General features: G+C 45.5%; 1 protein-coding gene across 2 annotated transcripts; it reads left to right on the top strand.

Annotated features, from left to right (window-relative positions):
* The first annotated feature begins 8,143 nt into the window (after nucleotides 1–8,143).
* Nucleotides 8,144–120,086, top strand: ADD2 (adducin 2). 2 transcript variants are annotated; one of them, XM_007970312.3, is made up of 16 exons: nucleotides 8,144–8,520; nucleotides 62,139–62,257; nucleotides 68,833–69,050; nucleotides 70,848–70,986; nucleotides 78,955–79,106; nucleotides 79,550–79,630; nucleotides 82,805–82,954; nucleotides 84,424–84,567; nucleotides 87,254–87,352; nucleotides 91,913–92,089; nucleotides 97,671–97,928; nucleotides 99,066–99,185; nucleotides 100,058–100,147; nucleotides 102,126–102,273; nucleotides 103,944–104,072; nucleotides 113,141–120,086. In XM_007970312.3, the coding sequence occupies exons 3-16, from the start codon at nucleotides 68,868–68,870 to the stop codon at nucleotides 113,449–113,451; spliced, it is 2,181 nt and encodes a 726-aa protein (XP_007968503.3). In that variant the 5' UTR covers nucleotides 8,144–8,520; nucleotides 62,139–62,257; nucleotides 68,833–68,867; the 3' UTR covers nucleotides 113,452–120,086. The 2 variants fall into 2 exon arrangements, with proteins under 2 accessions (XP_007968503.3, XP_007968504.3); XM_007970313.3 differs by lacking the exon at nucleotides 8,144–8,520 and adding an exon at nucleotides 57,609–57,675.
* The last annotated feature ends 3,479 nt before the right edge of the window (nucleotides 120,087–123,565 follow it).

Raw genomic sequence — 123,565 nt, 5'->3', positions numbered from 1 at the left:
GTAATCTTAATACTTCCTAGAGATTCTGTCTCCAAATACAGCCTTACTGGGGATTAGGCTCTCAATATATGAATTTTGGGTGAACATATGCTGTTCATAGCATTCTGCCCCTAGCCCTTCCCCCAAATTCGTTTTCTTGTCACATGCAAAATATATGCATTCCACCCCAACAGCCCTCAGAATCTAAACTCATTCTCCCATTATAGTAGAAAGTCTCATCTAAATATCTTCTAAATCAGGTATGGGTGAGACTTGAGCTATGATTCCTATCTTTCTCTAGCTGTGAACCTCTGAAGCCAGACAAGCTATGTGTGTCCCAAACACAGTAGTGAGACAGGTGTGGGATTGACATTCCTATTCCAAAAAGGAAAAATAGGAAACAAAGGGTTGATGGGTCCCAAGCAAGTCCAAAACCTATTGAGACAAATCCCATTATATCTTAAGCCTCAAGAATAAATCCTCTTTGCTTTGATGTAGTGTCATCCTTGTGGCTTAGCAGGGTGACCTGCCCTCAGAAACTGAGGAGGAGCTCAGCTCTTCTCCCCGTGTCCCCCCCGCCCCGGCCTCACCAAAACACACACACACACACACTGAGTGGCAGCCCTGATCTCTGAATTGCCTTTGGGGTAATTTCTTTCTTTTGCTTAAATAGTGCATGTTTGTAGCCAAATAGTGATATGGTCTAGTCCTATAGAATCTGAGAAGGCTGACGGCTTACCTTTATTCTTTCCCACTTTCTCTGTCCTCTTTCTTTCCAGGTATCAGTGTCTTTCTGGTATAATCCTGTCGGTATTCCTGGCTTCAGCTGAGATGGGTAATTAGGTATATGAGTCACACTCATGATCCGTTTATCAAATGGTTGCTCAGCCACACCCTTAGTGATCTCTTAGAGTAACCTTCTCAATTTTTGCAATATGGATAGGTTAAGAAATTTTCTAAGTCCCGAAGTTCTGTTTTTATTTTTATTTTTAAGACAGTCTCTATCATCCAGGCTGGAGTGCAGTGGCACAGTCCTGGCTCTCTGCAACCTCCACCTCCTGGGTTCAAGTGATTCTCATTCCTCGGCCTCCCAAGTAGCTGCGATTGCAGGCATGCATCACCACACCCAGCTAATTTTTGTATTTTTAGTACAGATAGGGTCTCAGCTGGTCTTGAACTTCTGGCCTCAAGTGATCCACCCACCTCAGCCTCTCAAAGTGCTGGGATTGCAGGCATGATCCACCACACCCAGCCTCTGATTCCTTTTTGCTTTTGATTTCTTCAGTTCATCTCATGTCTCCTGAATTTTACTATAAGCAGTAAGGAGGACCCAAATCTCACCTTTAATACTTTGTTTAGAAATCACTTCTGCTAAATATTTAATTTTATCACTTGCAAATTCTACCTTCCCAAAAGTGCTAGAATGCTATTCAGCCAGGTTGTTTGCCACTTTATAGCAGGATCACTTTTTTTTTTTTGAGATGGAGCCTCACTCTGTCACGCAGGCTGGAGTGCAATGGCACAATCTTAGTGCACTGTAACTTCTGCCTCCCAAGTTCAAGCAATTCTCATGCCTCAGCCTTATTTCTACCAACATTCTGTTCCTGATTATTCTCTGAGAAGATGAATGCTTCTCTCCAGCTCTCCTGTTTTCTTTCTGAATGCTTACCAGAAATATCTTTAACATCCATATTTCTACCAACAGTCCCTTTATGGCAATCTAGGCTTTTTCTAGCATAAATCTTAAAAATCTTCCATTTTCTATCAATTACCCAGTTCCAAAGCCACTTCTAGATTGTTAGGTATTTCTTACAGCAATATCCCACTCTTGGTACCAAAATCTGTATTGGTGGTCTCCAGAGAAAAAGAACCAACAGGAGATTATATATTTATTGTAAGAAATTGGCTAATGCCTTTATGGAAGCTGAGAAGTACCAAGATCTGCAGTGAGCAAGTTGGAGATTCAGGAGAGCCAATGGGATGGTTGCAGCTTGAGTCCAAAAGTCTGAAAACCAGGAGAGCCAATGGTTTAAGTTGGAGTCCAGAAGCTGCCCACGTTAGGGAGGACAATCTGCCTTACTTGGTCTGCTCAGTCAAATGTTAATCTCATCCAGAAATAACCTCACAGATACACTGGGATGTTTGATCACAGCCTTTTTCCTTCCCCCACCTTAAAGAGTAGCTTTTGTTTGCTTGTCTACTGGGCTTTGGGTCCCTTGTCTTCATCGGGGGAATGGTGTAAATGAAGAGAAGGAAGGAGAACAGAAGGCGAGACTAGCTGTATTAGTTTATTCTCATGCTGCTAATAAAGACATACCCAAGACTGGGTAATTTATAAAGGAAAAGAGGTTTAATGGACTCACAGTCCTGGCCCAAAATGGAGGAAGAGCAAAGGGACATTTTACATGGTGGCAGGCAAGGAAAGAATGAGAACTAAGCAAAAGGGGAAACCCCTTATAAAACCATCAGATCTCATGGGACTTATTCACTACCATGAGAACAGTATTGGGGAAACCACTCCCATGATTCAATTATCTCCCATTGGGTCTCTCCCACAACACGTGGGAATTATGGGAGCTACAATTCAGGATGAGATTTGGGTGGGGACACAGCCAAACCATATCACCATCTTTACTAGAGAGGAAAGAGAGCTACCTACAGAAGAAAAGCGCTGGAGGGTAGGAGAAGGGTTAGGAATTCCTAGGATAACTTCCACTGGTGTAGGACTACATTGAACAAAGAGGACGAGAGAGAATTTCCCCTGCTCCCTCTCCTTTCCATCTATTCAATGACTTGCAGAACTTTTCAAGGCATTGGCAGTGGGATTATTTCTTTTGAATGTGGCATTGTATGGAACTGGGTCTTGGGGTAAGGATGAGGAAGCCCTTACTGATGTGAGTTGTACACACCCTAAGCGGAATTCCTCAGAATAAGAATGAGAGCCATCTACTGGTCTAGTCACCTGAGGGGCATTGGGTAGTAAGAGAGTCATGGCACCAGAAACAAATCCCTGGGTCTATCTGAGGTATCAGCTTCAAGTTTCAAGACAGACTCTGAAAGCTTTAGCACATTCTAGGAATAACAACTCCAGAATAATAAGTCCTGCTGGGCAAGTGGCGAACATAAAAAAAATTGTGGGCTGGTAGGAGGAACTAGTGCACTTAACATCTGGGTCCATGAAGTCCTCCCCCAGAGGGACGTACTTGTTATCAGGGCTCAACATGGTTCTATCCACAGCTCTCAACATGGTTCTATCCATAGCTCTCCAGGTCTGGACCTAATGTGAGGGTGGGAACTGGAGTCTGGGGCTCTCTGTCTCTGGAACCACTCTGGTTATTTCCTGGCGTGGCTGGGGTTACACTGTCTGGTTGTCTCAATAAGTAATAAGACCTAAGTGCTTTCACTTGATGTCCCATTTTGTCTACATGACAACCTTGGCCACGTGGAGGATGTATTAGTTTTCTGGGGCTCCCATAACAAAGCAACCCAGATGGTAATGGTAAACCACAGAAATGTGTGGTCTTACCATTCTAGAGGCTCAAAGTCTGAGATTAAGGTGTGGGCAGATATGATTTCTTCTTGGAGTGTAGATGGCTGCCTTCTTGCTGTGTCCTCATATGGTCATCCCTTTATGCCAGTTTGTGTCCAAATTTCTTACAAGGACATCAATCATACTGGATTAGGGCCCACACATATGACATCATTTTACCTTAATTACTTTTTTAAAGGACTTAGCTCCAAATCCAGTCACATTGTGAAGCACTGGGGGCTAGGGCTTCAACACATAAATTTGAGGGGGATGCGATTCAGCCCATAACAGAGGGCAAGTGCTGTTACCCTCACTTTATAGCTGGGTAAGGGAGAATAAGGGGTCAGGGTCTTTCCTAAGTCCACATGCTCCCTGGGAACTGAGATTGGAGCCCCAGGCCCTGGACTCCCAATTCAGTTCTCTTTCCAGAGCAGCATCAGCCATAGAGGTGAACTTTCATTTATTGGGTATCTTCAGAACATCTAGACTTACAATTTATCAGTGGTCTTCCTTTGAAAGCACTATCTTCCCTCCCCTGCCCCATCTTAAAGTGGGTTCCCCTAAAAGTAGATTACGATTTGAGTGTAAGTTGGGAAGCAAGCCTGGGAAGCACCTGTAAGGGAGTGGGAAAGTGATATAGGGAAGAAAAGTCCACAAAAGATGCATGAGTGAGCAGGTAAGTTACTGTTGTGGGCAGCTGGGGCTCAATCCTGCTGAGGCTCTCTGGGAGACAATGGAGACCATTGAGGTATTCTCCCAACTCTCAGGGATGAGTGAGCCAGGCTGTTTATCCACAAACTCCTAATGGTCATTGGTTGAGGGCTGATCCCAGGGGTGTTAATTTCTCCAGTATTTCCAGCATGCCCTAGAAAAGGTCATTGATAAGCATGCCTGGGCCTATAGAGTGCTAAGCTCCTGTATTAGTTATCTATTGCTGTGTAACAAATTAATGCAAACCAAGCAACTTAAAACAACACATTTATTATCTCATGGTTTCTGTGGCCAGGAGTTGAGTCTGGTTTTACTTAACTGAGTCCTCTGCTTCAGTGTCTCTCACAAGGCAGAAAACAAGGTGTCAGCAGGGCTGGGTTCTCAGTGGAAGGCTTAACTGGGGAAGGATCTGCCTCTAAACTTATGTGATGGTTAGTGGAATTCATTTCCTCTGGGACTTTTTTGGACTGAGGGTCTCAGTTTCCAGCTGGCTATTGGCTGGATGTCACCCTCAGTTCCTTGCCATGTAGATCTTCCAAACATGGCTACTAATGAAAGCATGCAGGTCAAGAAGCCAACTGAGACAGTCTGCTAGCAAGACAAAGAATCTTATGTGATATAATCACAGAAGTGAACATCCCATTACCTTTGGCTTATCCTGTTGGTTAGAAGTGAGCCACAGTCGTGCCAGCACCTAAGGAGAGGGTAATACACAGGGCATGGATACCAGGAGGTGGGGCTCACTGGGGCACTGCCAGTGTCTGTTGCACTGCCAGCTTCTCTCTCTACTAGTTATTCTACATTTTTGTCAGAAGACTTGGAAGATGAGAAATTTTACTGCAAATCAGTCAGAAAGTCTAATTTTAAACTATCTGGCCATGGAGGGTTAGCCAGTGGTGATTTTCCCTGGTCTGACATGGGGGTCTCATGTTTTTCTGGCCCCAGTTAAGGGCCAGGCATGTTGGGCTTGTTGCAGTGGAAGCTCTGAAGTCTCGTGGTCTTCCAGTGAGAGTTGGAGCTAATTACAGTTGTGATTCCTTTTCTTGGATTTTGAAGTGAATTTGAAATTGAGAATTTCTGGAACTTCACTTAAAATTTCTTACAGGCTATGAATGTGGGAATTAAGGAAGTCTTATTTCCTGTCTGACATTTGGACAATTCCTGAAGTCCCAGGATGGCACCACTTTCTCAGTATGCAGTATCAGATGGACCCTGGGAGAGGCCAGACATATATATATAAAAATACATGTAATATATAATATATATTGTGTATATGTAATATATAACATACATGTATAGTGTATATGTCATATATAATATACACATATATAGTGTATGTCATACATAATATATACCTATATAGTGTATATTTCATATATAATATATACCTATATAGTGTATATGTCATATAATACATACCTATATTGTGTATATGTCATATATAATATATACCTATATTGTACATGTCATATATAATATATACATATATTGTATATATTTCACATGTAATATATATATTGTGTATATGTCATATATTATACATAATATATACATACATATATACACACATACATATATGTATGTCATATATACATACATATATGTATATATGAGATATATATATATAAATACAAGGCAGTTTATTTTCGGCCTGGCTTGGTGGCTCATGCCTGTAATCCCAGCACTTTGGGAGGCCGAGACGGGCAGATCACCTGAGGTCAGGAGTTCCAGACCAGCCTGGCCAACATGGTGAAAACCCATCTCTACTAAAAATACAGAAATCAGCTGGGTGTGGTGGTGCATGCCTATAATCCTGGCTACTCGGGAGGCTGAGGCAGGAGAATCGCTTGAACCTAGGGAGAGGAGGTTGCAGTGAGCCGAGATCGTGCCACTGCACTCCAGCCTGGGTGACAGAATGAGACTCTGTTTCAAAAGAAAAAAAAGTTTCTTTTCTTGTCCCCTCTGGGAGGCCATGCAGTGTAGTGTTTAGGGCCCACAAACTCTGGAGTCACAGCACTTGAGTTTGATTCCTTGCTCAGTCACCTATTAGCTGTGTGACCTAGGGCAAGCGACTTAACATCTCTGGGCCTCAGTCTCTTCATCTATAAAATGGGGATGATTATAGTACCACCCTCACAGAGGTTTTGTAAGGATTATGTGAAAATGCATGTAAAGCCCTCAGAACAGTGCCAGGAACCAACAAGGGTTTGCTAGGATTAGTGTGGGGAGAAAACAAAATAACGCACTAGGAAGAGAAATTTTGAGGGATGGAAATGACTGGGGTGACTTATGAAACCTGCTATTTCTAACAAAAATTCTCCATTCTCTTTGGGGGTTCTATTAAGATATCTATTATCTATTAAGATATCTATTAAGATATAGAGCCCACCTTACCTGTGACTTCTGAGCTCTGGAGAAGGGGCTCCCTGTTTCTCAGATCTCATCACCCATTGGCACCAAAAGAGCTATGGCTGCCAGGAATGTCTCAATAAACATAACACTTCCTGGCTTCCTTGACCAGACAGACCTAGGTCCTGGGGTGAGGAGGGGAAGGGGTTTCATCTTGTGTGGCTGAGCTTGTTACAATTCTTCTAGCAGGTTTTGACAGGAGAATGGGGAGAAGGCTTGTGGCATCAGTGATTCTGAATGAGAATGAGTGAGAAGCTCTGAGTGTGGAAGGAGGGTGCAGGGACCAGGTGTGCATGTGTGTTTCTTGTAAGGGAAGAGGGGCTGGAGCAGAAAGACAAGTTTATCCTGGCATCTGAAACAGAAGTTCTAGGGTTGTCATGGGCATTTTCTTTTCTAAATCAGTAGTATCTCTCAGAGTGGTGTTTCTGAAGTGTTAGTATGCAAAGGAATCACTAGGGTTGCTTGTTAAAATTACCAAATCCTGAGCCTACCTCCAGAGATTCTGGTTCCACAGCAGCACTGTGGTGGGGGCCAGCAACTTTTGTGAGGGTGTCTGAGGGCTGTGGTGGCCCAGAACCTGGAAGGGCAGAGGGGCCATGATTAGGTTTCGGATCAGTGGCCAGAGGCTTTTCTGGAAGCTGTACGTTTTCACAAGCACATTTTCAAAAGCCCTTGGAGAGGATGTTGATTGAGGGGTAGTTTTGGGGACTGGTGGAGATTACGGGATGAAAAGTCCAGAGCTACCTCTTAATAGCCCTACTCTCTGAGGGCCAGGCCTTGAAAGTATTGGAAATGCGAGGTGCCTTAGGTACACTGTCATTTTACAGAGGAAGACGACGAGGCCCAGAGAGGTTAAGTGGGTTGATTAAGGTCACACAGCTGATTAAGAGCAGCTCTGAGACGGCAACCGAAGTATTCTGGTTCCCTATCCGTTCCCCACTCACTACACACCTGTTCCTTCTGGGGCGGGAGACCTGAGGAAGGAAAGGAGTGGGAGGAGAATGTAGTGAGAGTTGGAGAGCGTTGGGTCCACAGCCCGCAAGGGCAGGGACACAATAAAAATTTTGTCCTAGTTGAAAAGGAAGTGAGAATCAGGACAGAGAGAATTTTGGTTTGGAATTCAGTCAAATAATTGCTATTAAAATCACTAACAGAATTATCTTCCGAAGGCTAGTTGTCCTTTCCAGACGAAAAGAAATATTCCAAGTGTAAGACTTTTGCTTTCTCCCTTCCAGGGAGGATACATTTCCCCAAGGGAGCTCTGTTTCAGATTTTCTCCCTAGTAACAGACTCCCCTGCTTAGCTCTGGCCATCCCGGGCAGTAAGTGGTGTGGGGCCAGGGTGGAAGGAGGCTGGAAGCCTGGCTGGGGGCGGTCTGCGGCGGCGCTGCGGCGAGGGGGCGCTGCCGGGCGGAGGGGGGCGCTGCGGGGCGGGGCCGCTGCGGGACGGTGGGGGGCGCTGCGGGCGGGGGCACTGCAGCACCGCGGCCCTCGGGCGGCCGGCTCGGCCCGCTGGAGGGGGCGCTGTGGGCACCGTGCAGCGGCCTTTTGTCAGCGCGCAGGGCCGGGAGAGCTCTCATTTCCTCCCAGCCTCGTGCGGGAAATGGCTTTAATTCTGACGGCAGGGCTGTGAGGAACTAGCGGGAACCCGAGCCTTTTGTCAAGGAACTGCGGCGTCCGTGGCCAGTCATCCCCGCCGCCGCGGAGCCGCTGCACTGCTGGGTGATCTCCCAGCAGCTCTGACGAGCGCGGGCTGCAGCATGGGCAGAAAACGCTGCTCTGCAAATTAGCTGGGTGGATTTTTTAAGCGCAACCCCCCCGCCCCCAAACCCATAAAATAACAAAACCAACCCGCAGTGGCCGACCGGAGAGAGCTAAGATGCCACTCAGGAGGTAAGGGTCTGGGGAGTGGGCTTGGTGGGCTGCCTGGGGTCGCTGGTGTCCTGGCGCGGAGACCCTGGCATCCCTCGGCCGGGCGGGAGCCGCTCGGCCCAGGTGGGGCGCTCTGTTGCCGAGCGCGTCGGTGCTGCAGCCCTGGCCGGCGCCCGTGTGTTTTGCGCCTAAAGGTTTCTGGTGATGATGTAGCATTGGAGGCTCCTAGGAAATCGGGGCTGCAAGCACTGGCCCCTGCTTGGGGATGGTGGGACCCTCGCCTGGAGCGTAACGCCTGACAGGTGGGGCTTTCTTTTGGGTCCGAATGGAGGGGCGGCGAGCCTAGCCTCGCCTAGCCGGGCGGGGCCGCCCCTCCTCTCCCCTCTCTTTCCTTCCCGCTCGGCCGCCGCCCTCCGGGGGAGCCGTGCGGGGCGGGCTTGGCGGGGCTGGGCGCATCCCCCGGGGCCTCGCGATCGCCGGCGGCACTGCGCTCAGCCGCATTGGCGGGCGGAGCAGGTGCGGCGTCGGCAGCCGCCCACATTGAGATCGGGGCAACTGGCACGTGAGCGGGCCTCGTGGGTTTGGATTTTATGCGGCTCCACCACTTTGGAGGGAAAAAACCCCCACTGTCCCCAAGGGGGTCTTGCCAGTCTGTTTCCCTCTTCCATCTTCCTTCTCTTCTCCCTGCCTTCCCTCCCTTTCTATTGCCGGGGCGGAGGCCATCCCGGTCCTTGAGGCGGGAGTCGGCGTCTGCTTGTTTTGAAATCACACCACAGCCTACCTGGTGTTGGGGGGAAGGGAGGGAGGGGCAGACTGCTTTAGGATGCAGATCAGTCTCTCGGGTCTGGCCTATTGTCTTGCCTTTTCTCTTCCTTCCTTTTCTCACCCCTAATCTCCATCTCCTGCCCAAAAATAAAAATAGAAAATAGGAAACAGAAATAGAAAATAAAAAAGCAAGCTCCAGCCCACACCCTATCAAATTCTTTAAAAAACTGCCATTTATCTTTGACACACGGTTATTACCCATCTGTTTCCTTACACCCACTCTTCCCTCTTGCCGTTTGTCGTCCAAGATTCAACGGACTCACATGAGCTTTATCGATAATAGAAATCGAATCTCAGTTTCCTAAATGCACATTTCGTGCTTTCTGAGTAACCCAAAAGGAGTGGTTGGTCTGGCATCCTGGCGGAAGCAAAGGGATTGGAGAGGGTGCAAGCAACTGCTTTCACTTCTAGTTTGTGGGTCTAGCTGGGATTCCTGAGATGTTTAACTTGTTCAGTGAGGGGTGTTCTCATTAATGGGATTAGAAAATTATGTTCTGTTTTTTTAAGAGAAAAACAGCAAGTCAGCATTTTAAGTGCTTTAAGTGAATCTGACCAAAGATGAGAACTATGACGTTTCAGACTTGCAAATAATATCTCCATTAGCATATGAATAATATATGTTAGAGACTTAAAAGGGGGGTTTAGACCATTTAATATTTTTACTTTATAATGTTCTACTTTAATTGTGTAAGGTGATCAAACTTTTCTTTGTAGAGACTTTTCTCCTATAGATCAGGATCTTGCCCAGCCCTCCTCCCCCACTCCTCCGTGCATAGGGCACAAGTAAAAGCAAAGTTTTCATTATTAGTATGATGTCACACATTTTGAAAAACCACTAAAGATGAATTATTCTTTGATCCAAAATCCATAAGAATTTTGTAGTAAGCCCTATGTTCTTTCTTGTCCACAAGAAAGTAGCCTTATTAGAAACATGCTTGTCACATACACAACGTACAACAATGCCTGACATGATATGCTGTGGTTTCTAGGCTTGGGTTGAATTTGTTTTAAATATTAGTATAGTGCTGGAATTAGCAGATCTCAGCTATTCTTAAGGTTAACAGATGAGTAAATGTGTTTTCTGGCAGCGGGTTTAGTGTTAAGATTTTAAATATATATAAAAAAGACTAGCAGATATATTTATTTATTACCACCTGTTCCACAAGGGATTTAAGATAGTTTACAGGGATTCGTAAATATGGCAAGGCAGCCTAACTTGGAAGTAGTTGGGAAAGAAAAAAGGACACTAAGGGTGGAGTCATAAAATGGTCTTAAGCATGAGGCTGATACAAAAACATGAGCATGATACCTTCTACAATAGCTACAGGCAGGAAACAAATCCAGCTCTAAACTTTCTTGCAGCATAAGGAAAGAAGAAATTGATGAACCCATGGCTTATATGTTTTATTCATTTGTTAAACTCATTCACACACTTCTTCACTCAACAAACATTCAGTGAGGACTTACTACGTGCCGGGTGCTGTGAGACGTACTGGGAACAAAGGGATAAAGCAGATAGACGTGGTCTCTGCCCTGATGGGCACTTAAAGACAAATGTAAGAAATGGACATTCGTCAAGAAATCTCTCAGATGTATATGTAATTACAAATTGTGATAACAGCTGTGTGGGAAAAACACAAAACACAAAATAATATATGGCCAGAACATAAAAACACAACAATTATTTTTTATTTTTTACGTTTTGTATTTTTTTGAGACACAATCTCACTCTGTCGCCCAGGCTGGAGTGCAGTGGCATGATCTCAGCTCACTGCAACATCCACCTCCTGGGTTCGAGTGATTCTTATGCCTCAGCCTCCCAAATAGCAAGCCACCACACCTGGCTAATTTTTGTGTTTTTAGTAGAAACAGGGTTTCACCATGTTGGCCAGGCTGGTCTCAAACTCTTGGCCTCAAGTGATCCACCTGCCTCTGCCTACCGGAGTGCTGGGATTACAGGTGTGAGCCACTTTGCCCAGCCAACAGTTCTTGATTCCCAGACCAGAAAGGAACTTTTTCCTAATATGACATAGTGTTTGAAATGATGCCTTCGATCACCTCCTCGTCAGACACAAGGACAAATTTCACAGGGTTGTTTTTTACAGGGGCCCTCAGCGTGAGCTAATGATACCAGGCCACAGGTCTCTCAGCCCCCTGGGGTTCTGAAGATGTCTTGAAGGCTCTGCGTATTCTCTGACATTAGTGGTTTTATTCCAGTGATAATCTTTGTTTTCGCAGAGTCTCGCTCTGTCACCCAGACTGTTTGAGTAGGGATCTTGCTCTGTTGCCCAGGCTGGAATGCAGTGGCATGATCATAGTTCACTGCAGCCTGGACCTCCTGGGCTCAAGTGGTTCTCCCACCTCTCCCTCCTGAGTAGCTGTGACTACAGGCAGGAGCCACCATGCCTGGCATATTCCAGTGCTAATCATAAATAATTAGCAATAAAAACGTGTTCTGGATCATCTTGATGGCAAGGCTGAAACCGATGCTGGAGTCTATGTTTGCTTTTGTATCTTTCCATTTGAGCCATGGACAGGACTGATGGCTCCAGCCACAGCCCGTGGGAAGGGAAGGGGAGTTTGAATAATGGAGAGAGTGAGTCTACACAGGGCACACACAGCTTGCCAACTCCAAAAGAACAGCTCCTGGCGACCACTGCTGTATTGGCAGGGATTGAAGATCTCATGCCAGTTCTACCTGTGTATGGATCAAGTGTGCAGCAATTTATTAGCAGCAGATGTAGTAAAAACACAACAGAAAAGTAGCTGTTGTGGATTTTAACAATATTTGAATTAGATCTTCATTTAATGCATATTTAGTAACTCTCCAATAGGTACCTTACATCTAAGAAAATGAGACGGGGCCGGGCACTGTGGCTCACGCCTGTAATTCCAGCACTTTGGGAGGCTGAGGCAGGTGGATCACCTGAGGTCAGGAGTTCGAGACCAGCCTGGCCAACATTGTGAAACCCCGTTTCTACTAAAAATACAAAAATTAGCTGGGTGTGGTGGCGGGCGCCTGTAATCCCAGCTACTCCAGAGGCTGAGGCAGGAGAATTGCTTGAACTCAGGAGGTGGAGGTTGCAGTGAGCCGAGATCACGGCACTGCACTCCAGCCTGGGCAACAAGAGCGAAACTCCATCTCCAAAAAAAAAAAAAAAAAAAAAGAAAATGATATTTTTGACTGCTTTCCTTTTGCTATGTCCTTTAGCATATCCCTATACCTTTAAATCCATATATATTATATACAGTTATATTTATATATTTATTTGATATATAATTATATAATTATATGCTATAGATATGTATTCGTGTATATTTTATATGTTTTTACATAGTTAAATTTGATGCTGTATTACTTAGGGCCCTGATTGCCTAGGACTGATGGGTTTTCTGGGATGCGGGATTTTCAGTGCTGAAGCTAGGACAGTGCCAGGCAAATGGGGATGACTGGTTATCCTCTGTGACACAGACGTTGTGACCCTTGACTCTCCATTGTGGGGTGAATCTTCCGTATTTCCAGACCTTCTTTGTCTCATTGTATTTTCATTTTTGTCTTAAATTTTACTGTGTGATAAGAAATCTGGTCCTGCCCTCTTTCTGTTTTCATTTCCCTGGCGTGATGCTCATTCTCTTTCTTCTTAAGCTTTCTTCTTTTATGTCATTTTGATTTTTGTCTATTTTAAGCATCATAATTGCATTTTTAATCCAATTGTGACTAAATTTACATTTATTGTATGTGATACAGTCACAGATCTTCTAAAATTTTATTTTACATTAAAAAAATTCCAAGCTATTTTCCCATCCCGTTTCTTAACTTAAATGTAGTGTAAGAGTCCCTTGTTCTTTAGATAAAAGGGAAATTGTCTGCCCATTTTTTCTACTTGTCTTCATTAACATTAAAAAATATAGTTGTGTCTATTTGTTCTTTCATAAATAATGAGAGATTTAGTATACTTTAATTCCTTCCTTCTTTTTTTTCTGTCACCCAGGCTGGAGTTCAGTGGTACGATCTTATCTCACTGCAACCTCTGTCTCCTGGGTTCAAGTGATTCTCGTGCCTCAGCCTCCCAAGTAGCTGGGATTACAGGCACCAGATCACGCCTGGCTAATTTTGTATTTTTAGTAGAGACCGGGTTTCACCATGTTGGCCAGGCTGGTCTCAAACTCCTGATCTCAGGTGATCCACCCGCCTAGGCCTCCCAGAGTACTGGGATTACAGGTGTAAGCCACCATGCCCAGCTTTAATTTCTTTTTTGTTGCCCATCTATTGCCACTAACTTTTTGCCTTAAAAACATTTTGGCTTGCCAGGTGCGGTGGCTTACGCCTGTAATCCCAGCACTTTGGGAGGCTGAGATGGGTGGATCATGAGGTCAGGAGATCGAGATAATCTTGGCTAACGCGGTGAAACCCCGTCTCTACTAAAAATACAAAAAATTAGCCGGGCGTGGTGGCCGGTGCCTGTAGTCCCAGCTACTCGTCTGAGGCTGAGGCAGGTTTATGGCGAGAACCCAGGAGGCGGAGCTTGCAGTGAGCCAGAATCTTGCCACTGCACTCCATCCAGCCTGGGTGACAGAGCGAGAGATTTCGTTTCAAAAAAAAAAAAAAATATTTTGGCTTTTAGATCCAGACTATTTTCTTAAAAAAAAAAAAAAAAAAAAAGCAGTGCATGCTTTTGCTTTCCAGAATTATTTTTGACATTTATATTATGTTTCCTAACCATACTAACAGCTGCTATCTAGACTGAGAGTTATATAGGTTACAACACTCAGTCCATTTCCTATGCTCAATCTTCATTTTCACTTATTCCTTGATTAGCTGGAATCTTTTTCAGGAAAGGTAGTATGTTCCGGTAGTTCTTGCTTGCCCTCTAACTTCTTTATGTTGCCGTCTCACGGTAACATCATCCTTTTGGGGCATACACTTCTTCATCATAATCTTTTTACCTAAAAACTCCAAATATTCTTCTTTTGTCTTCTGGCATTTTGTATGATGGAAGATAAGTTTGTTGCCAACTTTATCAAAATAACTGTATGAAAGCCCACGAAAGTTTTGTTTCTTTCCCTTGTAATGACTACTTTATTTAAAAAAACCTTAAAATATATAAAACATAACAGATATAAGAAACGACATGAAACAAATGTGCAGTTTAGCAAAATATAAAGTGAATGCCCGTGTGACCACCATGCAGGTCGAGAAGCAGGACACAGCCAGCTCCCAGAGCCCAGTGTACCCTGGGACCACACCCTGCTTCCCCTGGAGGTAACCACTCACCTTCCTTTTATGGTGACCATTTTCTTGCTTTCTTTTTATAATTTTATAATCTAAATTTGCATCCTCAAACAAAGTACATCAGACTTGTTTCTCAGAAACTTTAAAAAATTAGAATTGTACCATTTGTATCTTATTCATTGTTATAACATCTCCATGGTGACTACTTTGATGCTTCAAAAAATATAGATCAAATTTATTCCAAGAGTATTTGGAGCCCTGCTTTGCTTGGTGCTCTAAAACTCACTTTGTCTGATTATTGGGGAATCCAGCACAGCCAAGAAGGAAGTGGTCTGTGCAAGACAGTGGTCAGTTTTAGACAAGATGAGTTTGAGGTGGGGATGGCCAGTAGAGAGGCAGATGTATGCATGTGTCAGGGCTGGGACCCAGGGTCCGAGTTGCAGGTACAGGGTTATAAACACACATATGTAGGTTTCAAGATGGCACCATTGGCCTAAATATTTGCCTTCCTTTTCTTCAAAATGAACAAAGACAAATATAGTAAGGAAAACATCGATTTGAGTTTTAGAGAAGAGAACAAACACTGGGCCTAGATTCTTTAAGGACTCCGTAAAAGTTAGAGTACAGATGGTGCCAGCCAATATCAACCAGCCCATGAGCATCAAGGGGCTTTCCTGGGAAGAAGCAGTGATGTCCTCTCAGCTGAGTGCTAGTATCCCCAGGCTTAATGCAACAGGGCTAGGTAGGCTGTGGTATGGTTAGTGGGGTGGGGATGAGGGATATAAATCCAAGGGCCCTGGGAAATCTATCGGCACTGCCACGTTGAGTGGCAGACCGCCATCTTAGTCTGCCTGTGTTGCTATGAAGGCATATCCAAGGCTAGGTAATTTATAGAGAAAAGGTTTACTTGGCTCTTGATTCTACTGGCTGGAAGACTGGGCAGCTTGTGGAAGCCTCAGGCTGCTTCCACTCCTGACAGAAAGCAAAGGGGAGCTGGTGTGTGCAGAGATCACATGGCAAGAGAGGAAGCAAGAGAGAGGGGAGGGAGATGCCAGGCTCTTCTTAACAACCAGCTGTCATGGGAATGAAAAGAGTGAGATCTCACTCACTACTGCAAGAATGGCTCCAAGCCATTCATGAGGGATCCACCACCGTGACCCAAACACCTCCCAAGAGGCACCCCCTCCTTCAACATGAGCTTTGGAGGGATCAAATATCCAAACCGTAGCACCCTCAGTTCCTCAGACATGTGCTGAGGGAGCTCCCAGTAAAGTGGGGATATAATATATCCAGCTTCAATCAAGGTTGATTCTGATCACTTCACCAGATGCAGCTAAAAATAAAGATACAAAAGTATGTAAATAAATGCTACTCCACCCAGCAGTAAATACCCGTAATGTATAGGGCCTCATCCTGCAAGCTTCCAGGGCAGAATCTGGAGGCCAGAGAGCTTAGGATCTAGGTACCTGAAAACAAATTTCAGTGCTCCATTAAATATCAGGAATGTTTATCTGTGCCTTTTTTCCAGTCTTGAAGTGGCTGCAAAAAACTTACTAGGCCAAGTAGTAAATCCCTGTGGCTTCTATCAGTAGCAGCTCTAAGGACCATTTGACATCCTTCACCCCATCCCCATGGCTCCCTGAATTGATTACAATTCTAGTAGTTTCCATGAGTCCAGGCTAGACTTTGGTTTCCATGTTGATGTTGCCTTCCATTCTGCCTGGGCTACTTTGCTTGGGTTTCTGTTTCATATGGCCACACTGCTCCTGGCTGAAACCCTGGATTACTTTAGAGTCCCCCCACCTTCTTCCCTGCTTCCAGCCCAGTCTTCCTCCATCCATAGTTTATCTTTTTTTTTTTGAGACAGAGTCTTGCTCTGTTGCCCAGGCTGGAGTGCAGCGGTGCAGTCACGGCTCACTGCAGCCTTGACCTCCTGGGCTCAAGCAATCCTCCCATCTCAACTTCCCAAGTAGCTGGGACTACAGTGTATGCCAACATGCCTGGCTAATTTTTTTTTTTTTTTTATATCTAGTAGAGATGAGGTCTCACTATGTTGCATAGTTGATCTCTTTAAAACAAAAATCTAATCTCATCATTTCTCTACCTTCTGGATAAAGCCCAAACTCCTTACCTGCCTTGACTGCTTTTCCTCTTCTTCCTTTATGCTCTACCCGCTAGGTAGGCTGAACCACTCTATCTTTCTGAACATGCTTTCCCACCCTCCCAACCCTTCCAAAAGCAACTCTTTCTACCTCCTTATATGCCCTCTCCCCGTCTTTTATCTAGCCAGTTAGTTCTTTTAGAAAGCCAATAAAATAGACAAACTTCCAGAAAGCCTAATTAAGATGAAAAGGCAAAAACATTCACAAAGCTAGAAATGACATATGGAACAGCATGGAGAAAAGATGTGAAATCTCAAGAACACTGTGCATTATTGCATCCCAACATCTGTGAAAATCTTGATGAAATGGACTATTTCCACAGAAAATATGCATTACCAATATTTACTCAAGAAATAGAATGTCATGTTCCCGGATGGGAAGAACCAATGTTATAAAGATGTCGATCCCTCACAGTTCCTGCCGCGTGGATGGCAGCCTCCCTGGTAACCAAAAGTGATAGAGATTTGTTCCTATTTTTACATTCCTTTGGTAATTTTCTGTGGAATTTTGAAAGGGTTGTTAAATGTTTGTGCTTGATTGTGAATCATTTTATTGAAGGGAAAATCAATACAAGGGCATATGAATGTTATTTTTAAATTGTTTTTCTCAAAGAACAAATGAAGTTATTAAACTTTGAAATGCATGGAGGCTTTATGAAACACAATTTCATTTAACAATGGACGTGATTTTCTGCCTGTGTTATTTTATTGAGTATGAATTTTATCTTGTTTGCTTTCTTTACTCGGCATGGAGTCCCCGTAAGAATATCTAGGGGTTTACTTTGAAAAATCTACTGTGAAAAGACAGGAAAAGTGAGGGCGGATTCGGTTCTTTCCTCCTTTCCTCACGTCAGATGGCATAGCATCCATACTGATTATCTCAGCATCCCTTTTTTTAGAATTTATTCTCCTTCCCTCTTAACACCATATTTCTCTTAGATCTTTCCAACACCCTCATTTGTGTCTTAAATTAGCTACATCTGTTACCATAGTTATGCAGCATCCAGCTTAACCGTTCCACACTCTTTCCTACCATACTGTGTGTGAGACTTCCTCTGTCTTATTTCATAAAATATACCACTATTTTTCTTTATTCTTCTCCTGTCCCCAAACTTTTAGTTTTTAAGGCAACACTTGTTCATACTTAATGAATCAAATAGGACTGAAGGCCTTCTAATAAAAGGCAACAATCCCTGCCCAAATCCCGCCCCAAATCCCTTATCCACAGGCAAACCAATTTTAGCTGTGTTTTTTTGTTCTGCTGTAGATATCTCTGTATCTCAAAATAATATGCAGGTACTGCTGTTTCTGAATGTATCAACTGTGATCGTTGTCTAGTGACTTTCTGCCATAAAAATTAAGGTTGAACCGGCCAGGCGCGGTGGCTTATGCCTGTAATCCCAGCACTTTGGGAGGCTGAGGCAGGTGGATCACTTGAGGTCAGGAATTCAAGATCAGCCTGACCAACATGGTGAAACCTTGTCTCTACTAAAAGTACAAAATTAGCCAGGTGTGGTGGGGCATTCCTGTAACCCCAGCTGCTTGGGAGGCTGAGGCAGGAGAATCACTTGAACCTGGGAGGCGGAGTTTGCAGTGAGCCAAGATTGCGCCGTTGCACTCCAGCCTGGGTAACAAGAGCTAAACTCTGTCACAGAAAAAAAAAAAAAAAAAAAAAAAACACAACTCAAGGTTGAAGCTTACTTGCACCACATCTCCATTTCCTCACCTCTCTTCTGGCCATCCGGCAACTCCAGACAATACATTCATTACAACCAGATTTCCCATTCCATTCACTGTTGATCGTGTCACCTGACTCTCTACACCATAAATAAGGCTATTACCACCACATCTCCTTGTGGACTCTGAGATGGCAAGTACTGTGGAGGGCAGGAAAAAAAAGAGAAAAAGAGGTTGGGCTGGGCATGGTGGCTCATGCCTGTAATCCCAGCACTTTGGGAGGCCAAGGTGGGTGGATCACCTGAGGTCAGGAGTTCGAGACCAGCCTGGCCAACACGGTGAAACTCTGTCTCTACTAAAAATACAAACATTAGCTGGGCATGGTAGCACATGCCTGTAACCCCAGCTACTTGGGAGACCTCCTTCTCTAGCTGTACATTTACTTTTGTACTATCAAAGTTGATAAAATATTCTGTTCCCTAGCCATGGTTGGTTTCTGTGATTTGTCAATAAGGTAATTAAAACAGCTGAAAACTCTTAAAAGTGTTCAGTGTCTGACTGGGTTGATATTGTTTACTGCATAATAAGCAGCGTGCTAGGATTTCATCTTTCTTAGGACTCCAGTGTCTCAATCCAGGGAGGAGTTCACATGAATTGTTATCTGGGGCCCCGTAAGTGACCCCCTGAGATGGACTTTACTCTGGGGGCACCAATACCATCATAGTATGGCTCTAGCTCTCTCCTGCAGTGTGTGCAGTTTCTCTAAGAAGACCCATCTAATGATTGAAGCTAATAAATCCAGCAAGAACAGTTTATGCATGCTATTTTGAGATAAAGAGATAACTCAACTGAGTGACTGGCTGGGGACCGCTGTATGTTGGGGGAGGAGAAGGGGTGGGCAGGATCTGCTGCTCTTTATAGAGACCTGCAGTTTGCCCCATGTTCAGCCTCTTTTCTTTTCTCTTTCTTTCTTTCTTTTCTTTTTTTTTTTTTTTCTGAGACGGAGTTTCACTCTTATTGCCCAGGATGGAGTGGAACAGTGCAATCTCGGCTCACTGCAACCTCCACCTCCCAGGTTCAAGCAATTCTCCTACCTCAGTCTCCCAAGTAGCTGGGGTTACAGGCACGTGCTACCATGCCCAGCTAATGTTTGTATTTTCAGTAGAGACAGAGTTTCACCGTGTTGGCCAGGCTGGTCTCGAACTCCTGACCTCAGGTGATCCACCCACCTTGGCCTCCCAAAGTGCTGGGATTACAGGCATGAGCCACCATGCCCAGCCCAGCCTCTTTTTCTCTTTTTTTTCCTGCCCTCCACAGTACTTGCCATCTCAGAGTCCAGGACGTCTTTGGAGCTCTGCTAGACAACTTGGCTGCCTCCCTGCCTTAGTTACCTCTGCCTGAAATCTAGGGTGTGGTTTCTTTCATCCTCAAACATTAATCACCAGTCCCCCACTAGCTTTTTGTCCTCCAGAAATTTGTTGAAATCTCTCCTCTGGTTATGACCTGATTTACTTTGTCCTTGTGGGGTAATATATTTTTCTTTCCTTATTAGTATGGCCACAATTTATTATATTCAAAGTCTGGTGAACTTTGCTTTTCTTTGTTACAAAAATGCCTTCAAATAGCTGCAGTCCTTATCCACTCAATTCCAGTATCTTCTCTCATCTAGAACGGTCCAGACAGATGAAAACATTCTTCCTCCCTACTCAAAGATGATTGACTTTTAGTTTACAAACCATTCTAACAAGTTCAGTTATTTCTCCTCAAGAGACTCAGAAAACTAGAAGTGGCATTAGAAAGAACAGTTTGGCTAATAGTCTGAAAGGGATTAGGATAAAAATGAGGACTAAGAGAAGATGTAAACTTTCCTTAGGAACCTGGGTGCCAGTTATTTTCCAAGTGCTGTGGAAGGTTACTGGTCAGGGTCGCCAGTATATACTTGACTTAGACCTGGAAAGTAAGGAAGTAACTAAGTGAACTAACAGAGTAGATCCTCACAGAGGAAGGTGCTGCTGGCTTTTTTTCACCTGGGTGAGAAGGAGGGATTTGTGGGTGCCAAGGCTCTTGTTCAGCAGTAAATATGGAGTTACAATGCATACAACATTTCAGTTGCCATTATGTTTTCATCTCTTTGGAGAGTATTGCCTCATTTTTCAGTCTTAGTGATGATCATGAAGACAGTTTTTGGAATCCTGCTGTGTATCTTAACTGTTGAAGTTACAAGTTGTAAAGGTACAGTTGGAACCTGTACTTGCGGGTTCAAGCGATTCTCCTGCCTCAGCCTCCTGAGTAGCTGAGATTACAGGCACGTGCCACCATGCCCAGCTAATTTTTTGTATCTTTAGTAGAGACGAGGCTGGCCAGGCTGGTCTTGAACTCCTGACCTCGTGATCTGCCCACCTCGGCCTCCCAAGGCCGATTACAGGCATCAGCCACCGCGCCCGGCTGTAAACATTTTTTAAAATAGATAAATTTGACCTGGATAGCAACCCCACTGTTCATTTTTATGAGGAGAGGGAGGGAAGGCTAAATAAAAAGTGTTTAAGAAAATGTGCATTTACATTTGCTGGAGGTGTACTAGATGATGTGTCACAGTGGTAGGTAAGTGTGTGGTTCAACCCAGTTCATCAGTCAGTCAACAGGTGTTTACTGAACACCTTCTATGTGTGGTTACTGTGCAGTGCTGGGGATGCCACGAGCCAGGAGTTTACACTGTAATGAGTAGAGACAGACACTAAGCATAAAAACAGACAGTGTCAAGCATTGATACCTATTATGCAGAAGATAAACTCATTTTAACATGAGGGAGGAGGCTGCTTTTGCCAGAGTGGTCAGAGAGGCTCTTTTGGGAGGTAGCAGTGAGCTGTTTCAGGTGGGTTCGTGAGACTGGATCAGAGGATGAGCTAGTGCTGGCTGACTGCAGGTATTTTCGTTATGCCATTTGAGGCCACATTCTTGGCTGAGAGTGGAGTGAAGAGGGAGTCAGGGAGATTTGAGATGAGAAGGTGGGAAATAATCCTGTTGAAGAGTCTGTACTTTGAGGGAAGGGCAGGTTGCTTGGCAATGTTAAGAAATTTGAAAGGTGTAGAGGGTAATTTGAAGTGAGTCCAGTCTGCAGAGTTTTGTGCAAGGGTCAATGGCTCAGATACAGGCAGGGGCAAGGTCACATAGGGTTTAACTAAGGGTGGGGCTCTGTGAGGTAGAAACAGTGGTGGGTGAGAGGGCAGAGGAGTTAGAGGTGTTTTGCAAGGGAATGGTTACTTACACAGCTGGATGGCTTAATTTAAGCTACACTAGAAGATATGGGAAAAGTAGAGTTTGGAGGTAGATAATTAAAAAGTGATTAGCAGGTATCAGAGATGTTGGAGAATTGCTAGGAGGTGTGGTGCCAGAGTAGGTGAGCTGGAAGGGGATGGTCCAAGAGCAGGATGTTGACATCCACACATTGAAGGTTGTGATCTTGGTGGCGGCAAGATCTAGGGTATGACCATGGGAGAGGGTGACTGAGGCTGGGGTGGAAGGAGAGATAAGTGGCATTGGAGGCCATGAAGATGTGATGGTGGGTGTCGGGTGGATCACTGTGTAGATGTCAACATCAACAGGAATGAGTAAGGAGAGTGGTGGAGGGGAAGATGGTTAGCCAGGAGCTGGAGTCCTCGGAGAATGAGGGGAGTGGCTGGGAGAGCAGTAGAGGAGTCAGTCACAAGGAGGAGTGACAGGAAGTCAAGTTGGAAGACTGTGCTTCCAAGGTGATAGGGTTTTTGAAGGAGTGGAAATAGTTGGAGGTGACTATAGGGCTCGAGGAGATGTGCACCCAGGCCCTAAGTACCTGGGGTGTGGAAGAGAGGGCTGTGGGGCAACAGTGTGCTGGGGGAGAGCCACACTTTAGCTTCTTGGTTTGTGGATCACAGAAGTGGGCTTTATGTAGCTGAATTTGGAAGTGCTGCGAAGAATTATGTGATTGTTCAATTCGATTGGTTTCCAAGCAGGAAGGAAGGTAACCAAGGAGGGATTATTGACTTTGGGCTTGTTCAAAACTCAATTAAAGGCAATTAACAGTACTTGGTGTTGTTTACCAAAGCACTTGTCTCAGGAGGGATCTCCTAGCAGTTCTTGTGAATTGTAAGAACTCCCTCCCTTGAGGCATCTTGTGTTTTCATGTCATTAATTCCTGCCTCACCCTTCAGCCATAAATCTTATGGAGGGGACAGAAGGCTTCTGTCCTTTTGTGTCATCATCTTGCTGTGGCTCTATGATGACTCCCTTGTCTAGCCTTGTTCTGCTGACGGTGACCTTTAATGTAATAAAATGCTTACAGGAATAATGAGAATTGATGGGGAAGATGCACTTTCTTGTGATTTATGCCTCTATGCATTAGAATATGAGGACATGTTGGAAGAATGAAGCATTTTGTGGGAGAGCATAGGGTTTTTCAAATGCATGGCCGAAAATCTCAAAAAAGCATCCTGTGCTACCTGGCAATTCTAAGGCATTTACTTTCCCACTTTCCAGAATGACGAATTCACTCTTCTTTTCTCTAAATTTCCTTTCCTCTCCACCCCACCCACCTTTCTAGGTGCCTCCAACTTCATTGAGAAACACAAACAGTGAGCCCGGAGCTCCCCCATCTTCTCACCCCCCAGCCCCCGACACACATCCCTGAAATGCTGCTATGGGTTGAGTGGCCCCTGCTTCTATCAGAGGCCATCTTTCCTTCTGGGCTCTGGGACCTTTTCCCTCTCGCCACCTCAAAAACACCACCATAGCAATTGGCCTTTCTCTTTTCTGCATCATCAGGCTCTTTCTTCCCTCCTCCCTCCTCCCATTTCTCCCTTTATGTTCTCCTTCAAAAAGTTGCCTTTGCTCCATATCTCTTCCTGTTCCCCACTGTCTATACTTGTCCTCTTATGGCACTGAGGCTATTCTTGTCAAGGTCATTGAAGATGACCTCCATATTGCCAAATCTAATAGCCTCTTCTCTGTTCTTATCTTACTTGACATGTCAGCAGCATTCAACACAGTTGACCACTTCTTGAAACATTTGGATTATCTGGCCTGGAATACTGCCCTTTCCTGGTTTTCCCTTGCCTCACTGGCTATTCCTCCTTTTCTTCTGTGCAGTTCCTTTTCCTCCACCAGACCTCTAAGTGTGAGAGAGCTTTGCCTTGCGCCACTTTGTCTTCCTTATACACTCTCTGGTGAGCTCTTTTGGGCCTTGGCTTTAGACTTCATTTATGTGCTGATGAATCCAAAGTCCCTATCTCCCCAGAACTCTAATTCATTGCTTCTGGAACTTTACTGTGTACACTGATCACCTGGGGATCCTGTTCAAATGTAGATTCCAGTCTTATTTGTCTGGAGTGGGGCCAGAGACTTTGCATTTCCAATGGGCTCCCAGCAATGCTGATGTTACCGGTCTCCAGATCTTGCTTTGGGTAGTGAGGCTGAAAACCTGTATACCGAAGTGCTCCCCTGACATTTCTGCATGCATGTCTTACAGGCATCTCAGACCAAACCTAAATGACCCTGTTAGAGCTCTTTATTTCTTTACTCAAACCCATTTCTCTCTGCATTTTCCTTATGTCATCATCCCAGTTGCACAAGCCAAAGATTTTGGAGTTGTCTTTGGTTTCTCTTTCCTTCACTTTTTCATTCATTCTATCAGCAAATTCTGTTGGCTCAGTCCTCCAAAACATATCCCAAATCTTTCTACTTGGCTCCATTATAATAGTAGTAGCTGATATTTATCCAGTACTTCCTACATATCAGGCTGTATTAATGACATATATTTATATTTACAAATATTTAAAGTCTAATCATCACAATAACCCTATGAGGTAGATGGTATTATTATTCTCATTTCTTGGATAAGAAAAGTGGACACATAAAAGGCAATAAATAATTATTTGTGGATTGAATACATGAATATACTTTATAACTTATAACTAGGTAACCCTACATAGACCTGCAGTTTATGACCTAAAAAACCCCAATTTATTCTCTTGGTTATTTTTCTCCCTTGTTGTAAATATAATACTCAATAATGCTATTGATATGCTTAGAGAATTAGGGTTTCTATGTCCTTGGTAGGCACCAATGACATTGCAAATGTCCATTGGCAAATGTCCAAAGGGTGTGTGTGTTACAGAATTTGTAGCGTCTTTGGCTTTAAACCATTTTTGACAAAGGCTATATGCATTTAAGGTACTAAAAATGTTTATGGCTAATAATTACAATGTCATGATGTGCCTTGCTAAGATATTTTGTCTTGTGTGTCCTTGTGAAAAGCGGGGACTCTTATATTTCCCATCATATCTTCGCATTTTCTGGAACTGGTGAGGTATCTTGAGAGAATGACTTCAAGCTCCAAGATGTGTTCCTTTTCATAAGTTTCCTTTGTCTTGATTGATTTTGAGAATATTGTGCTCTGTGCTGGTTATCACAGTTACAGTGTATGATGATAAATGATTGGTGCTCTGGATAAAACAACCAAAATAGTCAAGTAGATGGAAACAAGCTCGTATGACCAAAGTCTAAAAGAATCGAGTTGTTTAGATTGGAGAAGAGCAGTTAAGCAACTACTTTGTTACGACATTTATTGTAAAGGAAATCTTTAGTAAGCTTGTTCATAAAATAAAGACGTCTTTTGTAATGTGAATAATTAACCTAGTTTTAGGAGTGTAAGTTTCTTTTAAGAATTGGAAAGGGAGATAAATTCATTTTTGTCCTAGTAATTTCTATCACAGCCCTCTAAAAGAATCTTCTCTTTTAGGACTTTTAAGACGCTAAGGCAAACATAACACTGTATTCCTTTTTCTAGTTTAGTTCAAAGAGACATCCTAGGAAGTAAGATTTTTCTGTATAAGTGAACTCAGAAAAACTAACAAGGTACCCTAAGTGTTAGTAAGGGCCTGCTGCTCCGACCTCATCTCATCCAGCCCTGCCTGTCTTTAGGTTTCTGAGTAACAAGCGTCAACTGTTATACACCTGAAACATTCCCACTGGAATTCCAGGGTGTCAAAGTGGAAGAGATCAAACAGATCTTCCAGTCTAAGCTCTTCATTATAGAAATCAGACACATGAAGCCGAGAAAAGATAAGGCACTGATCCAAAGTGAGGCAGATAATTAATGGCAAATTCAAGGTTCCTGAAAAGTTTTTCTTTAGGGCATTTCTATTCAAATGTCAGCGTCTCCTCCCATTTTTAATGTCAGAGTTTTCAAGATGCTATTTGATTTCAAGGAAAAGTGACAGGAAGAATATCAATTTTTTATAGGAATGTAAAATATGGTAGAGGAGCTGGGGGTGCAGGGAGGCAGTTTCTCTACATGGCCAGGTCTCAGTGTTGACCCTTAATTCTCATCCCTAGACACAGGAAAACCTTAGAGTAATTTAGACATGGTTATAATGCTATAGAGTATATTAGTTTCCCAGGGCTGCCTTTACAAAGTACCACAAATGGAGATGGCTTGACATAACAGAAATGTATTCTCTCTCAATTCTGAAGGCTAGAGGTCTGAAATCAAACTGCCGACAAGGCCGTGGTCCCTCTGAAGGCTCTAGGGTACTCCTTCCCTGTTTCTTCTTACCTTTGGATGGTGGCAGTAATTCTTGGCATTCCTTGGCTTGCAGCTACATCAATCCAGTCTCTGCCTCTGCCATCACATGGTCTTTCCTCTCTGTGTGTGTCTTCTCTATGACTTTGATGACTAAATCTTCCCATTCCTTATAAGGATGCTGACTGTTGGATTTAGGACCTACCCTAATCCACTATGACTTCATCTTCACTTGATTGCGTCTGCAAAGATCCTGTTTCTGAATAAAGACAAATTGACAGGTTTCAGGTGGATGTGAATTGTTGGGAGACACTTTGGGGACATGAATTTTGGGAGACTTTTCTGTTTCAACATTTGCTAAGAATCTATGTTTGTACCTCTTGGAAAGGTATGATGTTTCCCTGGTTGAGAGAAAGAAAAAGAAAGAGCAAACTTGAGCATGTGCACACCTGGAGCATTGTTTCCTAAGATATATTTGGTGGGACATTATTCCCAAGAGATGTAACATGAAATAAAAGTGTCTATGGCCAATAGAATTTGGGAGACACTGTACTCTGCCCCCCTCTCAAGAGCATCATCCGGTACCTACGATATAAAAGGCTCAGAAAGGTCCTGTAACAAGGATCTGTGTTTACCCTACTGATCCCCAAACTGATTGGACAGGAAAATCTTTTGTCTGTGTAACACTCTATATTGGTTAAGAATTGCCTCCAGCTGCATAAAGCAGAAACCTAGCCATAGTGGCTTAGCCAAATAGGGACTTATTTCCATTCCCTAGAAAGTCCAGAGGTTGGCAAACCGGGGCTGGTGCAGCGACTCCTTATGGCACCAACATGCCAGGCTCCTGTCAGTCTGCTCTGCCATGCTTAGCAGGTGGTATTTTTTATCCTGAAAGTTTGCAGCTACTCCATTTCCAGCCTTTTAACTACCTTCTAGAAAGGGAGAAGGAGGAGGAAGAGGTGAGGGAAAAGGATAGTATTTCCATCAGGAAATTAGACTCTCTTAGAAATTCCCAGAAGATTTCTGCTAACACATTATTGACCAAGGCTGTATCCAATGGTGGTTTCTAGCTTCGGGGAAGACTGGGAAATGCGTTTTTTTTGTTTGTTTGTTTGTTTTTTTCTTTCTTCTTTTTTTTTTTTTTTTTTTTTAAGCTGGCCATATTGTTTCCTGATAGGGAGGAAGAAGGGGAGGTAAATATTGCCTAACTAGCAGTGACTGCTACACACATATAACTTCCCCTGGCATTAGTGACCAGGAAGTTGCCCTTGTTAAACATTTGTCCTAACTGTCCTTCACAAGAGAGTGCTTCCTATGCAATTCTAGGTTTTTAGCATTAGCCTCTGATGTGGTTTGGCTTTATGTCCCCACCCAAATCTCATCTTGAATTATAATCCGCTGTTCCCCATGTGTCATGGGAGGGATCCCGTGGGAGGTAATTGAATCATGGAGGTGGTTTCCCCCACGCTATTCTCCTGACAGTGAGTGAATTCTCACGAGATCTAATGGTTTTATAAGCGCCTGGCATTTCCCCTGCTGGCTCTCATTCTCTCTCCTGCTGCCTTGTGAAGAGGTGTCTTCTGCCATGATTGTAAGTTTCCTGAGGCCTCGCCACCCATGCAGAACTGAGAGTTGGTTAAACCTCTTATCTCTATAAATTACCCAGTCTCAGGTATTCCTTCATGGCAACATGAGAATGGACTACTGCAGCCTCCAAGTTTGATCCTGCCGAACAGGATCTGTACTGAGTTAGTTCAGTACAGCTCAAGCAGTTTAAGTGTGCCCATACTCATATAGCTCAGTGCTGCACTAAGTGCCTTTTACATTATTTAATGGCTTGAACTGTGTTGCACTCCTAAGCTAATTTAATTTTCTTTAATGTGCTATAATGGCATTTGGGACTTACCTCTCTACAAACCTCCAAAATCCTCTGGACATATAGCTGCCACGTTTAAAGTAATATACTTGAAATGCATTGTAGAAGCAATGCTTTCTTCTGGTCAGCATTTTAAGTGGTGAAAAGACAGAAGCTTTCACCTTCTCAAAGACAATGGATGCTATAGAGTGGCTCAGAGGACCTTGTCAGTGGCAGGGGTTTTCAATGATCACTTCTGTGGTCACACATTCTAGTCACCAGGGGAACCAAAGAGAAAGCCTCCATTCCCAGGTAGGAAGTGCTCTGCTTTGGATCCGGATAAAATGGACCTGCTTTGAGGAGCCTATTGTGGCAGGAGAAGCCATAAAGATCTTTGTCTTTTAGTTCTCCTTGTTTTATTTACCTTAAGTGGTCAGAGAGGCCACACAAGACCAGAGGGAAGGAGTCTAGTTACTTCAGCATAACTCAGCTTACTTTGATGAATAATAATGTCAATGATAGCTATAGAGAGACACAGAATAGATTCCAAAAAAGGATTCCTTTTTTATCAGTGTTTGAATATGTGACATTCTAATTTTACCTCTAAATACTTGGTGTGAGGAGGAGGGCAGGACCCATATGATAAGGCAATCATGTCTTCAAACTTAAGAACAGAAATTTTCCTCACAAGTGAGGGCATGGTGTCCCAGGAGAAAAACTATATGGAGGTTGTGCCATGCCCATACCCTGCTGTGACCACAGACTCTTTTTTGGTTCTGGGTGCAAAGATTTAAAAAACATTTGTTTTTCCTATCAGCAATAATATGTCAAGATTAAAAAAAAACATTAAAAATGTATGCTGTTATAAATTTTCAAGGAAGTACAGGTCACATAAAGCCTCATATCCAAAGGTGGCAGCTGAAAAGAGCAAATGCCTTTGTACCATTTCGATTGTTGACCTACTATACAAAAAACAATTGAATTTCAAATTATAATCCCATTGGGTGCAAAGGAAACAGTTTGTTTTCAAATTTCCACTGCGTAATGTTTCAGAAAGGTCAATCTGAGATTATAAGTGACTCCCAAGTCACTGGCCCATAAAGAGAAACTGTCCCTGGACACAAAATGTGTGCAGAAGATGTAAAGAAAAGGGTAATGTAGCAGAAGACAGGATGGGTTTCTCTTGCCTGAGTGACTATGCTGTGGCATGATGGGAAAGCATGACGTGTAATGGGTGAACACATAGCATGATAGGAAGGCACATAGCATGATGGGAGAGCATGTGGCATGATAGGAGAGCATGTGGCATGATGGGAGAACACATGGCATGATGGGAGAGCATGCGGCATGATGAGAGAGCATATGGAATCATGGGAGAGCACATGCATGATGGGAAAGCACATGGCATGATGGGAGAGCATGTAATGTGATGGGAGAGCACATGGTCTGATGGGAGAGCATGTGGCATGATGGGAGAACACTTATCATACAACTCTGGATTGTAATCTTGAGGTTCGGCTTTCTTGTTTAAATCCATATTGGACTCTTAGGCTGGGCGCGGTGGCTCATGCCTGTAATCCCAGCACTTTGGGAGGCCGAGGCAGGCGGATCACGAGGTCAGGAGATCGAGACCATCCTGGCTAACATGGTGAAACTCTGTCTCTACTAAAATATACAAAAAAATTAGCCAGTCGTGGTGGTGGGCGCCCGTAGTCCCAGCTACTCAGGAGGCTGAGGCAGGAGAATGGCATAGACTCGGGAAGCGGAGCTTATACAGTGAGTCAAGATCGGCGCCACTGCACTCCAGCCTGGGCAACAGAGTGAGACCCATCTCAAAAAAAAAAAAAAAAAAAAAAAATCCATATTGGACTCTTAGCTCCTGGAGTGCAGGGACCATTTGCTAAATCTTTGCTGTCTCTCAGCACTTAGCCCAGTTTTCAAAAACTGTGAGAAGAGTAGACATTTGGAGAACAATGATGCTTAAGTAAATCTATCCAAAAACATTTGTCCCATCAAAAACATTTGGCTCGGATGCTAGCCTGGCAGGCCCAGGCTGTGGGTCAGTGGTAGGAAGGCCAGGCATGGGGGCTGTTGCTATCTTGCCAGAGTGTGGAGGAGACTTGAATTCTGAGGCGGCAGAGAAATCCCAGAGGCCAGTGGACTCAGTGAGTATCCTAGGGCTACACAGCTGACAAACTAATAAATACAAACTTGACTCCAAGTGTTTTCCCTCCCGGCCCAGTGTTTTCCCATCCTACCCTATTGGGGAAGTGGTAGAGTCAGACTCCGTGAGTTAGAATCCTAATTGCCCCCAATTACTAGCAATGGGAACTTGCGCACGTTTACTCACCTCTCCTACTGTTTCCTCATTTTGGTGGTACCTACTTCATTAAGGCTATTGTGGGGACTAAAGGGTTAATGCTTGGAGTTAGTGCCTGGTCCCATGAATGTTCCATAAGTATTAGCAGCTGCAAGCTGTACTACTGCTGATGCTTTTAATGTTTTCATTTTCTTTAAAGCTCCAAAAAGAAAAGGAAGCTGAGTAGTATGCTAGGTACTGTAATCAAAGAGAACTATTCGAGAGAGTTTTATCATGGTAAATAATTCCACCCCCCACTGATGAGCGCCCTCAGAGCTCATAGGAGAGGCCTATTAATTCTGCTCCAGAGATCAGAGAAAATCTCACAAAGGGGTTGACATTTGAGCTGGGCCTTACAAAGCAAGTTGGAATATTCTTGCTTGGTTCGATTCCTTCTTGGAAGAATCCCTTTAATCACAAAAGCTATTTTATTTATTGGGTGCCATTATACAAGTCATTATCACAACGACAGTCTCACTAGCTCATTATTGAGTTCTGAAAAAGGGATATCTATTATTTACAACTTTTCCCCATCATTTACATAACCTGTAGGTTTTAAAAATAGATTTGTTTCTCAGTGAATTTAGATAAAAACAGTCCTTATTTTAACAATAACTCACATTGAATGATATTTATGTAATATACACAGTTAATCTGTTTCTCTAACTATTGGCTACAGGGCTTGGACTCAATTTATCTCCTCTCTGCAGGGTCTTTTGTTGCCCTTGGATACCACCTCACATATGTCCCTGAGTATATAAACTGATTAATCATAAAGATGGTGACATTCCTTGGAGTAATTGGACATTATATAAAAAGCATCTGCTGCGCTTTCTCAAGAAAGAGTGGCAAGCAATCTGCTGTTTCCAGCTGCTCTCCTGGGAGGGTTTTGGTAAGGCTGTAGTCTGGCTTTGGATGGAGATCTCCTGCCCCTCCCGCTCTCCCAGCACATGCCATTTTTCTGTTTTGTGTGGGGATGTTAGAAACACTGTGAACTTCACAGAGGCGGCCTGCGTCTCAGGGGGAGACCAACCCTTTCACATCTAAGTACAACGTTCACACTCTGAAGGTCTCCTCTCACATCTTAACTTGTTCCATCTCCTCTGATTCTGTACTTTGTGCCAGAAAGGAGTGTGGGAATAAGAAACAAAACCGACAACAACCCTGCAGCAAGAATGGAGTTGGGGCACTTCAATAGTTCACCTTGAAATCTTAAGTTTAGTTCCATTAACTGATCCAATGCTCGAAAGAAGACAACTAGAGGTACATTCAGGTCACCACCAAGTCCTGTGTTTGGTTTTGTTTTTGTCTCCTAAACATCCCAAGCCTATCCACTGTTCTCCAGCTCCCCCAGGCCCTGAGCTCAAGCCCCGTCTTCCCCACCTGAACATCTGCTGCTGCCTCTAACTGACCCCCACACTCCCACTAGTGACCCATCCCCTATTCTGTTTTTCAGTGTGAGCATTCAATATGCAAATGGGTCCTTGCTATCCCCCAATTTAAAGCCCATTAATGCTTTCCATTATTCTTAGAAAAAAGGTGGAATTCCTCTGTGCTCGAATCTCATAGACCTTACCCTTTGCCACTCAGCTTCAGCCACAATGGACTTCTTTCTGCTCCTTCAACTCATCAAGTGCTGTCCAGCCTTCAAGCCTTAGCATTAGCTGTTCCCTGCACTAGCAATGCCCTTTCATGTCATTTATATCTCAACCTTCGACCTCTTCAGAGGGCATTTTCCCTTTTTCTCCCTGTCCTAGTATGTCTATATGTATTGTACATACATACAGCTATACAAACACATACACACAATTTAGTTCAGAACCGTTTGAATAAAGTACAGATATAATGCTATAATAAATACTTCAATGTGTGCTTCCTGAAAACAAAGACATTCTGTTACATAATAACCCAATACAATTTTTGGTAATTGTAAACTAGACAATTAACATCGACAAACCTTTCATAAACCAGGCAATTAACATTGATACAATCCTATTATCTAATCTATAGGGTTTATTCAAATTTTGCCACTTCCAATTATTTCCATGGTGGTTACCAAATGGTGAATATGTTGCCCTATTTTAATTCTCTTCATAGTTCTTATTACTCTGAGTTTTAAGAGTGTGGGATGTATTATCTGTTTAGGATGTAAACACTAAAAATAAGCTCCTTACCTGGCCTGTTTACTACTGTATCTCCCCTGGCACCAGGAACAGTGTCTGACACATAGAAGGTAAATATTTGATTGATGAACGAATGAGTAAATGGCTGACTGAATGGCTATGACCTAGCATGATTTGGCTGCCATGTGTCATCCCTACTGCCCCCTCTAGGCTTTTCAGCTCTGCTCTGGCCACACTAGCCTTCCTTTAATTCTTCATGCTCTCTATGCTCTGATCTACCACAGGACCTTTGTACATGCTATAGTATTCTGGCCTGAAACACTTTTTTCTTCCTATTTCATTGTTGACTCTTATTTTTCCTTACAAGACTTGATGACTTTAAATATGGTATAGCCACAGCTTCCAGGAAGCCTCTACTCTGGGTTTTTCAAACCAAATTTATTTTAAAATAGACCTGGCAAGTATCTCAGAATTTTACAAACTTCTTTGAAATGTTATACACTTGTTGAGAAGAAAGAAGCATTTTCTTCTCTCTTCTACCAGTGTTAAGTATTTTGAAGCAGATATTGTCCCTTATAAATTACCTAACTGATTGTAACATACAAAGCAGCCTGGAGAGAGGAGACGGCCATAAGATGTCGCCTCTTCCTCTGTGAAATGCTGAACTTTTCCTTTAGACCAGAGGTGCCTTATGCTCACATTTCTTTCATGGTAATCCAGCTCCCAGAGAAGTGGAGTAAAAATACGACCAAATTATATTTTGCACATGTCCTTTTATGAGTCATATGCTACTGTATGTATTATCCAATTACACATGCATAGTACTGTGTGGGGTGATATATGGAGAACCACACCCTATTCCTCACGTCCACTAAGGAGATGTTCGAGGATAATTTTGACTCCAGCCAATATTGAGCGTACTGACAGACTATGAACTCTGACCCATCTGTCATAAGATGTGACTTTGCTGTGATAATGTTGACCTCCTTAGCTAATTCATTAAATACAGTCTTGGATTCTTGAGTGCACTGTGCTATCCAACAGCACTACTAATATTTTTGAAGCAAGATTCTTACTTAACACATCTATACCATAGGATCCATAGGATAGGATTTAATAAGATTTTCAAAGAGAGTGTATGTTTTTCTCTCATGGATAAAGTTAAACTTACTTTGACAAAATTAAATAATATCACATAACTTTAAAAAAATAACATTAAGATGTATGTAAATATAGCCAGGGACCTCGTTTGTAGGCTCCGTAGGTGCTGTTCAAATAATGTTCTATGGCAGGGAACACAGAACCCAGCTAATTTTTTTTTTTTTTTTTGTATTTTCGGTAGAGACGAGGTTTCACCGTGCTAGCCAGGATGGTCTCGGCCTCCCAAAGTGCTGGGATTACAGGCGTGAGCCACCACGCCTGGCCCATTCACTGTTGTTCTATAGGCAACAAGAGTTGAAGAATCAATAGGTCCCAGTTGAGCCTGACTTGATGTTTCACCTTGAGCTCCATCACTTTGATTGCAGACATCGTCATATTTTCTTTTAAAATTCCCTCTCTTCAACCAGCAGTCCATTTCTTTTTTTAAGGGAAATGATTTCACTTCATCTAAAATAAATAATATGTTTAAATATTAAAATTTAGCTAAGAACACCTACAACTTAGTTCTGCCTTGTCAAGAGCTGATTCTAAGCAGCTGTAGCTGAGCTGTTTCACTGGGCCCAGTGAATATTTTCTCTGGTGATGTACTTGATTATACATTTTCATGTGAGCAAACATAAATGGGCTTTACTCTCTGAAAAATAACTAGCTCAGAAATAGCACTTTCTTAACTAAAAACATGTTTTGGGTAGTTCTTAAATCCGCACAGGCAGGGAAGCTTTATTCTGAAATCAGGGAAAAGAAGAATTAGCACAAGGTATTGGTAGTCTCAGATGTATTTGAATTAGGAACATTAAAGGTATAGTGTATAATGGTCTTTTAAATAGTTAAAACAGATTGGATCAAATGCTTGGAGAACCCCTGATGTACCTCTTGGAAACTTCCAGGTTCTTGGAACACAGTTTGAAAACTTCCAATCCAGTCCAACATCTTCATTTTATTGTTGATTAGATAAATGTCAAAATTGGTTAATGGATTTGCCTGGGAGCCCACAGCTGGGTGGGATGTGTAGCGGGAGGAGCTAGTATTATGACCAAAGCTGCGATCACAACAGGCCAAGCTACACCGCAGTACCAAGACACCATATGATTTCAGTGGCTGAACACAACAGAAATTTATCTCTTGCTCCTGTTGCATGTCCATTGAGTTTCAGTGTGTGTGTGGGTCCTGTCCCATGTCTTCCTTACTCAGAGATTTAGCTGATGGAGTTGTCATCATCTGGAAATTGCTGATGACTGCAGCAGGAGGAAGACTTTAACATGCTTCTTCCCAAAAGAACGTGTGTTCATATTTTATTGACTAGAAAAAGACATATGGGAATGCTGACCTGGAATATGGTGGGGGAAGTGTCATCTTCTCCTGTACGCCAAAGCAGAGAGGAAACACGTACTGGTGAACAATAGCATCCATCACACTTAAAAGCTTGACTCCCAAAGGAGCTGCCTTCTTTGTTAATACATTTGCCCTCACTGTCCTTTCTCCTTTATTCTCCCAAAGCACCACTAACACAAAGCTCTTCTGCACGTCAGACTCTTAATCAAAGGATTGGGCATATCAGAAGGTAATTATAGTGTAAGACTATACACAACTTTTAAATTCAGTGTCAGATGTTAGTGATTCTCAAAATTTATTGATCATTCACCGCTACAGGGAGTTTCTCACTGGCTGTTTCTTTCTATGAGCCACTGCTCTTTGCCGTGTTCTTGTTTTGATGCTCCTGACTCTCTTTCCGTCTTCCATTATTTTCCCACTGCTGATCTTTGGCAACTTTCTCTGCAGGGCAATTTATCTTTTTTTTTTTTTTTTTAAATCATCCTCTCCCACATCAAGATTTGTGAAATTTGACAAAGGAGGCAGGAACTCACTTTTCACATTTTAAAGGACCCTTCAAAAAATTTCTTAGACCAAGGCCGGGTGCAGTGGCTCACACCTATAATCCCAGCACTCTGGGACGCCGAGGTGGGTGGATCACTTGAGGCCAGGAGTTCGAGACCAGCCTGGCCAACATGGTGAAACCCCATCTCTACTGAAAATACAAAGATTAGCCAGGCATAGTGGCACACGCCTGTACTCCCAGCTACTTAGGAGGTTGAAGTGGGAGAATCACTTGAACCTGGGAGGCAGAGGTTGCAGTGAGCTGTGATTGTGCCAGTGCACTCCAGCCTGGGCAACAGAGTGAGACCCTGTCTCAATAAAATAAATAAATAAAAATAAAAATAAAAGATTTCTTAGACCAAAAAAAAAAGCAAGCAAACAAAAAAAAAAAACCCACAAAAAACAAGACAACAAAAACTCTGCCATCTCCCTGAGGATAAAGGATGCTTCTCCTAGAATGAAGAAATTATTAGCTGAGGTGTTTTGTTTTTAACTAGCATTTTACTCTGTTCTGCATACTTGCAGTGAAATTGCTTACTGTAATGTAATTTTTGCCACCCAAATGTATTAGGTTTCTGAGTTTGTATTGTGAGATTGTGGATAGTGAGGAGGGATACCTTTAAGTCTAATTAGTCAACTGATTCAGGTTTCTGGTATTCTCCTATCCTCTTTTTTAAGCATCTTTGTCAAGGACTGAAAAGCATATTAAGGCAATCCATTATTATTATGATCCTGTTATTTTCTTACTGATTCTCAACAGTTTTTGCTTTACATATATAGTCCAGTGCTATGTTATTTAGTGCATAATAGTTCAATATGATAGTTTCATTATGGGATTTACTTTTTTCAAATATAAAAATATTTTGAATCATTTAGCGCTTTTAACTTTGACTTTTATTGTCTCTGATATAAATATCATAAGCCATAATTTGTTTATTTTTTTCCTGGGGCATATTTATTGAGCTAATGATTTTATTATTTATTTATTTTCGTGTTTTTTTTTTAACTTTTATTTTAGGTTCAAGGGTATATGTGCAGGTTTGTGACACAGGTAAAGTTGTTTCATGGAGATTTATTGTGCAGATTATTCCACCACCCAGGTACTAGACCTAGTATGCAATAGTTATTTTTTCTGATCTCTCCCTTCTCCCACTCTCCACCCTCAAGTAGGCCCCAGTGTTTGTTGTTCCTTTCTTTGTGTCTATGTGTTCTCATCATTTAGCTCCCACTTATAAGTGAGAATGTGCAGTATTTGGTTTTCTGTTCCTGTGTTAGTTTGCTAAGGATAATGGCCTCCAGCTTCATCCATGTCCCCGTGAAGGACGTGAGCTTATTCTTTTTCATGGCCACATAGTATTCCATGGTGTATATATGCCACATTTTCTTTGTCCAGTCTGCCATTGATGGGGATTTAGGTCTTTGCTATCGTGAAAAGTGCTGCAATGAACACATGTGTGCATGTGTCTTTATGGTAGAATGATTTATGTTCCTTTGGGTACATACCAGTAATAAGATTGCTGGGTCAAATGGTAGTTCTGCTTTTAGCTCTTTGAGGAATCACCACACTGCTTTCCACAATGGTTGGACAAATTTACACTTCCACCAACACTGTATAAGTGTTTTCTTTTTTCTGCAACCTTGCCAGTATCTGTAATTTTTTGACTTTTTAATAATAACCATTCTGACCTGGTGTGAGATGGTATCTCATTGTGGTTTTGATTTGCATCTCTCTAATGATTAGTAATATTGAGCTTTTTTTCATATGCTTGTTGGCAACATGTATGTTTTCTTTTTAAAAGTGTCTTCATGTTCTTTGCTCACCTTTTAATGTTTTTTTTTTCTTGTAAATTTGTTTAAGTTTCTTATAGATGCTGGATATTAGACCTTTGTCAGATACACTGTTTGCAAATATTTCTGCCCATTCTGTAGGTTGTCTGTTTACTCTCCTAATAGTTTCTTTGGTTGTGCAGAAGCTCTTAAGTTTAATTAGATTCCATTTGTCAATTTTTGCTTTTGTTGCAATTGCTCTTGGTGCCTTTGTCATGAAATCTTTGCCTATTCCTATGTCCAGCATGGTATTACCTAGGTCGTCTTCCAGGGTTTTTTAATAGTTTTGGGTTTTACATTTAAGTCTTTTTTTTTTTTTTTTTTACATTTAAGTCTTTAATACATCTTGAGTTGATTTTTGTATATGGCATAAGGAAGGGGTCCAGTTTCAGTCTTCTGCTTATGGCTTAGCTAATTATTTTAAGTAATATTTTATGACTTCATCATAGATATATCTCTTTACCAGTAGCCTAGAGGGGGATTTTGTCTGACTCCCACACCCATCCTGTCACAGGCACTTTTTATGTGTCTCTCCAAATCTCTGGCTGCAATACAGCATTGGAATCCACATCTATCCCTGGCCATGTTGCATGACCAGCACTGCAGTCCTGGTACAGATTAAGCATGAGGCAATACGTGTGTGAAATGGCTCTGGCCTCTCAAGGAGTAGCTTCCATATCACAGTGGGAAGATTGCTCAGTTTTCTGGAGGGTACAGACCCTGAGCTAGCAGGCAGGCAATGAGGGTGGAATAAAGCTTTATTATCTTTCAGCTGATTAGCTTTCTCTCTTCCAAGTAGCAAAGACAAGTGCCTATATCAATCCCTCTTCATGCTTCTCTTTTCAGTCTCATTGGTCTCGATGAGTAAATGATCATCCATCATTCTGGTCCTAGGCTAATTGTCAGTTTTCGTTCTTGTAGTTCTTATGGGTTATGATCTAATTTTGTGTGTGAACTGACACTAGTTTTTAGTGAAAAGTTAGGCGAGGTTGACTCACGGATCACTAACCAGACAGCATCCTAAACAGGAATTTCTTAGGATATTTGTAATCATTTGAACATTCTGTTCTTCCCTTATTGAATTTTTGTTTTGTTTATAGATATGTCTCTCAAGTAGTGTTTAATTTATTTTAAAAATTAAACAAGCTACAGAAACAACAGGACACCTCATAGTGTACTGGGCTTTGGAATCAGATGAACCCAGATCCAGTGTTCAGCTCTGCCACTTATTGGCTGTGTGCTCCTGAGCAAGTTGCTGAAACTCACTGGGTCTCAGTTTGCTTTTCTATAAAAGGGGGTAGTAATTTCCACTCTAAAGAGTGGTAGTGAAGATCAGAGGCAGGCTGTAGTGTTTTACCCTGGATTCGCGCTCCTTTGGCCTCATGTGAATGTGAGAAGCTGAATCACAATCAGAAGAATTTTTCAGGAGATGGAATCAGGACAGGGGGACTTGGATGAATTGAATGTTTCAAAACGGTATCAAGCCTTTTTATAATAGATGCTCCCTCCTTCTCCTGGACTAATGATTCTGCTTACCTCCAAGCTCATATTGTTTGAGCATTCATTCAACTTAAAAAACAACAACAACAACAACACAGCAACACAGAGGGGAGAAATAGATTCACATTATGTCCCATACAGTGTGAGGAAAAATAGATTTCTCTTCAGAAACTATTACTAAGATTTTCTGAACTAGGCAGCTTCTTGAAAAGTATATGAAAAGTTCTAGAAGTTATATAGTAAGCTAAATAACTTATCTCAGTACATAGCACTGTGTCCTGTGTCATGTCTTACTTGGTTTAGAAATTTCAACTGAATGTTGTTGCAGACTTCAGGGGACTTTCATGCTTATACCATGAAACCTGGAGGGTCATTTTGCAAAAATACTTAAAAATTCTAAGTCAGTACAGGTGAGGAGCTATCATAAGTTTTCTGTCTATTCAATAGGAACAGAACCAGTTTAAATGTCACCACTATGTGAGGAGTCATATCCAGAAATCCAAGTTAACCGGTGCTGTGTTTCTCCTTTATGCTGATGACATTTTAACACTACTTGATGATTAGGACTCCAGGCATCTGCCCGGCTGGCTCAGCCCTTAATCTAGTGCCAATCCAACTAGTACCTCTTTGACTCTCTCCTTTATGTCATCATACCTGTCCAATTCTCCTTTGTGACATAGTCTTTATGTGATGGGAGACAAATCATACCCTCTATCTGATTGTTCTCAGCCTTTCTGCCCCTCTGGCAGTTAGAGACTCTGGTTTTGAATATAGGGCTTCTTCCCTTGCCCTGTCGTGCCCTCCTGATGGGGGAAAGGCACGACTGCCTGGTCAGGCTTGTGCGATGGAAAGTGGGGGAATATGGGCTGGGCATGGCGGCTCATGCCTGTAATCCCAGCACTTTGGGAGGCCAGGGTGGGCAGATTATGTGAGGTCAGGAGTTCAAAACCAGCCTGGCCAACATGGTAAAACCCCATCTCTACTAAAAAACAAACAAACAAACAAAAAATATATATATATAAGCCGGGCGTGGCTGCGGGCGCCTGAGGCAGAATTGTTTGCGCCCAGGAGGCGGGGGTTGCAGTGAGCCCAGATCATGCCACTGCACTCCAGCCTGGGTGACAGAGTGAAATTCCATCTCAAAAAAAAAAAAAAAAGAGAAAGAAAGCGGGGTAATAGAGACTGGACTTGGAAGGAGAGGTGAGCAGGGGCGTGGGGATCAAGGAAGGATATGTGGAATGAGGTTTTACATTTGCACAATGACACTGAGTTTGTTGGGAAAGAGGGAGGAGGGAAAGAAGGCAGAGCAAGTGGGCTAGGGCAGAGGAAATTTTAGGGGTGGGGAGGTCGATGTTTGAGGAAAAAGGCACGGAGGTAGCTGTGTATGTGGGTGCAGCAAATCAGGGAGGAAAAGGGAAAATTTTAAAAGCTCCTCTGGGGACTCTATTCTTCACAGTGTTTGAGAAATTCTAGCAAAACATTTGAGATATTTTAAATTTGGGTTGTGTGGACTGTGCCCCCCATGCCTGTGATATCCCTCCAGGGCCGACCCAGGTGTGTGATGGAATTTTGATACGCTAATACACTGTCAGGTTAACATCTAGTCCGAGTGGCTGAGGAGTCATTTTCTTTTCAGTTAATCATTATGCAAATCTCTGCCCCCAAACATCCTGTGTGTTCTCAGGGTTTCATTCAGAGGGCACTCTTTTGTTTTCCCTTCTTTTCTCTGTTTGGGTGTCTCACTGTACCTTTCCTGTGCTGACAAGAAATGATCACCATCATCATTAATAATAATAAGGCGACCATAATAACTGCGACAGTTGGAAAAAACACGAGGAGAAGTAAAAATCGAACTAATATTGTTTGAAATTTTAGAGATAACAGTTTAACATTTTTTCTCATAATTATTTCAAAATTCTGAACCCTTTCTGTAGGTGATTTCACAGTGTCTAAAATAAGGATTCACTCATGAAGACAAATCCTCACTAGCCCCTAGTACACGCAGGTTCTTCCAGGGCTATGGGAAATAGAAAGATGGGTCAGAACTTGACCTTTCAGGGCTCTTGGTTTAAAGAGACAGATAACACACTTACTCAAATGGGTGCAGTGCAAGCTAGATGCTGCTAAATTCAGAAAGGGTACGGACATGGTTGGCTTGGGGAATTCAGAGAATTAAGCACATGGTTGCTTCCTGGGTAAGACTGTCCTGAATGGGTATCATGTCCGAGCTCTCTTTAATTTTGTACCCACCCTTTTCCACAGAGCATATATCCAAAGATACTGGTCATCCTTTCTCCTCTCCTGCCAGTGGCTGGTTCACTCCTCTGTCTTTCTGTTTCCTTTCCATTTCAGTTTTCCCTTCCTCGGTAGTAGTGACATTGGGGTCCTCTCTTCCCTCCTTCCAGACCAGTGTGCTACCCCTGACTCTCTAAGTGCCCTGACCTGGGAGCATTTTACCAACACCTTTTACCCCAAAAGGCTTCCCTGGGGCAGTCCAGAGTGCCAGATCTGGTCCACTGGTGATGCCAGTGGGCTGCCTGTGTCATCTAGAGCAGCATGTGTGTGTGAGGGGGTGAGGGGTGGGGGTAGATGCTTTAGAGGGAGAAAGTGCTGGGCCAGCACTGAGTGGCCACTCCTGCTTCCCTAAGCCATTCCATATAACATGGTTCGATCACTTGGCGGTTGTCCTAGATCCTTGCCAATTGTCCTTTCCTTTTCTATGTAGATAAACTCATTTTTCCCCCATGTGTCTGTTCATCTGGTCTGTGCACCCACCCAATGGTTGATTTGAGCTGCTAATAGAGCCCCCAACTCCAGTGATGTGCTAGAGATTTTGCTAGAGAAAGGGTCTTCAGTGTCCCCGGGGAGAGGGGAGTGGAGATAGCAGGTCCTGGCAGGAGAAGTGGGTGGAAGGCACTGCTGAGGCCAGACCCAGGCTTTCTAATTCTAGAGCTAAGAACAGACTGGTTTCCTTGACAACAGAGATGAAGTCTGCTCATCTGCTGCCGGGGGTGGGCTTTTGTGTGTCTGTGGAAAGCACTGGGACTTGGGGACAAGAAAGGCAATCCTTTCTTTATCAGTACAGCAAGCCATTTCTGAAAACTCGCCAGCTCTTACTGTATTATTAACAATATTAAAACCCTCCCAGGTGGCACAGTGACATCAGTTATGTAATCTGCAAATTGGGAATCCAGATATAGAATCTTCCATTCCCTTCTACCACATTGATATATTTTACCAGACCCAGAACACCTTTTTGATAACATGTTTTGTTAGCCAACATGTTCAGCCAAATCTGCATTCACCCTTACCACTTTCAATGGCTACATCAAAAGCATTCCTTCCTTCCTTCCTTCCTTCCTCAACAGGCAATGATTTGTGTGGCCTGGCTGCTGCGAGGAAATTAAACTCAGCACTTGATAAGCTGATGTTGGCTCAAACCTGCACTTGTCAGATGGCATCTTCAGGAAAGGCTCTGCAATCCAAACCCTCATGCTCGGTGCAAACCAGAAAACTTCCTCTAAAAACTGGCCCATTTTCTTTAACCACCAGGCCTGATTTCAAGGCAGCACGTCCTGATAGTGGCATGGTGTTTTATGCATGCACCGCCTTTCCTTCCTATGCATTATTAAAGCCTCCTTAAAAAGCAGCCGAGGGATCACTGGGGAGAAGACGAGCCAGCAGTTATTTCGCATCTCTCTGCAAGAGGCAACATCTGCCACCAGAAAAACTCAGGGAAAACATTCTGCAAAATTGTAGCCTATGCCAAATCTAATAGAGATGGCCCTTGGACGCCGGGCTTATAAAAGTAGCTAATTTACTCAAACGTGGCTAATTTTTGTAGCATGTAATCCTTGAATGCTAAATAACCTAGATGGGAAACTGTGAGAGAGACTTATGAGGCAAGAGTGGCTGTGATGAGATGGGAATTAATTAGCAGGGTAAGGCGGATCAGACAGATGTGTGAACAGACAGATGGAGGCCAGAACCCTACACTGTTTCCCCCAGGCGTTTCGGCAACTCTTTCCCCTTGTGAAGTTCACAGCACTGGGGCTCAAATTTAGCTCCTGCACATCCCCCTTCCCCAATAACCGGCGGTGAGCTGTGGCATTCTAAAACCCTCCAAAAAGTTCCTTTGTCTCCCTCATCTCCGCAAAGGAAAGACACTGACTTCCCCAGGCAAGCAGTGGGCTTGGTTCAGAGGAAACATTAGCTGGCCGAGTTCTTTGTGTACAGGCAAAAACCTCCCAGCCCCCGGGGACCTTACTGCCTTGGCTCTAGACAGACAGGATCCTCGTCTCCATGCCCACCTCTGACATCCCTGAAGGCCATCTGAGGATGGCTCAGGGAGATCTGGGACCAGACCCTGGTCTCGTAGTCTGTCCAGTGCTTTTCCCTCATGATGCAGTGCCCAGGATGCCAGCTTAGTGCCTTGCCTTCTCTGTATAGTGCAGGGGTCAAGTCCATACCCAGGAATTGGGAGAAGCTTTCTATTTCACATATATGTGATCTCAGTTGGTCCAGATATCATTGCATTCAAATGTTTCTCAGTTGGACAGGAATTAGTTGGTGACTTACTGTAAGCTCAGCATTCAGCAAGGGGCGTACATCTGGATCTGTGTAGATGAACTTTAGGAAGGAGTGTCTGTCGCTGGCTATATCCAGAGCTGTTTTTGATTGATTGACAAAATGGTTTTGCAAACTGTGAAGACCCAAAGGCTTCATACTATATATTTTCGTACAACTTCATGCCTTGGTTCCAGCCCATTCACTTTGTCCTGCCTTCCTTCAGAATCATGGCTGGGTTCTCCCCTGCTGCCTGTGCCACTTCATCCTCTCAACTCAATGAGAAGGGAGGGGAAAATTGAAAATATGACCATAAACATTACCTTGGGGCATCAGGTCCCACAGAATATCAGTGGTTTCATTTTACTTGTGGTGCCTCAAAAATGAAAGGTGGGAGGTACCCCAAAGAATTTCCGTTTGTTGTCTTCTGGTGCAGACACTGTCACTCATTGAAAGATTTGGTTAAGGGAAACTTAAGGCTGGTTGGTGCAGTGTCTACCTCCTCTTGTGGGACTGCCTGACATGATACATATGGGCTGGCCATATAGCAGGTGCTGCCTACTGAAGGCAGTGTCCCTGGGGAACAGCAGAACTCAGCAGTGCATCTCTGTGGGGTCTGTAGAGGGATTTGTCTTTTCTCAAGCAGCCCATTTATAACTCCAGCAAGAGACCGTGCAGCCACACATGGTCACTGGGCCTTGAGAAATGAGGGGATTAGAAGGGTCTTGAGGTGTCCTCTGCTTGCACTTTAGTGTGTACCATCTCATACGCTGAACCAATTCCCGCTGAGCGCACCTCTTAATGAACGCTATTCTGGGTGCTGGGGATATGGTGGTGTGCAAAGTCAGACAAGGCTCTGTCTGCTTAAAACTTCCAGTCTAGTGACAGGTGAAAGCACAGTCTAGTTCTTTGCTATTTTTAGGATTTCAATAAAGAAGTTTCCGCAGTGAACTTTCTTCTAATCGCACATAGTCTTTGCCATTACCTTTGTCCTCGGCTTTAGTGTCAGCCTTCTGCTCACGTCTCCTTTACCCTAAAGAGGAAGCAATCCTGAGACAGTAGTAGGTGTGGACAGTGGCGTCCTGTCCAGGCAAGGTAGTCCTGGGCAGAGCCTGGGTAAGCAGACATTTCTTCCTCCTTTTCTCTTTGGTGCCCCATCAATTTCTAAATACCCCTTTTCCCCACTTGCCCAGGTGTCCAGGACCCCCCATTACAATAAAGCAAGGCAGCCTGCATCCTCCTGGTATATTCCCCTAAGCACTCCATATTTTCTTTGCGTTCTCCAACCTGTCAGCCCCTGATGTCTGCAAAGCACCAGGAAGAAAGCTGTCTCATTCGGCCACATTGATGTATGAAGGATTAAAAATTTAATCACATGTTGCTTAATGACAGGACTGTGTTCTGAGAAATGCATTGTGAGGTGATTTCATCATTGTGGGAAAATCAGAGAGTGTATTACACAAACCTAGCCTGCTACACACCTAGGCAATATGGTCTAGCCTATTGCTCCTAGGCTGCAAACCTTGCAGTGTGTGACCGTACTGAACACTGTAGGCAGTTACAACACAATGGTAAGTATTTGTGTATCTAGACACAGAAAAAATACAGTAAAAATATAGTGTTATAATCTTATGGGACCACCATCATATATGTGGTCTGTCATTGACCAAATCATGCAGCATGTGACTGTATCTGATCAACTCTTCCAGGAGCACTGACTTTTAAAAAGAGGAGACATATTAGTCAAATCAATCTTTAAATGATTGAACTTCAGGCAAAGAGGAGTAGGGCAGGATATGTAAGTGGCCTGGTGAGATTTGGGGCAGAGAGGCCAGCCTCACTTCATGCCTGTACATTAGCTTGCCTTGCCTCTCAGGCTTACGTAGACTGTGGCTATTTTGTCCTACAAACACAGGACACAACAGGTGTGTGTAAATGTGTGCATGTGTATCCATGTCTTCTTGTTAGGTCGCTGTTTAACTTGCAGGTGTCTGTGTAACTGATTTTGGCCCATAAGCCCATGACGGGCGGAGGGGATCTGCCTTTGGAAGAACCTCTGTGTGCAGAGGCCCAATGTGGTATCATGTTCACATGTTCCCAGCATCCAGCTCCAGAGCAGTCACTTTCATCTTCTCACCCCTCCATTAACACAGTGGGGAAGGGCTGAGATATCTCACATAAACCCTCCCAGGGCTGCAATTTGGGAGCAAACTAGGATTCATTTTCTTGACACTGTATTTCAGCATTTACAAATGGTAACTATTGCCTGTGGGACTCTTGAGAAATCATGAAGTGTTAATTAGCAGAAGCACTGTGTATTTAAAATATATGGCACGCTTAAATAACTATTACTTTAAACCTACTTTGCAGAGTTGAGAAACCATCTGGTCCAAAAATGTGTGGACTTGAATTTTGCTGCACATATTAAAAGAAAGTTTTAAATGCTTTTAGAAATGGTCATTTTGTATTACGTTAGTTTCCTTAAGTATGGAAATGGAGGCTGGAAATGGAAGTGTGGAAGCGGGCAGTGACCTGGCTGTGGTCACAGTCTGGGCTACTCTAGTTGACGTCTCCATCTCTCAGAAACAAGGTTTAAATAGCTCCTTATAGTCCAAGGGGGTATTTAGAAAGTGAAAGGACTGGAACTGCAACTGTGGTTGTTCCTTAGAAGCCACACATTTCAAAACTGTTGACCCCAATGACTCTGGATTCTTTTGGATTAAAACTAAAAAGGAAGCATGTCCTGCCATATTTTGCAGAGGTGTGGAGTACAGAAACTGAGAAACCCAGGCCAGTCACTGACAACTAAGTGTCCATGAGTCTTTTTTGGACAAAGCACACCGCTCTTGGCCTTGGTTTCTTCATAAGTTCAATGAAGGGGTGGGGGAGAGGTTGGGCCATGTTTCAGTCAGGGCCTAACAAGGTAAACAGAAATTTCTTCAAGTGTTTCAACAGAGGGAATTTAATGCAGAAAATTTACACAGGTAATGAAGGAGCTGAAAACCAACCAACCAACAAACAAGGCTTGGGGAGGTGGCCCAGAGACCTACCCTGAGGCAGAGGGAGGAAGGAGATAGTGTTATTCCAGCCCAGGGGCCAGGGTCATCCTGCAGAAACTAGAAGAAACATGGTGGGCCTCTGGCAGAAGCTGGGGCCATGGAGGAGATATTTCTTGAGACAGTGCGTGAGGGAAGGAATGCCCTGGCATCTTCTCTCGTCTTCAGGCAGTGCCTCTAATCGCCCCCAACCCAGCGTGGAGCCAGCTGCCATGGGAGCCTGCAGAGGTCAGCAGGAAAGGCTGAGGAATGGGTAGGCCAGTAAAGGCCCAGCCCAGGCTGCCTTCGAAGTCCCTGTAACTCCGACATTCAATGAGAGCTGGAAGCTCAGCGTATCTTGGAGAGTTTGCCAGTGGAAAACCATGCCGACAGGCCCGAGTGATCTTCAGTGAGGCTTCCCTACTTCCCCACCATCAAAAATAAACATTGCCAAGGTGACTTTTCTGCACTGGACTTGCCTATGTGGGAGTAAGACAAGGCAAGTCCTCAAGGAAGGTGTCTGTGTGTGGGTCGGAGGAGGATGAGAAGGAGGAGATAGAAGATGGTTTATGCCTGTGGGTGGAAAGGGACACATGAAGCCAGACCCAAAGGCACAGACATCAAAGGGCTTCTCCCATGAGCGGGGATGGTTACTGTCTGTGCAAAAAGTATATATCCCATCATAAACTAACTCACAAAAGGGCAATATCCATAGCATGTTTTTCTAGAACATTTAATGTATTTTCACACACAATACCTTTTTCAGAGAGTGTCTTCAATCAATACCTGTCAAACTGGATTGATTTGGTATCCACTCACCTAATGCACCTCTTCTCGAAGGAGGACAAGTGGTATTGGCAGACACACTCTGACGTCAGCCCAGGACTGACTCCTCACACATGTGTCTCAGCCGTGGTGAAATTTGAGGTGCAGACTGACCCCCACTGTGGGCTTCAGGCTCTTTATCTGTAAAGCGAGGGAGTCGGGTATATGCTAAGGGCCTTCTTGACTCTGTCACACTAGAGCCCAGCCCAGAAACCCAGGCAGACAGACTGGAAATGGCCCTTTAAGGCACTGGGAAAGAGAGCACATACAGGCCATGCCCTATGAGGTCCAGACAGAGGACACTGCAGTGGCCTCAGGGACAGACAAGAGTGACCAGCAGTAGCTCCAGGCATTTACTTGCCTTTCTTGAATATGACATGGGAAGAAGGCGGAGCACAGCAGTGTTTCTTCTGAATTCGCTTTTCTCTGCTATGCCCTTGCCCTTGAACCTCACAAAGCTTCTCCTCTCTCAGCAAAAGGCCCCTACAAATCCACGGACGTCCTCGAAGGTCCCATCCTCCTGTTCTTATCCTGTCTCCCTTGCCTGGCAATTCTGCATTCTATAGAGACAGAGTCTCCCTCTGTCGCCCAGGCTGGCGTGCAGTGGCACGATCTCGGCTTGCTGCAACCTCCACCTCCTGGGTTCAAGCAATTCTCCTGCTTCAGCCTCCCGAGTAGCTGGGATTACAGGTGTGCATCACCACGCCCAGCTAACTTTTGTATATTTTAGTAGACAGGGTTTCACCATGTTGGCCAGGCTGGTCTCGAACTCCTGACTGCAAGTGATCTGCCCGCCTCAGCGTCCCAAAGTGCAGGGATTATAGGCATGAGCCACCACACCTGGCCAATTCTGCATTCTAAAGATCCAAGGAGCCAGTGAGTCAAGGCAGGCTTTTCTGGGAGTTCAGGGAAGAAAAGGGTCTGAGGGAGTGGAAAATCTGGGAATACTCATACAGGAGTCATTTTTGTCCTGACTCATCTACAGAGATGAGTAATAGCAGGAAAAGATGGCAGTTTAGTGATAAATGGGAGGCACCAGAGCACAGGAGAGGGAGAGGGAATTAGGTGTTGGGGATTGGAGGGATGGATGAGGAAGGGGAAAGTTCTGCTGGACCCCAGCCTCAAAGGCAGGGTCACATATTGGGGAGTGTTGGGCTGGTGTGGGCTTTGTCTGGAGTGAGCATTTCATGTAAAAGAGTGGGAGATGATTTAATGGTAGCTCAAGGAGCTTGAAAGCCACGAGATAACTTTATCCTATTGTCCTGAAAGAAATGGCAGGGTCCCAGTCTTCCTGCTCTGAGTCTATGGCAGACACTGGAAATCAATCCTAGCATTCTTCCCACGGAGTGAAGAAGGACTGAAGCCCTTCAAAGGTAGCCACTACCGGTTGATCAGAGCCTGTACGTGGTATAAAGCTTTGTGACCATTTGGCTGTGGACCACAAGAAGTCACGGATGGTTTTTCTGGAGCATTTTGAAATATAACCCTGTGTGTGGGATGCATTGTGGGGTGGGGGCTGGAGAGAGAGCAGTGGGAGAATCCAGTGAGAATGTAGGTAAGGGCTGTCTGTATCTCCTACCGATTCCTGTGTTGGGTTTGGTAGACCAGCTTTTTAAAAATGTTGTTGACGTAGGCTTTTATAGTGGGTAAAGCTACCTCTCCCATCCTGGGGCATGCATGCCAGAGGCCTCTCCTCTCTTGTCTACCAAAATGAGCTTCTCAGTACCCAGTCACAGAAGAGCACAAGCTACATTAGAGGTGAGCTCTTGTCTTCTTTTTGGATCAAGTGTTTTTTGCCCATAAAAGCATTAACACAAAAGTCTTGATTTATACATTTCCATCAAGTTCATTGAAATTAGGAAACTGGAATTCTGTCACCAACATTTCCATTCTCCCAGGAATTATTCTGGGTCCTCCATAAGGCAGGAATCATAAAACCTTTTTGTCCCCCCTTAGCAAAAAGGATGCGACTACTTCTTGGTTGACCCTGTTAGGGAGTGATGAACTGGAGCAGTCAAAACCCATTAGCATTGCCCGGGTGAGCTGCTATTCAATTCAGAAGCATTGATTGAGCCCAGGGACAAATGCCACTAAAGGTCAATGGCTTGCTTCCACTCTTTTTCCCACAGCTGAAAGCTGGGCTCTCATATGCTGTCACCGGGGCCCAGCATTGTTGTGGCTGACTGGATCTACAACCTCTGCCCTTTGTTTCCAGTGGTTTCCTTTGTCTTCATGGTACTGCTGATGACAATACGTTCTTAAACCTTGCTACTCAAAGTGTGGTTTGTGGACCAGCAACATTGGCATCACTGGGGGTCTTTGAGACATGCAAACTCTCAGCCCTCATCCCAGACCTGCTGAATCCGAATCTGCAGGTTAGCAAAATCCTCAGGTGGTTTGCATGTACATCGTGGTTGGAGAAGCGCCATGACAGTTTTGGAGGCCAGAAGTCCAAAATTATGGTGTCAGCAGGGCTATGCTCCATCCAGAAATTCTAGGGGAGAATCTTTCCATGCCTCTCCCAGCTTCTGATGGCTCCTGGTGTTCCTTGGCTTGTGGCTGCCTCACTCCATTCTCTACCTCCATCTTCACATGGCCATCTCCTTTGTGTCTGTGTCTTATAAGGACACTTGTGAAGGGATTTAGGGCTTACCTGGATGATCCAGGATGATTTCATCTGGAGATGCTTAACTTTATTACATCTGTGAAGATCCATTTTCTAAATAAGATCACATTCACAGGTTCTGGGAGTTAGGACACATACACACATACATATATTTTTGGCAGGGAGTTGGGGAGGAATATTCAACCCAATACTGATTCCCTTGGAACATTCCCAGACAACATTCTTCCCGGGTCCTCACTTGTACTCACCTTCTTCAGCTAGTGTAGCCGAGTTTTCTGATTTACCCACACCGACTGTAAACTGTCAGATAAGACCAGCATTATTGAATGCTTCTTCTGTGACAGGCAGTGTTTTACATGGATGAACCCATTTAATTGCAACAGCCCCTTGGGGTGGCTACCATAATTACCACTCTACTTTACAGATGAGGAAACTGAGGTACAGGGTGGTTCAGTAACCCTTGAAGCTTGGAAAAGTACACCCAAGATATAAACTAGGCAGACTGCAGGAAACTGAGGTACAGGGTGGTTCAGTAACGCTTGCAGTTTGTGAAAGTACACCTAAGATATAAACTAGGCAGACTGCAACGTCTTTGTTCTTCACCCTTATGGGATAATGCTTCTGAGATTACGAAGGGTTTAAAAGGTTATCTTCCCAACAGAAAGAAGAGGCAATAGAGGAGAGAGATGACATCAGGGGACTTTGTTCCACTTTCTGGGGAGACTTGGGCACAAAGAAAGCCAAGATACAGTGTGGACGTCTGTCCTGTCCACACCCAACACTGCATAAAGTTTGGGGCCTCCCAGCTGTCGGCACGTGGAGGATGTAGAGCACATCTCCCTCACCACTGAGTGGCTGGCACCTAGTACAGTGCCTCGCCTCTGTCAGAGGAGCACAAGCACGGCTGTGGCCAGCAACAACCCTGAGTCCTGCAGCCTTGAGGGGGGCCCAAGTCAAGGAGACCCCAAAGCAAAAGCAGAGAGCCTGGCAGGGGGGCCAAGAGCCACAAGAGGGATGACAGCAGGCCTCCTTGTGGGGAGCTTGGGGGAGCAGCCCAGGGAGCCATGCAACCTGGCCTGAGCTCCGGAAAACCCACATGCATGGTGTGTGTGGGGGAGCAGTGTGGGGCTAGGTGAGGGCAGAGACATACTTGCCCTGGGCAGGTGCACTGCTTCATTAGGAAGCTGGCAGCTGAGCCAAGTTCTGAAGCCCTCATGAAGAGGCTACCCAGAAATGCAGGGGGAACATTTTTATGGCAGAGGTACTGCAATGGCCGCCATTTAGAAATGAGCACACAGTGGTGGAGGGGCTCACCCAAGGCAGCACAGCTGCTGAGGCCCTCATTCCACAGCACAGGGTGGACCCTGGAATGACAGGCGCATGGCGCAACAGTGCCTGGCACAGTGCTTGGACAGAGAAGGCACTTGAAAGTATGTATATTGAGTCCACCCCAACACCTTTTTCATTTAATACCACGAAGGTACATGTTTCCACAGGACAGCTTTTAAGGCCTATGCCATGTGTACATCATGCAAGGAGGTCTTTAGGTGGATATTCACTGTGGCCTCATCACTGGGCTCTTTTGGTCCATACACTGCCTTGGGCTAACATATTCCATTTGTTTGCTAACCAGTAGATGAATCCTCATTGAATGTGCTTGAAATGCCTTAAGTGGTGAGAGGTGGGGTCTCCCCTTGCATTTACCCTCCTTATACCATTCATGATTTTTGGCCTTTGTTTGTAGCCCTTTGCCATTTTTTTCCCTCCAGGCCAAAAATCTGACCCCATTCTTTGAGTTTCAAGCTCAAAGAAGATCCTCCTGAGGTGCAAGTGTGTCAGGAGACGGCTGGGCACAGCATTTTGTGCTTGTAATTAATGGCTGTGTCAAGGGGGTCAGGGAATTAGCTGAAAAAACCTGTAACCCAGTCCAGACATTCTCACCAGGCATGCAAGCAGTGTTGTCACCAACACCGTGGGCTGCAGATTACCTGCTCAGATGGAAAAGCGGAGCCCACCATTTAGAGTGCGTATCAGCTAAAAATCTACCTATGTCTTGTAGTGCAGAAATTCAGCAGCAGACATAACCTGCCTGATTTTATTCAGCTCGTTTCAGATTCATTGATGTTCCCTTGAGAACATTTGATGGAGCAGTCAGCCCAGATGTGTGCTTGCTGACTAGATAAAATCCAGACTGTGATAAAGAAAAAAAAAATTCAGTTGTTGCAGTGTTAAGAACCCATATGAGGAATGATTTAATAGTAGCACCTAACATTTATGGAGTCCTTAGTATTTGTCAGACCCTGTGCAAAGCCTGTGCTTTCATATATTATCTTATATAATCCTCTGAGGAGGGACTGTTCTTCTCCACATTGGACAAAGAACCTGGGGTTTAGAAAAATTAAGCAACTTGTTCAAGGTCACAGAACTAGAAACAGGCAGAGCTGGGATTCATTCCTAGGCCCTTCGTGCCATTCAGAGCCTGGATTTGTAGCCATGGTGCTATATGGTGGAACCAATTCCCTGGGTCCTTCATGTAGAGAAATAGTTTGGGGCCTCTATGGAGTTATTTACCCCCTCCCCACCATAGTTCTTAATTTTCTCTCTACTCCCAACTTTGGGAAAACACAGGGCAGAATCAAATGGCAGATTTGGGAATGTTCTTGTAGAGAGAATATAGGGGATGGGAACTAGCATTGATCGAGCACCTACTATGTGCTATGTCCCTCTGGAGAACAAAAGCCCTTGTGGTTTTCATGGGCTGAGCCTAATCAGTAATATAGGTGGTGGGTCAATTTCCATTTTTATCTCATCTTGTTGCCTCTCATCTTAGTCTGGTCTTGCCTTATGACATTAAGCTCTTATTTCACAGTAGAAGAAGATGCTTCCTCAGCAGATGTACTGAGATACACATTGAGTGAAAACCTGTTTGGGGGCCATGCACATCAGTCTGCCTTGTCGTAGCTCTCAGGACACTGTACTGGGCAGAAGCATGGATTGACAGCCAACAAATCTGGTCTACTGATAAGCCCTGAATCCACGTGTCAAGGGGCTCTCCCAAGGCCTTCATGGCCTGTTTCTCTTGTCTCATCCTTCAGCTCCCTGACCCAGTAGATGATATGCCATCCACCCTGTAAAAGGCAGTCCCAAAGTAGTGACACCAGTTTCTAAGTTGAGTTCCTTACTTCGTTGATTCTAAGACACACATTTTCCCCCGCATTTCAACATCTTTGAAGTTGGGATGTGTCCCCCAATCAATGATGACTTATAATTATAGTTAGCAATGTTTTTTTTTCTTTCTCAGTAATATTTAAAATAATTGGTGTGCCAATCAATCAAGGATGTCTTATAATTGAAGAATACAGTCATGCCAATGCTCATTTTATTTTTACCCCTCTATCAAATCAATACCTGGGCTTCGATCTCTCAGCCTTCACTTCTGAGACCTACATCAAAGAAAGGTGTTCTTTATGCTCATCTGTGTGACTCACCTCCCATGCCATTCCTTTAAGCAGGAGATGTCCTAGAAGTGAGGCTGGCCTGGGTCTCCAGGATCTGATAGTCCTGTTATCAAATTGCTATCATGATGTTTATTTTTCATTCCCTCCTTCCTCTATCTTATTAATAGTTTTATGGCATTACAGGAAATTGCAAAGCAGGGGGTCATATTTTAAGATTTGTGGGCTCACCTAAGTATTTATTTCCTTGAGTCTGATGTTAGTCACCAATCACTCCACCATCCAGAAATGAGTTTGATTGAATTTTAAGTTTTCTCTAAATGGACTACCCATTTAAAAAATCTGCATGTGGGAATGGGCTGGTTTCCTTGATAATTGTCCTTTTGTATCTCTAATTTTAATTGGACTAATTATTAAGGTAATTTCTTTGTTCATGTTAGTACAGAAATTGCCTGGATGTATTAAAAGTCACTATTAATTATGTGTGCACCACACTTGATTTCCAGAAAACATGTGGCTTTCTCATCACATTTTGCCAGAAGCTATTTTCCCTGAAAGTTGTATCTTAGGGGACTTGATTTCACCTTATTTGAGAATAAAGAAAAACAATTAGAAATATCTTGAGAAAATACATTTCAGGGGAAGATAAATTATCTGGAGGACTCAAAAGGAGCATTTACCTCTGATAATAACCTGCTATAGGAACCAGAAGAATGTCAGAAAGCTGGTATCCTTAGTATATATGGCTCAAAAAGACATGATTTCTAAGAAATAGAGTCATGGGGGGAGAATAGACTAAGATGAAAGATTTGAGGTGAAAATGGAGATAAAGTAAGGATAGTATGCAAAATGATAAAATGTTTAATATCAGCATTAAAATCCACATGAATTTTGCTGAATTAAAATCAGTGAAGTGGGAAATACTGACAGACCGTCAGAATGTAAGGAAAATGTCAACAACAGAATCAGTGAGACAATAACAATAGATTTAGAGAGCAGAGATCCAACATATGGATAACTGGTGATCCTGCAGGAGACACTAGAATAAGACTATTCTGACCTAAAGGCAGGTGGGAATGTGTTTTTCAGGGTAGGTGACCTGCCGTAACAACAGCCTCAGAAACTCCAATCAAATAGATGCTCAGTGGGCTGCTTGCAGTGACTTCCCGTTTTCTTCCATTTGGTGGCTGCATCATTTCCTAGAGCCTGGAAGTTTCCACTGCATCCTCTGCCTCCAGCAGGGAGGCAAGGGAGGAGTAAGGGAGTGGAGAAGGCACCTCTGCTCTTAATTGCCTTGGCTTGGCTGCTGGGGATGACATTATTTCTGCTTATTTTCCACTGGCTTACATTCCCTAGGGTCCTGTCCAGACAGAAGCGGGGCTGGGAAACATGGGCTCCCAGGAAGAAGAGGAAATGGGTTTGGGGAGCACATAGCATTGTCTCTGACACATGGATATGCAAACATACACACAGAAATATACAGAAGGTGAAATAGCTCTTTCCTTAATATCCCCATAATAAAATCCAATAAGTGAAGCGGAAAATACTGACAAACTGTCAGAATGTAAGGAAAATGTCAACAACAGAATCAGTGAGACGATAACAATAGATTTAGAGAACAGAGATCCAACATATGGATAACTGATGATCCTGCAGGAGACACTTAGAATACAGAATCATCGGAGAGAGGAGTGAACAGTCAAACAACATCTCTCCTATTTTCGCTATCCTAGGAATGGACAGTCAAACAATATCTCTCCTATTTTTGCCATCCTATTCTTAACACCCTATCATGGCCTGAGCCTCACTGCTTAGGCTTTTGAGATGTCTCCACATGGATGTTCCAGAGGCCAGCAGTTCCCCACGTGAGCCTTTCAACCTCCTACCCTTAACATACTCCCTCTGCTTCCCACCATCTCCTCTCTCTGGGCCTACTAACTTTCCTGCTTCCCCTCTTCCACACCAGCACTCCCAGGTCTCATTTCAGTTTTGAATGTTCACAGCTTCCCCAGTCTGGAGAGGGAAGGGATAGTGCAGGATTACCCTCCAGTTTAGATGCAAAATGTTCCTATTTTCTCTTATGCCCAAACAGTGGGGGGAAATGCCCAATAAAAAGAACCCACAAAACAACTTCAACCTTAATGTGCCAAATGAGCATTTATTCCCACCTCTTATGGCTTAGGATATGGCTTATTCTATTAGACAAAAAAGGATACATACCCAATAGCTGTTTCCTGGATTTCTTGACTGGGGGTGGTTGGGGACGAGGACAAGACAATCCTGTCACATGATCCAATGAGTTACACTTTACCTTCCTATTGAAGGAAAGATGCTCTCAGATTGGGCCAAGGAACAGAATCAACTGTTTCATGTTTGAATTTGATTGAGGTGAAACTTTTCAAAATATAGCTCCATTGAGTTGCCTGAAGGCAAAAGGCAGGCAAGGTGACTGCTTAAAAGTATCTGTGACTGGATTCCAGGACAGCCTGAGGTGCAACAGTAAATCAGGACAGTCAGCTCAATTAGACAGCCTTTTTGATGGGCTTTTATCTGCATAGTCTCCCAGTTTGACCTTTTTACTGAAGGCACTGAGTGTCGGAAGACTGAGCCCAGCCATCCTGCTAGCTCAGCACTGTCTCTGCATCACCAGGGCTTCCCCAACAACCCTTTCTTTCCTTTCACGAAGGCATGAGGTTCACATGGTTTTGTGATCAGTGGCAGAGGCTGCTGATGAGTGGGTTAAAGCCCAGTGCTGGAGCCTCGAGGTTAGGACCCCCTGGTCACTTTCATGAACCTCCACCAGATCACTGTGCCCCAGTCTTGTAATCATCTCTCTGTGAGCCGCCCCCCACCCCCCTGTCCTGGGCCTTTTGAGAAATGGGATTGCAGTTGCATCCCTTTGTGTCCCCAGTGGCGAGCCAGGTCCTGACCCATGGCAGATCTTTTAGTGGAAGGATTGTATTGAGTCCATATGAAGCAAGTCTCATAGGTGGCTGTACCCACACTGCAGTGACTGGCAGCCCTGGAAGTGCAGGTGGGTGACCCACCACCAGCTGTCACCACTGCAGCCCACCTGTCCTCTTGAGGGGCCAGTGGATCTTCTATACCTAAAAGCTCAGCTCACTTTGTCAGAGCGAGTCCCAGAGGTGCCTGCTCTCTCCCTTGCCTCCTAATCCCCATTGCTGTGCTGGGAAACAGCTTGGTTCTGAGCCCCGCATGCCAGAAATAGGAAGTAGAATCATCCTTTCTGGTGCTGGCCAAGTCCTCAGGGCTTCCACCAGGAATATAGAACTTGGGCTCTGGCCATTTGCTGATGTCCATTCCCCTCCCCGCCCCACTTCCTACCAGGCCCCTGGCATCTGCCCATCTTTGTTTGAATGAGGGCAGAAAGTGTGGTGAAGTAAAAGGAGAACAGGCTCTGGAACTAGAGGGGTTCAAACCCAAGCTCTGTCGTTCACCAACTCTGCAGCCTGAATCAAGTCACCCAGGTTCCTGCAGTCTCAGTTTCCTCTCCCGAAAAACCAGGATGCTGGGTCCTTCACTGCAGGGCTGGGCCTAGCACTGGGCACTTATTGGAGTTTCACAGCTTTTGTGGATGGAATAATGTCTTTCTTCAGGATCTAACTCAGGACCTTGGTCCTCATAATGTGCACCCAAGGTTTCCAGTCTCCCTTCCCAAAAAGCGTTGAACACATTCATCTCTGATCACCTCGGCGTTCATTGTCAGGGCCCTGTAGTGTGTTGGCCTTAATAGTGAATTACATATCTGCGTATATGTGCATGTATCTGTGCATGTTTCATTTACATGCATGTTTTTCATGAATACAAACATGACTGTGGGCCTCTAGCAGGCAGGGCCATGTCTCGTTTCTCCCAGCCATCTTCCCTCTCACATCAATTCCAGTTCTTGCTCATTCCTGGGCAACAACAGATACTTGACAAATTAACTGTTGATTTAGTTAGCGGGTATGGGAATGATTCCAAGTCCGTAAGAAAGAATACTCAGTCCATTCATTCCCCAACAGTCTAATTCCGGGATAGAAGAACAGAAAAACATTGCCTACCAACTATTAGGTTTGAGGCTGTTTGCTGGAGGACTTTTAAAATTCGCTGGACTTCACTAGGAATGTTTGCACCAGGGATGCCCAGAAATAAGTAACTTACGGGGCCTGCAGCAGTGAAGGGGTTAAAGGATTCTTCCAACTAAGATGGACATAGACTTTACCCTCGCTGTCCTGCCTCTTTCTTTCTTCTTTACAACTATTTTTGGCTTAAATGATCACAGCAGTTAATACATAATCTAGAACTTTGTAAAATTCAGAAGTATTTGAAGAAATGATGATAAGCTTTCCCTATAATCCCACTGGCCAGAGGCATGAGCTTTCTCTCTATCTGAACACATCAGGCAGGGTGTGGTCCAGTCCCTTATTCAACTGTCTTCATTTCTTCTGGAAAAGTAGCAGCAGCTCAGCCCTGAGCGTCTCCTCTCTCACTTGTGGGAGTCTCATTCAGGGATCGGTGAGTCTGGCTTCTGAGTTCAAGCCTAAGTCCTGGAACAAATGCTACACTGTCCTTGTTGGGAGCTGACCCGTGGGACCAGGGCCTGGGGCTTTCAGAGGCCAGGACTGCTGACGGACCCATGGCCATGGCTGTTGGGGAGCACCTGGGAAGTGGCAGCTTGCGTCTTTCCACTTTGAGCTCTGGGTGCTGAGCCACACAGACTGTCTGTTCCTGTCTGGAGACTCCCCCACTGAAGTGGCAGGAGACGGCGCCTGCCTCTGCTCAGGGCACATGAAGCTTAAGTTGGTTTTAACAAAAAGTCAGACAACTCGGGCATCTATTACTCGCCTTATAGACCTTTGTTTCTCTTATAGCCACAAGGAACGATCCATAGAAATGCGATTTCATACTCCAGTGGTTACATGTACTTGGTCTTCAGTGGGACAGGGAAGAAGATGCTTGGTGACAGGAAGCGTGTCTCGTGATGTGTAGTCTCCAGCTGCCATCCTACCAGGGCGAATCCCAAGCAGGGACCCTGCTGAGGGGCTGCAGAGGTGTGAGGAAGTGAGCTGGCCAGGCTGAGAGGGAGCTCCTGGGCTCCTCTGTGCAGAGAGGAGGGTCCCAGGCAAGAGAGGTGAGGGGGTGCTCAAGGGAGGAGGTGAGAGAGAGAGAGAGGGCAGGGCTGAACATGGGAGAGCCAAAGGGGTTGCTGTGTGTGTTGTATGGTATGTAATATTGCCTTCTTCTCTGTCTCCCCATAATTAATGTCGTATTTGTTAACGTAAGAGTTGCAATATGTTGCTGGATTCTGCCTCAAGTTAGGCAAGAAGGGGGGCTGAGGGGCCAGCCACTGGGTTATATACCAAGACAAGAGGTGATGTGGGCACTGAGGCATCTGCCATGCACTCCTCCATGAACACTCAGCACCTTAGCCTTCAGGGTCTGTCTCCTCACACTGTATCATGAGCTCCCCTCAGGCCTCACTTGCCGCTGGGACCTCAGGGCTGGACAGGGCTGCTTTGTTAAGCGGGCCCAGCTCTTCCCAATTTACCTTCAACTAACATTTGTTCAGCACCTAACTGGCACCAGGCTCTATTGCAACAGGGAGGATAGAGAAATGCAGAGACACAGGCCGCCTGCCAGGAGCTCACGGTAATAGATTGTTGCTGCCGGGCTGCAAGTGGAATGGAAGAGGCAAGTAAAAGTGATGTGAGAGCCCAGGGCTGGGGTGTAGGGGACAGGCTTCCAGAGGAGAGGACACCTGAGCTGCAGGGAGGAGGTGAAGAGAGGTGGGTGTTCTTGGCAGACTCCAGCCCCAACCAAGAATCTGCTTTGTGCCTCTTGGGTCCTGGGAATAGCCCCTGGAGAGCGAGGCAAATGCAGAGAGGTCAGGGGGCTGGGAGTAGAGGTGTCATCTGAGTCTCAGCCTCATCCTACAGGGTAGCTGTCCTCAAGGAGAAGGGGCTGGGCAGAGGGAAAAATGCACAGCTCCCAGCTGGGCATCAATGGGCTTGGATTGTTAACATGGGGTGTGCATTTGGTTTGACAAAGCCCGTTCAGATTTAACATTTTATATTTGGAAAATGTGAAAAGTATACTTGCCATTTTGGTAATAAAGGCTAAATTTGATTAGGTTTTGGTTGGAAAAGCAGGGCTTTAAAGAACAACAACAAAAAAAAGGTAAGGAATACTGCCCCCGGCGACAGAGATCGATTTTTAGCAGGGCAGTGTCAGGCATGGGCCAGGAAAGACTGTGGACCAGAGATCATTAAAGGATGGAGAGATGGAGGCATGATTCAGGGCCTGGCACTGCGGGTGGAGAGATATTTAGGACATAAAAACCAGAGACCTTAGTGACCAATTAAATGTGCAGCGCAAATTGAGGGAGTCAAGGTGGGATCCCATGGTGGGATGCCTGGTTGGTAGGGGCAGAGAGGAGGGGGCGGGGGAGACTGTGGTGTGGGGTGGGCAGGAGTGATGGTCCGTTTGCAGGTTGACTTTTAAAGAGGCTGCAGGACACAGGAGTAGGCAAAGTTCCCTGAGTGTTTTAATGTCCGGGCTCACAGTCCAGAGCAGCCAACAAGGACTAGAATGCACTGCCCTAACCCCTGCTGCCTCACATCCCAGCGTGATTGCACACCAAGAGCAGGGGGCCGGTGGCTCTGAGGGGGCTGTGCCTCTGGTGCTCTCTGAACCACCCAGGGGATGTCAGGCATCTGTTTTCACTACATGGGGCACTGTGGCTCACACTGTCCCTTGCATCTCCGCTCTGCCTGAGGGATGTGGGGGCTGGAAGCTGGAGAGAGCTAGGTTCTCAAAGCATGTGCTGGGAAGCTGAAGGCTGCACAAGGGGTGATGCTGTGCTTGGTACAGCAGCTTCAGCAGGTTCAGAGGGTTCTGTCTGGCCAGGATTATCTAAACTCCCCCAGGACAGCAGCTGGGGCCTCACTAGAGCAGCCCTGGCATTAGGCCTCTTTCTCTTCCTTCTCTCATTAAAGCTTGCTGATCTGGTGCCTGTCTTGCCTGCTCAGCCCAACTCCACCATCAGAGATTTGACAGTTTCATTGCCACAGGACAATGGTTTCTAGATAATACACTTGCCTCAAATACTTCTCAGGACTATTTTCATTTTAATCAGGGCATAACACCATAACCCAAGGAATGTGCTCTGATGGGGAATTTCAGCAGCAGTGGGGGTTGGGGTGGGAATTATTTTGTTCACTGGATATTTACATTGGGGATAAATGTTTGCTTTCTTACAGGAATGGTACAGGCTACTTCTGGGGGCAAAGGATTAATTCTATTAGTAAACACAAAAAGTAGCTGAGATTCTGAAAATTCAAATCTTAGCAGGTTATGGCCACAGGGCAGCCTCAGACCTTCTGGGGAAGGGGAGGAAGCTGGTGCTTGAGGCTGCAAGATTGGCCCTTAAGGAGGGCAGTGGAGATACATCAGCAAACCCCACCATTGGAGAGAGGCAGCATCAAGTGGTGGCTGGGACCCTGTTCTAGTTAAAAATAGAACCTCTGGGAGAAAGACCTCAGTCGGCACTGGATGTGCAGCGCGCAGTCTCGCTCTTAGAAGCAACTTACAAGTTCCTAAGTAGAATCGTGAGCATGAGGACTGGGCTCAGGGACCATCCAGGCACTGAAACACTGAGCCCCAGGCCCCCTGGCTGGATTGAGGAGGAGGCTGAGCCTTAGTGGGTGTGCAGGTGTCCTGGATTCCCACAGGCACATTGTACCTACCAAGATGAGTTTTCCTTGTCCCTCATTGGTGGGACGAGTCTCTTCGAATGGCTCCACTCTGGACAGCACTAGGTCGGGGATGAACCTGAGCTGCCAGTGAGCCAGAGCCGTGGGCAGGCGGCGGTAGGGTGGGGGTGGTCAGGGATGCTGCCAGCCCTGAGTGAGACAGCCCCCAGCAGCTCTGGGTCAGAACAACAGGATGTCCAAGTGAAAATGGAAAATGATCACTTGTCATCACTTGTCTTTATTTTTAAACATTTTGACAATTAATGCTTTGAAGACCTTGATTCCTAGGAGTTTTAGACTAGTAACTCACCCTAGTTTGTAAGGTATTAACAACTTTATATTCCTCCTTAGTAGTACTTTAGGATCTATTATCCAGGTATTCGCTGGGGCCTTTCTTCCCCTCGAACTCTAGGTGAAATGGCCTTGAATTCACCCATGGACAGCCTGTGCAAATCTAAAACTCTCCCATTTTCCTGGGATGCAGTATTCTTCAGGCTGCTTCTGCGTCTTGGGCTGCATCCAGACATCACTCACATTAGCATCTGTGAGTTTAGCAGCTGTTAGTGAAGTGTTTTGGGGGTCTTAGGAATGGAGATCCTCTCAGCTCAGCAACTAGCAACTCCGTCTGGGCTCGTGCAGGAGTTCCACATTCTGCACCCTCCACTAGGCCAGGGCAACTGCTGTCCCTGGAGGCCTTGCCAGCCAGGACTCAGCAAAGAGATTATCCAATTCTTCTCTTTAAAAGGAATTTTTATCCCAATTGTAAAGATAATGCAGCTTTCTTTACCTTTTTTTTTGAGACAGAGTCTCACTCTGTCCCCCAGGCTGGAGTGTAGTGGCGTGATCTCGGCTCACTGCAACCGCCACTTCCCGGGTTCAAGTGATTCTCCTGCCTCAGCCTCCCGAGTAGCTGGGAGTATAGGCACCCACCACGATGCCCGACTAATTTTTGTACTTTTGGTAGAACGGGGCTTCACCATGTTGGCCAGGATGGTCCCAATCTCTTGACCTCATGATCCCCCCACCTCGGCCTCCCAAAGTGCTGGGATTACAGACATGAGCTACTGCACCCGGCCTCTTTACCTTTTTAAAGGCATAATTTGCTTTTAAAATAAAAATTCGTTTCAAGTTCATTTTAAGGAATTTCCCAGAAGCTCTTATAAATCAGGTGAAGAGTCATGGTGGTACAGGCAAGGCCCTGACACTTGTCGTGTTTGTGTTTTGCAGTTTCCACCTGGATGTTTGAGGTTGTGTAGATGTGGCCGGCACCCTTGAGAGTGGAACTGGGGGGTGCAGACTGAGCACTGAACGGAAGGAGCCTTGGACAGGGCTGGGCCAGTCTCCCGGTAAGTAAGCAGCAGTTTCTGGTGGTGATGGGGGTGACGCACACTTTTTGGTTGGACCCATCACATGAGGTGCAGACAAGGCCCTTTGCATGAGGATGAGCTTCCAGACACTCAGGTCATTGCCATGAACTCCCCTTATCCTGCTGACTCAAGACCTACCACAGAACCTGAAGGACCTTAGAAGTCACTAGTCCTCCCCCTGCCTGTGACTCAGCAAAGACAAAAGCCCCTTTACAGCATCCTGTGCTCACTCTGACTCCCAGCAGAGACAACTCCCCACCTGACAAGACAGCCTGTTCCACCTTCCCATTACTGAGCAGTTCCTGCCCTTAGGAAGTTCTCCCCTGTGCCCTCAGCTGCAATCTGCCTGTCTGTAAAAACCACCTGGTTTCCTAGTTCTGGCCTCTGAGGTTCTAGAGAACCAGCCTAATCCTTCTTCCACATGGCAGCCCAGCAGATGTTCTGGGGCAGAATGATGGAGTGGAGAAGTGCAGGATGTGGGGCTAGAGACAAACCTGGTTGAAATCCTGACTCCACTGTTACCTGTGTAACCTTGAGCAAGTTTGTTCATCTCTTTGTGATTCAGTTGCTTTATCTTTATCTTTTTTTTTTTTTTTTTGAGACAGGGTCTCCCTCTTTCACCTAGGCTCGAGTGCAGTGGTGTGATCTCAGCTCATTGCAACCTCTGCCTCCCAGGTTCTCCTGCCTCAGCCTCCCGAGTAGCTAGGACTACAGATGAACGCGACCATGCCCAGCTAATTTTTGTATTTTTAATAGAGATGGGGTTTCACCACGTTGGCCAGGCTGGTCTCACACTCCTGACCTCAGATGATCCACCTGCCTCGGCCTCCCAAAATGCTGGGATTACAGACATGAGCCACTGCGCCCGGCCTATCTTTATTTTGTTTAAGTAAAACTGGAACAATAATATCGACCTCATAGATTGGTCCTGGGGGCGAAAATACATCATGAATAAAAAGTTGCTTGGTAATGTTATGTCACCAATTCCCTGTCATCAGCTGGCTGTCCTACAACTCAATTCAATTCTGACATGCACTACCCCGAGTTGAAGGGCACACAAGCTAACTACTACAAGGTAAAGGACAAGGTCACGAATATGACCATCCCCACCTCAGGCACCAGCCACAAGTGGGGTCCCCAGGTCACCCACACTTCCAACTGACTTGGCTATAAACTTAGGAGTTCCCATGACCCCTCTTCAGGTTCAATAATTCATTAGAATGAGTCACAGAACTCACCGAAAGCATGGTACTTGCAATCATATTTCAAAGGGTCCAAGTCTGGAACACCCACATGGAAGAGATGCATCCATAGGTCAGGGTGTAAGGTGAGGCACACAGAGCTTCTGTGCTCTCTCCTGTGGAATCCAGGCACACCACTTGCCCAGCACATCAATGTGTTCACCAACCAGGAAGTTCCCCAACACCTTGGAGTCCAGAGTTTTTTTAAAAATCAAGGGGCATTTGTTACAGAGGCATGAGTGGTTAAATCATTTGCCACTTGTCTGGACTCAATCTCTAGCCCCTCTCCCTGCTTTGGAAGTGGTGGGGTAGGGGGGCAGTGGGGGTGGAGCTGATGCTACAGGCTTCTAATCATGTGCTTGGATTTTCTGAGGTGGCTAGACACTTCCTTGAAACTAAGGGCCTATTATACGTCACCTTATTAGTATAAACTCAGGTTCAGTTGAAAGACGCTCGTGATGAATAATGAAAGACATTCCTACTGTCTTTTGGGCATTTTAGGAATTCCAAAGGTTTTTGAAACTCTATGCCGGGAACCAGGGACAAAGACCAGATATAGTCTTTCTTATATCACACCTGGCTCATCACACCCTGGTCTCTGGTCTCCAGCATCCTGCTTAGCTTCTTTTTTGTGATACCGAGGTTGACCTTTTCCCACTATCTGGTTGGGAAACTGGACATTCTCAGTCTTTTTCTGGATGTTCTTCTTTTTGTCAATATAGCTTAAGATTGAATTAGTTTTTTAGACTAAAACACATAATTACAGTTATTTAGTGTGCACCTGTTTGTAATTGAATCACAAGCCTCTCATTACTTGAATTCCTAATGCTAAGATGACTTAAGCCCTGAAATCACACATAATAAGAGTAAATAGTTAATAGCACTTGCTATATGTATCAAGCCCTGTTTTAAATACTCTACATACATTAACTTCACTAATCCTCACAAGTACCTTTCAAGGTAGTTAATTTACTACAGTCCCATTTTATATGTGGGGAAACAGAGGCACAGAGCAGTTAAGTAACTAGGTCAAGATTACACAGATAATAAGTGGCACAGCTGAGATTTGAACCCAGATGGTCTTGTTCCAGAGTCTGTGCTTTTAATTGCTAAGCCATTCTACACATAACTTTTTGGAGACAGAAGGAAGGAGCACAAGAGGATGCCTCTGATTCACAAAGCCAAAGGGTTGGCCCAGGCCCCTGTTGTGATGGTGATGGAGTCAGGGCTTCCATGTCCTACACCACCCCCATCGGAGTACCTCTGGAGCAACCCTCTGGGGCTGGGCTCTAAGAAGGGAAGGCAGGCCCTGGGGCATAGTGGTGTGAGCTCCTGTCCATCAGGCCCGGAGCTTCTTGGTTGTTTGCACTTCAGAGAGGGCAGAGCTACTTCACAGCCTTCACAGACCAGTTTCTGGGAAATGGAACCACTCCATGGGGAAGGGGAGATGGTCAACCTTTTTCCTGCCTGGATGAAAAAGGGTTTATGCCAGGAAGGCTCAGTACAAGGCTGTGCTGGCCAAAATGATCCCAGTCCCAGAGAAGCTGAGAGTTCAGTTGGCTTGGAGCCTGGAGTCCTAGGGAGCACAGGGGGCTCACATGCCTATGCTCACATCCAGTGTACTCGCTGGGGAAGGGGAGTTGCTTGTTGCTGTTTTAAAAATAACATCAAAGGTTCAGGGCTTTGAAAGTGCCAGAGAGAATTAATTTACTATGATGAGTCACTAAACAGAGAAGGAATGGGGTTCGATGAGGTGATGTCTCTGGAAGAGTTTTGTTCTGCAGTGCTGCCTGCCCAGAAGAATCTGGGTGGGGGCCACATGTCTGTGTGGCTCCGATGCAGTCCCATTATGTTTGACTTTGTCATCCCTTCTTATCTTCAAGGTCCAGGGATGAGGTTGGGTGTGAGCATGATAGAGGTGAAATATTCTTAACTAACCCCATGCACATGGGATTGACTGGAATCCACAAAGCCAATTGTGTTCTTTGCAGATGTTTCTCTTTTGGCATCTGACTTGTGGGAGAGGCTCTGGGGGAAAGCAGGAAGGTCTCTTGCTCCAGGAAACCCAGATCCTCCATCCTTCTGCCTTTATTACATGAATGTGTCTGTCTCCAACTCAGATAAATCATAGTGTCAGAGCTGGAAGGGACCCCAGAGGTTATTCGGTTCATTTTGTCATTTAGAGCTGGGCAAAGTGAGACCCAGAGAGAGGCAATGACTTGCCCAAGCCCATGCAGCTACTGAGTGACACACAGGGGCAAGACTGTGGGTCCTTGGACTTCTAGTCTAGAGCTCAGTCCACCAGCAACATCCCTGACTCAATCACTCTTTTTCCATTCAGATGAAAGGAAAGGGTCTGGATTTAAATGTTGCTAAGTATGACAGCTATTCTAGCAGCCTGCCAAATCTGTTCCAAAATCTTTCTTTACAGAATCTTTTTTTTTTGTTTGGCTGCCACTCCCAGCAGACCCCTTCCCCTACCTCCAACCCTTCATCTCCATCTCCTATTACCAAATATTTTGTCAACACTGCTGGTAAGTGTGGTGCTGGTTGGGGGAGATCAGGTAAGGGCTTTCATAAGAAGATGACTAACTAGTGGAATGATTAAGATCATAGGTCCTGGTTTGGCAGCTTTGCAGAAGCGGGCCATGGTGGCATTTGGAGCACTCCCACTGCCTGTTAAAAGAAAAATTTTAGGCAAATTAAACTTAACAGAGTTTGAGCAAAGCATGATTCAGGAACTGGGGAGCCCTCAGAACCAGAATGGTTTCTGAGTGACTCTGAGACTGCCACATGATTGGATACATTTATGGACAGAAAAAGGAAAGTGACCTACAGAAAATGGAAGTGAGATACAGACACGGCTGGATTGGTTACGGCTCTGTGTTTGCTTTATTGGAACAGTGTTTGAATAGTTGGCTACCTGTGATGGGTGGAAACTCAGCTGCTGTGGTTGGCTGAGACTCAGCTACTTGTCACAAGAGTAGGTTACAGTCTATTACACATCAGTTTATTATACGTGGAAAAGCCCTTAGGCTACACTTAAAATATGTAAGGAGGCAGCTTTAGGCCAAACTTAATGTAACATGTTCCAGGCCAAATGTATGATGGGAGGTGGTGGTTTGAATGAGAGGAGGGGCCAAGACAGCTATGGGAAGTGGCCTGTGGTGTGGCAGTCAGACATGTGAGGTTTTGTGCCATCATATGTCCAACTGGCTATAAATGGCCAACATCTGGAATGGACACCTTCCATTACATGTTGCAACCAGTAACATCTAAACTATAGCTATTTCAACCCTGGCTGCTCATTAGGGATTAGGGAGCTTCTGAAAATCCTGATGTCCAGGTCATACCTCAGACTAATTATATTAGAATATCTGGTATCAATAGTTTTTAAAGTTCCCAAGGTGATGCTATTATGCACCCTAGGTTGAGAACCACTGCTCTAGGTTGAGGGCTCAGGCCATCAGCTGATCCTTGAGGAACTCTGTCCATGTGCCTTCCCTTGAATGAACTGTTTGCCTTTTCCCTAAAGGAAGAATGCAAACAAGAACAACAAGAAACCATCTGTGTATTCTGGGCTGATGGAATGGCCTCCCACTGTCCTCCAAGCTTATCTATGGCATCATTCTCCCCTCACCCCACCCAGAGAGATTGCAAGGGTAGAGGGTGGAGTTCTGATAGAATGTGGAAGAAGAGGTTACAGGCAGCTCAGGGACAACAAGAATATGCTTTACTGGATATCAGCAAAGTCTCCTTTGTAATGAGTTTCTGACCAGAATCAAGGGTAGGCTGGGGCCAATAGGACTGCTGGAGCAAGGCTGGAGGGAGTCAGGACCGGCCAGCCACAGGCAAAGGGCAGATCAGGACCCGGGAGGCCAGGAGCCTTCTCCCAAAGAACAAGAGAGCACGCCATCTCCTCATGGAATGGGAGCCCGTGGAGGTAAAGCAAGGGAGTGGCAGGTTATGGATGAGAACCCAGGTGTCCTGGTCCCTTGTAATGCTCTTTTATTTGTATCTCCACATGTATGTTAAAAAGCTAATTATTGTTCAGCCAAAGTACATGCTGCCTTCTGCTGAGAAGAGAATCGGCCAGCAGGGAGAAGGCCAACGCTCTGTAAGGCCACCCTGTGTGTTGAAGGGGCAGAGCACTGACTTAAAGTCCTTGCAGTGCTGACACAGGAAGGGAGATGGGCTTGACCAAACTCCCACAGCCGGGAAGTGAAGCCCGGAACTGCAGGCTTACACTTCAGAAGGGCTCCAAGATAGCAACAGAAAACATTTCTTCATTCATCATTCACACATTTTAAAAAGCATGCTTGATTAGAAAAAATCCACGGCTTTCCCGCAGCTTGACTCTCCAGAGGCTGTCATGGTCTGTGCTCCAGGGAGTAGGTTTACACACAGCATGTGGGGATCTGGCAGCTGGGCAGCACAGCACCCTGCAAACCTTAGTTGTTGTTTCTCAACATGAGTTGAGTGGGATTGAAGAGAAAATAATTTTCCATTAATAAAGTTGCATACCTCTTTTTAAACTTGAAATGAGAATCTGATTCTGCATTAAGACAAGTTTCACAGAAACAGATTCACCAATAAATTTCTTTCCAGGGGAGAGCGAAGTTTAAGTTGTAAAGAAAAGCACTGGGCGAAGTGCTTCCCACATTTTAGTAGTTCCCATGCTCTTGTAGTAGTAGTCTCAGTAGGCCCTGTTTAATACTAATGTTCTTTTGTGAATTTCCCACTATAACTTTTTTTTCTTTTTAGTTCTGGGGTACGTGTGCAGGATGTGCAGGTTTGATACATAGGTAAATGTGTGCCACGGTGGTTTGCTGCGCCTGTCAACCCATCACCTAGGTATTAAGCCCAGTATGCAGTAGCTATATCCACCATAGTTTTTGAGGGGCCTTCTTAGAGGGTTTCCATTTTAGATGAAGTACTAATTTCCAGTAGGTAGCTTACCACTACATAGGTGCGCATCACAGAAATGCTCAACAAGGTCTGCAGGTTATGTTTGCATTCGGGGAACTCTCTACTCCAAGCCAAGTGGGACCATTTAAGCGCTGGCTAGTTGGGGAAGGGAGTGGATACCTGAACCCATGTTTTTACTTAGTCTCATGGCACAGCAGCGCTCCTGTAGATGGATATATGGGGCCGCTGCCGGCGTCCTGCCCTCCTCCCCAGGCTCTGCCTCTACTATCCTGGGAATAGCCGCCCCCCACTGAGAATCCAACCGAACCCAGTCCTGTTCTCCGGGAAGCGGGTACCCCGATGGGGAGCACCAACCAACTGCATACCCTCTCCGTTTCTCTGTAGGGTTCCAGGAGGGGATTGCAAACCCACCGGGGAAAATGAGCGAAGAGACGGTCCCTGAGGCTGCCTCGCCGCCGCCCCCTCAGGGGCAGCCTTACTTTGACCGCTTCTCAGAGGATGACCCCGAGTACATGCGTCTTCGCAACCAGGCAGCAGACCTGCGGCAGGACTTCAACCTAATGGAGCAGAAGAAGCGCGTCACCATGATCCTGCAGAGTCCTGTGAGTGGGGCTGACCCAGACCAGAGAGGGCGCAGGGGGCGCTGGCTCTTCAGGGCGTATACCCAGGCGAAAGATGAGTAACTCCTCTTCCCCTTGCTCAGGGTCGGTAGAAATGTAAGCCCACTGAGCAAGACGGATCTGGTCACCAGGGGCCTTGACTTTTCCTTGTAGCTGGTGGATGACAGAAACTGGCTTGTATGCAGCAGTTTGGCTGTGTGCGGGGGAGTGGGGGGTTGGGGGAGTGGGGGGGTTGGGGGGTGGGCGGAGATGGGACGGAGACAGAAGTCCCCCTCAGTTTCCTGTGCCCCTTCGAAGCCTCAGTTCCCAGTCTTCCCTCCTCACTGAAAGCTATGACAGTGAACGGACAAATCCATGTAAATTGGAGACCAGCAGGGTACCAGAAGGAGGGGTTGGGGCTCCCTTTACTGAACACCACAAAGTAAGAACTTTCTGTCGGGACAAATGAAGCTTTGACATGAATGGGATGGGGCTGAGGAGGGCCTGGAAGCCCCAGGAGGTGGGGAGAGTGGAGGACTCAGCAGGGCTATGGGATGCGGTGTGGGAAGGGAAGGCAAGTTGGGATCACTCACCTCCCTCCTTACTTGGGGCCGGTTGATTCCTGCCTGGCCTGGACACAGAGCTCCTCCTTGAGGCAGGTAGTGCCTTTGAGAAGGGGGAAGCATGGGCCCTGTGGACCACTGAAGACAGAGGGAGATCAGTGTGGAGGAGGCAAGAGGGATCTGACTGTGTAGAGCTTGGGGGTCCTCAGGAATCAGCCCATGATCCTGAGGATCGGGAAGCCCAGGGACAGAGTTGGTGTCTCCAGTTGCTTGCCAGGATGGGCTCAGGAGGTGGGAGCCGGTCTGCCTTGGCCTTCTGGGCTCCAGAGAGCCAGGGCCTGTGCAGGGGCTGTGTGAGGCCCTGGCTGGGAGCCATGGTGCCTACTCAGGCTTCACAGAGCAGCTCCAGGGAATGGACCCAGGTCTGGGCGATATTGTGTTGGGGAGCCTGGAGGAATATGGCAGATGCTGAAAGCACTGGGGTGAGGAGCCCCTGGGAAAACCCCAGAGTGTGCCTAGGAGGGGTGACAAGGGGGTTAGGAGAGGCGGCAGAGTTAGCACCAGTCCAGATTTCAGGGCTCAGGCAGGAAATAGGGATTGGAGGAGGGTCTGCTTCCTTCTCTCCTTTTATAGGTTGGCCAACACAGCTGAGTGGCCCCCCATTTCCTCTTGAGTGTTTTCTCCTGTCACCTGGTGGGCGGGATTCCTTGCTTATGGCCCCATGGTCTGAAAAGCCAGGCTTGGAGTTGGACAGCAGGAGTGGAAGCGACCTCAGAGGTCATCAAATCCTCCTGTTCTGCCTCCTACCCTTTCATTAAGCGCATGAGGAAACTGAGGCCCGAAAGAATCACAGGCATCGCTAATGGAGAGGGATGGTGGCTCTCTCCATTCAGTTCTGCCTAAAAAAATGTCCTTCATTACTAAAGTGAAGTCCTACCATGTCTGATGGTGGGGAGGGGTCTTGACCCTCATTTAGACACAGTAAGGATCTGGAATCTGGATTACTGCCCAGAGGGCAAGGGAACACAAGATCCATTCCCAGCATTTCTTTGTTGCTTCCCATACAGCAATTCCTGAGGTCCTAGTGGAACTGCTCCGTGTCCCTTGTGGCCAGGGATCCTGAGCATGGCCCTGACCTAGCTGACCCAGGGGCAAGGGGTGGGCACTTGGAAGAGCTCATTGTTCGGCAACTGTGTGAGAGGCTATGGGGAGACCAGCACCTCGGGGCCTACTTTAGTCTTTCAGGGAGGAGCTGGAAGGCCTCATCCAGGAGCAGATGAAGAAGGGGAACAACTCCTCCAACATCTGGGCCCTGCGGCAGATCGCGGACTTCATGGCCAGCACCTCCCACGCAGTCTTCCCAACATCTTCCATGAGTATGTGGTGTCTGGGGAGCTGCCAGGAGCAGAGGTGGAGGGGAGGGTGGGGTGGGGAAGAGAGGGAGGAGCAGCAAGAAGCATCTGGTTGCCAGGCAGTGGAGCAAGCAGCCTATTGTATTATCAGGCCTTGGGGAGCTCAGCAGCAGCCAGAGAGGTACCTGGCTCTGCTTCTGATGTTGATGCAAATTAAACATCCACAGAAGAATTACCCCTGATGTCAGGAATGAGAAGGTGGAGGTGACTTCAGCGGATGGGAGGAGACCACTGAAGCGTGTGTTTCCATGCCCCACTAGACAGGCCCACCTGACTCCACAGATGAGGGCTGAGAGGAGCCAGCCAGGGCTATGCAGGAAGCCACCCTCCTGGGCTGTTATGGTCTGCCCACAACGTTTAAAAAACAAGCATAAAAAAATACTCCCCCTCAATAAGATTATTGCAGGATTATGGCTGAAAACTGTGAAAATAACCAAGAAAGGGAAACAGAAATCATTCTACTGTGTTCTTAAAGCCCTCAAATTACTATTCTTAATATTTTGGTAAACATATATCCTTCCAGTCCTTTTTTTCTTAACATATGTAGACTATGCAAACACAAATGTAATTACATAAAATATGGTTCTATAATATAATTTTTGGTGGATACATGCTATTTAATCAATTTCCCATTGTTGGACTTTTAGGTTATCTCCAACTTTTTCTATTAGGAACAACAATGCAATAAACATCCTTGTAAATAAACCTGAGATTATATCCTTGATAATTTTCTTAAGATAAATTACTAGTAGAATTGCTGAATTGAAGTACATGCATGCATGTTTTAAAGATTTTAATGCATAATGGCAGATTACATCCTTTCTCCAAATGGATCCAATTTACGTTCCCAACAGCAATTCGGTAGAGTGCCCATTTCCTCTACCCTGGTCCATAGTGTATATTACCGTTTGTTTCATCCTTCCGATTCAGTAGGTGACAAATAATACCTTATTTGTGTTTTAATGTGCATTTATTTGACTACTGATGAGGTTGGATATATTATGTATTTTCACATACATATTGGACATGATTTTCTTTCTTTCCTTCCTTCTTTCCTTCCTTCCTTCCTTCCTTCCTTCCTTCCTTCCTTCCTTCCTTCCTTCCTTCCTTCCTTCCTTCCTTCCCTCCCTCCCTCCCTCCCTCCCGCCCTCCTTCCTTCCTTCCTTTCTCTTTCTCTCTTTCCTTTTCTTCTTCCTTTCCTTTCCCTCTTCTTTTCTTCTTCCTTTCCTTTTCCTTTTCTTTCCTTTTCTTTTTTTCCCTTTCTTTCTCACAGAATCTCATTCTGTTGCCCAGGCTAGAGTGCAATGGTGCAATCTCAGCCCACTGCAACCTTCCAGGCTCAAGCGATCCTCCCACTTCAGCCCACCAAGTAGCTGGGACCATGGGCATGCACCACACGCCCAGCTAATTTTTGTACTTTTTGTGGAGACAGGGTTTCACCATGTTGCCCAGGCTGGTTTGGAACTTCTGGGTTCAAGTGATCCGCCCACCTTGGCCTCCCAAAGTGTTAGCATTACAGACGTGAGCCACTGTGCCCGGCCCTGACTTTCTTTTTATAGTAAATTGCCTTTTTACATCCTTTGCCTGTTTTCCTGTTAGTGTGTTATTTTCTTGGAGATTTTTACATTTTTATAAAGTAAAGCTATTTCTCTATTATAGTCAAATATATTGCTTTTTTTTTTTTTCCAGTTTCTCCTTTGTCTTTTAGTTTTGTTCATGGCATTTTTTTTTTTTTTTTTTTTTTTTTGTCTTATAGAATTCTTTAGTTTCTGTGTAGTGGAAACCATTGTAATTTTCCTTTGTGTGTTCTGCATTTGATTGCATGCTTAGAAATACCTTTCCCATGTTTTATCATCCGATGGAACAAATACACTTAATTATGCATTTGTCAATTTTTCTCAACTGTTTGTACAAGTTTATTCTTTACAATAACTTTAGGCCAGGCACAATGGTTCATGCCTGTAATTCCAACATTTTGGGAGGCCAAAGCAGGTGGATCACCTGAGGTCAGGAGTTTGAGACCAGCCCGGCCAACATGGTGAAACCCTGGCTTTACTAAAAATACAAAAATTAGCCAGGCATGGTGGTACAAGCCTGTAATCCCAACTGCTTGGGAGACTGAGGCGGGAGAATTGTTTGAACCCCAGAGGTGGAGGGTGCAGTGAGCCGAGATCGCACCACTGCACTCCAGCCTGAGCGACAGAGCAAGATTCCATCTCAAATAAGCAAAAACAAAAATCAAACAAACTTTAGAATTATTTTGTCAAGTCCCCCCATTGACCTTAAAAATTCCTTTTGGGGTTTTGATTGGGATTACATTAAATGAATAAGTTGATTTGGTGAAGAATTTATAAATTTATAATTTTATATTAGAATGTAAGCTCTGCAGGGGAAATTTGTATGTTTGGTTCACTGCTATATCCTTTGATTTAGAATGTATCTGGCACATAGTAGGTACTTAAAAATATTTACATGAGTGAATTGTAAATCTTTTCAGAAATGAGATATATCTTTTCTTTATTTAAGTCTTCTTTCATATTCATCAGAAAAGTTTAGTAATTAGTTTCATGTAGTGCTTACTAATTTGCTATGAAGTTTATTCTGGAATTTTTAAATAACTTTGTTATTTTAAATGAATCTTTATCCATTCTATTTTCTTTCTGGTTATAGTTCTCATTTAAGATAAATTGTTAGAGAGAGATATATATATACATAAAAGTGTGTGTATGCGTGTGTGTGTATACACTAGCCCCTTATTGAACTCTTATTTAAATTTTAATATCATCTCAGTTAATTCTTTTGGGTGTTGTATATACAAAAATCACATAATCTGCAAATCATAATCATTTTGTTTCCTTCATTTTAACATTTACCCATTGGTTTATTTTTCCAGTTTTCTCTTTGAATCTGTTAGAACTTTCAGAACAATGTTTAATAATAGATTATAGTTATCCTTGTCTTATTTCTGACTTTAATGAAAGTTGTTTCACCACAAGAGTTTGAGATAATTATTTTTTGTCATGTTGAGGAAGTATTTTTTTATTCTAGTTCACTACGAGTTTTTCTCAGGAATGGATGTTGAATGTCATAAAATACATTTTGGCCATTTATTGTTTTTTTTTTCCTTGAACTATTGAGGTGATGAGTATAGTAACAGATTTCTGAATATTGAACTCCTTTTTCATTACTGAAGTAAATCATTCCTGGTCTTGATGCATTCTTTTAAAAATACCCTTCTGGATTTGATTTTCCAGAATTTTATTAAAGATTTTTGCATTCATATTCACATATGAGATTGGTTAGCAGTTCACTTTTTGGGCAGTCTTTACCTGGTATTGACATTACGGCTGTAATTTCATAACATGAATCAAGGTGATTTCACTCTCTTTTTTACCCTGATATAGTTTAAATAAGATAGGAAATCTCTGTTCCTTGAGATTTATTATTCACTTAGAAAGTCATCTAGATCTGGAGTATTTTTAGGGATTTTTGATGTTTTTGTCCTCAGTTTCATCTGGAGTTTAAAAATTTATTTTGCTGCTTCTTGGTTAGATTTTGGTCATATATTTTGTGTAAAATAATACATTTCATGGAGCTTTTCAAAATTATTAGAGTCATTTACAATATTATTTTTATCATTTAAATTTCCTGCTAAAGTAGATGAGATAACATCCCATTCTCATTCCTGGTGCTACGTAAATTTTTACTTTCTCTTTATTGACCAATCTAGGTATTTGTTTATTCATCGATCTTCTCATATAAGCCAATTCTTGGATTTACTTATTGGTCCTGTTATTCTTTCTGCTTCTTGATTCATTACTTTTGTTTCTATATTCATTAATTCTTTTCCATAATTCTGTTTATTTTGTTGTTTATGTATTTTCTAGAGTAGCATAAAATTGATTTTTTAAAAAATTAATTCAATAATAAAGATATTTAAGGCTATACATTTTTTTCTATGAGTATGTGTTTGGCCTTATCTCAGGAATGTGACACATAGTGTTTCTTTTATTGTTAATTTCTAAATAGCTTGCAGTTGCTGTTTGGACTTTATTTTTCTTCTAAGAGCTATCTGGGAGTGTTTTTTCATTTCCAAATTGTCGAATGCTTAGTCTTTTACAGGTTTGCTAATAGCATTGGATTTTATTGCATTATGTTTAGCAAATGTAGCCTATTTAATTTCTGTGTTGGAGATTTATTGAGATATTCTTTGTGGCCTAATAATATCATTTAAGAATGATAATGGGTATACACCATCTCTATAGCATGGTATTTAATCTATATTTTTGTTTTAATTTGATTTTGTCAAAAATTTTCTCCCATTATATTTGATTTCTCTTCATTTCTCTTGGTATTTATGATAGTTTTTGCTTTCTCTATCTTGAAATATTCACGGCATAAGCATGACTGATAGTTACAGCTTCACTATTGATTGTACGTTTAATTCATATAAAATGACCTACAAAATAGCTTCTTTGTGTAAGAGAATATTGTTTTGCCCAACTTCTATTTTGATAATAATGTGATGACCTCTGCTTAGTTTTTGTTTATGTTTGCCTGGTGTACTTTTGAACTTCCTTTTATTTTTACCTCTTTTGGGCCACTTTATTTTAGTGGGTTTTTTTGTTTTGTTTTGTTTTGTTTTTGAGACAGGGTCTTGCTCTGTCTTCTAGGCTGGACAGTAATGGTGCAAACACAGCTCACTGCAGCCTCAACCTCCTGGGCTCAATGATCTTCCTAACTCAGCCTCCCAAGTAGCTGGGACTACAGGCATGTGCCACCATGCCGGGGCAATTTTTAAATTTTTTATAGAGACGAGGTCTCACTATGTTGCCCAGGCTGGTCTCAAACTCCTAGGCTCAGGCAGTTTTTCTGCATTAGCTTCCCAGAGTGCTGGGATTACAATTGTGAGCCACTGTGCCTGGCCTGTATTTATTTTTGGTAAACTTCCTATAGCATTGCCATCTGACATTCTGTGGCTATAACAGAGAAATCAGATAGCCAATTTTTTTTGTTTCCTTTTTAGGTAGCCAAATATTTCTTTTTCTAGATGCTTATGGATATTTTCCCCTTATCCCTATATTTCAGAAATGTTACCAGGAAGCATATAATTGTAGGTTTTTTTCTTTATATGAACTTTTCCCATAATCAGTGAGTACTCGCATGCACAGGTCTTTTTTTTTTTTTTCAGTTTAGAAAATGTTTCTTCTACTATATTCATACTGCTTATCTATAGCCTTGCTCTTTGGTTTTTGTCTCCCAAATCTGTCATATTCTCTACCATCCTTTCCATGTCTGTCCTTATGCTCTTCCTCCTGAGAAAGGAATAAGGCTGACCAGCATTCCCATTGCCTCACCAGTCAGCATCTGTCAGGAAGACAGATGGATGCCTGGAAATCTGCTTAGTACACATCCGGGATATCTGAGTCCGGGATGTGGAGAGGGGAAGTTTCAAGTATCACAAGTTCAAGCCCAGATAGGTTGTTATCTGTCTAGCTCCATTTGCCTTAGAAATTGGAGTTTTGCACATCAGTGTGCCCTTAAGTCTTAGCTTTCAGGGACCGTGGTGAGTTTTCATCTTTTTCTGTGTTTTCTTAGTTATTTTGACTTAATGGCTCAGTTAGATCTGATTTATAAACGTGACATTTAGCCATCCTAACTTTTGTGAGGCCAATTAGAATAAGCTTTTAAAAACTTGTTGTAATATTATTTTATTTTAAAAATGGATACATAATAGTTGTACATATTTATGGGGTACATGTGACTTTTTATATATAAATATAATGTAATGATCAAATCAGGGTGATTGGAATAACCATCACCTCAAACACTTATTTCTTTATTGGGAACATTCCACATCTTTTCTTCTAGCTGTTTTGAAATGCATTATGAATTCTTGTTAACTATAGTTGCCCTATTGTACTTTCAAATTCCAGAATTTCTTCAGTCTGTCTGTGTTTTTGTACTCATTAATCAACCTCTCTTCATCCCCCTTCTCTTGACACTCAGAGCAGGGGATCGGGAGCTCCTTTTGAGCCCTCCTGTTCTCTTCTTCTTCTGCCTCTTGTAGCTGTAGGTGAGGTAATCCTCTTAGTTGAACCTCCAAGGGGTTGGGGAGGGATACTCTCTTTGATACAGACACAGAGGATGTGATAGGGTGAGTGTTTTCAGACCTATTCTGGCCCCCTGGCCATCGCTGGGGCCCCATGGTTATTTGTGGGAGAAGTATTCAAAGAACTGTGGTATAGACTGTATAGACCTCCCAACATCAGCCCCACCTGCCCGCCTTTGCCTGGAGCCCTGTGCTTTTGACATGCCCTCCTTACTGCTAGGCATGAAGCAGAGAGGTAATTTCTTGTCTAGGGAACCCACAGAGGGAGGAGGCAATCCCAGACTGGTCAATTTGAATTAGAAATCCTTAACTTTGGAAGTTTGTTGTTGTCCTTGGCAGTTAACTAGGCTTTTGGACCACTGCTGTCTCCGCTATCTGTGTTTGCAGGGCACCTGCCCTGGAGGTGTATCACCTCTGGTTGGCACAGGCCCTTGTGTGTGTTTCCTGACATGGATGATTCAAGGCCTGCTCTGCTCGCTGGATGTTGGCCCAGCACCCAGTCCGCCCTCACTCTTGTAGACCACGTCATCACTTCCACTAATAGCACACTCGATGCAGGACATAGGTTCATAGAGGTGGTAAAAGCTTCCAAAGAGCATCCTGATCCATTAAAATCTTTGGTGGGAGCTGGGAGAGGCAGCATCAGGAGGCTCCCAGCCAGAAACCATTTTAAGTCAGAACCTTTCCTATTGATTCTCTTATTGGTTCCTAGATGCTGATTCAGGCACTGGAGTTCAGATGCCCTCTGCTCCCTTCCTGAGGCATGTAGGCAGTGGTCATCATAGTTAACAGGATAGACTGGATGTCATCTCCTAGACCCTTGCATGCCCTGAGGACAAGACTATCAAACCCTCTAGGCCCATTTCCAAATCCCTTCCACATCCCCCCAAATTCCCAGAAAGAACCACCATATAGCTAAGGGACTGCATGCCCAGAGAGGAGCCTGGGTATCCTGCCTGAGCCAGCCTTTCAGCCAGCCACAGCTGCACCCACTTCCAGAAGTTTATGACTTTTTAGAAAAACTTGAAGAAGTTACTTCCAGGCTGATCTGGCTTTCTTTTTTTTTTTTTTTTTTTTTTTTTTGAGGTGGAGTCTTACTCTGTCCCCAGGCTGGTGTGCAGTGGTGCACTGCAACCTCCACCTCCCAGGTTCAAGCGATTCTCCTGCCTCAGCCTCCTGAGTAGCTGGGATTACAGGCATGTGCCACCACGCCTAGCTAATTTTTGTATTTTTAGTAGAGACAGGGTTCGACTGTGTTGGCCAGGATGGTCTCGATCTCTTGACCTTGTGATCCGCCGGCCTTGACCTCCCAAAATGCTGGGAGCCACCGCACCCATCCCTGATCTGGCTTTCTATTTTCCCTGTTTCTAAATCACAGAAAATGTTATTACATGGTGTCGTTAAAAACAATGTAATAGCTGGTTTAATGACTAGTAACTTCTTCATTAATAATAACTGATGAAATATACCCCTGTTTCCACTCAGATTTACTCTTGCTTTGATTCAGTGCCCATCTTCAGAGTTTATGGTAAGCTTGGCATTCCCAGAACCTGTGCGGCATTTCCAGAACCCTTCATTCTGTGGTCTTGAGACTTGCCATGATTTTTGAGCAAAAGCTTATCTGAATGAGCAGACTTTATTGGGCACAAATGTCAATTTTGTGGACTCCTTCCCCAGGTAAGGGTCAAAGAATGTTTAATTCCCTGCCTGGGGAAGTCTCCTGTGCAGTTTTAGTGCCAGTGAGAATTTGGAGAACACTGGAGCAAGGAAGGGGAGGGCAGATGGGCCCTGGCCCTGAGAGAACTGCACTGTTCCTGCAGATGTCTCCATGATGACCCCCATTAATGACCTCCACACGGCTGACTCCCTGAACCTGGCCAAAGGGGAGCGGCTCATGCGGTGCAAGATCAGCAGTGTCTACCGACTCCTGGACCTCTATGGCTGGGCCCAGCTGAGCGACACCTATGTCACGGTGAGCAGAACACCCTAGAGTTGGGTGGGGCACCGCGTGTGGTCCCACAAAACTCAAAGGGAGAACTCCTGACCCTTGGCATGGCCATGGTACTGCTGGTGACCTTTGGCCAAAATGCACTGAGCCCTGCCGAGGTTTTTAACCACTGTGGTCATTGATAAGGCAGCCTGCCCAGCGGGCACTTCTTTGGATGGGAAGGAACTCCTGGATCGTATACTAGAGTTATCCTTGATCATAGTGAGTTTCCTTTTGTAGCTCCCTTTCCCCTGCTCCAAATAAAGGCTGAGTCCTTTTTATCTCTCATGGCTGTGGGGAGAGATAAGGGTTCATTAGAGGAAGACTTGGGTGCAGTGGATTCAGGGGAAGAGGGGATTCAAGCACAGTATCCTTGGAAATGTCCCCTCTCCCTCCTTGCCTCCTGAGAACGTGTGTCTTTCCTCCAGTTGAGAGTCAGCAAGGAGCAGGACCACTTCCTGATCAGCCCTAAGGGAGTTTCTTGCAGTGAAGTCACAGCGTCCAGCCTGGTGAGTACAGTCCAGCATCACTGCCCACTCCTTGTTGAAATGACAGCACTCTCTCTGTTCCCACAGTGCTAGGTCATCTCCAAATTGGTCATTATTGCGCTGTGGAGCTCACAATCTGGTAGGGCGGAGAAGACACATGGAACAAACTAAGTGTCCAGAGCATGATGCGACCAAGAGACCAATTGTCAGGAGGAGGCGGCAAGTGCAGTGAGAGGGAGGAGGGAGCTGAGATGGGCCTGGCATCCTCTCAGCTGACTCATGGGATGGCTACGCCTGGGATTAGACCACGATGGTTGGGAGTGGGGGACCTTTCTGGATAGGGGGTACATTAGAATAAGAACCAAAGCAGCATGAGATTTGTCCAGCACTGGTACCATTAGAGATGCTTCTGGGTCCCCTTTCAGTGTTGCTCCTTTTAGATGAGGTAGAGGCTTTCAAAAGTTACTTTAGTTCAGGAAATATTTCTGGATGGGAAGAGGAAAGTGTAGAAAGGACTGTCTTAGAAGCAGAAAAGGCCCAATCCTTCTCAGATACATGGGCTGCGGCTGCTGTGCCATGTACCTCGGAGAGGAGGATACCAGCTTGGGGGCCTCCACCAGGCTTGAGACATGCTTAGGTGTAGAGTCCAGCTACTCAGTCAAAAGTCCAGGCTCAGCAAGTCGTAGAATATCTAGGCAGGGCAGGACTTCTACCATGGCCAAGGCCACTTGAGAGGCAGGAAAGGAAACTGGTGCCCAGGGAGGGTAAGCAACTTGCACAAGGCTACCCAAGGAGGTGATGGCCAAGTCAGAGCTGGAACCACAGAGACAAGGATGACACAGGCTCTGTCTGTAAGGTGTTCATGGTCTGGTTGGAGAAGAGAGGCGAGGTAATCGGCTATTTAAGCTCAGGGTAGAGAGTGTTCCAGTAGAGGTGAAGGAAGCTTGGGGAGCCTGGAAAGGGGCACCCTACCCCACCAGGAGCTGTAGGAGGAGGAGGGAATGAGGGAGGAGGCTTCTAGCTGAAACCATGGTGCAAGAGTGGAGTCAGTGGGATGTGAACCAGTGGGGTAAGCAGACTTAGACCATAGTGGCAAGGAGAGGTTTGGCGGAGATTACTCTGTCCTCAGCAGGAGTGCAGCATACATCAAGCCCAGGGGCATACAAGAGCCCTGTGCATGCATTTGGGAGGACAGGTGAGTGGCCGAGTCTGACTCAAGTGTTCAGTATCTGGAGGTGACCTTGGAAGGGGGATAGGGTCCAGGTGATAAATGGCATGGAAGATCTTGTTATGGTGTTTTGGCTTTATTCTGCTGGACACGCAGAGCCACTGAAGTGCAAGCAGGGGAGTAATGCAAGCAGGTTTCTATTGTAGAAGGATCACTCTGAAAGCTGTGTGGAGGCCAACTGACACCTAGGTGGGGTTATTACAGCAAGCTGGGAAGGAAATTCCGGGCCTCTGTGCTTAGTAGGCCTGGTGATCAGTTGGGTTGGGAGTATGGGATTGAATTTGAGGGGCTGGTGGGACATTCAAGAGATGTCAGTTGGCATTTGGTTATTCTAGGTTCAGAAGAGATGCAGGCTAGAGATACAGGTTTGAGTCATGGGCATGAGATGTTTATGGAGTGTGTGTAGATGTAGGGCTGCTGTGTGTGGTTGTACAGTTTGTGCACTGCACAAGGGAGCCTGGCTAATAAGGAAGAGAAGAGAGAGTGAAATCCAACCTGTACTCCACTCACTAAGTGTGTCCTAGCCTTGGGCTTCTGTTTTGAATTTGCACAAAGGCAATACCCACACATCAAGCCCTACGTCCCTGGGCTGTCCTCAAGAAGGAGTACCTGCTTTCCCATTTGTACAAAGGCACTATATGGGAGGGTGGCTGTTGATTTAGGCTGTGGAAGTTCTTGAGTGACAACAGATCACACATCCAATGATGAGATATAAAATATGTAAGATCAGAGAGAGATCATCTGAGAGAGGGAATTCTAAACAGGCCACATGTCCGAGGAAGTGGGGGAGTGGGGCTGAAGGAAACTGGAGGCCAGCACTCCATACTCGGGTTTAAAGTACCTGAAGTGGGAGAGTTGCTGCAGCTTTTAGGGGTCACGCTGCCTTGACGTCTGTGAAATTCACTTAAAATGGGATATTGTAAGTAAAGATTTGTTGAACATCTTCCTGATGCTTCTGTATAAGCAAACGCCAGCAGCACATCCCTCCGCCCACATTAGTGTCGGTCTCCCTGCTTTGATGCCCATCTTGTCTGCCTGGGCTTTCTGGAGTGGGAGTGATGGGCAATTTGAGGAGCTGCTCTGTGTGCCACATTCAGAATGTCATGGGTGCCTCAGTTTTAAGGGCTAAATTTGTGGTGAGTTTTAGAGACTATCATCTGACTTGTTAACGGGTCCAGGGAACAACTGCAGTCAGTGAAGTTAGGTTAACTCCCAGCTGCCAGGAGATTGCACTCCAGGAAGCCGGGGAGGTGTTCAGTGAGAGTGCACTGGGAGGGGCTGGCTTCAGGATTTGGATTTGTGCTGGGTGATTTGAGAGAGAGTTCTGTTTACTTTGGATTGTGGGCTTTCAGGACATGGGAAATTCTGTGATTAAATATTTTACTGCTTTTTATCCAGGAGGCAGGGGAGTGGGGGCGCAGAGTGAGGCTAGAGCTGTCATTGGTAAAGCAGCCGCAGCCTCTTTGCGCCTTATTGAGAAAGGGCTCAATGTAGACATTACTCCCCCTGGAAGGCCTCTCAGATGCTCTGCTGGGATGAAAGACTCCCCCTGTCTCTGTCTAGAGAATTCTGTGCATGATTCTTTTCTAGCACTTTGCTACCACATGTGTGGTCTGTGGATCACTTGAGAACTTGTTAGAAATTCAGGCTCTCAGGCCCCTCTCAGCCTCTGAATCAGAACCTGCATTTGACTGGGCTTTGGGTGATTCTCATGCACAGTCAAGTCTGAGAAACTCTGCTCTCGCATTTCTCCTGCTGAATTACAATCGTCTGTGCTCCTGTTAGACTGTGCGCTCACTGAGGGCAGGAACTGGTTTGTTTTCTTCCAACACCAAGTCCATCATTACTTATGGTGTTTGGAATGTGTGAAGATAGGTGGGTGGCACATGCTGGGCCCACCATCTGGGAGAGGAGTGAGGGGCCTCCGCCACCCTGTTGCCATAAGTCTCTCTTCTTCCCTGGCGCAGATCAAGGTGAACATTCTGGGAGAGGTGGTGGAGAAGGGCAGCAGCTGCTTCCCAGTGGACACCACGGGCTTCTGTCTGCACTCAGCCATCTATGCAGCCAGGCCCGATGTGCGCTGCATCATCCACCTGCACACACCGGCCACAGCAGCGGTGAGTGGGCTCCTTCTCAGCCAGCCAGGGAAAGACATAAGGCAGCCGAGGTTGTAGCAATCTTGTCACTTTAAACAGTCTGGAAAGATCTAGAACTCAGGCCAAGGTGAAGCGAGAGACCTCCCAACGTGGAAACGCCCAGCCTCTCCACCTTTCTGACTACTAAAGTCATAGCATAATGTGAAGACGTGGAATGTCTGTTCCATTGTGTCCCCACCGTGCTGCATACACAAGCTGGGACCCCTTGCCCAGGGGACAGTGCCTTCTAAGTTTCTACTCGGGTCAGTCCTGTTGGACCAAGGGGTGGGGCCTGCCCCCACGAAGCCAGGCTCTGGTGAGGATATATTGACAGAGGGCACAACCAGTTGGTGGGAACCTGGACTGTGTCCACTTTCCCATAGCTCAGCGTAGGCTGAGAGTAGGGGACATTGCAAACAAAACTGAGAGGGAATAGAAAGAAGAGCCTCAAGGAGCAGGTTGTCCCCCCTGGTCATTTCTCCATGTGTGCCTAAGACACTGCAATGTCACTTAGAAAAATGGCAGACAACCAGTTCTGGGCACTCCCCCCGAACCCCACCCTACCCTGCTGACCCCTAGGCCACACACCTACAGGGACACAGTAGGCTGACTTGTTATCAGCCCGTTTTCTCAGCAAAGTACACTGGTTATGAGCACTCAGCCCTTCCAGAATTTGGACTAAGATGTGAAGATGTATTTGTGCCGAGTATGCATCTTTGCAGAGCTCAGGGCTGAGTCAGGGCAGAATGAGTGAAGGAGGGCAAAGGTTCTTCTAAACCCCTCCATGCTCCTTGCTTAAAAAAAAAATATTGCACACTCTATCCACCATGAGCAGCTCACTTTTAATAAGTGGTGGGGCAATGGGTTACAACCTGTGTTTCAACCCTGGTCCCCAGCACTTGTATTATCCCAGTCCCAGGGGCAAGAGATTGCTTTTGAGGTGGGACCTTTGTATTGGGTAGCAAATAATTTCATTCCTTTTAACATGGGACTTTTCAGTGGGCCTCTCTCTTTGTCAAAAGTCGTGATCTTGTCTGCACTGAAACCAAAGCTGAGGGTCTCCAGCCTACCCCAAGAGATCTGGACTCTGCTTACCCTAGCCTGGTGCAAACTCCACCACAGCCTGCCTCTTCCCAGAATTATATGATAAAAGCAAAGCTGTGTGAGGCAGGGGAAGTGGGAGGGGCAGCAATAGGTCTCTGGAGTGCCTTCTTTCTAGCAATTCTAAAAGGTGATATGTTGACGTGGCTGCTGTGAAAGCAGTGATGGAAAGACGCTAGAGCAAGCCACGTGACAGCACACCCAAGCCAGGTGGTGGAGGAGCCCAGGCCTTTCTTGTGCCTGCTCCCCACCCTCACCCCTCACCAGCCCCCAGAGTGGAGCTGGACTGTGCTGCTCTGAGGAAAGGGCTGGGAGGCTGCAGGTGCTAACCACGCCATTGTCTCTTTAAGGTGTCAGCCATGAAGTGGGGCCTCCTGCCTGTCTCCCACAACGCCCTGCTGGTGGGGGACATGGCCTATTACGACTTCAATGGGGAAATGGAGCAGGAAGCTGATCGGATCAACCTGCAGAAGTGCCTTGGACCCACCTGCAAGGTTAGCTTAGCTCTTCTGGGACAATAATCTGGAGTGGCATTATCAAAAGCCATAATCACAAAAGTGACATGAGTTCATTGGACAATAAGGGAGGAAGAGAGGGGAAAAAAAAGAATGATCTCCCTATCCCACTACCCTGAGATTTTGCTGTGCATCCCAAATATATTCAAATTTATTTGCAAAACTAGGATCATAAAATAAGTTGTTTTTCCCTCAGCAATATATAGTAATTACCTGGGTATGTTATTAAATATTTTCTCTAACACCATTTTAAATTATTAAATTTAATTTAATTATAGTACAACTACTCACAGACTTCATTATGTGAATAGTTGTGCTATACTTTACCTGAATACTCTTCTGTGGTTGAACATTAGAAGGTATTTTCCAGCTAGGTGCAGGGCTCACACCTGTAATCCCAACACTTTGGGAGGCCAAGGCGGGTGGATCACCCGAGCCCAGGAGTTCAAGACCAGCCTGGGCAACATGGCCAAACCCTGTCTCAACAAAAAATACAAAAATGAGTGAGGCTTGGTGATATGCACCTGTGGTCCCAGCTACTTAGGAGGCTGAGGTGGGAGGATTGATTGACCCCAGAAGGTGAAGGCTGCAGTGAGCTGTGATCACACTGCTATACTCCAGCCTTGGCAACAGAGTTAGACCCTGTCTCAAAAAAAAAAAAAAAAAAAAAAAAAAAAAAGATTTTTTTCTTTCTGAGTTTTTTCTTTATAAAAACAACACATTGATGAAAATCCTCTCAGCTAAATCTTTGTGTGAGCTTGGGATGAGTTTCTTAGGACAGGTTCCTAGGGCTGCACGGGCTAGAACTCTTACTTCATGTCGCCAAATTGCCTCACATGGTTTGTTCGCTCTCCCACCCCATGTCTAGGATATGAGAGTGCCACTTCCCTGCAGTCTCCCCAAAGTTGAGTGTTGTCGCCTTTATTTTTCCGCCAACTTGCAAGAGAAAAATGGAATCTTATTGTTGCTTGACTGAACTCTTGAGCCCAGTTTTATAACAGCACATAATTGGGGGTGGTTAGCTCAGTATGGCACAGCCATGGAGCTTAGTCTGGGTTGATGGGCGCTTTGCCACTGTCCTGGCAAGGAATGCACTGTCATTTCCTATGAGTCCCTGTCCTCTCTCACACAGTGAGGTATCTCGCCTCTGTCTTCTGACGTCCTCCAGAGCGTTATTTAGAGTGTGGGGAGAGGGATGAAATGTTCACATCTACCAAGTGCTACAAGACTTTGAGAGATGGGGTATTCATTGTTTGTAGTACTTTTTGTGGGCCACAGTCATCGTCTCTTTCTGTTTCTCTGGCACTTCAGAGGAAGAAATACCAGCTGTTTTCAACAAGGGAGGATGTGATGTTGAGAGCCACGAGGCTTCAGCCCAGGCTCTGCCTGGACACAGATCTGACACATGGATCTGTGTCCCAGCTCCCAGGCTGGTGTCATGTCATTCCAGAGAGTTCTTGAGAATAAAACCAATGAAGAAAAGTTTCTGGCAGGGAAGATGCAGTTGAACTTTAGGGAGTTGTGCTCTTGGTACAAATTCAGTTTGGGTTCCCTGACTTTTACCCACCTTTCCCTGACTGAGTCTAAAACATTGCACTAATAGTGAGAACCCCTGGCTTCTAGTTCAGATGCTTCCCCTAATTAGCTAAGAGACTTTCAGTTTTTGTGTTTTTTTTTTTCTTGAGATGGAGTTTTGCTCTGTCACCAACTAGGGTGCAAATGATGCGATCTTGGCTCACTGCAGCCTCTACCTCCCAGGTTCAAGTGATCCTCCCACCTCACTCTCCCGAGTAGCTGGGACTACAGGCAGGCATCATCACACCCAGCTAATTTTTAAGTTTTTGTATTTTTAGTAGAGATGGGGTTTCACCATGTTGGCCAGGCTGGTCTCGAACTCCTGACCTCAGGTGATCCACCCACCTTAGCCTCCCAAAGTGCTAGGATTACAGGTGTGACCCACTACACCCGCCTGAGACTTTTAGTCTTTTCAGGCTTTTTCTTCTCTGTAAAACCCATGAGTTAGATTAGAAGGTCACTGTGGCCTCTTTCTAGAGCTGTGAGATCTCAGAGCTGACAGGGCCTCATGGAGTTTATGGTGCAGAAACCTAAGGCCCAGAGCAGTGATGTGGTTCACCTGTTTCTGCAGGGCCACCGCTCAGAGAACTGCCCCCTGGGGCTTTGACTCCCACATCGACTAAGTCACAGGAGCAAGAGATGGCTTTTGAGGTGGGAACTTTGTATTGGACAGCAAATAATTTTATTCACTTTAATACACACACCAGTTTTTCAAACTTCTAAGCTTTCTAAGGCCTAAAAACCCAAGCATTGCCTAAAGAAATGACCAAGCTATTTAGTCTGTTTTAAAATGCCTTTTCAATTTCAATTTTTAAAATGCCTAAAAACCCAGGCATTGCCTAAAGAAATTGATCAAGCTATTTAGTCCCAGTTTTAAAATGCCTTTTCAATTTCTTAGGGTAGATGCTTTGAGTTAAAATCTCATGGGGGGTAGCTTTTGGGTATTTGATTAGAGAACATAAACAAGGAGTTGGGAGAAGGGGCCCTGGGATTGGTTGTGGAAGTTGATCTAAATAAAATAAAAAACCTCTCCCTCTTAACTAAAGTTTAGAAGACTTAAGGTTTTAATTGACTGTTTATTCCTCTACAGATCCTGGTGCTAAGAAACCATGGAGTGGTTGCTCTGGGTGACACCGTAGAGGAAGCATTTTACAAGATCTTTCACCTGCAGGCTGCATGTGAGATACAGGTGAGCACATTCTCCTGGGAAGTGGGCCCAGGAGTGAGCTCTGACAGGGGCCTGTGGGCAAATGTGGTGACCCTGTTGGCTGTGATTCAGGGAGTCTTTTGATCCCAGCCTTCTAAAGGCCTTGCCCTATTTCTCTGCCTTGGCACCATTTTATCCTGAAGTTTCACACTTAGGATTAGTTCTGTGGCTTTGAAAAATGTATCAGCATTGTCCAACAACCAATAAATACCCACTTCTTGGGAGTCAGTGCCCAGTCTGGGGAGCTGCCTGGGCTCATCAACGGGACAGTGGGAGAAACTGTAATAAGGCATAGAAATTTTTTACCATGCTCATATGTTACATGGGGTATACCTGTTTGCACCTATGCCCAAGGACACACAGGTAGGTTTTTTTTTTTTTTCAGGGGAGGGTGTTGGTTCGCAAAGGCCAGGAACATGGTCAAGTCCAGAAAGAGAAGCGGAAAGCAGGCCAGTCGGAGTGTTGATGTGGCAGCCTTAACAGCCAGGGCAACCCCAAGTGATGTCCAGGAAGCTGTCATGGAATCCCTAACTGGGAAGGGATGGAGATGACAGGCGTGTCAGTGATCAGGGAACCCCCTAGAGGAGTTGGTGGAGAAGCAGTAGGAAAACAGATAAACCTGTAGTTGTTTTTTGTTTTTGGTTTTTGTTTTTTGGTTTTTTTTTGGAGACGTAGTCTCGCTCTGTTGCCCAGGCTGGAGTGCAGTGGCACGATCTTGGTTCACTGCAAGTTCCACCTCCCGGGTTCACGCCGTTCTCCTGCCTCAGCCTCCCTAGTAGCTGGGACTACAGGCTCCCGCCACCAGGCCCAGCTAATTTCTTGTATTTTTAGTAGAGACGGGGTTTCACCGTGTTAACCAGGATGGTCTTGATCTCCTGACCTCGTGATCCACCTGCCTCGGCCTCCCAAAGTGCTGGGATTACAGGCGTGAGCCACTGCGCCCGGCCACAAACCTGTAGTTGTATAGACAACAAGGTGGTGTTGGATAAGCCAACCACACACTTTTCAATGTGGCAAGTTGGTCAGGAGCAGGTAGGGGGCCTTGCACACCCTGAAAAGACCTTATTAACCAGACCAGGCTGACCGGGCTCCATTCTCCCCACTCTGGGCTGTGTGCCCTTGGGTAGAGGACTTGCCTTGCTTGAGCCTCTGTCTCCTCAACTGTAGACGTGGGGCCCAGCAGGTCGCTGTGAGGACGCAAAGAGGGGTGTTGCTGATGATATTTTTAGGACTCAACTGACATATAGAGGCCCGTTGCTCCTGGATGAGTCAGCTCTTTGCCCAACCCCTTGGTGTCCTGTCCGCCCTCTCCTGGCCAGCCTAAGCAGAGCACCACCCAGAGGAAGAGGTCTTTCTCTTGGAGGTACTCCGGGGAGATTGAGATCTGCCTGGAAACATCACTGGTGGAGGCTCTGCAGTGGGACCTTTTCAGTCATTTTTAGAGGATATGTGGTGAGGACAGCTGTGAAGATAATGATGAGGAAGTGTTAGAGGCAGTGGTCAGAACAGGAGCAGGTGGACACAGACCCAGCTGGTGCCTTTCTATGTGATGTGGTGCCCTCCCCTGCTGCCCAACCAAAGATTCTGGCCCTGAGCTCTGACCACTGACTGGTGGAAAAATCTGGTGGAGCCTCTGGGATACAGGGAAGCTATTCTCCCTTTCCCACATCTGAACTCTTAAGAGCTCCCTATCTTCTTTCGGGAGAAGAGTCTTCAATAAGAAAATATCTCCTGTAAAAACGTCATCTCTGCAAAGACAGCTCAGCCCTAAAAATGAATGGAGAGGGATGCCCACGTGTCGCACCACCCCACATGGTAAAGTACGCCTCTCCTAGGGTGCAGGGCCCCCAGAAACAGTTTCTGGACGGTGTAAAGGGCAGAACTGCAGCCTTCTGTACCTCACAGCCCCACTCCCCCAGTTGCTGTCACTTTCTTTTCAGGACTGGTTTGCTGAGACCTTGTTACAGGACCTCAGGCAATGCAGACAGATAACCCCGGGAAAGCTCCAGTGACCTTTTTTTTCTCCCAGCTGGTAGAGCAGAGAGGCTTCTAGAGGCGGAATAGAGCTGGAAGATGTGGAAGAAAAAAGCAGGAAAACCTAGAGGAGGCGTGGGCGGATCAGGGCATGAAGAGCCTAGGTAACAGCGACTGCAGGTGCCGCTGGGAGCACAGCCCTGGCCAGGTCATTTTTGGGTGACGCGGCCAGCACTGAAGCTCTGTTTCCATTGTGGGCCAAGTTTTCTCCCTTGGTGACCTTGGCAAACAAGCGAACGTGGCTATGGTCATGTTAGCAGTTCAAGGCTGAGAGCCTATTTATTTCTCCTGGGGATGGTGTTCTCTCTGCTCCCCATCAATTTGGGGTTCCGGGAAACTGGGTCATCCCCCACTGAGAGAGGCAGCTCCCTGCTCTGCCGACAGGCAGATGGGAAGAAGCTCAGGCAGTTCTTCTCCATCTGCTACCCATCACCATGGAAACCGGGGGAGGAAGAGGGAGGTGGGAGGAGGCAGCTCTTACAAGGTTGTGGGCAGTCTCTCCCTCTCTTCTTCTCCGTTAAGTATGGGTCCCCAGGGAATAGTGCTTCTCAAAATTCATTCATCAGAACATTTATATGGCACCCCGTATGTACCAGGTGCTACACTAAGTGCTTTAGATCTATTACCTTAAAGACTTCTCACAAGGTAGGTACTGCTATTTTCATTTTAGAGGAAACTGAGGCACACAGATGGTAAATAGCTGCTAAAAGTCACATAGTTGGTAAGTGGCAGAGCCAGGATTCAAACCCAGGCAGCCTGGTGCCTAGGTCTGTGCCCTTAAACATTACCTGGAGAAGCACTGCCACACCAGGGCTGTGAGGGGCAGTGAGAGAGTTCTGTCTGTCCTCCGCTAGATGCATGGCTTGGATGAGAAGGGTGTAGATAATATTCTTGCTTCCTTCTCTTCACAGGGTGACAGGGGTCACCTGGGAAGGCTGCCTGGCTGACCTCAGAGAAGTATCACAGGGGCATTTGTTAAATGATGAATTTAATTCACTCTAAGGTCTGTCCCTGATCCTCTTGGGTTCATAGACCTGTATTTGTCAGCAGGTTAAACTGGATTTTTTCATTTCCAGTAAAAAGCAACTGTCATAAAAGTACTGAAAGTGTGTGTAATTAAAGCAGTTTCCCATAACAAGCAGGCTAACGTGGGATATCATATCTTATTCGGAATGCTAACATAATAATGTGCAGTGCAAAACACCTGGCTCACCACCTGGAATACTCACAAGCCATTGTCCCTTTATGTAGCTGGATTTATCATCCAGGAAGCCAAACCCTAACCAATTATATCTGAGTGGTAGATACATGAGGGTAAATAGAATGTACCATTAGATGAGCATGGAATTAAAAAAAATAAGAGGATTTGTTAGATTAATGAGTGTTTTTTAGGATCATTCTAAAATTGCCTACTGTATACACACACCTCTTATCCTAATACTCAGAGTCCATTGCCTACAACCACTTGCATTGCCCTCCCCATGTAGCCTTGACAATGGGACAATCTAAGTCCGTGAGTGAGAACTGTCACCCCTGCACAGTGCTTGGCTGGAGGCATTTTATCTGTCTCTTTTTTCTGGGCTTCCTTGACTGACTAACCCCATTGTGGAGAATGTATTCTTCCTTTGGACCTGTGAATTCATCCCATGAGGTTACAAATAAATTTCATTGGCTTGGGAGCCAGCCTATTTCTTTCAAGTGACTTTTAAAAAAATATAGGAGAGGTCAGCCATGGTGGTTCATGCCTGTAATCCCAGCACATTGGGAGGCCAAGGCAGGTAGATTGCTTGAGTCCAGGGGTTCGAGACCAGCCTGGGCAACAGGGCAAGACCCCATCTCTACTAAAAATACAAAAATTAGCTGGGTGTGGTGGTGCACATCTGTAGTCCCAGCTACTCAGGAGGCTGAGGTGAGAGGATAGCTTAAGCCTGGGAGGTTAAGGCTGCAGTGAGCTGAGATTGTGACACTGCCCTCCAGCCTGGGAAACAGAGACCCTGTCTCAAAATAAAAATAAAAAACATCGGAGATATTTCAAACATACAGAAAAATGCAGAGACTAACATAATAGACACCCATACTTACCACTCAGATCAAACATATTCATAACCTCTGGCTTCAAATCTTGAAGAAACAAAATATTACAAACAAGAACTGAAGTCCCCTTTGAAGTCCTTTCCAGTCTCATCTTCCCTCCCTCCCTAGATATAATCACAATTCTAGGTTAATCTGTATCCCAGGTAACTTTTAGTCGTCTGTTTTGTTTGAGTCTTAAGGTTTAACGCTTGCTATTTCCTTCTTTATAATCTCTAAGAACTGGCATCAGGAAATAAACTAATAGCTCTTTTCTTGGAAATGGGTGCATGCCTATCAAGTGTGGGTGGCTCTTTCTCAGTTTGGCCTCTAAGTTCTCCTCTGTGACTCCCCACTCTCTCATCACATATAGGAGCATACATAAGTGCAGGGTACTCATGTGCACATGGGCTGAGGCCTCTCTGCTCTTTGCTACAGGTGTCGGCTCTGTCCAGTGCCGGGGGAGTGGAGAACCTCATCCTCCTGGAGCAGGAAAAGCACCGGCCCCACGAGGTGGGCTCTGTGCAGTGGGCCGGGAGCACCTTTGGGCCTATGCAGAAGAGCCGGCTCGGGGAGCACGAGTTTGAGGCCCTCATGAGGATGCTGGACAACCTGGTGAGTCTGCTGACATTGCCCTTCCAGGCCAGTCCATTGAGGCTTAGCGCCCTGGAACCAGGAATTACAAGGCATCGGGTGGGCACAAGAACGGCCAGCATCACAGTTAGGTTGTTGAAGCCTCGTTGATGGGAAATTTGATTTAGAATGTGTGGTTATTCTAATAGTAGTTGAATTTTTGTAAACTGTGGACTTCGCCACCACCAACTAAGTGCTGTGGATGTTGTCATATCTGCAGAGTCCTCTATGAAAAGTTGTAGTCTAGGCCGGGCGCAGTGGCTCACACCTGTAATCCCAGCACTTTGGGAGGCCGAGGAAGGCAGATCACGAGGTCAGGAGATTGAGACCAGCTTGACTAATGCAGTAAAACCCCGGCTCTAGTAAAAAAAAAAAAAAAAAAAAAATACAAAAAATTAGCTGGGCTTGGTGGCACACGCCTGTAGTCCCAGCTGCTCAGGAGGCTGAGGCAGGAGAATTTCTTGAACCCGGGAGGCAGAGGTTGCAGTGAGCTGAGATTGTGCCACTGCACTCTAGTCTGGGTGACAGAGTGAGACTCCATCTCAAAAAACATAAAAGGTCATAGTCCAGTAAAAACCAGGACACAGAGCCTATCTTATACTGGGACTTTGCTCATATCTTTTATATAGTTAATTTTGTCTTTCTGTCCATTTCATGACTTTTAATGCAGAAAACACATACTACTACTAATTTTCTTAATCCTAGGCAGCACCTTTGTAACAATATCCTATTGTAGTGAATAAATGAACTAATCTATCATGTAACAAATTAAACTAGCATGTGTCTAGGAGTGGGCTGGCTCTTCAAAGGATACAAAAAAAATTTTAAGACATACTTTCGTCTTCTAAGGGCTAATAATTTAGCTGATAATATGGGATATAAACAGGCGACAATTCAGGAACAAGAGGAAAGCATATGCAATGAGGAGCTAATTGCATAAGAGGCTGTAACTTCTTAGATTGCTCAGAGAAGTGAAAGCTGAACTCTGTTTATAACGTTCCGTCTGATTCATTTTTCTCATCCTCACTGCTACCATCTTGGGCCTTCTTTATCATGTCAAGGTTATTGCAATAATGAATACATTTCTCCCTGCCTTCGGTTCCTCCTAATCATCTCTACTTTGTTACTAGGCTGACCATGAGGGCCACTTTATAATAATGAAAGGTACAATCCACAGTGAAAATACAACTCCCATTAACATTTGTATGCTGCGTAATCTCTGCCTAAAGAAAGCACCATGACTAGATGGTTTCATACAAGAATTCTTTCCAACCTTTAAGACACAGATAATTCTGTTATTTAAACTGTTTCAGAGAGGAGTGAAAAAAGAATACTAAGCCATAATAATTGTAACATAATTAGACCAATTTTTCTTTGAACGTTGATGAAAAATGCTGCATGAAAACTAGTAAATAGTATCAAGCCTAATAGTAGAATAATAATATACAATAACTGGTGGCTCATTCTTAGAATTCAGTGATGGCTTAATAATATCAATCTATAAATCTTTTAAATGTATTTCATAATATTGAAGCATCAAAGGATAAAAACTTTTGATCTGTCCAGTATGGTGGCTCACTTCTGTAATCTCAGCACCTTGGGAGGCCGAGACAGGTGGATCACTTGAGCCCAGCAGTTCAAGACCAGCCTGGGCAACATAGCAAGACTCTGTCTCTACAAAAAATACAAAACATAGCCAGGCATGGTGGCATGTGCCTATTAAACTTTTAAACAAAACAATTATTCTTGGTCATAGCACTATTATTTAATATTATTCTAGAATAACACTGGAATTCAATCCAAGGCAATGAAGCATAAGAGGTATAAATATTTTCACTCCTGTAATCCCAGCACTTTGGGAGGCCGAGGCGGGTGGATCACGAGGTCAGGAGATCGAGACCATCCTGGCTAACATGGTGAAACCCCGTCTCTACTAAAAATACAAAAAATTAGCCGGACGTGGTGGTGGGCACCTGTAGTCCCAGCTACTAGGGAGGCTGAGGCAGGATAATGGCATGAACCTGGGAGGCAGAGCTTGCAGTGAGCCGAGATCGCACCACTGCACTCCAGCCTGGGCAGCAGAGCGAGACTCCGTCTCAAAAAAAAAAAAAAAAAAAGAGCTATAAATCTTTTAAAGGAAAGGAAATTATTATTTACAGATAATGTGGTTACATGCCTATAAAGTCCAAAAAAAATCAACTGAAAAAAATATTAGAAATAATGAGAATACTTTTATAACCACCTGATGGGTTCTTCCTGCCCATTACACAAGCAAAATCATTTCACAGAGACCATGGCATTACAGTAAAGAAAGAGTTTAACTGATGCGAGCCTGGCCACACCATGCGGGAGATAGACTCACATCAATCTCACTGAAGCCTCAGAGGTTAGGGATTTTTCAAAGGGGGTTTTTCAAAGATTCCTGGTCTTAAACTCTTGGGCTCAAGTGACCCACCTGTCTCAGCCTCCCAAGGTGCTGAAATTACAGGTGTGAGCCACTGTGCCAGGAAGATTCAAAGATAGTTTAGTGGGTAGAGGGCTAAGGTATGGGTGCTGCTGATTGGTTGGGGATATAGTCATAGGAGTGTGGAATATGGTACTTGTGCATTGAATCTGCCTATGGGTGGGGCCACAGGACTGACCGAGTCCCAGGGCCATCCAGTTGTCAGAAATGCAAAAGCCTGAAAAGATATCTCCAAAGGCCAATCTTAGGTTCTACAATAGTGATATTATTTACAGGAGTAACTGGGGAAGTTGTAAATCGTGTGACCTCTAGAATAATGGCTGGTAATTATTTAACTATGCCTACATCTTAGAAAATTCAGGCCCCTTTCCTCTTCCTAACTTGGTGGTCTTTCATTAGTTTTACAAGGGCAATTTAGTTTTTGGGAAGGGCTGTCATCGTTTACACTATAAATTTCTCCTGAAGTTAGCTTGGCTCACATCCAGGAATGAGCAAAGCCAGCCAGCTTGTGAGGCTAGAAGCAAGACAGAGTCAGCCGTGTCATATCTTACTTATCTTACTGTCATAATTTTGCAAAGGTGATTTCAGTTTAAGGTGGTCAATTATGCAAATATATACAAAAATCAGAAGTTTTTGTGTCTTAACATTAACTACTTTGAAAATATAATAATGGGAGAAAATCATCCTATTTGCAAATGGAGTACAATCATAAAATATTAAAAAGCAGAATCCATTTTTTAAAACCATAAAACTTTATTAATAGACATCAGAGAAAACCTGAAGTCAGTGAAGAGCTATAATTTATTCTTGGTTAGAAAGCTTCAATAGGGTAAAGACGTTACTTCCCCAAAATTAATCAGTAAACTCAATGGATTTCTTTCAAAAATGGGGGAAGGTACAAGGACTTGACAAAATGCCCTTCCATGTGAAATTCAGGATGGCTAGGACAATGTTACCAAAATAAAAGTAATTAGGAATACTAATTCCACCATGACAAAGTGTGATAAAACTTTAGCAACTAAATGGCATGGCACTAGCAGAATGGATGTGCAAAACAACGCAACAGCTTAGAGAATCCAGAAATAGATCCAAAATATATGAGAATTTAACACAGGAAAAACAGGCACTTTATAAATCAGTGGGGGAAAGATAGACTACTTGCCATCTGGGAAAGAAAACTGAGGCAGATTGCTACTTCATTTATTTCAACAAGATAAATTTCTGGTTTATCAAAATGGTAAACATAAAAAGTGAACTCATAGGGGTATTAAAAAACATAGATTTATGTTTTTGATACCCTTGTGTTAGGGAAGACCTATCAAGCACGGCGGAAAAGTCTGCAATCATGACAAATATTGATAGATACGATATTAAACAATTCAAAATGTGCATTTCTATAAACCACTCCCCTGCCATAAACAAGGTAAAAGACAAAGTATGGAGGCAAATATTTTCACCATCTATGATAGTGAAAAAATTAATATTCTTAATTTACAGAGCTTACAAATCAATGTGAAAAAGAGAAACATCAATAGAAAAATGGGCTGAGGCCGGGCACGGTGGCTCAAGCCTGTAATTCCAGCACTTTGGGAGGCCGAGATGGGTGGATCATGAGGTCAGGAGACGGAGACCATCTTGGCTAACACGGTGAAACCCCGTCTCCACTGAAAAAAAATACAAAAAAACTAGCCGGGCGAGGTGGCGGGCACCTGTAGTCCCAGCTACTCGGGAGGCTGAGGCAAGAGAATGGCGTAAACCCGGGAGGCAGAGCTTGCAGTGAGCCGAGATCCAGCCACTGCACTCCAGCCTGGGTGACAGAGCGAGACTCCATCTCAACCAAAAAAAAAAAAAAAGAAAAAAAGAAAAATGGGCTGAGAACATAAACAATTTACAAAGGAAAATAGTTAAGTAGCCATTATATGTAATTGGAAATATCATTTTACTAGTATCAAACATACATGCACACACATGCGTATGCATAGAGATAAGACTGGAAAGGTTTTTGGTGGTTGTCTCTGGAGTGGGAGTTTGCATAAAATTCAGTTTTTTCCTTTTTTTTTTTATTTCGCTTAATTTTTCTACATGGATCTGTGTTTCCTTTATAATCAGAAAGATACCTTAATGCCATTTTAATTTAAAAATAAGACAAGGAGAGTTGAATGTTGCTCCAACAGCTGCCAAGATTCTAGAATGTTTGTTCTCTCCAAGAAGCAGTCAGCTCCAGTTTTGAGGGACGTGGCCTTGCTTAGGAGACAGGAATGTTCTTGAGTCTGCTTTCAGGGTTCTTAGAAGGAAATGGTTTTTTTTTTGTTTTTTTTTTTTGAGACGGAGTCTCGCTCTGTCGCCCAGGCTGGAGTGCAGTGGCGCAATCTCGGCTCACTGCAAGCTCCGCCTCCCGGGTTCACGCCATTCTCCTGCCTCAGCCTCCCGAGTAGCTGGGACTACAGGCGCCCGCCACTGTGCCCGGCTAATTTTTTCTATTTTTAGTAGAGACGGGGTTTCACCATGGTCTCGATCTCCTGACCTTGTGATCCGCCTGCCTCGGCCTCCCAAAGTGCTGGGATTATAGGCGTGAACCACTGCGCCCGGCCGAAGGAAATTGTTAAGAAGCTTCAGAGTCAAGGAAAGGAGGGGTGACTGGCAAATCAGCTGGGAAGCTTTTAAAGATCCTATAGCCCACGCCACGCAGTGATCTAATTCAATGGGCAACTCTGCATCAGGGCCCAGACGTCAGTGTTTGTGTGAAGCTCCCCCAGTGATTCCAGTGTGCGGCCAGGGCTGGGAGCTACTGGACCAGAGGGAATCTTTGGCTCCATTTGGATGAGGAGCTCTGTCTGTCTGGTCCACAAAGGTCTAAGGATTTTCTCAGCCCAGATCAGAGGACTTGTTGAGGCAGAGAAAGAGAGGGGCTGGGGGACCAGGAGGAGGGAACAGTTCTGAAATATATCAGAAGAGTGGAAAGCCTAGATTGTTTAATGGAGATTTGGGTTTACATGAAGAGTCCTTTAAGCAGATGGAAGGAAAGGTGTGTGTGCGTGTATGTGCATGTACAGGCCTTTTTTCTCACCCCATAAGTGGTTCTGTTTTTGTCCTTTTTAGGGCTACAGAACGGGCTACACGTACCGCCACCCCTTTGTTCAAGAGAAAACCAAACACAAAAGTGAGGTGGAGATTCCAGCCACGGTCACAGCCTTCGTGTTTGAGGAGGATGGTGCCCCAGTACCGGCCCTGCGACAGCATGCCCAGAAGCAGCAGAAGGAGAAGACCCGCTGGCTCAACACACCCAACACCTACCTGCGGGTCAATGTGGCTGATGAGGTCCAGAGGAGCATGGGCAGTCCCCGACCCAAGACCACGGTAAGGGGGAGCCCAGGACAGACCCGGGCAGAGAGGGGCAGGCTGCATTTGCAGGATGAAGCAGCTTTAAAACGGGAACAGAACAAACCTCTCCTGCCCCAGGTTAGTAGCATCCTCTTTGGGCTTCCTGTTTGGCCTCTGGGAGCAGCTGCTCAGGCCCACTGAGCCCCTGACCGCTTCCTCCTTGACCTCTGCCTGAGGTTTTGGATCTAAGGAGCAGATTTCTCCAGAAGGCAGTTGGACCAGGCATATGACGCAGAACCAGTTGGTTTGTGTTTCTTTCTCCCACATCCACAGGGGGCTTCTGGGAAATTCAAGGGAGGAGCATTTAACATTGGGACTTCAGATCTGATGCAAGTCCAGGAGGTGGGCTGTACAGCCACTTCTATGAAGTTACCTTTTCTCTCCCTCTCCCCACCCACAGGCTCTCAATTTCTCTTTAACATAAAAGTAGCCAATAGCCAAACAGAATAGCTCTTCATAAAACAATATGAAGCTCTCCACGGTGGCTCATGCCTGTAATCCCAGCACTTTGGGAGGCTGAGGCAGGCAGATCACGAGGTCAGGAGATCGAGACCATCCTGGCTAACACGGTGAAACCCCATCTCTACCAAAAATACAAAAAAATTAGCCGGGCGTGGTGGTGGGCGCCTGTAGTCCTAGCTACTCAGGAGGCTGAGGCAGGAGAATGACATGAACCCAGGAGGCGGAGCTTGCAGTGAGCCAAGATCGCGCCACTGCACTCCAGCCTGGGCAATAGAGGGAGACTCCGTCTCAAAAAACAAATAAACAAACAAACAATATGAAGCTCTCCAAACTCAAATCAAGTTACCTAATACCGAAGCCCAAGTGGTTACCTGTGTGTCAAAGCTGGTTCCCAAGGTTCTGACCCCGACTCTTGGACGTTCTTTATAGCCGACCTTTGGCCTGAGGGCCTTCATTGGTAACTGGGTCATCTGTTGCTCTTCTCTGCTCCTGGAGACAGACATCAAAGATGTCCAAGAAGAGAGAGTGTCTCTGAGTAGGCTTGCTGACCTTCCACTCAGGCCGTTGGGCCCAGATCTCATGGGTGGATCACCAGGGAGGATGCATGGGCCTGTTCCCTCACCTCAGCCCCATGGCCTTGTGTTTGTGCAGTGGATGAAGGCTGACGAGGTGGAGAAATCCAGCAGTGGCATGCCGATTCGCATTGAAAACCCAAACCAATTTGTGCCTCTCTATACTGACCCCCAGGAAGTGCTGGAGATGAGGAACAAGGTAAGTGGAGGCCGTTTTTCCTACTCTCTCTTCTCCCACATTGGGGGTCTCAAGTCCCGCAAATGGGAGCTGAGTTCCCAGGATGTGCCTGACTCGCTGACATCTCACATGCCTCACAGGAGAGGGAAACTACCATTGACTGACCATGGCCCAGGTGTCGTGCTAAGCACTGCACTCATGTGGTCCCGTAACCCTTTACCTAGAGCAGGGCTTGGTTTACACATCCGCTGTGTCTGAAAGACCTGCCCACAAAGTGAATTTTAATGAATTTTATACCATTTTCCTTTTGGTTTATTTGCAATATTTCAAGATCACTGTGTGTGTTTCCAGACCTTTGCCTGACAGTTCACTTGCGTATATTTTTAATGTTACTTTAAAACTGCAGTTGTAGCAGGCACCTCTAACAGGTCAGATCACTCACAGGATAGTGTTGCAGTGTGTGGGCCTGGATATCCTACAGCACTTGTTGAAAGTTTAGATTCCTGGGTCACCCTCCTCTACCACCCTCCTTACCTCTCCCCTCTCCCCAGACATTCAGATTCAATGGTGGGAGGGGGTGGGTGCCTAGAATCTGTATTTAAAACAAATTCCTCATGGGTTTCTTAGGATCAACTATGCTTCATTTTATTTTTCATAGTTTATAGCTCCTTCTGGTTTCATGAAAATCTGGTGCTTTACATAAATTGCTAATTCACCCTGGAACAGACTTGGAGGCCCCCCCCTTAGACTGCAAGGATTGCATTAGGATAGGAGACAGGCTCCCACACCGCTGGAGGACCTTTCCAGACCCCAGGCACACCAGTATGCCCCCTCCCAAACTCCACGCTGACCCCGAACAGCCAGCTCACTCTCTCTCTCCCCTTTCCACACAGATTCGAGAACAAAACCGACAAGATGTGAAGTCAGCGGGACCTCAGTCCCAGCTCCTGGCGAGTGTCATTGCTGAGAAGAGCCGAAGCCCGGTACAGCAGAGGCTGCCCCTGACTGGCGGGGAAACGTGTTTGCCTTCGGGGTCTTCTGTGCCTGGGGCTGGGCTGCAGGACCCTTGAGTCCTCATACCCACCTTCCCCTGTGATCTTGGGTACTGGTGCTCTTGCTGCAGAATGGAGGCCCACCTCACAGGGGTGCTGTGAGGACCAGGGAGGACAATGTCTGATGGCCCTGGTGGGCACTGGGCAGGGGAACAGCAGCCCAGCCTGCCCGCAGGAGTGATGCGGCCAGCTTCCGTACCTCCTGCCATGGAACTCCACTCTGTGCTCCCTTACTACCCCATGAAGTGGGGACTCACAGGCTTGGGGCTGGAGACTCCCAGGTGCCCCAGGTGTGCCCAGCCCTGAGTGTCTCTGACCTCTGTGCCTGGTATGATGTCATCCAGCCAGAGTTCTGGGAAAATGATCATGTACCCATAGAGAGGGGGCATGAAGACAAGACCTATGCTCCTATGGGATGGGAAAGGACAAGATTGCCCACACAAACCCACATTGAGTTAGAAAGTATTGTCATTGTTTTTGTGCTTGAGATAGAACAGTGTTTTGTCTAGTGCTTAGCAAAATGGGTGAAGTTCAGAATTCTGGCATGTGTTTGAAATCACTGCTGCTCCTTACAAGGTAGCAATGGACATTACATTTTCCTTAGCAGTAAAACTCGGGGAAATACAGGAAATGTTCCTCTCTACAGGGCAAATTGTGATGATGCAGTGATTTCAGATCAAGACTGCAGCCCACAGGGTGGGTGCCCGTTGGCAGGAGAAGTGCGAAAGTTGCATCATCACACCTACCTCCCCTCAACCCCAACTCAGCCAAGATGGGGAACACTGAACATCCTGTAGGGTCAAGGATAGAGATAGCCATGTTCTCGGGGGAGTTGAGAGTTTAATACAACAAGCAAAACTTAAAAAACAAACAAAAATCTCCCCTGCCGTTTATACCAAGTGCTCTTCTCAGAGTCCCTCTTCTTGGGTTTTTGGTCTTGGATTCTCGGTTGACTCCGTGATTCCCTACATTAGGCCTGCTGTGGCCTCCCTTTTGGAAGGGGCACAGGGGCCAGAAGACCTGGCGGGCCAGGGCAGGGAGGACTGGCAGGCTCCAGGCTCACCTCCCTTTGGCTTCACTCTCTTTGCTCCTCAGCTTCAGAGTGCTGCGTCCTCAAAGGCCAAGATGAGGATACCAAATTAGGAAAAAGGGCTGTGGAGTCTGAATTTTAGTCCCTATCTTGGGCTGGAGGGGTCAAAGAATTCCTGAAGCTTATGCAAGGGCTGGCTGGTCAGCTCCCCAGAGCCAGGGGCTCCACAGAGGTGGCAAAACCCAGTGATTTTGCCAGTATCCCTGCAGGGACCTGCGGTACAGGCAGGTTGAAGATCTGAGACTCAGGAACCTTGGCCCCTTTGTCACTTACGACTTTGTGCGAAACAGGACTAACAGTTTGGACTGAGAGCACTGAAGCTGCTGTGTGTTGTGCATATAACTTAATGCTGTGTGTTGTGGCTTGCACTGCTGTGGGGCGGGCGGGGAGGGCAGTGATGGGGAATGGCTGGCATGAAGCTTGCTTGAGCCAATGCTATGCTTGCTGGGCTTTGGCTGACTGCCTTTGGGCCACCAACTGTATTTGCATAGTGATGGCTTGGAAGTGTCCATAGAAGGGATTGCAATAAAGGTGTGTCTTCCTTCTGCTTGGGAGCATCCTTTGATTTTATTTCAGGGGCAGACTGTGGACCCCCTATATTCATCCAGCCAGTTGCAAAAATCTGGGTCTAGGGGTGAGGTAGCAATGGGAAGGAATGAACAACCCCTACCCCAAGGCCCTGAGCTGTTTCCAAGGAGCTGCATGCCATGCTGTCCCTAGCAAGACCGCTTGCAGCCACATGAATCTAAAAGGAAGCTGGGGCCTGCGCTCCAACTGCGGCGTTTAGAGAGCGACACACCCTCTGTGGTTAACTTTCAGTCTACAGAGAGCCAGCTGATGTCCAAGGGCGACGAGGATACCAAAGATGATTCAGAGGAGACGGTGCCCAACCCCTTCAGCCAACTCACTGACCAGGAGTTGGAGGAGTACAAGAAAGAGGTGGAGAGGAAGAAACTAGAACTTGATGGTAAATGACCCTGAGGCACCCTTGCTTCTAAGTCCCCAGGGTGGAGGGGAGAGCTCAGGACCACCATGAGAGGACCTTCCTGCTTATCATCAAAGAATATATCTACCGTAGTTCCATTAATTGCAAAAATGCCCTTCATTGCTCTGTTCCTGACAGTTACTCAGTTCCTTCATGACGTCACTTGACCCTCTCATAAAGGAGTTAATACTTGTAATGTGCTTAGAGAAGTGCCTAGAAATATGGCTTAGGCCAGTAAACACCAGATCAGTTTTAGCTATAATAATGATCATAGTCATCATTATTATTTCCCACCAGGTCTAGTATAAGTCTTTTAGCCTGGCAATCAAAACCCTCCACCAGCTGACACCTTTATGTCTTTTTCTCACTCGTTTATTTCAGAATCTTGAGTGAAGCCCATCTCTCCGTGTTGACTCCCAAATATTCACTCGCAGTAGCTTATGTGCCCTTGTTCCTACCTTTGTCTCTTCCTGGCATGGTTCCCCTTCCTGGCTAGCCTGGTCAGTCATCCACACTTCCAGCTTCTTCTTAAACCCCTCTCCAGCTAGGAAGGCCACCGTGTAACCCTCTCTATTCCACCCAAATTGAGCTGCCCCTTCTCTTTGCTTCCTGACCACTTGGGGTCTGAGATACATAATTCAGCTTTTGGTTGTGTCCACCGGGCTAGACTGTCACGCCCTCAGGGCAGGGTCTTCCACCATCTCCCCTCCTCATCCCAAGTCAGCCACCTTCCTGGACACAAAGCAGGCACTTAAAAAAACCCTTGCTGGCCAGGCATGGCCTGTAGTCCCAGCACTTTGGGAGGTTGAGGTGGGTGGATCACTTGAGGTCAGGAGTTTGAGACCAGTCTAGCCAACATGGTGAAACCCCGTCTCTACTAAAAATACAAAAATTAGCCAGGCATGGTGGTGCGCACCTGTAATCTCAGCCACTCAGGAGGCTGTGGCAGGAGAATTGCTTGAACCCAGATGGCGGAGGTTACAGTGAGCTGAGATCATACCACTGCACTCCAGCCTGGGTGACAGAGGGCGTCTCCATCTCAAACAACAACAACAACAACAAAAAATCCCTTGCTGGCTTGCTTGGAGCTCTAATGTGTCAACTGAAAAGCAAATAGAAGAACATGGCACTTTATATCCCTAGGGATTGCTTGGACAGAAAATGTAAATTTGATGAATTAAACAGTAGTTACATGCAAAGAAATCATGGGTGTTTTTAAGGGGAGTCAGCAAAAAATAAATAAAGGGAGTTGGTGGTTGTGGGTCCACCTCTTACCTATTGATGTGCTCTGTGCTCACAACATAAAGCTCCTGGCTGGTTCTCTTCAGAGACAGGACAGGAATGAGAGCCAGGCTCTGGTCCGGCCGTGTGCAAGTTCTCCTGCAGTGTTGTCCTCCACATCTGGAGTAACATATTGGTAGGTGTGTTTCGATGAAGGAAACATGACTCCACCCTGTCCCATTGGCCTTCCCAGGGAAGTAGCAGAAATCTAAAAAGGTTAGGGGGAGCAGCTAACTTCAGCCAGAAGGTTCATTATCAGCCAGAAGGATTGATGACCACATAGAAAACAGTAATTTTTAGAAGGCTTTATTTCCTTGCCTATCTCTTCTCTATTTGACCTCTATCCTGAGGTGGTTTTCTGTTTTTTTCAGGAGAGAAAGAAACTGCCCCAGAAGAGCCTGGCTCACCTGCAAAGTCTGCACCTGCTTCTCCAGTGCAGAGCCCAGCAAAGGAGGCAGAGACAAAGAGCCCTTTAGTCTCTCCTTCCAAGTCTTTAGAGGGTGAGTCCGGCTGAGCAGGCTGGGAGGGAGGGAGAGGGGTGCATCTGCAGGCTGGGAAGGTGCCCTGCCTTCCACCCGTGTTGCCCCTAATCTGAAAATCTTTCCCCTCTGCTATTTCTAGGGAATCAGAAATAGGGGTTATCGAGTTTCATGTTGTTTCACTCACAAGCTATAACACTACACCTTGTAGCTTAAACCCAGTGTAAGCAATGAAGAATAAGTGTCCCCCGGCTCCTTGCCTCAACTCAGACCTGGCTGGGGCTGTTAGGCCTTTCCAGATGCACTAGCCCCTTTCTCAGATTTTAACGTGTGTAGGGACCGTGTGGGGATCTTGTGAAACTGAAGATTCTGCTCATTAAGTCTGGGATGTGGCCTGAGATGCTGAATTTCCCAGGTAAGGGTGATGATGTCATACTCAACCTTAGCGGCACATTGGAATCACCTGGGGAGCTTTAACAGGCTTGATCCCACTTCCAGCTTTTCTGAGTTAAGGAAAACTCAGAAAAGTCTTGAGTCAGGTGGGTTGAGGAGTACAGCCTGGAGTTTTCACATCTCTAAAGTGTGGTCCAGGTTGAAAACAGCTTCAGTAGAGAGATACTAGGTTAAAGAACTGAGTTCTAGGCCCAACTGAACTGCTAACTAGTAATAACTGCTAATTTTAGCAAATCAGATAGCATCTCTGTGCCTCAGTTTCACTGACTGTCAGATGGGGCTCCTAATATATTCCCTTTTCATACATGTATAAGGGAAATGTAGGTGAAAACATACTTTGAAAGAGTAAAAGCAGGACTTAAATAATTTAAGATGCAATTATGGTTATGGTTAATAATATACATAAAGTGGATAAGAATTATAGTTCCTGGTCATCTAAATCATAGAAGTATCTTTACTGAGCTCCTGGAATCACTCCAGGGCATGAACACTCCATCCCAGGTCCCCTGGAGACCCCCACCAGACAGAGCCGTCCTACTCTCCAGAGAGCAGCAATATGGTGGCCTATTGGAATCTTCTCCCTCTGGGATAGAACGGCCACACATGTGGATTCCAGTAGAATCCCCAACCCTGAGCTCCCTCCACAAGCAAACTACTGCCTCGTGCAGCGTTGCCAGAGGAAACCCATCTGCTTGAGGCCAGAGCCCAAGCGGATGTCCCCTAACTGTTGTGTTCATTGTGTCTCACCGTGGTGTTGTCAACCTGTCTCCACAATGTCTTCCTTTCTCTTCCCATTTGTGCCTTCATCAAAGGAGTTTCCTCTGATTCTGAATACTTGTCTCTGTAGTAAGTATAGAGAGGCTGTTTACTAACTCACTGCAACCCTTGCAATGGGGGAGGGAGGATTTTTTTTTTTTTCCCCAAAAGAAATCGATTTCTCCCCATGTTTTTCTTTTGCGACTCACAACTCTGCCTTTGGGAAGTTTCCTGGCTGTAAAATTCATGGCCAATTCCACATGCACTATGCATGGATTAGGCTTCTCTATGGGAGATGTGGATATACACACATGGGCCACACACATACACAAACACACAAGCACACACGCCCAGAAGCAACAAGCTCCCAAGAGTTTGCAGGCAGTAGGGCCAGCTCGAAGGCACTCCCGGCGGTAGGGTGCTTATGGCTGTCAGGCGTTCACTCTTCCTAATGCACGGGCACCTTGAAGGAGCCTGTTGCCTCATCTAGGTTTTGGGCTAGAGCCTGAACTGCGCTATAAGGATGCATAGAGGGCCTGGTCTGCTAGGGTCTTCAGGACATGTGTTCCAGCTGCAGGAAGGAAATCCAGGGCTGGAGAGGAGGCTCATGGAGGAGTGGGACAAGGGCCAGGAGGGGCGTGCAGTGGGTGGGACAGCTGTTTACCCACTGCCTGACATTTTACACCCTATAGCAGGATTTTTCATTCTTCCGCTGGAGGGGTCCACTGTTGAGTTGTTAGAAGAGTTGTCTTGAAGACACTTCCCATAACCCACCTCCTGTAACAGACAAAGCTAGGGAGCATGGCACCTTGGAGCAGACCCTGCGTGACGAGGACACAAGCTGTAGTTGGGTGGGGAGCCTGGTGCGAAGCCTTGGCCGGGCTGCTCACAGGCTTGCCCAGCTCCTAGGCAGACAGAGCTGACCCGCTATGCAAGTCTCTGCTGTTTCACATCTAGCCCACCCATCAGATCGGGGATGGCTTTTTCCAACCATTTGCTACCATGACCTCAAATCCTCTTATGCTGAGTCACCTCAGTGTCACTCCTCATCTGTCTACCTGACTGCTACCCCATCAGCCTCTCTGAAGGCTCGCCATCAAAGAGAGCCTTTGCATCTGGCCATCTGTGCTATAACCTTCTCTTTAGCTCCTGTCGGACCTTGTCCCAGCTCACCTTATCCTCTGCTGAACCCTCAGGGCAACTGGCTATGGCTGCAAAGAAATAGCCCTGTATTTGACATCACATGATCAGTTCTGCCACTAACTAATGTAACCATCTCAAAGAAGTCATTTAAAAACACTGCTGGACGGGAATAACATGAATCTTTGCCTTTCGTAACCCACAGCATGTTGTCAGGATAAAATGAGCTACTGAATATAAAAGTACTTTGTAACAAAGTAAGTAAAAGTACTTACTTTACGTAAGTTAGTCCTTTTTATCCACCATGTTCTCCAAATTGTAAGAGCTAATACAGCACTTGATGTTTTAAGCCACTAAGTTTTAGGGTGGTTTGTGATGCAGCAATAATATTTGGTTAAGTCATGGTGAAGAATAAGAACTAGTATTACGGAAACTGGTTCTTTTGTGGGTTGACTGGGGTTGATGGGGCTTAGCTGGATGATTTCTGATTGATGTGATATCCGCGGAGGGCTACAGTCAGTAGGGAGCTTGACTAAGCTGGAACTTCCAAGATGGTGCACTTACATGCCTGGTACCTCAGCAGAGGCAGCTAGAAGGTTGGGCTCAGCTGGGACACTGAGATGGCTGGGTATCTGTCTGTCTGTCTGTCTGTCTGTCTGTCTGTCTCTCTGTCTCTCTCTCTCTCTCTCTCTCTCTCCCTCTGTGTGGTCTCAGGGCTCACCCATGCGACCTCTCTAGTTGGAGTTTATACATGTTTGGTATAAGGCTCCCAAAACTGTGAAAATAGAAGTTGCTAGGCCTTCTTAAGTCTTTGGCCTGAGGCCTGCTCTGTGGCACTTCTACTGCATTCTATTGGTTTTGCCAGCCACAGGGCCAGCCCAGATTCAGTGTGGATACCCGGAGGGATAGTTCATTAGGGTCATATGTGCACACAAGCTGTACCAGATACTGAAAGTATATTTGAGTACTTAGAGGAACATTTATATCCCCGCTGTGGTGAGTGGATGGGAGGCACAGAGTCCACTGCATCCATTTATGAAAAGCTCTACTTTCTTTTTTATCAGCAGTACTCTAGGTTTGGGGGGTAAGTAAAAGTCGCAGAAAACATAGCATTCTAAACTTACGTTTCTCAATGTGTGACCAATGGGCCTTTTGTATCAGAATTACCTGGGGACTTGTTAAAAATATCTATTTCTTGGCCCACCTTCTGTTTCAGTTTATTGTGAGGACAACACTAGGAAGCTGCATTTTTACAAGCTCTCTGGGTGATTCTTTCAGACACTGATGTTTGAGAATTTAAACCCAGACAGAAACTCTGTTGCAAACCTCTCTGCATGGCCAGCATCCAGCTCAATGGTCAGCCATGGGCAGCTCAGCTTGCTGCTCTTCTTCCTTTGTGCTCTGTTCTTTGAGCACCTTTGGGCCTTTTTGACTGTTGCTGCATGAGTGCTCAGCCTTTGTGTCAATATAGAACATGTTTTTTTTTTTTCAAGGTCTTTAATGAATCTCTCTATGACCTCTCTATGCAATGGTATGGCACTGCCGTTTCAACAGGGAAATAAAAGCAGTACATGGCAGCGACCAATTCTCCATGCATTTGGAATATAGGTCAGGATCTGTCAGATTGACCTTGTGTTCAGAAGTGCATCAGCAAATCCTGTTTCTAGGCCCTCCACTGGTGTCTTCTCTGCTGCAAAGAGAAGACTTCTCAAAGCTGGGGGGCTTGAGGCAAGAGGTCATGTGTTTGAGCCTGAGATGTCAGCAGGCCAGGGAAGAAAGGCAGCCTTGCTCCTTCAGTTAAGCAAGGTCCATATTCCCTCTCCATGTCTTTACCCCAGTGCACGGCCACAGAAGAGCCCAGCTGCTGAGCTGATGCAAGGCACCCTCTGTTGAGCCTTCAATCTGGCCTCACTTGACAAACATCAGCAGCAGTAAACATGGCTTGAACATGTTGTCACTGAGCTGCATGATGATTGTCAGAGAAGTAAAAGACAGAGTTTCTGTCATGAACAGTGTACTTGGGTGATGAATAGACTCTCAAAAGAAAAAAATATAAATGACACATGCAAGTGTAAAATGAATATATGAGCAGTGGGTTTAGAGGAAGGCGAGCTCATTGTCCAATGTCAGGGGAGGCTGTCCAGATACAGTGTGGCTTGAGCCAGACCTTGGATAGGGACATGCTTGGAGCGGCAGAGAGGAGTGGAATGGGTTGTGCAGGGGTGGTGCCTAGGAAGCTGGGGGAGCTGGCATTCCCGGAAGGGGACTGTATTAGGCTTCTCCAGAGAAACAGAACCAACAGGATATGTAGAGGGGTAAGAAGAGACTCCCTAGGGGAATTGCCTCATGTGATGATGGAGGCTGAAGAGTATGTTGTCTCTAAGCTGGAGAACAGGACAGCCAGTGGTATAACTCAGTCTGAGCCTGAGGCCTGAGAACCAGGAGCTCTAAGTCTGAGGGTGGGAGAAGATGGGTGTCCCGGCTCAAGAACAGAGAGAATTTGCCCTTCTTCCACCTTTTTGTTCTATGTGAGAGGGCCCTAAACAGATTGGATGGTGTCCAACCATGTTGGTGAGGGCAGATCTTCTATATTCAGACTACTGATTCAAATGCTAATCCTGGACGGGTGCGGTGGCTCATGTCTGTAATCCCAGCACTTTGGGAGGCTGAGGCTGGTGGATCGCCTGAGGTCAGGAGTTTGAGATCAGCCTGGCCAACATGGTGAAACTCTGTCTGTACTAAAAATACAAAAATTTGCTGGGCATGGTGGCACGCACCTGTAATCCCAGCTACTTGGGAGGCTGAGGCAGGAGAATCACTTGAACCTAGGAGGCGGAGGTTGAGCGAAATTCCATCCCTCCCCCCAAAAAACATGCTAATCTCTTCTGGAAGCACCCTCACAGACACACCCAGAAATATTGTTTTACCAACTATGTGGGCATCCCTTAGCCAGTCAAGTTGACGCATTAAAATTAACCACCACATGTTCATTGGTGGTCAAGAGACAGCCAGTGGTTGGAGGCTGTGGGCTAGTGAGAAATCAAGTTGGAGAGGCAGAGTGTCCAAACCAGCTCTGCACCTCCCACAGAAGCCCCCCTCCTCTTCCAGCCTCTAGAAGCCTTTTAGTCCTTTGTCTCCCAACCCACAGGGTCTGGGTGTGGGCCCTGACTTCCAAGTCTAGTCTTGCTCCTGCCACCTGTTCTCCCAATGCCTCCTGTCTCTCCCCCAGCTTTCCAGTCACCATCGTTGGACACAGCCCCCATTTTCCAGCTTGTGCCCCACTCCACTCACTCCCAGAATATCCCCTATTCCCAGAGCTCCAAGTTCCCCCCATTCAGGAGACAAAGTCAGAGGTTCTTCTTAGAAGAGGCTAGAAGGTGAGTTCCCATCTGACCCTAGTTCCTGGGGCCTCTCCCAGCCTGGTCTTCAACCTGTTGACAGAGGGGGAGTCTAGGCTATCAGAGCCTGTCCTCAGTACTTTCCAGGGGCCTAACACATGTTGATTTCTGGAGCCCTGTCCCTTTTCTTGGCCAGTGGAACCCTCCAGTGGTCTCTGACTCTGTAGTTGAAGGAGTAATGACCTTAGTTAGGAACCTGGCCCCTCTAATCCCCATTTTCCATGTGTCATGACTCCTCAAACAATTCATGATGTGGAACCTCTCTGAATCATGGCAGATGCACTATCTGTCACCCCCACTTTCTACATGGTGAGAAGAACCTTGAGTGTTGCTCTCCTAAACTAGACACACACCAGGCACTGAGGTTGTTGCTTAGGTTGACAGCAGAGCAGTTATGGGCAAAGGGACATGGATGAGGGGCATGGTTGAAGGATGCCATTGGAGCGAGGATACTTGTTGCTACCAGGCAGGAAATGACACTTGGACAGAAAGTGGGAGCCCCTCTTATCCATAGTTGTCTTCATGGAGCTAGAAGGCAAGTGCCCAAACCATCTCAGAGGAGAGCGCCAAGGGTCAAGCTTGAGAAATGCATCCTAATGTGTCATTCAAGTGAAGGCCCTGCCGTGAGGGTCTAGGTTGAAGTTGCAGAGCCATGGAGAGCCAAGGAAGATGAGAGTGAAGACCAGAGCAGTAGGTACGGGAGACAAAGGCCAGCACTCAAGGCTGGTGCTCGTTTACATGAATGAATCCAGTTCAGCTTAGAAGGCTCAGGCTGGGATAAACAAGAAAAGATTAGGTGATGGTATTAGCTTGGTTAGAATAAATCCATCCACATATTCATTTATTTGCTCATGCCTTCAACCATTCATGGATTCCACAGGCCTTTTCTAGTGCCTTCTGTGAGCTAGTAACATAGGTCATTAGACACAGTTTTGCCCTAATTCATTTCAGTTTAGAAGGGGGAGGAGATAGGCATAAAAAACAAGTGTGGGCTGGATGCAGTGACTCACGCGTGTAATCCTAGCACTTTGGGAGGCCTAGGCGGGCGGATCAAGAGGTCAGGAGCTCAAGACCATCCTGGCCAACATGACAAAACCCCATCTGTACTAAAAATACAAAAATTAGCTGGGCGTGGTGGTGGGCGCCTGTAATCCCAGCTACTTGGGAGGCTGAGGCAGGAGAATTGCTTGAACCTGGGAGGCAGAGATTGCAGTGATCCGAGATCCCACCATTGCACTCCAGCTCTGGGTGACAGAGCCAGACTCCGTCTCAGGGGGGAAAAAAAAATGCGTGATCGTTTTGAAGTTGCTAGGATGGAAGTTTAGAAAGCAGAGGCAGAAAGAAAGGAGTGATAAACTACCTGGAAGTGGGAATGAGGATCAGGAGAGACTTGAAGGAAGAAGTAACACTCAAGCTGATTCATTATATGGAGTGAAGGCTGGGAACACAGAGGAGAGAGAAGGGCCTTCCAGAGGGGAACGGGCTGGGATGACAGTGAGAGGTCCAGGGACCGGCAGCTTGATATGGCAAAAAGCAGGCGAAGTGGGAATAGGAGAGTGGACAGAGAGATGGTTGTGTCCAGCCTGGTTTATGGCACTCAAGAGTACTGCCAGGTGATGGCCACAGGATTACGTGGCAGAACGGGAGAGGAGGCTGGATGAGGATGACAGGACATGGGCTGGGCAGTGGGAAGACTGGGAGCAGTGGCCAAAGGCTTTGGTACCAACAGGGAGCTGGTGCTCCACAGTGGTCTGGAGGGGCACTTTGACTTGCCCGGCAGTGTCAGGAGTTACAAAGACTTTGTTACAGGGAGATCTGGCCCAGGTAGTTCACTAGTCCACTCTAACTGTCCACAAGTTACCCCACTCTGTCCCATCCTCCATGTAACCATGCACTTCCCCAGACTTCACCCCTGTTAGGATCCCAGGCTTTTCCTAACACCGAGTCCTTCACTCACTCTCTCTGTAACACTGACTATACCTTCCGCATCACCCACGATCTCATACACCCCAGCACGCCGGGTTCCTTCTTGTGATGTGGCAACACACGCACTGCATTCATATGTGCCCATCACACACGCACCACACAGGTGTGTCACACACTCACATTCACACCCTCGCATATGCTCCTGTGTACTCACACACACTTGCACACACAAGGACATTTGTAGATGCTCACTCCCACACTCATACCACTCACTGTCACACACACTGGTTTGCACATGCTCACACCACACACATCACACACTCATGCTCACTCACACACACTCATGGCAAACAAACTCACTTGCATACTCAAACGTACACACACACACACACCTGCCCACTCACACACATACTTGCACACCCTCACACACACACTTGCACACCCTCACACACGCTCACTCACACACACTCCTTTCAGTTCCCGTGGTGAGAAGAAACTGAACCGAAAGTTGGTAAGCCGAGGTATACCCACTTGGTACTGTGTTCTTTAGCCTTCTTAGCTGTACAGCAGGGAGGAGGGGCATCAGATGATATTTACCTTGCTTTCTACTTTTCAGTCTGTGGTTTTACAATCTCCCTGACTCTCACCCCATCCAGGCATCTGAAAGGTTGCGTGGAAGCAAGGTTGAGTGAGAGTGGGGAGGGGGAGAAAGGGTGGAAGGAGGGTTTGGTTTCTGGGGCCTGAGCAACTCTGGCCTTGAATATGCCAGCGATCCCAACAGATTCCCAGGTAGAATAAAGACCTGGGGGCCCCAGTGGCTGCTAGAATGGGCTGACCAGGGGTCTTCCCGTTTTGACTAACATGTCTGGGAAATATGGGGTCCGTGTTATATAAGGAATTCCACTCTCCCTCTGCCTACTGGGAAGATATTCTCCATATTTCTTGGAGTTCCTCACTGGTGTAGAAAATGAAATGGGTTTGAGAACATGTAATTTCCATATTTTTATTGGTGAATCTGAACTGGTTACAACAAGTCTTAGATGTCTCCACCAAGCTGTACACCTTACGCCTTCTTCCTCTGTGTCTGTTTCTTCTTTCTTGCCTACAAAAACTGAGCTGGACCCCAGCTGGGCCCCCTGCCACATTCAGACATTAATATCCATCTAAATTTATAGACAAGAGCCCAGAGCTGCCGGCCTGCAAGGGGGTGTTCCCAGGACAGGCCACATGGAAGAGGGTGTAGATCAGAACCCAGTCCTTCCATCTGTCTCTGGAAGCCATCCCTCAACATCAGGCTGGCCCTCCCCTCGCTCTGGATTGACTTTATAGAATTCCCTAGAAATGGTTCTGTTAGCCCCAGGTGGAAGCTGTCACCTGAATGAAATCTTACGGTCATATCTTCTGATCTTTTTCTAGAAGGTACTAAGAAGACAGAAACAAGCAAAGTCGCCACCACAGAGCCCGAAACAACCCAGCCGGAAGGGGTGGTGGTCAACGGGAGGGAGGAGGAGCAGACGGCAGAGGAAATCCTCAGCAAAGGCCTGAGCCAGATGACCACCAGTGCTGACACGGATGTTGATACCTCTAAGGACAAAACCGAGTCGGTCACCAGCGGCCCCATGTCCCCAGAGGGCTCACCTTCCAAGTCTCCCTCAAAGAAGAAAAAGAAATTCCGAACCCCCTCCTTCCTGAAAAAGAGCAAAAAGAAGGAGAAAGTGGAGTCCTGATTCACGACACTCGTGGGCTCCCTCCTGCCTCCTCTCTCTCCTCCCCTTCCCTTCTCCCATCTCTGTCCCTGCAAGCACAGGGCCAAGGAGGGATAGAGTAGGACCCTGGACCACACTCGGAAGGGGAACTTAGAGATCGCCCGACCAACCCTTCGTTTTACCGTTGCCCCAGAGAAATCAGGTGACTTGCCAAAGGTCACACAGCTAGTTAGCGGCAGAGCCTGCACTCGAATTCAGGTCTCCTGACTTCCAGTCCAGTGCTCCTTCTGCTACACAACACTGCCTAGTTGTGGGCCGCCTTTGTTTGGATGTTGCCCACCAATCTGAGCCTAGGGCAAGAAGGCCAGAAATGGGCCGTAATCTCTCACAGGCTCAGACTAAATCAGACAGATCGAGGCTTCCCCTGAGTAAGGTCCATTTCTTCGCAGGAATCCAATCTCCTGCAGATGGAGCTATCTCTACGTTTAAAAATCTCTTCTCTTTTCCACTTTGGGTCCCTGCCCTGCTGCGCAAAGCAACCAGCCAAATTGTCCCCTCCAACAGAAAGTAATCTTTGTTCCCAAGGGCTGATGGCTTAGGTTGTACTTCCCCAAACATTAACCCTGAGCTTTCTTCACGGAACCTCTTGAATGATGGATGGAAGAGCTGTAAGAGGTGGCAGGCATAAGGGCAAGCCATGTAAGCTGAGGACTGGGGATGGTTTCATCCACATAAGAGGCCAGGAACCTGACCCCTTTGTATTGTGCGTCTCAGGCACTTCAAAACTAAAACCAAATTTAGCATAGGAAAAAGTTGTTTAATGCTCAGGGTAGAAATTTGGGGAAGTTGAAATCCTCTGTTGGCTTTGGGTTGTATAAGGAGGATCAAAACAGCAGAGGGAATGCTATGACTTTCTAGCTTTGCATGACACCTGGAGCAATGCACTGTACCTGCCTCACTCCTGTCCAGCAGTAAGGTGTCCCCTGACCTTCCCTCACCCCCAGAAACACTTGCTTACAGACCGAAACTGGCATCTTACTCTTGGCACCTTGATTTGCACCCTCTGAGGTTCCAACTCTGAGTCACTCTAGGTCCAGCAGAGGAGAATCAGAAATGAGCCCTTCAGGATTAATCCTCTTACACCTGCTCTCAGAGAAATGCTGGGTGTCCCTGTCCCTGTCCCTTTCTGTCCATCCTGGGGCCTGGTAATGGCCACAGTTATTGTTTTAAATACCACCACTGTCTTCTCATGTTCTTCCATGGGGCATTGATTAATGAGCATTGTTGGCTCCTAAAAATTAGACAATCCATTCTCTTAAAAGCACAGTGTCTTGAAAGAATATTTTTCCTTTTCATCTGACTATTGTGAAAATATTTTTGAAAGTTCTTAATCATAGTTTCCCACTTTTGAGCACTTACTATCTATAGACACTGTGCAGGCTTCACATACATTACATCCTTTAACCCTCACAGTAATCCTTTGAGATGGGTAAGATCATTCCCATTTTGTGGGTGAGGAAATTGACCCCCTAAAAAGATAATTGACTTGTCCCAGCTGACTTGGCTAGAAAGATCTGGATTCTGGATTTGAATCCAGGTCAATCTGAGTCCAGAGCCTTTGCTCTTAACAGCTATGGTGACCAGACAACTTTAATCCTCAGGGGTGGTGGTTTTCATCCAGGACTTGTCTCTATGACTGGTCTCCATTGCATAATGTTAGCACTTGAAGCAAAGATAGGGAACTCCCTGTGCTCATCGTCATCAGTGCACGTGAAGTTCCTGGTCAATGTGGACTGTGTGATGCTACTGTGTGCCTCTGACAAAGGATAGGCAACAGCCTTCTGGTTGGGGCAGGAAATACCATCCATAGTTGGCTATTTCTTGAGAAGGAAGGAAACTGACCTAGTACCAAGGTAAACCCGACACTGTGTCTCTCTAGTGCATATTCCTAACTGCTACCCCAGGCTCCATCTGTGTTCTACTTCCTGATTGGGTCAGATTTTAGGAGGGACAACCCACTGATGCCTCAGAAAAATCTGTCATATGGGAAATGCCTTTAAAAGCCAATCCCTTGATGCCTTCTTTTAAAAAGTATATTTCACATTCATTTATCCTCTCGTGGCATTTGTTAAGGATCCACCGAGCACCAGGCATTATGCTGACATTGAAAGAGAGCCATCATTATGACTAGAATAATAGGTGGCACACAATGTTGTGAGAATGGCGAACACGACCTCTGATGCAGCATTTCATGTGCGAGTTGTACGTCGGGGTGATGTTGATTGCTTCTGCATTCAACACACTCTCTTTATTCCCTTGACAATGAGGCCTCACTTAGTGAAAATGTTGGATGGAGTCTTGCTGCAGCATTATTTTTGGAATTTATGCCATGGCCCACTTTCTATTGATAGATGAAACCTATCAGTTGGTTCATTCCTCATGCATTCCAAAAACATGCATTGAGCTTGGGTCAAGGGCCAGGCATGAGGATAGGCATAGTTCCTGCCCTCAAGAAGTTCATGAGCATAGGAGGTGTATAGACAAATTGCAGAACAGGCAAGGGTACCAAGGTGGCATAAGGAAGCAACAATTAACTATCTTGGGGACCAGATAAACCCTGAGAGAAGCAATGGCTGTTAGGGTTTTAAAACAAAGAGAAATTTTCCAGTAGAATGAAAGGGTTGGCAGGGCATGCCACGATGAGGGAAGAATGTGTGCAAAGGTGTGGATGCATGAAATGCCATGATGGGTTCCACTGAGCAATGTGGCATTGCCAGAGCATGACGTGGAAGCTTGGAGGTTGAGAGGTCCCTTCACAGGTAGGCAGGGCTGAATCCTAAGGAAACTGGTAGGAAGTGTGGAGGAGTTAGACTTGTCATGGAAGGGGTTTGGAGACCCTGAAGCCTTTAAATCAGGATAGAGTCAGCATCAGAATTGGATTTTAGGAAAATCCCTTTGGTGGCTGAGTGGAGACTGTGGACTGGATGGGCATGGGATGGTGGCATGGGAGCTATGAGGCCTTTTTGAAATGTCGATACTAAAACACAGTTGATGGCCTGCTTTACACAATGTTTCCTCTACAGCAAATGGTAAGTTTCCAACACAAAATTTATTTCCATAAAAATCTTTGGATAAAACACCTTAAGAGAGATTTTCAACAAGGAGAGGGGAACATTCAAAGAGCTTATGTTTCCAGTTTTATTTTGTCTTGGTGCAGAATTGCTGGGAGAAGTGTCCAGCCATCCTGCCGTTTCTTCCCTTGCGTAGAATGTGGCACACTTAGCTCCAGGCTTGAGGACATGCCCCAAATGCTACAGAAACAGACATGTGGTCCAAACAAATCTACAGGCTATTAGAAAGGAAAGGCCATTTTCTTCAGCTCTGGATAAAAGTTGGCTGAAAACTTTGACCAATATCTGACTGGAGAAAATGTGTTTTCAAGAAGTCAGATTTGGCGGGCAGTAGGTTCATGTCTGGTTGAGCCACTGTGCCTGGATATGCCAGAGGAAAGGGTAACAATTGAACCAGTGTGCTGCTCTGTGGCTGGCTGAGCTGGGAAGTGGAGAGGTTTCTGAGCTTATTTCCATCGGAAGGCAGGCAGGAGGAGAGAGGACAAGAAGGATTAGTGGTTTCACAGAGACAGGCTTGGCTCCAACGACTCCCTGCACAGTGTTGGCTGCACCCAACAGTGGCGTGGGAGAGCCATCCATACCGTGTGACCTTCCCCCTCAAATGGCAGAGACACCTTCTAGCCTAGATCTGAACTCCCTAAGAGCCTCCTGGCCTGCATGCGATCCAAGTAACTGTCCTACTTTGGCCAGTTGACCCCCCTCAACTCTCCTATAACTAAAACAGGGTTCTTCCTCTGTGAACAGATAAGTTCTTTTTAAAGGACTTGGGGGAAATTGGATGAAGAGCAGTAAGTTCTTATAGTAAGAACCCCACTGTAAAACACTGTGCTCTGCCACTGGTGCATGTAGACTGAACTTGAATCCCATTCCCTGTGGATGACACTGTCACTTGCTTATGGTGACATGGCAAGACAGTCATTCAGATGTTTGGCATTGTTGTAGCAGGGCTACTGCCAGTGTGGGGGAAAATGCTATAAATCCACTTCTTTGATTGCCGTGGATTTGAAAGAACCATTTCCCCAACAGCATGATTAGCCTCTGAAAGTCTAAAAATAATTTTCAATTTTTCCGTGAAGGTATGTGTAGGATAGACACATAGCCTTACCCATAGGTCTGAATGACATGTTTTTTCTTTTTTTTTTTTTTTTTTTTTTTTTTTGAGACGGAGCTTTGCTGTTTGTTGCCCAGGCTGGAGTGCAGTGGTGCAGTCTCAGCTCACTGCAACCTCTGCCTCCTGGTTTTTCAAGCAATTCTCCTGTCTCAGCCTCCCGAGTAGCTGGGATTACAGGTGCCTGCCACCACACCCAGCTGATTTTTGTGTTTTTAGTAGAGACGGGGTTTCACCATGTTGGCCAGGCTGGTCTTGAACTCCTGACTTCAGGTGATCTACCTGCCTCGGCCTCCCAAAGTGCTGGGATTACAGGTGTGAGCCACCATGCTGGCTAGCATGTTTTTTCTTATGTATGAATTTTATGTTCTAGTTTTGGAACAAGGGTAATCAGTTCTTTACTACTGAACAAATGAGAGAACATTTGCCCCTTACTCATTTTACACATGCAGGTCAGCAGAAACTCTAGAGTTGGTTGGCACAGTTGCAGTTGACTCTGAGTGTAGAGGAAACAGGTCTTTTTACATTCTCTCTCATCACTTGAGCTCAGTTGAACTCTCTAAGATCTTAGCACTCAAAGAGTCTGAGAAGAAATGAGGGAGAGGCTCAATTTAAGTTCTCCACTCCCACAGAAAGGACAGGGCACCCTACAATTTGAAAGCCAGTGGGGCAGCCTATCATCTGTTTCACATCTGTTCTGAAAGGGATAGTTTAATGCAAGAAGTAAGAGGCCTGTAAGTGACTCTAAACTCATGAAATGTGCACATTGGTTATCTGTGCACATTTCCACTTGCAGCATAATATAAGAAAGCATACAGAGTGTAATTACTTCCAGAAGCCGTGTCTCACTAACCTATTCAGATGTGGCACCCTTTCTGTCATAAATGAGAGGCCACACACAGCTCGGTCACCAAGGCACGCCCAACATCCCTTTACCTCTCACAGCGAGCAGACACACTCACTGGGAAGAAGTGTGGGGACTTCAGTGGGGTGTCCTTTAGTGGAGAACACCTTTCATCATTTTTATAGAGACAGTTCCCTTGAGAATGTAGGCTTTTCGTCTTAGGAACAATTAGGAAGAATCTCCAGTTGGGAGTGTTCTTATATACACAGAAACAATGGGCCGCATTGGTTCATTCTTAGGTGATAATTAGGTTTGGCTATATTGATGTTTGGTGCCGCTTACCTTCTAGATTTTTCCAAAAGCTGCGTCATTGCTACGGGAAATTGTGGCCTGAAGATGGGGGAGAAATGATCACTACTGATGCAGGGGAGGGGTTCACGCAGAGCTGGAGTCCGAGGCTCAGTGTGAGAAAGCACTGGCGGTTTTCTAATAGTCAGGTCCTGGGCTCCTCTCCTCACCCACTGTGTCCCAAACTGAGGCCAGCTGTGATCGGCAAATTACTTATCTCTAGGTAGTTTAAAGAAAATGTAAGAGTTTGGGGGGTGGTGGGAGAATAACTGTAGAAAGACCCTAAACTCTTCTCTCCCCCAGCAAATTATCCTATATAATGTTTAAAAACCCAAAGGCCAGATCTCCCCTTTTAAAGTGAATCAGAAGGAGGACAGCAATTGGACCAAGGGCAGAGGGACCACACTTAAAACACATTATAAAATGGGAATATATTTCAGGGAACCCCACCCCCACACTTCCACTCCACCTCACACCTGTTGGTCCTGCTTTGTGGGTGATTGATTGATACCCGAGGACTGCTCCACCTTTAAATTCCTGCAATTTATGCTGCAACCAACATCCCAGTGTTTGCCCTCTCTGGGAAGAGGCCAAGTGGGGGAGAACATACATTCCAGAGCCTGAGATTGCCTGGCTGGGGTGTAGGCTAGCAGGAACCCTGTCTAGATAGAGTACAGTGTTCTCTAAAGCTATGGATGGTTTCAGTGAAATGTCTGTGTCTGACAATCGTCACGCAAGAGTACTACTTACTGTCTTCCCTTGTACATACATTGTCTGTGTTTAGCTTTTCCTAGTATTGTGAGGTTTCAAATAGGGGTTCCATGTAAATACTCTTTCTGCTACTGAAATGCCGTCCCCCTGGAGTATGCATCACCCCCACAAATGGTTTTGCCTTTCTCTATGCTAACACTTTTTGAGCCACTGACGTGCAGATTGATGGTTAGTTTCTTGGGCTTTTATTTTGCAATTTTATATATATACACATATAATATATATATATATATTTAAGGGTTGGTTTTGTATAGTTTTCTGTTTGAATCTCTGAGCACCAAAGCTGCCCTTTGATTTTTCACGAGAACTTTCCAAAGCCACTTCCTGAGCCCTCCTGCTGCTTTGGTGTCTGACGGTGATGCTGGGGCGGCATCTTTGCCCGTGAATTTCTGTATGTGTGTGCTGTTACCTCACCTGCAGATATGACCCGAGTAAATCTAACGTGCTTGGCTTCCCAGTGTGTGTGCCCCATCTCTGTCGGCTCCTCAGCTCTCCTGGCTTCCAGGGGAGAAGTCAGAAAGGGGGCCCTGTGGAAACATGGACCGTGCAAGAAAATTGTACCCTTGAGGCTATTTCTCACACATGGAAAGCTGAACATGTGTCTACTTGTGTTCTGATTTGGGAAGGGTGGTTATAAAATACTAGACTCCCCTGAAAAGGAAAAGGCCATGTGAATTCGAAACAGCTCTGTGGAGGAAGCTAAGGTTACGTGGGTTAGGATAGGGGAGGAGCATTGCACAAACACACGTGGATGGCCCTGCAGGGCAGCAGCAGTGGCAGATCTATAGGCTGGAATGGAAAAGGGTGTTGAGCCAGAGTGAGTCTTGGAGAGGGCTAAGAAGTCACCCCAAGGGGTGAAAGGGGAATACAGAGACTAGGTGGGGAGAAAGGAAGAGAGAAAAGAGGAAACAGAGCATTTGGCTCCTCTTTATTCTAAAACTACTTCAGGAGCTCAGTATTCCTTAAGCATCCACACGTATAAGTGCTGTTTGAGTATCTCATGCATCGCACCCCACTGAACCCCCATAAAACCCAGAGGGTGATTCTGTTATTACTACTTACTTTACAGATGAATTAAGGAGACTTTTCTTGGCCACAGGTTAATATGTGGTGAAGCCCAAGTCAGCTAAAGTCTTGTAGGTAACCAGGCCCTGGCTCTTTCCACTGCTGCTCACTGCCGGGTGCCCTGGGCCCAAGAGCAGTCCCCGCCAGCACTCTGAGGCCCACTGTTCTGGGCAGGTCTGCTTTCCAGACTGCCTGTATCCAAGAGTAGAGCCCCTCTTCCTCCTCTTGCATCCAGGTATCCTGAAGTTTCCAAGGCTCCTGTAAACTTGGAAACAAGGAACCCAGCCCCTCGGGTGCCCCCAAGCCATCAGTTTCTCCCTTGCTGCAGTCACCCAGGAATCCACCTGTAAGAAACACGACTTCTCTGTGCTGTCACAGCTGTGTGCATTGATCAGGTCAAGGACAATAGTCAATCTGCTGACACCACTTTATAAAGCTTGCTACAGGTTAAGATTGTCACGCCAAGACCAGCGTGACCAACGTGGAGAAACCTCGTCTCTATTTAAAATACAAAATTAGCTGGGTGTGGTGGTGGGTGCCTGTAATCCCAGCTACTTGGGAGGTTGAGGCAGAAGAATTGCTTGAACCCAGGAGGCGGAGGTTGCGGTGAGTCGAGATCGCGCCATTCACGCAAACCCACAAGTTGAACTCTTCCTAAGTTTGCACTATGACTAAAGGGAAACAAACATAGGAGCAGAGTGCCCTCTATCTGCCAGAAACATTAAGAAATTTCTCCAGCTCATATACAGCAGTCCCCCCATATCTGCTTGGGATACTTTCCAAGACCCCCCCGTGGGTGCCTGAAACCTTAAATAGCACTGACCCCTATACACACTATGATTTTTCCTATACATATATACCTCTGAGAAAGTATATGAATTAGGAACAGTAAGAGAGTCACAATAATAATAAATTAGAACAATTATAACAATGTGCTGTAATAAAAGTACAATAAGCATTACTTGAACACAAGCATGGTGATACTGTTACAGCCAATCTGATAACCAAGACGGCTACTGAGTGACTAATGGGCAGGTAGTGTAGACAGCGTGAATACACTGACAAAGGGTTATTCATGCCCCAGGTGGATAGCACTGAACAAAGTGGGATGATGAGAGATTGCAACACACTACTCAGAACAAACACGCAATTTAAGGCATGGTGGCTCACGCCTGTAATCCCAGCACTTTGGGAGGCCGAGGCGAGTGGATCACCTGAGGTCAGGAGTTCAAGACCAGCCTGACCAATATGGTGAAACCCTATCTCTACTAAAAATACAAAAATTAACCAGGTGTGGTGGTGGGTGCCTGTAGTCTTGGGAGGTTACTCAGGAGGCTGAGGCAGGAGAATTGCTTGAACCTGGAAGGCAGAGGTTGTCGTGAACTGAGATTGTGCCACTGCACTCCAGCCTGCGTGACAGAGTGAGACTCCATCTCAAAAACAACAACAACAACAAAAGCTTGTGAATTGTTTATTTCTGGAATTTTCCATTGAATTTTCTTGGACCCCGGTTGGCCACAGGTAACAGAAACTGCAGGAAGTGAAACCTGCAATTCACTACATGTGAAAGGGAAGTCGGGCTGGAGAAGAAGTGGGAAGGACCCATAGCCGAGGCAGCTCCTACTTGGAGGGAGCAGTGACAGTGGCAGAGAGACCATCAGGAAAGTGTGGTGGAGGCCCCTTCTGGTTTCAAGAACAGTGAGCAGAGTGCTGGGGTTCACACTGCCAGACCCTGTTTGCAAGATCTAAGTAATGTGGAAGTGAGGAAGAGTCAGCGATGTGAAGCACCAGAATCCACATAGGATCAAGGAAGGGCGCTGTGGCCCCCTAATCCCGGCTACCTGGATAAACATGAAAAAAGAAACTTTCAGCCAAGTTATTGTGGTTTCCACCACTGCCACCTAGATAGCTAGATCTCAAATCTGGCAAAATGTAACCATAAGAAATAGAAAATGTTCCTTTTCTCTTCATTTGTGCCTTTGCACAGGGGGATGCACATGTCTGACAGGAGCCAACTCTAATCTGGATAGGGATCTCATTGTGTTAAGAGTAAGCATGGAGAAAAATCACATCACAATTTAGTAGCTTAAAAGAAGACCAAGCTGAGAAAGTAGAACACATTGTCCTCAACGCCACTGAGTTACTGCAAGAAGCAGGAGAAGGGTTAAGGAAATCTCTATTAATATACCATTTATCAAAAAGATCAGTCAGTTATGAAAAGGGAGCACTTTAAGTCAAGAAACCTTTTTTGTTAGTGATGAAAAACACTGCCATATGTAAACACGAGGCATAAACCATCAATAGCAGGTTGAATGTTATTTATCATAGATGAGAACATAAAGACATGTCTAAACATGGAAGGATCCCAAGCCCACCCCTTGAAAAAAATTAGACAATCATGTGTCCAGTGGATTGGAAAATGTATATAAGTGAATCACTCAAGAAGGAGAAAGACGTGACTAGAATAAGGTAGCAAGCAATGAAACCAAATAAATGTATTGCTAAGTCTAATTTTTCATTAATTTAACCAACTCAATGCAAATGTTTAAAAAGTAGTTATTAGAATATATGTATATTATAAACAATAATTTGGAGCAGCAGGGAGTTAAACATGCTAAGTTTCTCGTTATTGACAAAAGAGATTTAATGGATTATTTATTTATTTATTTATTTATTTATTTATTTATTTATTTTTGGAGACAGAGTCTTGCTCTGTTGCCCAGGCTGGAGTGCAGTGGCCGGATCTCAGCTCACTGCAAGCTCCACCTCCCGGGTTTACGCCATTCTCCTGCCTCAGCCTCCCGAGTAGCTGGGACTACAGGCGCCCACCACCTCGCCCGGCTAGTTTTTTGTATTTTTTAGTAGAGA

Source organism: Chlorocebus sabaeus, chromosome 14 (genome assembly GCF_047675955.1).
Source record: "Chlorocebus sabaeus isolate Y175 chromosome 14, mChlSab1.0.hap1, whole genome shotgun sequence".
NCBI classification, from domain to species: Eukaryota; Metazoa; Chordata; class Mammalia; order Primates; family Cercopithecidae; genus Chlorocebus; species Chlorocebus sabaeus.
The sequence above is the reverse complement of the archived record's forward strand: the minus strand, read 5'-3'. Positions and strand labels throughout refer to the sequence as shown.

What these genes read in the sequence shown, in the direction of transcription:
- ADD2 (XM_007970312.3), top strand. Translation starts at nt 68,868, where the DNA reads ATGAGCGAAGAGACGGTCCCTGAGGCTGCCTCGCCGCCGCCCCCTCAG. An exon ending in TGAGCGACACCTATGTCACG is followed by an intron (nt 79,107 to 79,549) that starts GTGAGCAGAACA and finishes TCTTTCCTCCAG; the next exon opens with TTGAGAGTCAGCAAGGAGCA. An exon ending in TGCTGGAGATGAGGAACAAG is followed by an intron (nt 99,186 to 100,057) that starts GTAAGTGGAGGC and finishes CTTTCCACACAG; the next exon opens with ATTCGAGAACAAAACCGACA.